At 41.5% G+C, this 144,179-nt stretch overlaps 3 protein-coding genes, 2 long non-coding RNA genes and 1 pseudogene across 6 annotated transcripts; 3 read left to right on the top strand and 3 right to left on the bottom strand.

Annotated features, from left to right (window-relative positions):
- Positions 1–1,156: 1,156 nt before the first annotated feature.
- On the bottom strand, positions 1,157–1,883 carry LOC133261598 (stromelysin-2-like; annotated as a pseudogene).
- A 22,016-nt stretch (positions 1,884–23,899) lies between these two features.
- LOC133261632 (interstitial collagenase) lies at positions 23,900–32,957 on the bottom strand. Its single transcript, XM_061440097.1, has 10 exons — positions 32,676–32,957; positions 31,715–31,959; positions 31,473–31,621; positions 31,108–31,233; positions 30,017–30,172; positions 29,767–29,884; positions 27,079–27,212; positions 25,021–25,183; positions 24,424–24,527; positions 23,900–24,247 (listed from the first exon to the last, which is right to left on the bottom strand). Exons 1-10 carry the CDS (start codon positions 32,778–32,780, stop codon positions 24,138–24,140), a joined length of 1,410 nt encoding a protein of 469 aa, XP_061296081.1. The 5' UTR covers positions 32,781–32,957; the 3' UTR covers positions 23,900–24,137.
- A 25,159-nt stretch (positions 32,958–58,116) lies between these two features.
- On the bottom strand, positions 58,117–60,561 carry LOC133261167 (uncharacterized). The gene is made up of 3 exons (XR_009741030.1): positions 60,416–60,561; positions 59,595–59,698; positions 58,117–58,522 (listed from the first exon to the last, which is right to left on the bottom strand). It is a non-coding gene; the product is annotated as an uncharacterized LOC133261167 (long non-coding RNA).
- Positions 60,562–61,868: 1,307 nt separating this feature from the next.
- Positions 61,869–66,244, top strand: LOC133261633 (uncharacterized). Its single transcript, XR_009741065.1, has 4 exons — positions 61,869–62,265; positions 63,634–63,756; positions 64,508–64,663; positions 64,828–66,244. It is a non-coding gene; the product is annotated as an uncharacterized LOC133261633 (long non-coding RNA).
- A 22,134-nt stretch (positions 66,245–88,378) lies between these two features.
- Positions 88,379–99,416, top strand: MMP8 (matrix metallopeptidase 8). The gene is made up of 9 exons (XM_061440037.1): positions 88,379–88,628; positions 90,290–90,534; positions 91,455–91,603; positions 91,691–91,816; positions 94,410–94,571; positions 96,896–97,013; positions 97,755–97,888; positions 98,463–98,616; positions 99,305–99,416. Exons 1-9 carry the CDS (start codon positions 88,518–88,520, stop codon positions 99,414–99,416), a joined length of 1,311 nt encoding a protein of 436 aa, XP_061296021.1. The 5' UTR covers positions 88,379–88,517.
- A 6,655-nt stretch (positions 99,417–106,071) lies between these two features.
- MMP27 (matrix metallopeptidase 27) lies at positions 106,072–119,671 on the top strand. 2 transcript variants are annotated; one of them, XM_061440098.1, is made up of 10 exons: positions 106,072–106,198; positions 106,999–107,237; positions 108,345–108,493; positions 108,580–108,708; positions 113,890–114,051; positions 114,231–114,351; positions 116,400–116,530; positions 117,423–117,582; positions 118,111–118,214; positions 119,136–119,671. In XM_061440098.1, exons 1-10 carry the CDS (start codon positions 106,100–106,102, stop codon positions 119,375–119,377), a joined length of 1,536 nt encoding a protein of 511 aa, XP_061296082.1. In that variant the 5' UTR covers positions 106,072–106,099; the 3' UTR covers positions 119,378–119,671. The 2 variants fall into 2 exon arrangements, with proteins under 2 accessions (XP_061296082.1, XP_061296083.1); XM_061440099.1 differs by having other exon boundaries at positions 106,100–106,198; positions 114,234–114,351.
- The last annotated feature ends 24,508 nt before the right edge of the window (positions 119,672–144,179 follow it).

The raw sequence follows: 144,179 nt of genomic DNA on the forward strand, positions 1-144,179 counted from the left end.
ACCTCATGTATTTGTCCTCTACAAAGAAGCATCTTTTCTTCTTTGCCTTATCAGAAGTAGCTACATCAGTTTTCTTTATGGTTGGAGGAAAACCCAGGGTGTGGATGTCTCTTAGATAACCTGCTTGCATCTCAACTCTTCTGACAGCCCAGAACTCATTGCCTATTGCAAAGAGAAGCCCAAGAAAATTTGAGTGAAGTTGTTTGGTTTTAGAAATGCTTTTAGAGCAGTGTTGTGGAAAACGGAAGTCTTGGTTTTATTTCAACCAACTTATAGGTGGTATTTAGTCCCTGAATGAATGTATGAATGAATGTGTGAGTGAAAAAATAAATGAGTAGATAACTTGGTCCACTCTCTTTCTGGGTCTTATATTTATTACCAATAAATTACAGTGACCAGTACTAGTTATTTTGTCTAATTGCTGGTGACTTCTTAATCTAAATTTCCAACCTAGAAGTCTCTCCCAAGCTTCACATCAGTAAGTCAATCACTTACTGGACACTTTGTAGCTCCTGGAACAAATTCTGTGCAGATGCCCAGGGACCATTGTAATCACAGTTAATCTCGGTCATTAGGTTAAAATTTAGTAAAGTTATTTAGAAACAGTTTGGGGTGAGGGGAAGCTCCTAAACTAGAGACACTGACATGTTTATTTGAACAGGTGAACTAGAAACTTATTTTCTGTCATTTTTTTCTGATCTTTATTTTTAAGAGAAAAAAAACCAGATGGTAAGAAAAGAAATCCCAGGGCACATTTTAGGGTCAAACCTGATTCAATGTAATTGATTTTTCCTTAATCATCTGTAGTAAAAGGAAAGAGAAGCATTGTTAACATGTTCATTCTAAAACCTCCACAAATTCCTAAGCTGTGGAAGTAAGATTAATGATGCTTCAACATTGTGCTTGCTGACAGCAAAGAAGAAAAGGCAGCTTCTTTTCTTTCAGCATTTCTGAAATGCTGTCAGAAATGCTGACAGCAAAGAACTTTATTTCATAAAGTTCTTCAACGATGATTGAAACAAAGAGTGCTTCCGGTGGGTACCATCAAATAATCAGAAATGCCAGTTCTTAGGATGTTCCATTTACTGCTCATTCTAGATAATCAGGTCACTCTTGGATAGTGTCAGACGTTATTCCTGAAATCATCCAGAGATGTTTATGACCCGCTTGCTGCGTCCTCAGCCCATGGTTCATCATCATCAAAGTGAACATCTCCATACAAACCAGGCCTGGTGGAGAGGTGTGACCCGAAACTTTTCCAGGTACATCAAAAATGATCAAAGTCTCCAAGTTCTGGGAGAGGAAAAATACTGGTGGAAATATAGGCAATCAGAATTTCTTTATGCCCTTTTTCAATAAGACAACACCAGATCAATGAAAACATTTTATTTTATTTATTACCTTTGAGTGCAAAGTCATTATGTCAGCTTTTCCTTCATAGATCCTGAAGAACCTAAGTGGCGTCACCTCCTCCCAGAACTGTCAGAGCTTTCGGAGTGGCAGAATCAACACGTCTCTAGGCAAATTCAGTGTATAATTCACAATTCTATATGGAAAAAAAAATTGAAGGTACTATTTCTCCTGTGACAGTAATTTATAAAATCTCAGTATTATGTGTAAAATCTCTGTGGACCCATTACCTGTGAGATGAGTTTTCCTCTGTCTCTTGGGCTTACCAGGAAAGATGCAGAAGTGACCGATGCCAGGAACCCCAGCTCTGGGCTTGTGTGTCACCTCCAGGGAGTCAGAGTCCAGCTTCTCTGTCACATCCAACCCCAGGAACCTCTGGATTTCTTGCATTTTTTTAAAACCACAAGACCACTGTCCTTTCTGCTAGTAAATTCTTTCACGTATTTTTCAGGATTGTAGTATTTTTCCAGATATTAATATTTTATTTTTGTGCTATTCTTTATATTTTATTGCAATTTAGTTTGTTCAGTTCAGTTCAGTCACTCAGTTGTATCCAGCTCTTTTGCGATCCCATGGGCAGCAGCATGCCAGGCTTCCCTGTCCATCACCATCTCCTGAAGTTTGCGCAAACTCATGTCCATTGAGTCAGTGATGCCATCCAACCATCTCATCCTCTGTCGTCCCCTTCTCCTGCCCTCGATCTTTCCCAGCATCAGGGAAATGAGTCAGTTCTTCCAACCAGGTGCCCAAAGTATTGGAGTTTCAGCTTTAGCATCAGACTTTCCAATGAATATTCAGGACTGATCTCCTTTAGGATGGACGGTTGGATCTTGTTGCAGTCCAAGGGACTCTCAAGAGTCTTCTCCAATAACACAGTTCAAAAGCATAAATTCTTCAGTGCTTAGCTTTATTTATAGTCCAACTCTCACATCCATACATGACTATTGGAAAAACCATAGCTTTGATTAGATGGACCTCTGTCGGTAAAGTAATGTCTCTGCTTTTTAATATGCTGTCTAGGTTGTTCATACCTTTTCATCCAAGGAGCAAGTGTCTTTTAATTTCATGGCTGAAGTCACCATCTGCACTGATTTTGGAGCCCAAGAAAATAAAGTCTGTCACTATTTCTATTGTTTCCCCATCTATTTTCCATGAAGTGATGGGCCTGGAAACTTGAATTTAAATATTCAGATCCGGCCTGCTTAAAGAAAAAGAAGCCATCCTCTTGCTTTTTAAAATCTTTTCATCTTTTCCTCCTCCCCAAGTACAAAAGAGGTAATTGGATTGAGATTTGTAATGGGGAACTATTTAAAATATTGTCCACCTAACCTCTCACTTTTGCTCAAAAGAAGCATTTCTCTCTCTTTTTTTTCCTCAGCCAAGTATGTTTTTCACATACCAAGTCCATATAACTGTCTTATCAAACTAACTTTTTAATACAGAGGATCCTACAATTATTATAGTATAGAATTATACTTTTCTCTCACTAAAGATGAATTAACTCTACTCTATCTGAAGTATGTAACTTCAAAGTGATAGCAGACTAAATTAATGAGTGTGCAGGAATGATCCTCTGAGTACCACATGCCACCTCTACCCTATTTGAAGTAGATTGGACAAAGTGTGATTTCTAGAAACTGGAGGCTCTGAGATCCCCATGCCAGAGCTGGAGAGAAGCTTGGGTACTCACTGAACCAGTGAAGTCAACCTATGTCTTAATGCAGCCAAGGAGTTTGCTCTACACAATGAAGTAAAATGGACGCTAGCTGAAAGTCAGAGGTAGGGGGAGCTGACACCCAGACTTAGAATCAACTGGACTATGAACAAGTGTGTAACTTCTGTGGGCCATTGTTTTGCCGTCTGTATAAAAGGAGGTGAATATAACATCATTCACCTGGTTATCATATGTGTTTTATGCTGGTGTATATTATTCACTCCAATATATTTACTAGAAGAAGCTTGCTGGCCTGAAATATATCTGACAATGCTCTCAGGTACTTCTTTGGCAAGCTCTGAGGTGCTTCATCTCTGTTTGAGTCGTAATTTTATTGGTGTTTACATACCCTGTTGGTGGATCTTATTATGCAGTAATGATGCAATGAAAGTTAAAGTTATATTAAGAGCTATTATTATAACTGGTACATATCTTGGGCGTAATGTTAGTGTGTAAATTTAAAACATCACATCTGCAAGAAACTAATGACTTGGGATGAGAAGAATCCTGTGTTTAAGGTATTCATTACTTACTAAACTTACTGGAGTGTGTGTATACATTCAGCCAAGTATACAATTGTTTCTCAAAAAAAGGTGAACCCTTCCTAAGTCTAGAGCTATTACTGTATGCCAGGCCCTAAATATATGTTATTTCTAATCTGTAGAACAACCTTACAGAGTAGAGATTAGGATCAAAAAATTAAGTAATAAACTCAAGCTCAGGGGTAAGCCATTACACAAAATTAAATGGTTAAGTGATTACCCAAAATTCTAACTATTGCACCTTAGATGTTTATCAAAAGCTTCTTGGTTTCAAACTTGGCTCTCCCCCAACCTTTTTCTCTCATATTTTGATACTGTTTATTTTTCTCATTTTTGAAACTGACCCCAATTTTGCCTTTGATTTACCTCTTTGCTGCTAAGTCACTTCAGTCGTGTCCAACTCTGTGTGACCCCATAGACGGCAGCCCACCAGGCTTCCCCGTCCCTGGGATTCTCCAGGCAAGAATACTGGAGTGGGTTGCCGTTTCCTTCTCCAATGCATGAAAGTGAAGTCGCTCAGTCATGTCCAACTCTTCGCGACCCCATGGACTGCAGCCTACCAGGCTCCTCCGTCCATGGGATTTTCCAGGCAAAAGTACTGGAGTGGGTTACTTCTTTAGTTTTGTTCTTTTTCCCCCAACTGTCTGATCATATGGGCTTCCCTTGTGGCTCAGCTGGGAAAGAATCCGCCTGCCATGTGAGAGACCTGGGTTAGATTCCTGGGTTGGGAAGATCCCCTGGAGAAGGGAAAGGCTACCCACTCCAGTATTCTGGCCTGGAGAAAACCATGGACTAAACGGGTCTCAAAGAGTTGGACATGACTGGGAAACTTTCTCTTCACTTGACTTCATCTGGTCATTACAGCTCATTCAGCATCTTCTGATCTGTGCCTACGTACTTTGTCACCTGAAGCTCGTGGCCTGTGCTGCACAGATGTTGTAAAGCCATACAGACAGAAATATAGTCCATCACATCCTGTAACTAAGATTGAGAAATGTATAACAGATTCTCACTTAAGGTATCTAGTTATTGGGTAAGCTATCAATTTCAACATCCAACAACCTAAGATTATAGATAGAAACACTTGACCTTGGGTATGGCATGATCACTAGACCATTCAGGTATGACCTAAATCATCTCCCTTATGATTATACAGTGGAAGTGAGAAATAGATTTAAGGGCCTAGATATGAAAGATAGAGTGCCTGATGAACTATGGAATGAGGTTCCTGATATTGTACAGGAGACAGGGATCAAGACCATCCCCATGGAAAGGAAATGCAAAAAAGCAAAATGGCTGTCTGGGGAGGCCTTACAAATAGCTGTGAAAAGAAGAGAAGTGAAAAGCAAAGGATAAAAGGAAAGATACAAGCATCTGAATGCAGAGTTCCAAAGAATAACAAGAAGAGATAAGAAAGCCTTCCTCAGCGACCAATGCAAAGAAATAGAGGAAAACAACAGAAAGGGAAAGAATAGAGGTCTCTTCAAGAAAATGAGATATACCAAGGGAACATTTCATACAAAGATGGGCTCGATAAAGGACAGAAATGGTATGGACCTAACAGAAGCAGAAGATATTAAGAAGAGGTGGCAAGAATACACAGAAGAACTGTACAAAAAAGATCTTCATGACCTAGATAATCACGATGGTGTGATCACTGACCTAGAGCCAGACATCCTGGAATGTGAAGTCAAGTGAGCCTTAGAAAGCATCACTACGAACAAAGCTAGTGGAGGTGATGGAATTCCAGTTGAGCTATTCCAAATCCTGAAAGATGATGCTGTGAAAGTACTGCACTCAATATGCCAGCAAAATTTGGAAAATTCAGCAGTGGCCACAGGACTGGAAAAGGTCAGTTTTCATTCCAATCCCAAAGAAAGGCAATGCCAAAGAATGCTCAAACTACCACACAATTGCACTCATCTCACACACTAGTAAAGTAATGCTCAAAATTCTCCAAGTCAGGCTTCAGCAATAGGTGAACCGTGAACTTCCTGATGTTCAAGCTGGTTTTAGAAAAGGCAGAGGAACCAGAGATCAAATTGCCAACATCTGCTGGATCATGGAAAAAAGCAAGAGAGTTCCAGAAAAGCATCTATTTCTGCTTTATTGACTAGGCTAAAGCCTTTGACTGTGTGGATATAATAAACTGTGGAAAATTCTGAAAGAGATGGGAATACCAGACCACCTGATCTGCCTCTTGAGAAATTTGTACGCAGGTCAGGAAGCAACAGTTAGATCTGGACATGGAACAACAGACTGGTTCCAAATAGGAAAAGGAGTACGTCAAGGCTGTATATTGTCACCCTGCTTATTTAACTTATATGCAGAGTACATCATGAGAAACACTGGACTGGAAGAAGCACAAGCTGGAATCAAGATTGCCGGGAGAAATATCAGTAACCTCAGATGTGCAGATGACACCATCTTTATGGCAGAAAGTGAAGAAGAACTAAAAAGCCTCTTGATGAAAGTAAAAGAGGAGAGTGAAAAAGTTGGCTTAAAGCTCAACATTCAGAAAACGAAGATCATGGCATCCGGTCCCATCACTTCATGGCAGATAGATGGGGAAACAGTGGAAACAGTGTCAGACTTTATTTTTCTGGGCTCCAAAATCACTACAGACGGTGACTGCAGCCATGAAATTAAAAGACGCTTACTCCTTGGAAGGAAAGTTATGACCAACCTAGATAGCACATTCAAAAGCAGAGACATTACTTTGCCAACAAAGGTCTGTCTAGTCAAAGCTATGGTTTTTCCTGTGGTCATGTATGGATGTGAGAGTTGGACTGTGAATAAGGCTGAACGCTGAAGAATTGATGCTTTTGAACTGTGGTGTTGGAGAAGACTCTTGAGAGTCCCTTGGACTGCAAAGAGATCCAACCAGTCCATTCTGAAGGAGATCAGCCTTGGGATTTCTTTGGAGGGAATGATGCTAAAGCTGAAACTCCAGTACTTTGGCCACCTCATGCAAAGTATTGACTCATTGGAAAAGACTGTGATGCTGGGAGGGATTGGGGGCAGGTGGAGAAGGGGACAACAGAAGATGAGATGGCTGGATGTATCACTGACTGGATGGATGTGAGTCTGGGTGAACTCTGGGAGTTGGTGATGGACAGAGAGGCCTGGCGTGCTCTGATTCATGGGGTGCAAATAGTTGGACACGACTGAGTGACTGAATTGAACTGAACTGAACTGAAGGCATGATTACAATATTTTGCAACTTCTTTCATTGGAAACTCGATATTATTTTAGGTTGGGTAATTATGCTAAGTCACAGAATGAAAACAGATGAGAAGTTGACCTCCTTTTCCATGACTTTAATACAGTTTAACTGCTTAGAATGGAAGTAGTTTATTGCTGAATTTTTACCTATTTTATTTCTGTGTTAATATTTTAACTAAATATTTAGGTTAACAGTCCTTGCCATAAAAAAGACTATCAACTGAAGCAGGCAAATATGTCCATGTAGGGGTTAGACATATCTCAGAATTATGGCTTCAGTGCTCATTTTAAATACAAGAAATTATGATTATATATTGTAACCTAAATCATTCACTATTAATATTAATAAGTGGGTACATAAGTAATGTTACTATATTTTCCATTTGAATTAGGGTTCATTTGAGATTGGTTCATTGTTGTGGTGGACTTTTTTGCTAGGGAGAAGTTTGTTAGGAAGGAGAGTAATACTGATGAAGAATTATGGCCTGAGGAGAATGTGGCAAAGAAAAGCTAGTTACCATTATTCAACATTTTGTGTACATGAGAAGCTCTAAGCTAAGTGATTTAGCTTTGCCCAACCTCATGAAACTCTTAAGACTTAGTATTATTTTCCCTTTATCACAGATAGAAAGCTAAAATCCAAAAAGGCCAAATCAACTGTATTTACAGAGCAACTCTGTGGGAATGGCCAGAAAACCAGCAGAAGATTTTCCACAACTAAAGACATAAGGAAGGAATGAAAACAGGATGGGTGGGAGAGGGAGAGAAGGAGTATAGTCAGGACCCACACCTCTGGGCTAGTAACAGGAAGAATATCTAAATTGTAGAGCTCCTCCTCGAAGAATAAAGGATCCAGGACCCACTTTGGGCTTCTCAGCCCAGAAACCCCAGACTGAGCAGACAAGGCTCCAAAACATCTGGCTTTGAACACTAGTGGGGTTTATGTTTGGGAGAACCAAGGACTGTGGAAAACAGAGACTCTGCTTTTAAAGAGCATGTGCAAAATCTCACATACTCCAAGTCCCAGTTCAGTTAGAAAGGAGCCTGGGTCAGATCTACTTGCTGATATTGGAGAGTCTCCTGGAGAAGTAAGAGGCAACAGGGTCCTGCTGGAAATAGAGATGCTAGAAGCATTCGTTTTGGAGGGCTCATTCTACTCTGAAGCACTGCCACCAGCAAGTGCAGTTTGGGGATCCCCCTCCTGTCCGTTAGCACTAGGGAACCATTCCTGCCTACCAGTGGGCTGGGCCCCAGAGGAAGCTGACTTAACCCTCTAGTTACCCATAGGCACTGCATGAGGCATGACTTCAAAGCCAACCAGGCCTGGGGCAGCCCAGCCTACCAGCATGACCACTGTGGTTGACCCTACCACAACAGAAGGGCACACAGAGTCCACGTGGGAGGCATCCCTAGAATATATAGCTCTATAACCAGAGGGCAATATGCTCCTAGGGTGGATAGGACTTTTCCCAAAGAAGCCAAGTCTCCAAGGTCCAGATATGTCACTGACCTACATCATTCACAGAAATAAGCACAGCTAATTGGGCAAAGTGAGGAGACATTAAATGTTGTAAATGATAGGACAAGACAAAACCTCAGAGAAAAGAACTAAAGGAAGTGGAAATAAGTAACGTACCTGAAAAAGAGTTCAAGGTAATGACTGTAAAGAGGCTCTTCAAACTTGGAAGAAAACAGATGAAATCAGCAATGTTAGAAAATACTAAGAAGAACCAAACAGAAATGAAGACTCCAATAACTGAAATAAAAAAATACTCTGGAAAAAATCAACAGTAGTTTAGATGGTATAAAGGAACAAATCAGCAATTTGAAAGATATAGCAGTAGAAATCACCTAAATTGAATAGAAAAAGGGAAAGAATTTTAAAAAATTAAGATAGTTTAATGGACCCCTTGGACAGCAAGCATACTCAATTTGCTTTAAAGGATTCCAGAAAAAGAAAAAGAGAAAGGGGCAGAGAACTTATTTGAAGAAAAAAATAGCTGAAAGCATCCCTAACCAGGGGAAGAATATAGACATTCAAGATAAGGAAGCACAAAGATTCCCAAATAAGATTAACTAAATGATGGGGGCGGGGGGGGGAGCCGACAACTAAGAACACTATATCCAGTAAAGTTATCATTTAGATTTGAAAAGAAGATAAATACTATTATGGACAAGGATAAGTTAAAAGAGTTCAACACTACTAAACTGGCTTTACAAGAAATATTAAAAGGATTTCTCTAAGTAGAAAAGTAAAGGCAACGGCTAGAAATATAGAAATTATAAAAGAAAAATCTCACTGGTAAAGTCAAACATACAGTAAACGTGGTAGATTAATCATTTAAAAACTAGTATGAAGGTTAAAAGACAAAAGTAATAAAATGACTTATATCCACAAACAGTAGTTAGAGGACACCAAAAATATGTAAAATATAATGACAAAAACATTAAACGTAAGTTTGGGGGTAAGAATGTAGGATGGTTAGAATGCATTTCATCTTGTAAAATCACCAATGTTATATATATATCTATAGATATAGATATAGATAGATAGATAGATAGTATGAGCCTTATGGTAACCACATCCTGATGACATATAATAGATACACACATAAAAGAGGGGAAAAAATCCAAATATAAACCAAATATAGTTATTAAATCACAGCGAAGAAAGAAAAAAAAGAATAAACAACCTCAAAACAATTAACAAAATAACAATAGGTACATATATATCAATAATTACTTTAAACATAAATGAAAGGAATGCCCCAGACAAAAGACAAAGAATGGCTGAATGAATACAAAAACAAAACCCACACATATGCTGTCTACAAGAGACTCATTTCAGATATGAAAACACACACAGCCTAAATGTGAGAGAATGAAAAAAGGTATTCCATGCAAACAGAAACAAAAAGAAAGCTGAGGTAGCAATACTTATATCAGACAAAATAGATTTCAAAATAAAGACTGTAACAAGAGAGAATGACATTACATAACAATCAAGGGATCGATCCAAGAAAAAGAACAATTGTAAATATATATGCAACCCATAAAGAAACACCTAAATACATAAAAGAAATTTTAACAAACATAAAGGGAGAAATAGTAGGAGATTTTAACACCACATTTACAATGGACAGATCATTCAGATAGAAAATCAATAAAGAAACACTTGCCTTAAACAGCATATTATACTACATTGACTTAACAAATATATAAAGAAATTTTCTCCAAAACTTCTTTCTAGGTGGCTCAGATGGTAAAGAATCTGCCTGCAATGCAGGAGACCTGGGTTTGACCCCTGGGTTGGGAAGATCTCCTGGAGAAGGGAACAGCTACCCACTCCAGTATTCTGGCCTAGAGAATTCAAGGGGTTGCAAAGAGTCAGATGTGACTGAATGACTTTCACTTTCACTTTTGGGCTTCGAATCCACCTACAGTGCAGGAGACCCTGGTTCAATTCCTGGGTTGGGAAGATCACTGGAGAGTGATAGGCTACGGCTCCAGTATTCTTGGTCTTTCCTTGTGGCTCAGCTGGTAAAGAACCCACTTGCAATGCAGGAGACCTGGGTTCAATCCCTGGGTTGGGACAATCCCCTGGAGAAGGGAAAGGCTACTCACTCCAATATTCTGGCATGTAGAATTCCATGGACTGTATAGTCCATGGGGTCGCAAAGAATTGGACATGACTGAGCAACTAGGCCATGCCATGTGGGGTCACCCAAGATGGACAGGTCATAGTGGAGTGGTCTGACAGAATGCAGTCCACTGGAGAAGGGAATGGCAAACCACTTCAGTATTCTTGCCTTGAGAACCTCATGAACAGTGTGAAAAGGCAAAAAGATAGGACACTGCAAGATAAACTCCCCAGGTCAGTAGGTGCCCAATATGATACTGGAGATCAGTGGAGAAATAAGAAAGAATGAAGGGATGGTGCCAAAGCAAAAACAACACCTGGTTGTGGATGTGACTGGTGATAGAAGCAAGGTCCGATGCTATAAAGAGCAATATTGCATAGGAACCTGGAATGTTAGGTGCATGAATCAAGGCAAATTGGAAGTGGTCAAACAGGAGATTGCAAGAGTGAACGTCGACAATCTAGAAATCAGCGAACTAAAATGGACTGGAATGGGTGAATTTAACTCAGATGACCATTTCATCTACTACTGTGGGTAGGAATCCCTTAGAAGAAATGGAGTAGCCATCATGGTCAACAAAAGAGTCCAAAGTGCAGTACTTGGATGCTATCTCAAATATGACAGAATGATCTCTGTTCATTTCCAAGGCAAACCATTCAATATCATGGTAATCCAAGTCTATACCCCGACCAGTAACGCTAAAGAAGCTGAAGTTGAACAGTTCTATGAAGACCCACAAGACCTTTTAGAACTAACTTCCAAAAAAGATGTCCTTTTCATCACAGGGGACTGGAATGCAAAAGTAGGAAGTCAGGAAACACCTGGAGTAACAGGCAAATGAGGCTTTGAGTACAGAATGAAGCAGGGCAAAGGCTAATAGGGTTTTGCCAAGAAAACGCAGTGGTCATAGCAAACACCCTCTTCCAATAACACAAGAGAACACTCTACACATGCAAATCACCAGATGGTCAACACCGAAATCAGATTGATTATATTGGCTGCCAAAGATGGAGAAGCTCTATACAGTCAACAAAAACAAGACCGGGAGCTGACTGTGGCTCAGATCATGAACTCCTTATTGCCAAATTCAGACTGAAATTGAATAAAATAGGGAAAACCACTAGGCCATTCAGGTATGACCTAAATCAAATCCCTTATGATTATACAGTGGAAGTGAGAAATAGATTTAAGGGACTAGATCTGATAGACAGAGTGCCTGATGAACTATGGACTGAGGTTCGTGACACTGTACAGGAGACAGGATCAAGACCATCCCCAGGAAAAAGAAATGCAAAAAAGCAAAATGGCTGTCTGGGGAGGCCTTACAAATAGCTGTGAGAAGAAGAGAAGAGAAAAGCAAAGGAGAAAAGGAAAGATATAAGCATCTGAATGCAGAGTTCCAGAGAATAGCAAGGAGAGATAAGAAAGCCTTCCTCAGCCATCAGTGCAAAGAAATAGAGGAAAACAATAGAATGGGAAAGACTAGAGACATCTTCAAGAAAATTAGAGATACGAAGGGAACATTTCCTGCAAAGATGTGCTCAATAAAGGACAGAAATGGTATGGACTTGACAGAAGCAGATGTTAAGAAGAGGTGGCAAGAATACACAGAAGAACTGTACAAAAAAGATCTTCATGACCCAGAAAATCATGATGGTATTATCACTGACCTAGAGCCAGACATCCTGGAATGTGAAGTCAAGTGGACCTTAGGAAGCATCACTACAAAAAAGCTAGTGAAGGTGATGGAACTCCAGTTGACCTATTTCAAATCCTAAAAGATGGTGCTGTGAAAGTGCTGCACTAAATAAGTCAGCTAATTTGGAAAACTCAGCAGTGGCCACAGGACTGGAAAAGTTCAGGCTTCATTCCAATCCCAAAGAAAGGCAATGCCAAAGAATGCTCAAACTACTGCACAATTGCACTCATCTCACACGCTAATAAAGTAAAGCTCAAAATTCTCCAAGTCAGGCTTCAGCAATAGGTGAACCGTGAACTTCCTGATGTTCAAGCTGGTTTTAGAAAAGGCAGAGGAACCAGAGATCAAATTGCCAATATCTGTTGGATCATCAAAAAGGCAAGAGAGTTCCAGAAAAACATCTACTTCTGCTTTATTGACTATGCCAAAGCCTTTGACTGTGTGGATCACAATAAACTGTGGAAAATTCTGAAAGAGATGGGAATACCAGACCACCTGACCTGCCTCTTGAGAAACCTGTATTCAGGTCAGGAAGCAACAGTTAGAACTGGACATGGAACAACAGACTGGTTACAAATAGGAAAAGGAGTACGTCAAGGCTGTATATTGTCACCCTGTTTATTTAACTTATATGCAGAGTACATCATGAGAAAAGCTGGAATGGAAGAAGCACAAGCTGGAATCAAGATTGCTGGGAGAAATATCAATAACCTCAGATATGCAGATGACACCACCCTTATGGTAGAAAGTGAAGAGGAACAAAAGAGCCTCTTGATGAAAGTGAAAGAGGAGAGTGAAAAAGTTGGCTTAAAGCTCAACATTCAGAAAATGAAGATCATGGTATCCGGTCCCATCACTTCATGGCAAATAGATGGGGAAACAGTGGAAACAATGGCTGACTTTATTTTTCTGGGCTCCAAAATCACTGCAGATGGTGATTGTGGCCATGAAATTAAAAGACGCTTACTCCTTGGAAGGAAAGTTATGACCAATCTAGACAGCATATTAAAAAGCAGAGACATTACTTTTTCAACAAAAGTCTGTCTAGTCAAGGCTATGGTTTTTCCAGTGGTCATGTATGGATATGAGAGCTGGACTATAAAGAAAACTGAGCGCTGAAGAATTGATGCTTTTGAACTGTGGTGTTGGAGAAGACTCTTGAGAGTCCCTTGGACTGCAAGGAGATCCAACCAGTCCATTCTAAAGGAAATCAGTCCTGTGTGTTCATTGAAAGGTCTGATGTTGAATCTGAAACTCCAACACTTTGGCCACCTGATGGAAAGAACTGACTCATTTGAAAAGACCCTGATGCTGGGAAAGATTTTGGGCAGGAGGAGAAGGGGATGACAGAGGATAAGATGGTTGGATGGCATCACCGACTCAATGGCCATGGGTTTTGGCAAACTCCAGGAGTTGGTATTGGGCAGGGAGGCCTGGCGTGCTGCAGCTCATGGGGTCACAAAGAGTCGGACACGACTGAGCGACTGAACTGAACTGAACTGAGAACTTTCATTTCACTTTCCTTCAAAAGCAAAATACATATTCTTTTCAAGGGCACATGGAGTATTTTCCAGAATGGATCACATGCTAGGGCACAAAACAAGTCTCAATAAGTTTACAAATACTATAGCTTTGATAAAACATCTTTTCCAACCATAGTGGTATGAAACTAGAAATCAACACTAAGAGAAAAAACTGTAATAAAAAAAAAAACATATGCATAAACAACCTATACTAAATAACCAATGAGTTACTGAAAGAATCAAGGAATACTTAGAGACAAATGAAAATGGAGATGGAATGATTCAAAGTATATGAGCTGCAGATAAAGCAGATCTAACAGGGAAGTTTAGAATCATACATGCCTAGAAAATTTCCCGGTGGTCCAGTGGTTAAGAGTCTGCCTTGAAATGCAGAGGATTTGATCCCCGGTTGGGAAACTAAGATCCTACATACGACAGTGCAACTAAGCCTACACACCACAACCACTGAGCCGCCTGCCCTGGAGCTTGTGTGCCACAACCAGAGAGCCCATTTGCTGCCACTACTAATGCCCATGCACTCTGGAGCCTGTGCACTGCCACTTCTGAGCCTGCATGCCACAACTAGAAAATCTATGCACCACAATGAAAAGACCCCAAAGATCCTGTGTGCTGCAAGTAAGACGTGAAGCAGCCAAATAAATAAAAGCTTTTTTAAGTTAAAAAGTTAAAAAAAGAATGATGCAAGCCTACATCAAGAAACAAGAAAAATCTCACATAAACAATTTACTCTTACACTGACAGTAACTCCAAAAAGAAAAAACAAAATCCCAAGTTAGTAGGAGATAAAAAGAGCAGAGCATAAATAAATGAGAGACTTAAAAAAAGAAGAAGAAGAAGAAGAAGAAAGATCAATGAAACCAAGAGCTGGGTCTTTGAAAAGATAAAAGTGATAAAAAAGAAACTTTAGCCAGACTCACCAAAAAAAATTTTTGTTCAGTCACCAAGTTGTGTCCGACTTTTTGTGACCCCTTGGGACTCCAGGCTTCCCTGTCCCTCACCATCTCCCAGAGTTTGCCCAAGTCAATGTCCATTGAATTGGTGATGCCATCCAACCATCTCATCCTCTGTCGGCTTCTTCTCCTTCTGCCTTCAATCTATCTCAGCATCAGGATCTTTTCCAATGAGTCAGCTGTTCACATCAGGTGGCCAAAGTGTTGGAGCTTCAGAATCAGTCCTTCCAAAGAGTACTCAGGGTAGATTTCTTTTCAGACTGATTTGATCTTGCTCTCCAAGGGATTCTCAATCAAGAAAAATAGAGAGAGCTCAATAAGTAAAATCAGACATGAAAGAAGAGAATGTACAACGACACTACAGAAATACAAAGATTCATAAGAGATTAAAATGAATAATAATACACTGATGAAATGAATGATCTAAAAAAGTGAACAAATGCACAAAAAATACAATCTTCTAAGACTGAATCAGGAAGAAAAAGAAAATATGAAGAGACCAATTACCAGTAATGAAATCGAGTCAGTAGTACAAAGAAAATTCACAAAAAGCAAAAGTCCTGGAACAGATGGCTTCACAGGTGAACATTTAAAGAAGTAATACCCATCCTTTTAAAACTATTCCAAAAAAATCAAAGAGGATGGAACACTTTCAAACTCATTCTATAAAGCCAGCATCATCCTGATGCTGCTGCTGTTGTTAAGTCGCTTCAGTCGTGTCCGACTCTGTGCAACCCCAGAGAGGGCAGGCCACCAGGCTCCCCTGTCTCTGGGATTCTCCAGGCAAGAACACTGGAGTGGGTTGCCATTTCCTTCTCCACATCCTGATACTAAAACCACACAAAAAACTCACACAAAGACATTAGGGCAATATAACTAATGAACATAGAAGCAAAAATTCTGAAAAAAAAATTAGCAAACCAAATTCAAAAATACATTAAAAGGCTCATATACAGTGATCAAGTAGGATTTATCCCAGGGATGCTGTGATGGCTTGTTATCCACAAATCCATCAATGTGTTGTGCTGGTAGCTTACAGTGAATGGTGTCAGATTCATGGTCTCCAAAGGAGAAGAATTCTCTCTGGGATCAAAGATGCAGCCTCAGTCATTCAGAGCTTTGTGTAGAAGAGATTTTATTAAAGTGAAAGGATAGAGAAAAGCTTCCAGCAAAAGACACTTGGAGGGGGGTAGAAGTGCCCACTCTCGCTGGTTTAGCTGCGGCTTTATGTACTTTTTAGTGGACTGCTAAACATAGTTAAAGAAATACCTCAAGGCTGTGAAAGTTTTACCAGTCTCTTCTCCCACAGTGTACATCTTGAGACAACATCAAAATAAGATTAACCAAGGGGAATGGTCTCTGGACAAGATGTCTCTGGCAGGATATATTATATCCGTATAATCAAGAGCATAGACTTTTGCAGAAAAACAGGTTCCCACATAAGATATATTGTTTTGTGTAATAATTAGCTCTGGGCTTAAAGAAAGTGAGTGTTAGGCTAAAGATCGTTGACATAGAAACTCAGAGCTTAGGAAAAAAAGTCCTATATGACTAAGGTGAAGGAATGTAAAAAAATGTTTGCCTCCTTCTCCTCCTTGAGTGCCCAGGACTCCCTATCAACCTACCTAAGAATAACTCTCAATACCATATTGGGGCTTCCCTAATAGCTCAGTTGGTAAAGAATCTGCCTGCAATGCAGGAGACCCTGGTTTGATTCCTGGGTCAGGAAGATCCACTGGAGAAGGGAAGGGCTACCCACTCCAGTATTCTGGCCTGGAGAATTCCATGGACTGTATAGTCCATGGGGTCGCAAAGAGTCAGACATGACTGAGGGACTTTCACTTTCACCATATTAACAATTGAAGACTAAAAACTACATGATCATCTCAATATATTCAGAAAATGCTTTTGACAAAATTTAAAACTCATTTACGATTAAAAAAAAACTCTCTACAAAATCGATATAGCTGGAACACACCTCAATATAATAAAGGCCATATATGACAAGCCCGTAACCAACATAGTCCTCAATGGTGAAATGTTGAAAGCCTTTCCTTTTAAGATCAGGAATAAGTGAAAAAATGCCTACTCTTTCCACTTTTATTTAGCACAAAGTCCTAGCTGCTATAATCAGACAAAAAAAGAAATACAAAGAATCCAAATTAGAAAGGATGAAATAAAACTGTCATTGTTTACAGACTACATAATATTATATGTAGAATATCTTAAATAAGCTATTAAATGAATTCAGTAAATTTTAGGACACAAAGTTAACATATTAGAAATTTATTGTATTTTTATACACTAATAATGAACTATCAGAACAAGAAATTAAGAACATAATCCCATTTACAATTGCATCAAAAAGAATATAAAATTCCTATGAATAAACATAAGCAAAAATGGTAAATAACTAGTACTCTGCAAGCCATAAGACACTGATAAGGAAGCTGAAAATGACACAAACAAATGAGAAAATATACTGTGTTATGAATTGAAGGGGCAATATTGTTAACATGACCATACTTCCCAAGGCAGTCTACAGTTTCAATGCAATCTCTATCACACTATTAAAGGCATTTTTCACAGAACTGAACAAAATCTTTAAAAATTTTTGTGGAACCTCAAAAGTCTCTAAATAGTCAAAGCAACCTGAAGAAAGTAAAACAAAGCTGGAGGTGTAATATTCCCCTGATTTCAAGCTATACTACAAAGCTACAGTCATCAAACAATATAGAACTAGCACAAAAACAGATCATACATCAGTGGAATTGAGCAGAAAGCCCAGAAATAAACTGACACTTATATATTCAATGAATCTACAGCAAAGGAGGCAAGGATATTCAATGAAGAAAACAGAGCCTTTTCAATAAACTGGTACTGGAAAAACTGGTCAGCTACAGGCAAAAGAATCACATCATATACAAAAATAAGCTCAAAATGGGTTGAAATCTTAAATGATTTTAAGACTATAAAACTTATAGAGTAAAACATACACAGTATGCTCTTTGACAGTGGTCTTAGCAATACTTTTTTTGAGTCTGTCTTCTCAGCAAGGAAAATAATAGCAAAAATAAGCAAGTGGGACAAAAATCAAAATAAAAAGCTTTTGAATAGGGAAAACACTATGAAATGAAATGAAAAGACAGGCTATTGAAATGAAATGAAACGAAAGGCAGCCTATTGAATGTGAGAAGGTATTTGCAAATGATATATCTAATAATGAATTAATATCCCAAAACTACAAAGAATTCTTACAACTCAACATTAAAACAAACAAACAACCTGATTTAAAAATTGGTGGAGGACCTGAATAGACATCTTTCCAGAGAAGACAGGCAGATGGCCCACAGACACATGAAAAGATGCTCAACTGCCTGACACCTGTCAGAGTGGCTATCAACCAGAAGACAAGAAACAGCAAGGACATGGAGAGAAAGCAACTCTTGTGCCCTGTTGGTTGAATTGTAAATTGATGTAGCCATTATGGAAAACAGAATGGAGTTTCCTTGAAAACTAAAGAGTGAACCACCATCTGTGATAGTGAGGTAGGACAGCAACTTCACTTCTAGGTGTTTTCTGAAGAAAGAAAAAACACTAATTCCAAACGATGTATGCACACCAATGTTTATTGCAGCATTATGTACCTAGGCAGGTAACCTAGGTGTCCACTGGTAGATAAATTGATAAAGAAGATGAGGCATATATACACATAATGAAATGTATTATTCAGTCATAAAGAAAAGACTTACAATTTACCACTACGTGGATGCAACTAAAGGACATTATGGCTTAATGGAATAAGTCAGACAGAGACTGATAAATACCACTTCATCTTACTCTATGTGGAATCTCAAAAAGATGAAAAAAAAACAAAAAACAAGCAAGTATAACAAAATAAAAACAGACCGAGAGATACAGGGTCCAAACAGGTGGTTGTCAGAGGGGAGGTGGGTGGAAAGGGGTGAAATAGGTTAAGGAGATTAAGAGGTACAAATTTTCAGGTGTAAAATAAATAAGCTACAGGGATATACTATGCAGCAGAAGGAATAGGGTCAGTAATATTCTAATAACTTTACAAGGAGACAGATGGCTAGACTTATGATGATCACTTCAAAATGAATGTAAATGCGAAATCACTGTATAGCACATTTGAAACTAACATAATATTGTACATCAACTATACTTAGTAAAAAAAAACAAAAACATTTTTCAGTGTATCTGAGTGAGTGAGTGAAGTCACTCAGCCGTGTCTGACTCTTTGTGACCCCATGGACTGTAGCCCACCACACTCCTCCATCCATGGAATTTTCTAGGCAAGAGTACTGGAGTGGGTTGCCATTTCCTTTTTCAGGGGATCTTCCCAACCCAGATATTGAACCCAGATCTCCCGCATCACTGGCAGATGCTTTACTGTCTGAGCCACCAGGGAATCTATAGAAAGCGAGGGACATCTCCAAACTCTCAATCACTCCCACACAAGTCTGATGTGTAAGTAAATTCCTGCTTTAGCTAGAATTTGAGCTACACTGAGACCTGACTTTAGTCCTTTGCCTGAAAACAATGAGAGGTGAAGGAGACAATTTGGGAGGAGGACAGGAATTATCCTGTGAGATACTGAGTCAGATACAGTCTTCGTGTATTCTCTATGCAAGGGTAGATTGTCCTCCTCTGTAAGGAGGGAGATACTACTTCTACACATGTGGACTTACAGAGAAATTTAGGTGTTCAAGGTTTTCAGGTTTGTCTGCCCATTATTTCCAGCTAGAAAATGTCCAATTTTGCAATTAGGTCTGGCACTTATTTTCAGCATGGTCTACAATAGATGAGGAGTTTTTAAAATGTTGCCATTAATATCTGTGAGCTTTCACAAAGTGTCTTGAGATATTTGGCTTCTCTGAGCCTATTACTTTCTTTACTAAATTCCTAGGGCAGTTAATCAACCCACTCTACATTTCTTACCTTCCTTCTCATACTGTTGAAATGTCATAGGCACCTGATAATCCAACACCGCACCATTCATCTTCATCTTTTCATAATCAGCCCCAGATGAAAGTCTTAGTAACTGTAATGCCACTACATACCACGCACGAGTTATCTTAATTTAGTATTCCTAGAAAGCAGGGCCTGGGACAAAAGTTTAAGGGTAACCCAGTGGGGCTGGATTGAGAGGCAAGGAGACACAATCAGGGAAACCAGGAGGGACGATACGCAGATGAATTCTCAACTGGACAAAGATAAGTGTTGCTTAATATGAGACTGTCTGAGGGGCTATGGGAAATATTTCTTAGAAGCATCCTTCTGAACAAAGAAAAGGAAGTGTGTTTATTCACCCATTCCTCTCACACTAGTAAAATATTTGCCCCACAAACGATTAATCTTGTCAATTCTAGGTTGTATGTGCATGAATTCCAAGTGAGTTCCATAGCAGAGATGGATGGAACAGCAACAGAAAAGGGGGAAAAACCCTAGAGAAGGAAACTAGAAACACCCTGCACAGGTCCAGCAAGAACCGCTGTTAGAAGCTGGTTTAGCACCTGAACAGAGCCAGCCACCACGGTTGTGGTGGAATAACAGAGATGAAGCCAGGGAAGAATCTGAAGAGTTTCTGACAATCCCTGTGACTCAGCAATTGTACTGTTTGGTGTCCAGTCAGCAGAAAAGCCTACATGTGTGCCACATTAGTTATAAAAGCCCCCAAATGGTAACAGGGCTTCCCTGGTGGTTCAGCGGTAACGAATGCACCTGCCAATGCAGGAGACATGGGTTGGGCAGATCCCCTGGAGAAGGAATGACAACACACTCCGGTGTTTTCGCCTGGGAAATCTCACGGACAGAGGAGCCTGGTGAGCTACAGTCCACGGGGTCGCAAAGAGTCAGACACGACTTAGTGACCGAACAACAATAACAACAAATGGTAACAACCCAAAGTCAGTGGGTAAAGTGCAGAGTGATAATGTTCAACACAATAAGGCAGATAGAAAATATATACACTTGAATCAATTTAGTTAAAAATGAGTGAGTTTAGCCTAAGGTCTTAGCAGGTGGGGGCATGGTGGTTTCTTTGGGGGACAGAGAGTGTATAGAGAGTGCTCTTGGCACTGCCCGTGCTCCCCGTCGGCGCCCTGGTGGATACCGCAAGGGTCAGCTGCTACAGCTCCCAGTTGTCCCCGGTTACTTTGCCGAGTGAGAGCATCCTTCCTGGGAGCGACACCTGTCTCCCCAAACCAGGCCTCAAGTGATAACGGTTGACACAGGGATGCAAAAGCTAGTTCCTTTGCCTCAAGGTAGGACTAACGGTAATTCAGTTTTGCTCCAGAGTTCCTTGCCCATGAGACCAAAGCAAAGCTCTGTCTGATATCGTGTTCTTCAGCATTCTTTCGCTTTTTCCTGCTCTAAAGTGTTTTTTCCCCTCCTCTTGAGAGCACTCCTCCCCCACTGAAGGCACCTAGATCCCTGTTTCAGGCCCTTATTCTAGAGAAACAGCTAAGAGCGAGCTGAGCCGTGACAGGATTGTGTGCGGGATACACACTGTCTTGTGAGATGCCTCCTGCATCTTTGGTTAAGACATAAAACACTTGTTGGTTTGACTCACCATTTGAAATTAATATAGGATCCTACTCATCAATGGCCAAACGATGAATCCTTTAAACTGGCACTATTTGAAAGGGAGATTATTTTGAGAGTCCTCATATAAACAGCTGTCGTACCGGCACTTAGGGAGGATCAAATTGAAAGCAGGTGGCACCCCTGCAGCTGCAGATGGAGAGACATCCTGATCACCAGACACAGGACTCGCAGGGCTCAGAAGCCTGTATACTCAAACTCGCGACTTCGGTTCACTGCTCCGAACCAAACTCTCCTTAGATTCTTCACTAAATTTGTCTTCTCAATTCCTCACAAATTTATTGTTTCTTTATCTTAAAAAGCTGCCTGTTTGAGGTCTCATTTCTATGACACCTCCTTGTGCATGCATTAAGTTAAATGTCTTTTTCTTCTGTTAATCTGTCTCATGTCAACTTTATTATTAGTGCTGCCACAAGGGCTAAAGAAAGGTAAGGGAGACATTTCCCCTTCCTTGACACTGGTCATGTTTTGTTTCTTGAGCTGGGTGAGGGTTCCATGGAGTTATTAACTTTGTGATAACACATCGATGGGAATATTTACATGTGCACTTTTCTGCAATTATGCTGTATTTCAATATGAGAGGGACCTAGCCAAAGGTAAGGTTATACTGCTCTCCAAATTGTTGACTTAGCTGCCTGCCTCAGAATCATGAACACCTCAAAATATTCCCAAGACTCTCTGCGTACTTGGAAGTCTGTAAATATTCTGGAATTCCCCTATGTCTCAGCACTAAAGAATCCACCTGCACTGCAGAGATGCAGGAGGCATGGGTTCAATCCTTGGGTTGGGAAGATCCCCTGAAGGAGAAAATGACAACCCACTCCAGAATTTTTGTCTGGAAAATCCCCTGGACAGAGAAGTCTGGTGGATTACAGTCCCCAGGGTTGCAAAGGGTGGGACACGACTGAGAAAGTGAGCATGCAAACACTGAGCACCCTCCGAGGTGTGCCTGCAGCTCACAGGGCTCAGAGGCTACCTACAGGACTCCTGTCTCCATTAACACCCTCCCAACTCAGGCATGAGAAACTGGACAGTGTTCCTCTGGGAGAGCTAGTTGTATGCTGGTGCTAAGTCCTAAGTCACTTCAGTCGTATCCAACTCTGTGGGACCCCATAGACAGCAGCCTGCCAGGCTCCCCCGTCCCTGGGATTCTCCAGGCAAGAACACTGGAGTGGGTTGCCATTTCCTTCTCCAACGCATGAAAGTGAAAACTGAAAGTGAAGTCGCTCAGTCGTGTCCGACTCTTAGCGACCCCATGGACTGCAGCCTTCCAGGCTCCTCCATCCATGGGATTTTCCAGGCAAGAGTTCTGGAGTGGGGGGCCATTGCCTTCTCCGAGTTGTATAGCTTTAACAAAATCTAAAATCTTGGTAGCTTAGCACAATGAACGTTTATTTCTTAAGCAAAATCTACTGAGGTTTTGGGTGACTGTTCAGAGCGTTGGCCCAAGAATTCAGGCTTCTTCAAGCTTGTGGAAATTCTCTCAAACTGTGCTTCTACAATGGCTTCCCCAGTGGCTTGGCAATAAAGAATCCTCCTGCAATGCAGGAGATGCAGGAGACACAGGCTTGATGTCTGGGTTGGGAAGATCCCTGGAGGAGGGAATGGCAACCCGCTCCAGTACTCTTGCCTGGAGAATCCCATGGACAGAGGAGCCTGGAGGGCTGCAGTCCATGGGGTCACAAAGAGTCGGACACTGATGACTGAGCACGAATCCCACAGCGCTGGAGAAGTTTCCACCGGCATCCGGGGTTTCCATCCGGAAGTGACAGTGGTCACTTCTGGGCACACTCTGCTGGCCAGGACTATCCAGGTGCCACTTTCCACTCCTCCCTTCCACAACTGAGGGGAACTGAACTGTGGAAAATATAACCCTTCCGTGTACTCAGAAGGAGGGAAGAGGACAGGCCCTTAGAAAGCACTGCCATGCTGTCACTGAGCTTACCTAAAACCAAGTTTGGAACCCTTATGAGGGCATGGAAAATAGATCTCCCCCCTTCTGTATGATGTGAATTCCATGAGAAGGGAGAATATCTGAACTTTTCATCCACTCTCATTTCACACATGAATATATCGCATAGTTGTCTAATTCTTATTTCAAATTTGAAAATCTCTGAGTGACTTTAAAATCAGAAATAATAACATAACAAACATAATAGAAAGTTTTAGAAACAGTAGAGACAGGGATGGCTTTATTTCAAACGTAAAACACTTTATAACAAAGTTGTCCCTTGCGTATCAGGATGGTAGTAGTGGCTGCTCATACGTTCCTGAATTGTTTTCTATGGTGAAGGCTCATATCTCGTCTCTTTCTCTCTTGAGAGAAGACATCACAGAGAGTGTTTTCCACTGTCAATGTCAGAGTCTCATATTTTGCAGAAGAGTTTCTCTCATTGTAAAACTGGCCCATATGAATCCATAAGCTATAAACCTGACCTTAGTTAGGCCTCATTTGTGGAACTAAATTACAGTAGTATATAAAAATTACATTCTAAATCATAAAAAAATGCTGAATGAGGTATAAATAAATTATGCTTAAAAATAAGATTATACTTAATAACTTTATTTTATTTAAATATATGGCCCTTCATGGAGAAGGAGATGGCAACCCACTCCAGTATTCTTGCCTGGAGAACCCATGGACAAAGGAGCCTGGTGGGCGACAGTCCGTGGGGTCGCAAAGAGTCGGACACGACTGAGCGACTGACACGACACATGGCACTTCAGGAAACACCTTCCATAGACTTGTACAACAGACTTTTCTGTTTAACCTTGTAAACATTGGTCAATTTTTTCTGCAGTTGAACCAGCTATTAGCTTTTAGAAGAGTCAAAATTTTCTTAGTTTTGGGATCAAATTTGTATTGCCTTTTTCCATGGAAGAAATAGAAAAATCCTAGAAGTAAAACAAAGGAGACGTTATATTATACAAATGATTTCTAGGTTTAACTTGAATTATTAAAAAATCCAAGTCATTTGTAAGAATAAATATTTTTGGTATTTTCTGTTCTAAATAACAATACTGATGATATTCTGTGGCAACAAAAGAGAGGAGTATATAAACTCACTTACCACCTTTCTGGAAAACAGCATCAACTTTGTTGCCAATTCCGGGAAAGTCTTCTGCTATCATTTTGGGATAACCTGCATCCATGGACTGTTTATATTCATCATACCTGGTCAAAAAATAATTGGAATGTCAGAACTATTTGTTAAAGATATAGGAATTCATCAGCAAGAACGTAATAAAAACTTTTTCACAGATTATGTATAAAATAGGAGGTGAGATGAGGTGAGTAGGATTCTGGGTGGACTAGAAAATTTAAAAGGTCCCTCTGAATTATAACATCTAGTTCTAATTTCTCCAGTGGGTGCCATTAATGTCAAATGCAGTGAAAGATAAGTTCCTGGTGGCTGCAGCAGTTCTATGAAGATGAATGCCCTTCTCTTCACATTATCTTTCTCAATTCAGGCTCACGTTCTTCCTGGATTTCTAGGACAGATATGATCATTACTGGTCAATAGACTTTGCAGCTAGACAAGCTACTGCCATTCACAGCAAAGGCAGCCAGCCCAGGCAGTATGAGACCCGTGTCTTAAATGAGTCAGTCTAGCAACTTCCACGTAGAAAGGACAGGTGTCCTCCCGTGTTCTGCACCCAGCCTTTACCTCCAGCATTTGTTGGCAACAAAGAAGTATGTTTTCCCAGTATCCTCCTCAGAAACAGCGGCATCGATGCTCTTCACCGTTCTCGGAAAGCCAAAGGATCTGTAGATGTCCCTGGGGTATCCGCGGAGCACATCCTGCCCCTTAACGGCCCAGTACTTGTTACCTGCCAATCAAGAATCTGGGATGAAAACCCTTGCCAAGGGCACCAGTAGACAGGAAGCAGATCTCCAGCTAAATGCTTACTCTCACGTGCGAGGGCAGTGTCCCCACTGCACATCAGAATCGTTTAGGGAGATTTTGTGTTTTTTTCTGAATACTGATGCTGGTATCCTACCCCAGACTAATTAAATTAGTATATTTAAGTTTTTTTTTCCTGGATGATTCTAATCTGTAGCGAGCCTTGGGAATGACTGGTTTATGGAGCTGGGGACCTCTTTCCAAAGTTCAAATGACTAAAGAGTTCATCATGCCACCACAGAGATAGAAATCTTTGCTTCTCCAGATTGCCCACAGGCTGCAGAAGTTCACCCCAAAGTATCCTAAAGGCCAGAGGGTTGTAATGACTCACAGTTTGTAATGACTTGCGACCCTGGGTAGAAATCATTACATCTAACTAGAAGACGGTTCCAAATCCTTAAATGTAGGCTGTGTCCAGATTCTGCACGTTTCACTCAGTAAGTGAAGTGAAAGCTGCTCAGCCGTGTCTGACTTTTTGTGACCCCATGGACTATAGTCCATGGAATTCTCCATGTCAGAATACTGGAGTGGGTAGCCTTTTCCTTCTCCAATACTTAGTAAACCCCAAGTCAAATAAAACTGGTCTTACATCTTGAAGCCAGCATTGTTCTTATTGCACAAATATTTTTATTTATCCCTCGGGGAGGGGGGGCACTTTGAAATTTTGTGTATCTAAAATCCTATTTATTTTCATTATAAAAGAGCTAGAAAGCTCATTTCAAAGTTTATTGCCCATCTGAACTGTTTTCAGTTCTTTGCCTTGAGAGTATTACTGGGTCGGGTGTCTTCATGTTTGTCTATAACTATGCCAATCATATATTTGCAGAAAAACTGTTCCTTGGCATAGTGTTGTCAAAGTAAGGAGCTGATCGTTGGATTGGGGTTTTATTCTGATAGAATCAAAAAGTTTGCCTCATTCAATTCGTGGTAATTAGGACTTTTCACACTTTAAGTTCATATGAATTGCCTGGGAATCTTGGTAACATTCAAGACGGTCTGGAGTAGGATCTGACGACACAGGTAGACATTGTGGGCCTTATGCTAAGTGAGATTCTGTGATTCTCACAGACCGGGGACAGCGTCAACGCCGCTGGTCTGCAAGGCATACTCTGATGGCAAGCTTGCAGAGCCCCCATCTGGCTGTCGTGAGGCAGCTTCTCCTTTCAGGAAAGCAACTGGCGGAAAACAGGCTCTAGGAAACCAAGCGACTCCAATGTTCCTCTCAGTTTTATTCCTGGACACCCCAGGGAGGTGGAGAGGATTTAAAATACATAGTTTGCACAGAAAATCCTTTCGTAAGTCCAGATTCACAAACAAGCCAGGAAATCTGTGTCTCAAATTTTTTCCCTTAGAAATGCACTCTGCAATTCTTAGCTAAGGGGATGGACTCCCACTGACATGGTATGACTGCTCAGTTTGTCAAAGTCCATGGAAAGAAAGTCAGTAGTAATCTCATACATGAACCCCAAAGCAGAAGAAAACTTAATTGGTAAAAAGTGAAAGTGAAGTCGTTCAGTCATGTCTGACTCTGTGACCAAGTGGACTGTAGCCCACCAGGCTCCTCTGTCCATGGGATTTTCCAGGCAAGAATACTGGAGTGGGCTGCCATTCGCTTCTCCAGGGGATCTTCCCACCCAGGGATGGAACCTGGGTCTCCCGCATTGCAGGCAAATGCTTTACCCTCTGAGCCACCAGGGAAGCCCCAACTGGTAAAAACTGAGAGCTAATTGGACAGAGGAGCCCGGCAGACTACAATCCACGGGGTTGCAAGAGTCAGACGTGACTTAGTGACTAAAGAACAACAAAAATTGAAAGTATTACCTTTGAAAAACCGGACCTCATCCCTGTCGGCAACCTCATAAGCAGCTTGAAGTCCATTTGGGAGTTGTGGCCAGAAAACAGAGATGAAATTGAGCTCCACTTCTGGGTACAAGGGATTTGTGCGCATGTAGAACCTAATTTGAAAAAAAAAAAAGGTTTTGATCAAATACATAGCAAGTTCTGGTGTCATCCAGGCCCTTCTACGGCTGGCATTGGTGGCTTGTGGGTTAGTGTTTGACACGTGGCTCTCCAAAGTGGAGGTGGAGAGGAGTTCTGGTCTGTAGCCTTTGCTTACTTTCTTGGTGGAAATACTCCAACCACTGCAGATTTCAAGAGATTTGAAGTGGTACCTCACTGTATAGTATTTCCCCCATACAGGCATAAGCCATCTCAGGAATATAAATAAATAGAAAAATATAGCAAAATAATTGCAAAGGGATACAAAGGGATGGGGCCTTCCCTGGTGGCTCAGACGGTAAAGAATCTATCTGTGACGGCGGAGACCTGAGTTTGATCCCTAGGCTGGAAAGATCCCCTGGAGAAAGGAATGGCTACCGACTCCAGTATTCTTGCCTGGAGAATTCCATGGACAGAGGAGCCTGGTAGGCTAAGGCTACAGTCCATGGGGTCACAGAGCTGGACACGACTGAGTATCTAACACACACGCACACACATACACACACACACACACACACAAAAGGATGAGTTATAATTATTTTTAGTACCTTTGGTTTAAATATAATTTTAAATTGATATAATTAAACTTTTAATAATGCTGTTTAACAACCAGCTTGCAAAATTCTCCAATGGCACTGGCTAGAACACAACACTTGCATTCTGCATTTTGTACAAACTCTACCTACTTCATGTCCTACCTCACAGAAATCCTGTAAGAGATTACTTCCATCTCACGGATTAGAAACTGAGGTCAGGGGGGCAGAGGGAGGTGTCCAAGGCCATGCGACTGATAAGAGGCAAAGGGTAGTTTAAACCCTAGCCACTCCCTGTGTGCTCCTGAGACAGGCAGTTCCAAAGTTGGTTCTGCAGTCCCACGTGTGCCAAGTCACTTCAGTCGTGTCCGGCTCTGCCTATTATTTGTTAATGACAAAGTTGACTCCACGGTCCACAGGGACTGGGGTGAAGATAAAGCATGAACTGTCGTGTGGATCTGCAGGGCAGACTCTGGACTTCCGATCCAGTGGCCTCTGCCTGCCTGTGAGACCTGGGGCAGGCCAGTCGCCATCAGTTTCCTGCCGTCCGTGTCTCCACGACTTGGTGACATCTAGATGACCTCAGTGTCCTCTCAGGTCTGGCGGACCTTAGACTCGGCCCTGTTCTTCGGGATCATCCCTCAAGTACTTGCTTTGATGAGCTGTCCTGAGGTACTGAGAGCTTTCCTTGAAAGCCGTATCTTTCCTAGCACTCCCCAGCACTGAGCCACCCGCTGCATGTATCCGTCCTTATCTCTTAAACTCGAGATAGTAAAGCACAGGCTGGGAAGCAGGAGGAGCTGACTCTCCTGCCTTCTGGGGTAGCTATGACTGTGACCCAGGAGAACAGCACTCCAAGAGGAAAGCGGGGAGAAGCCGGCCTTCTAAAGCACCCCTACTTTCTATGCATGCTGGGCTGTGCCGTTCAGAAGACTGTTACTATTTTCCTGGTCCTTTAGGAGTCAGAACTGTATGCAGAGCAGCCCTACTCCTTGCACACAAGGGGACCCTAGACTTCTCGAGGTCTCATGCTGCCTAGGGAGCTCTGGGACCCTCCTCTGAGGACGGAAACTCACTGTGACCATCCATTCCCCACCCCCTGCCGGGATCTCATGAGCTTCTGGGGGTTCTCCCTGCGCCTACATGTCTTTGCCTCCTCCCAGGGTTGGGGGCACAGAGACTTGTTATGACCACAGGCTTTGGAAAGGCTGTCTTTTCCAAGATGACACTTCAAAGGGGTCTACACAACCCTCATCATCATGATAGTGCTGTGAAAAGGACCAATTTCTCCTAACAAAATTCTGATGTACTTAACCATCCCAAAGAGTGACAAAAATGGGAAGAGGCCTGAAGCAGAGTTCAGAAGACCGATTACTGCTCTGCTGCCAGTGAACTCGGTACCCTGAGGATCTCTTTCCTTTTCTCTGCTTTGCTAAGTCATTTCAGTCGTGTCCGACTCTGTGCGACCCCATAGACGGCAGCCCACCAGGCTCCCCTGTCCCTGGGATTCTCCAGGCAAGAACACTGGAGTGGGTTGCCATTTCCTTCTCCAATGCATGAAAGTCAAAAGTGAAAGGGAAGTCGCTCAGTCGTGTCCGACCCTCAGCGACCCCATGGTCTGCAGCCTTCCAGGCTCCTCCATCCCTGGGATTTTCCAGGCAAGAATACTGGAGTGGGGTGCCATTGCCTTCTCTGCTTTACCGATCTGTAAAATGGAATTATATTTACTGATTTGCTACGTCAGTGGTAAGTTTTCTGAGAATCAAGACACAGAATACGTGCTGGGAAAAAAGTTGTTAAAAATTCATTATGCTGTGCAAGAGCAAGCTATTGTTTATGCTTAATTATAACTACAATTATGTATATAAACAAATGTAATAAATAATATGTGAAGCATAGTAGTAGCCCATATAGCCCCATAGTAGTGAGTCCTATTATTATTACAAATACAAAATGCAAAAAAGAACTGTTGTCCTACCGGTCTTTGAAGAACATCACTTCTCCCCGAATTGTAGTTATGGCATCAAAAGTTAGCTTGCTATCACACACTTCTGGGGTTTGTGGGCCGACTGGCTGAGTGGGATTTTGGGAAGGTCCTAAAGGAACAAGAGATCTGAAGTTAGTTCTGCCTGGCTTTGGAAAACTACATAACCAATGAAGGCTTCTTAAAAGATAGACAACGGATGTTTTAAGGACCACCTGTCTATGCTGTGTTTCTTTATACCCACCGTAGATGGCCTGGATCCCATCAATGTCGTCCTGAGAAAGCTGAACATCACCACTGAAGGTGTAACTGGGGTACATCAGAGCCCCAATGTCAGTAGAATGAGCAAGTCCAAGGGAATGGCCAAATTCATGCGCTGCCACCCGGTACAAGTTATAATCTAAAAGGGACAAGAAACCCATTTGCAATTATTTGAAATGTTTTCAGTTTTGAGACATTTAAGTAAGAAGTAATCTACAACTGTACAAGGATTAATGTTCTTATTTTATCAGTAGCTTTTTGAAGTATATAAACTTTTTTTCTGAAAGGTGAGAAGGATGCATTCATTAATAGTGAAGAGATTACATGCCCAGGCATGTCTGACTCTTTGCGTCCCCATGGACTGCAGCTTGCTAGGCTCCCCTGTCCATGCGATTTCCCAGGCAAGAATACTGGAGTGGGTTCCCATTTCCTTCTCCAGGGATCTCCGTGACCCAAGGATCAAACCCAAGTCTCCTGTATTTGGCAGGCGGGTTCTTTACCACTGAGCTATCTGGGAGCCAGTGAAGAGATTGGTGAAAACTTGAATTCTATGATTACAATTAAAGAGCAAATTCAGCCAACCAAGGCTCTAGCACAGATTAGTCAATCTTGTCAGTGGTTATATGGCATATATTATTTCACGGAGAAGCAATATTCTTCTATAAACACAATTTTTTTCCTATTTATAGACTGATAGATGCTTAATGCTGGAAATTTTAGAAAAAATATATAGTATCTTCTCCCTTAATTTCTAGATATCTTAATAACATTGTTACACTTTGGTGTGTTTCCAGGAAAAAAAGATTCTGTGTAGATGCCCACAAGGAAAACATTAATATTTTCAACACTTTCTCAATAGAAATTTCAGAGTAGCCCAATTGTAACCAGTAAGATGGTCTTACTAACAGAAGTAATTCTCTTATATTTTCTAAATGTGTTGTTAAATTTCTAAGTGGTAGCAGCAAAGTACCTATTTCTATTAACGCATTCTCTCAGTTAAATCAACCAATATCACAATGAACTGAGAAGGTGAGAGAAGGGGGAGGGTGAGAGAGGCAGGACAAGCTGCCTTACCTTGGAAATTGCTGGTCCACCATTCATCATCATCAAAATGAGCGTCTCCTCCGATCCCTGCACCTGGTTGAAAAGCATGAGCAAGGTTTCCACCAGGTCCATCAAAGGGAGAATTGTCACGATGATCTGCAAGACACAGAATTCATCAGATGTTTCTCTAGAGTCTTATTTAGTTTAACCCAGGAGAGTAAGCATTAACTTTGCTAAGAGGCCAGCAGATTTTCAGCAAATGACATCTTGTTTCCTTCTTAAGTCTGTAAAATCAACGCTCTTTTTTAAACAAGGAAATCTATCTGCAAAGCTGAAGAGATTCAAGGGCAAGGAGAAGTTAAGGTAAGAATACTCATGCTACAAAAAGAGCTTACCTCCCCTGACAAAGGATATCATTATGTCCGCTTGACCCTCAGAGACCTTGGTGAAGGTCAAGGGTGTGACATTGCTCCAGAGTTGAAAGGCTTTCTCAATGGCTTGGTCCACATCTGCTCTTGACAGGTCTGGGGTGTAATTTTCAATCCTTCGAGTGGAATAAAACACAGACACATCAGATTTCATTTCTCATGGCTCTGATGGGAAAGAGCGTTCCCACTCTGGTGCTCAATCTGATTACCTGTAGGTCAGGTTTGTGTTCTCCCAACGAGGATTTCCTGGAGTAAGAACAAACGGAGCCACGTCGGGCACCCCACATCTGGGCTGCTTCATCACATTCAGGGTTTCAGCATCTGGTTTCCCGGTCACTCTCAGCCCAAAGAATTTTTGCATTTGCTTTAGCTTTTCAGTTATGAGGCCACCGTTTCTCTGCCTTTCAACTTTCTTCCCATTACTGTTCAGGTTGTAGTAGTTTTCCAGGTATTTCTGATGAAAGATAAAATTATCGAAACACTGAATGGGAAATCCTCCAATTTTACTAAATACTGATGGTTTATACTGTCATACCTGAAACAAAAAACTACTTTTAAAGGTTCCACTTAGGTTGCATGGTCCTTATTATCCTTATTGTTGGTGGAAACTCATTTTGGAGTAGAACTCTTCCTACCGCTATTTACTATGAAGTCAGAATTACAATTTTATAGAGACATATTTGTATATTATTCCTTTAGTTCCCTATCACTTTTAACTGGAAAATGAGAGTCTATGCACAGCTAGATACATTTTGGGGGAGAATACCCTTTCTGGAAAAAATCTCTCTTTATAGGAAATGCATCCTTAAATAAACTCTATTATACTATTACTGGGGGCTTCCCTCATAGTTCAGACAGTAAAGAATCCACCTCAATGCAGGAATCTGCCCACCATGCAGGCGTCCACCTGCAATGCAGGAGACCTGGGTTCGATTCCTGGGTCAGGAATATCCCCTGGGGAAGAGAATGGCAACCCATGTCAGTATGCTCACTGGGGGAAGCCCATGGACAGAGGAGCCCGGCGGGCTCCAGTCTATGGGGTCACAAAGAGTTGGACATGACTTAGTTACTAAATCACCACCAGAAGTGCATACTGATACTATTCTGTTATATTGTGGGAAAACACAAATAAGGCTTTTGCATCTTAGGCATGTGAAGTTGAGCATTTACCTTCACCGTCTCCACATCTTGTTCTTGTGTTTCTGAAGTTGCTGCTGGGAAGCCGTGGGACCCCGTGCCCCAGAGTAGCAGCAGCAGCAGAGGCAGTCTGGGCATGTTGGTCTCTGTCTTCCTTCTCAGCTTAAGGAATCTGATAGCTCCTACCTCTCTGCTGCTCCAGTGTCTCAACTAGGAAGCTCCCTCTTTATATACAGGTTCTGGAACTTCCAGGAAGCCGGCGGCTGTCTGACTCACATTTCATAACATCCTTTGATTAGCTATGAGCAATCATCACGAATGGTGACTCCAAGCAGAATATCTGGGGTCGTTTGGTGTTGCAATCTTCATTACTATCGAACATGACGTGGGCAAAGGAGACATATCCACCACATAAACAATTGTTTTCTCCAATTCATTTCTATCCTGTTTGAGACAGAACTTCTTATATACACAGATAACAGAGTACGCCACGGACTTAAAAAAAAAAAAAACTAGCAGGCTTTGCTACTTGATTCTGCTGGTCATAAAGTGCTCTGGGTACACACACACCTTGCTTTCCAAGCAAAGGGCAAAACTGCTGACATGTATGCCCCACGGCTGCTCAGCACCTGCGAAGACAGGCACTCATTTGTGGGTGGCTCTCCTGGGTTCCCTAGTGGCCCAGATGGTAAAGAATCTGCCTGTGATGCAGGAGACCCAGATTCCATCTCTGGGTCAGGAAGATTCCTTGGAGAAGAGAATGGCTACCTACTCCAATATTCTTGTTTGGAGAATCTCATGTACAAAGGAGCCTGGCAGGCTACAGTCCATGGGGTCACAAAGAATCAGACATGAATTAACACTCACTTTTTCTTCTGGGTTCAGCGGGGTTTCTTTCCACCTTTGCTAAACTGCCTTGTACACTACTTCATAGCACCATAGTTTCCCTTAATCTTCATTCAGGCCCAGAATTTGAGAATCTGGGCTGAAAAGACCCCCATCCACGGGTGGGGTATGTGGTAACTCCCTACAGGGTGTAGACACTGCCAAGCAGAATCACGGGACAAGTGGAATCCTTCTCTGAAAACTGTCAGGCCCATTAGGGGAGCCAGAGGCTAGCAGACGATCAAGTTTGAGTCTGAGATCTTATTTTAATCATCCTCATTCCCCTCAGTGTGAGCACATGTCTGCTCCTTGGGGATAGGAAGCAATTATTTCTTCTTTCTGCATGCACTCATTCAAGTATTTATGTATTCATCCATTTCAAAGACCTTATTTAGCATCTTCTGTGCACCAATTATGGTGGGATGAGGGTAATTAATAAAGAAACAGGGCCTTCCCTAGTGGCCCAGTGGTTAGGAATCTGCCTTACAATGAGGGACATAGGCTGAGTCCTTGGGGGGGGGGGTGGGGCAAGATCCCACAGGCCTTGGAACAACTAAGCCCACGTGCCACGCTAGAGTCCCTAAGTGAAAGGATTCGTCATTCAGTCACGTCTGACGCTGTGGGACCATGTGCTGTAGCTCACCAGCCTCCTCTGTCCTTGGGATTCTCCAGGCAAGAATACTGGAGTGGGTTGCCATGTCCAGGGGACCTTCCCAAACGGCAACAAAAGATCTCACCTGCATGCCACAACTAAGATCTGATGCAACAAAATAAAAAAGTGAATAAACATTTTTAAAAGAAACACGTTTCAAAAAATAAAAACAAGCAAACATGGGACACCTTAACATGACTTGAAGAGAAGTCTGTACACAGTTTCACAGACTAGCTTTACCAGAAATAGGATAGGAGAGTATCTGTACCCGGTCTAGCCCTAAGTTTTCTGATCTCCATTAATCCTTCTACTTCCGTCATGAGTTTTGCCAAATATTAGTGACACCTCTTATATTATTTTTGTACTTTTCTTTAAATTTCCTCTAAAAGTTTTGTCTCAGTATAGTCTGTTATATCCATAAAATCATAGCTTAATGGGGTGTTATTTCTGTGTGCAAATTAAAATAAATAACTGGCTATATAATGAAAAACGTCTGCTCATTACTCATGTTCCACAGAAGTGTCTTGAGGCCATAGTGCTATCCGTTACACGCTTGGTGAGGCAAGCTGGCCTGAATCTGCAGCTTCCTTTCCTCAGCGCCCCACCCCTCTTCCTTGAAAGAGGTTAAGTACCGTGTAAAGTTGAGAAACACTGACGTGTGTTCCGTGTGAGTGCCTGATGGGGTCGTCCGCCTTCCCCACCATGTCAGCTTTGCTTTCTCAGGACTTTTCTCACTGAACCAGTTTGCTTTCCTTGTCATGCTAAGAAACACATCTCACATGTAAATCTTGCTTCAGTATTTGTTGAATTGTTTTGAAAGAGCTTGTTTCCTCTGTAATCATTTAACCACAAGTCCCTCAGCCTTGAAGGAACGTGTGAGTTTTAGCGGCGGTGAGAGGGATTGGAAGGCGCCCTCACGGAGATGAACTCCTCTCCTCCTCACCGCAGGACACAGAGGGTGAGGACAGCTTCAGCGGAGGCGCTGCAGCGCAGGCAAGGAACGTGCCGGAAGGGGCCCTTCCTGTGAGAGGCTGGGCACAGGCTGCGTGTCCGGGCAGCAGGCGGCAGGCACTCACCTTGGCGTTAGCAAGTCTGGTCAGTGTGACATTGTCCCCGACTCTGCCAGGGCCTGGGGAACAGGGGTAACTAGGTTGACTCAAGAGAGCAGCGTTGTAACCATCTAGGTCGGGGCAAGGAATTATAGAAGCAGCACGCTGGAAGAGCCTCATAAGCTGTTCAATCCGGCAACAGCCTCCATCCTATGATCTATAAGTTGTCCAACTTGGTAAACCACGTTAAACAAAATCAGGCTTCCCTGACCGCTCAGCTGATACAGACTCCGCCTGCAATGCAGGAGGGTTCAATCCCTGGGTTGGGAAGATCCCCTGGAGAAGGGAAAGGCTGCCCACTCCAGTATTCTGGCCTGGAGAATTCCATGGACTGTGCAGTCTATGGGGTCACAGAGTCGGACACGCCTGAGTGACTTTCACCTCACTTAAGCAAAATCTCTTTCTTTTTAAAATGGATTCGTTTGGCTGTGTCGGGTCTTCATTGAGGCACGTGGGTTTCTCTCTAGTGTGGTGTGTGGGTTTAGTTGCCCGTGGCATCTGAGATCTTAGATCCCTGAAAGGAATCGAATCAGCGTTCCTTGAGTTGCAAGGCACATTCTTAACCACTGGACCTCCAGAGAAGTCCCAAAGGAAATATTTTTGGGAAGACTAATTTGTGAACTGGATGTTAACGGAAGTGCTCTAATGAAAGACAAAAGGGGCCGGAAGTCCCACCTACATCACTTCCACTTTGCCCCCACGCCCCCTTTCTTTAGCCAAGCCCCCAGTTTCTAGGAAACAATGAGTATCCAGTGCAGTGCAGTGAAGCTCAAAAACCATCGATCTAGTCCAGGACCCTGGTTTTTCAATTGCAAACTAAAGGGCTGAGAGTTGCCTACAGGCCTGAGGTCACACCTCTGCAGGAGGACACACGGGGAAAGAAAAGACAGATCCTGCACTTACACCTTTTTCTCCTGGTCTGAGTCCAGAAGTCATGACTTAAAAGCTCTAAGTGTTTTGTCATAACTTCAGGCATGTTGAAGTGGATTGGAAACTGGATACCTAAGACAGCTTTTTGTTACATTTCTTGTTAGATTAGCAAAGAATTTTATGTAAGTTTTGCTTAAGCAATAAACCTCCAAGATTCACGTGGGCTTGAATCTTGAAATTTCCATTAGGTATTTGTACCAGAACGTGTAACTTCTGGGCTCATGCTAGTGAGTTATCTATTTGTGAGTGAAAAATAGAACACAAAAATTTAGAACAAAGATCTGGTGATTAATCCTACCAAAACCCTAGCAATGTTTCTGAGAAACTCAGCATAGTTCTAAGAAACTCAAAATGTGTTAAAATTGTATTGCTCTTCCCATCCAAGTGTTTTTTTCTCTGGGATCTTCTTCTTCCCCCATAATCCCTTTTTGGGTGTAAAAATTTGTGAAAGTTTCCCCTGGGAGAATGTCAGCCACAAGAGGGCTTGTAGAGGTGTGGCTGTGTCAAATGACTCCAGTTTCAAAACAGGCTAATTATGCCCACTCTGGCTGCTCTGTGGAAAGACTCAAATGTGTTTGTATTTTTCCATAGTAAAGTCGATCTTGGAATTTCACTTGTGCTTCACATTACTTATGCTTGGAAATTCAGCCTTTTTAATTTCATAATTCAAATTGAGTGTTAGTTGTTTCTTTCTTTTCTTTTTTTGGTCCTGCAGTCTTGAAATGGCCTTTAGCCTGAATGCTGTTCTGTTTCAGGAGTTACAAGAGGGAAAGATTTCTCCCACCCTATATATTCTCCCTTCAAGCGCTTATAGTGGCTTTATGGATGACCGCTGTGTGCCAGACACTCAGACACTTTGCATCTCTGGTCCTTCAGGCCTCATGGTTACCCTCCAGGTAGAAACAATTGACACAACAGCCCTAAGTCACTTACTGACATGTGTCTGTGGAACTCCAGCCCACTTCCTAGCAGTCTACATGGTACTCTTGTCAACCTACATGATACACACCCTCTGGATGGAGAAACTTTGCCTCCCTAAAGAGAGATAATCTTCTGAGATGCTGGGCTGTCTAATGTAATGTCACGTCTGCAATAATGCCTCCATGCCACCATTGTCCCTCAGGGCTGAAACAATATTCCCCTTAAAGCTGCCACTCAATAACCCTTATTCCCTTTAAGAAAATTAATAAAATTGCAGCTTATATTTACTACCTCAACTCAGATCAGTTCAGTTCAGTCACTCAGTCGTGTCCAACTCTTTGCGACCCCATGCACTGCAGCACGCCAGGCCTCCCTGTCCATCACCAACTCCCGGAGTTCACCCAAACTCATGTCCATTGAGTCAGTGATGCCATCCAACCATCTCATCCTCTGTCGTCCCCTTCTCCTCCTGCCTTCAATCTTTCCCAGCATCAGAGTCTCTTCAAATGAGTCAGTTCCTTGCCTCAGGTGGCCAAAGTATTGGAGTTTCAGCTTTAACATCAGTCCTTCGAATGAATATTCAGGACTGATTTCCTTTAGGATGGACCGGTTGGATCTCCTTGCAGCCCAAGGGGCTCTCAAGAGTCTTCTCCAACACCAGAGTTCAAAAGCATCAATTCTTCGGTGCTCAGCTTTCTTTATAATCCAACTCTCACATCCATACATGACCACTGGAAAAACCATAGCCTTGACTAGACGGACCTTTGTTGACAAAGTAATGTCTCTGCTTTTTAATATGCTGTCTAGGTTGGTCATAACTTTTCTACCAAGGAGCAAGCATCTTTTAATTTCATGGCTGCAGTCACCATCTGCAGTGATTTTGGAGCCCCAAAAAACAAAGTCTGTCACTGTCTCCATTGTTTCCCCATCTATTTGCCATGAAGTGACGGGACGAGATGCCATGATCTTAGTTTTCCAAATGTTGAGTTTTAAGCCAACGTTTTCACTCTCTTCTTTCACTTTCATCAGGAGGCTCTGTAGTTCTTCTTCACTTTCTGCCATAAGTGTGGTGTCATCTGCATATCTGAGGTTATTGATATTTTCCCAGCAATCTTGATTCCAGCTGTGCTTCATCCAGCCCAGTGTTTCTCATGATGTACTCTTCATATAAGTTAAATAAGCAGGGTGACAATATACATCCTTGACATACTCTTTTTCATATTTGGAACCAGTCTTTTGTTCCATGTCCAGTTCTAACTGTTGCTTCCTGACCTGCATATTGGTTTCTCAAGAGGCAGGTCAGGTGGTCTGGTATTCCCATCTCTTCAAGAATTTTCCACAATTTGTTGTGATCCACACAGTCAAAGGCTTTGGCATAGTGAGTAAAGCAGAAGTAGAATTCTCTTGCTTTTTCGATGATCCAATGTATGTTGGCAATTTGATCTCTCCTTCCTCTGCCTTTTCTAAATCCAGCTTGAATATCTGGAAGTTCATGGTCACATACTGTTGAAGCTTGGCTTGGAAAATTTTGAGCATTACTTTGCTAGTGTGTGAGGAGTGCAATTGTGCAGTAGTTTGAGCATTCTTTGGCATTGCCTTTCTTTGGGATTGGAATGAAAACTGACCTTTTCCTGTGGCCACTGCTGAGTTTTCCAAATTTGCTGGCATATTGAGTGCAGCAATTTAGCAGCATCTTTTTTTTTAGGATTTGAAATAGCTCAACTGGAATTCCATCACCTACGCTAGCTTTGTTTGTATTGATACTACATAGTTCGTAGTTTGTTTGTAGTTTGTACCTCAACTCAGTAGGTGTTTAAAAATGATTATTGAATGAACTAGTAAGAAAATAAAAGAGTGAATAAATACTATGTGTGTGTTCAGTTGTTCAGTTGTGTCTGACTCTCTCACCTCATGGACTGTAGCCCCATCAGGCTCCTCTGTCCCTGGGATTTCCCAGGTAAGAATACTGGAGTGGGTTGCCTATTTCTTCTCCAGGGTATCTTTGTGATCCAAGATCGGACCCGGGTCTCTTGCATCTCCAGCATTGTTAGGCGAATTCTTTACCACTATGCCACCGGGGAACCCTCAAATAAATACTAAATGTCACAAATAAACGGGCTTGTTTTGTGTTAGGTTTTTTTGGCTCAATTGTCTGCTAAAAGTCTCATACCCATGGCTAGATTTTTATTTATTTCACTCTCCTAAGATTAAAATTATTTAAGACATCATAGGCAAAATCTGGACATATCCATTGAATGGAGATTTGGAATAAGCCACTGCACATTTAGTTTTGGTGACTTGCATGTCAGGCTATAATCGTTGATTCACTGATTATTTTGAGCATTTTAATTTGTTTGCCAGTAATACTTCTCTATCTAAATATTTTGTTAGGAACTCTGGAAGAGTAGCCTACAGATTTTTGCAGCTGTAGTTCTCTTCTAAGGAAGTTCAAACCAAGGGCCCTGCAGAGAATAAGTGCTGCTTGTACCATGGCTCAGCCCAGACACGTTGACACCATTCTCTCCCAGCCCTCTGGTCTGTGCTATCTGGGACATGTGAGGGAGATCAGGACACCCCCAGGAGATTGTGATGAAGAGGCAATGCCCAGACTGTGACTTGCTTGCTAGTTTGGGAGTCTCTGAGGACTGTATTCTGCTGCCTTCAGAACTTTTTTCCTTTTTTTTTTTTTTAAAGCACAGTGTTCACTAAACCCACTAGCTTTTATCCAGTTCTTTTTCATTTCTCTAAACTACTCAGGCCCCCACTATAATTCATTCCAATGACAGCTGGTTTTCAGAGTCAGTCAACACTTATAAGCGCTGAGCAAAAGAAACAGCATTTAATGTTCAGTGAGCTCTCAGTAGCTTTAACATACACGACTATTTTATCTTCACAATAATCCTGTGGAATAATTAGGACAGATATGATTATTTCTACCTCATAGATTAAGAAACTATGGCAACTTTCGTGACTAAGTCTCTAGCTCAGGTTGTCCCATTAGCAAGTGGTAGAGACAGAATCTTTGTGATTTTTTTTTTTTCAATTGAAGTATAGCTAATTTACAATGTGTTAGTTTCTGGCGTACAACACAGTGGTTCAGTCACACATATATATGTGTGGATTCTTTTTCACAGTCTTTCCTAAGTTATTATAATGCACTGAATACAGTTCCCTGTGCTGTACTGTTGGTCCTTGTTGTTCATCTATTTTATATATAACAGTTTCTACCTGCTAATTCCGAGCTCCTGATTTATCCTCCCTGACTCTTTCCCCTCTCATAACCATAAGTTTGTTCTCTATGCCTGTGGGTTTGTTTCTGTTTTTTAAAAAGTTTATTTGTACCATATTTTAAATTCCACATATAAATGATATCACACGGTATGTGTCTTTCTGTTTCAGACGTACTTCACTCAGTATGATAATCCCTGGTCCATCCGTGTCGCAAAGAGCGTTTTGTTCTTTTTATAGCTGAGTGACACTCCATTGTGTGTGCGCCATGTCTGTGCATCCATCTGCTGATGAACATTTAAGCCGCTTCCATGTCTTGGCTACTGTAAATAATGTTGCTATGAACATCTAGGTGCATGCATCTTTTGAATTTAGTGTCTTCTCTGAATTTATGCCCAGGAACAGGATTGCTAGATCATATGGCAATTCTATTTCTAGTTTTTTAAGGAACCTCCATAGTGTTTTCCACAGAGGCTGCGCTAGTTTACATTCCCACCAACAGTGTAAGAAAGTTCCCTTTTCTCCACACCCTGTCCAGTGATGTTTTAATGATGGCTATTCTGACCAGCGTGAGGTGATGCCTCATTGTAGTTTTAATTTGCATTTCTCTAATAATCAGCACATTGAACATCTTTTCATGTGTCTATTGGCCATTTGCTTGTCTTCTTTGGGAAATGCCTATTTAGAGCTGCACGTTTTTTTATTGAGTTGTTTGGTTTTTTGTTATTGCGTTGTATGGGCTGTTTGTATAATTTGGAAATGCAGTCCTTGTCAACTGTGTCATTTTCAAATGCTTCTCCCAGTCCATACATTGCCTTTTCATTTTGTTTTATGCTCTCTTTTGCTGTGCAAAGGCCTGTACGTTTGATTAGGTCTCACTTGTTTACTTTTGCTTTTATCAATTTTTCTACTGTCTTGGGAGACTCACATAAGAAAACATTGCTATGATTTTTATCAGCGAACGTTTCACCTATGTTTTCTTCTAGGAATTTTATGGTGTCTTGTCTTAAAGATTAACATTATTTTGAGTTCATTTTTGAGTATAATGTGAAGGAGTGTTTTAACTTCATTGATTTACATGTGGCTGTCTAACTTTCCTAACACCACTTGCCGAAGAGACTGTCTCTTCTCCGTTTTTGGTTCCTTTGTTCAAGATGAATTGACCGTAGGTATGTGGGTTTATTTCTAGGCTCTCTATTCTATTCCATTGATCCATATGTATGTTTTGTGTCAGTACCACGCTTTTTTTTATTACTATAGCTTTGTAATAATTGTCCGAAGTCTGGGAAGCTATGTCTCCAGCTTTGCTCTTTTTCCTCAGGATTTCCTTGGCAGTTCTGGAGATAGAGTCTTGATATTAGCTTTGGTTACAAAACAAGGTGATGTATTTCTTTAGCCACATAGACGTCTTTCTATACTTGACTTTGGGATGCATTTTTCAGTTCTACAATTCTTTTTGAAACACCGTGGGACACCACAGTCCATTTTTGCTTAAGCTGGCATCTCCCCTTGTGAGTTCAGTCCTTCTCTCTTCCACGTGTGTGTCTCCTTTGGCACAGATCATTTTGCTCATCCTGTGAACAAGTCTGTCCTGAAATGGATCGATGAGCATGGTGATACTATTATCTCAGCGCATTACGCCTCTCTTCACCATCAGTCTCATCACTAAGATTAACCTTGACTTTAACGTCTGGCACTGCACTCTCAATGGTTGCTAACTCCCACCAAGTCAGATGACTTTTTCTCAGTTCACATTCCCACTGATCCTTTTTGATATTTGATGCTCAGTTTTGGAAGTCCTTCTTTCTCTGGCTTGGGAGCTTCTGCATTTTGCTTTTTCTCCTTGTATTAATACTTTTCCAATTACTTCCTCTCCTTCATTGGCTTCTCTTCCTTTTCCCTCCTCTGGAGTCTAGTCATTCATCAAGATCCTACTCTGAGTTCTTATCTTTAATCTCTGGCCATTTTTTGCCCAACACCATCTCATCTACTTCTATAACTTCACCCAACATCTTCACCCACCCTAAACTCTGGCCTTACTGTTTTTCTTGAACTTCTGTCTCAAGTTTCAACCACCACCAAGGCCTCTCCATTTGAACATATCTGGTGTTATTTTCTATTAACCAGGACTCCTAATCCTCACTTTCTTACATCTTATATAGCACAGAACTTCCTAAACCACAGACTCAGGTTCAAATACCTGCTCCACCAACTAAATGATCTATTACTCAATCTTTTTATATGTTGATTTTTTCATCTTAAGAATAGAAATAATAACAGCACGTCCTTAGATAGTATTTCCGAGACTGAAATAAGGTAATCCATGTACAAAAACTAGATTGTTATGGTAAAATAACTGGAACATAGTGAGCATGCAAACGGTGTATAATTAATCTTATGAATAAAGCCTTCAGTGACTGACATAACCTACCAAAGCAAATACAAACCAACTGTAGTACTGAAGACCTCCCATGTTTAAAAATGACTTCCAAGCTTCACTTCCCACTCTTCCAAACAAATTATATTATTTCCCAAATGTGCCTTGCACTTTGTTCCCCTACCTTGTCATACTTTTTATTCCCCTCTATTTCTACTTAATATCATTCTATCTATTCTTCAAAGTCCAGTCTAAATGTTATTTTATTCACAAAGTTTTCTCTTTCCTTCCTCTGTAGATAGGTCCATTCTGAAGTTCCATAGAACATTACACTTGCTTAAATCACTTTTCACGTTTTCCCCACCTTGACTTCACTCTGGTGAAGGGCTGGTGTTTTACCTGTGTTTATGTCCCTGATTGTTTTCCAGGAATATTGGATTTGTACAAATTTGCTTGATATAGAAAATCTTAGGTTAAATTCTTAAGATTGGAAAATGTTGCATGTTAACACTCTTTAAAGTGTTTCTTGTTTCAGAAGGAATTCTTTCAACTGGGAAGCCTAAAAGGAAGCAGAGTCACTAAGAGAATTCAATTACTTAAATCCAAGGAATCATAGTAAACTCCCCAAAATTATCAATATAATTGTCATGTTGCTGTTGTATATGTGGACAAATTCACGTTAGTTAACTATTTCCCTGAACTTTGTATAAAAAATTGAATGCATATAGAAAACATATTCCATTTACTTAAAAGGTATGATATACAAGGCATGATTTTAGTTTTTTGAATTATGAGTTTTAACCCAGATTTTTCATTCTCCTTTTTCACTTTCAAGAGGCTCCTCAGTTCCTCTTTGCTTTCTGCAGTAAGGGTGGTGTCATCTGCATATCTGAAGTTATTGCTATTTCTCCTGGCAATCTTGATTCCAGCTTGTGCTTCATCCAGCCAGGAATTTTGCATGACATACTCCACATATAAGTTAGATAAGCAGGGTGATAATATACAGCCTTGACATACTCCTTTCCCAATTGGAACCAGTCTGTTGTTCCATGTCCAATTCTAACTGTTACTTCTAGACCTGCATACAGATTTCTCAGGAGGTAGGTAAGGTGGTCTGGTATTCCCATTTATTTAAATATTTCCCACAGTATGTTGTAATCCACACAGTCAAAGGCTTTGGCATAGTCAATAAAGCAAAAGTAGATGTTTTTTTGGATCTCTCTTGCTTTTTTGATGATCCAACAGATGTTGGCAATTTGATCTTTGGTTCCTCTGCTTTTCCTAAATCCAGCTTGAACATCTGGAAGTCTTTGGTTCATGTACTGTTGATGCCTCAGTTGGAGAATTTTGAGCATTACTTTGCTAGCATGTGAGATGAGTGCAATTTTGTGGTAGTTTGACCATTCTTTGGCATTGCCTTTCTTTGGGACTGGAATGAAAATTGACCTTTTCCAGTCCTGTGTCCACTGCTGAGTTTTCCAAATTTGCTGGCATATTGAGTGCAGCAATTTAGCAGCAGCATCTTTTAAAGGATTTGAAATAGCTCAACTGGAATTCCATCACCTCCACTAGATTTTTTCATACTGATGCCCACTTGACTAAGGCCCACTTGACTTTGCACTCCAGGATGTCTGGCTCTAGGTGAGTAATCTCACCATTGTGATTATCTGGGTCATTAAGATTTTTTGTATAGTTCTTCTGTGTATTCTTGCCACCTTTTCTTAATATCTTCTGCTTCTGTTAGGTCCATACCATTTCTGTCCTTTATTAAGCCCATCTTTGTGTGAAATGCTCCCTTGGTACCTCTAATTTTCCTGAAGAGATCTCTAGTCTCTCCCATTCTATTGTTTTCCTCTATTTCTTTGTATTAATCACTGAGGAAGACTTTCTTATCTCTCTTTGCTGTTCTTTGGAACTCTGCATTCAAATGGGTATGTCTTTCTTTTTCTCCTTTGCCTTCAGCTTCTCTTCTTTTCTCAGCTGTTTGTAACACCCCCTCAGGCAACCCTTTTGCCTTGTTGCATTTGTTTTTCTTGGGGATGGTCTTAATTCCTGTCTCCTGTACAATGTCACAAAACTCCGTCCATAGTTCATCAGGTACTCTGTCTATCAGATCTAGTCCCTTAAATCTATTTCTCACTTCCACTGTATAATCATAAGGGATTTGATTTAGATCATACCTGAATGGTCTAGTGGTTTTCCCTGCTTTCTTCAATTTAAGTCTGAATTTGGCAATACGGAGTTCATGATCTGAGCCACAGTGAGCTCTTGGTCTTGTTTTTGCTGACTGTATAAAGCTTCTCCATCTTTCACTGCAAAGAATATAATCAATCTGATTTTGGTATTGACCCTCTGGTGATGTCCAAGTCATCTCTTGTGTTGTTGGTAGAGGGTGTTTGCTATGACCAGTGAGTTCTCTTGGCAAAACTCTGTTAGCATTTGCCCTGCTTCATTTTGTACTCCAAGGCCAAATTTTCCTGTTACCCCAGGTATCTCTTGACTTCTTACTTTTGCATTCCAGTCCCCTGTGATGAAAAGCATATCTTTTTTTGGGTGTTAGTTCTAGAAGGTCTTGGAGGTCATCATAGAAAAAAAGCTAAAATCATGGCATACAGTCCCATCACTTCATGGCAAATAGATGGGGAAACAATGGAAACAGTGACAGAGTCTATTTTTGGGGCTCCAAAATCACTGCAGATGGTGACTGCAGCCATGAAATTAGAAGACTCTTACTCCTTGGAAGCAAAGCTATTACCAACATAAAATAGCATATTAAAAAGCAGAGACATTACTTTGCCAATAAAGGTCCGTCTAGTCAAAGCTATCGTTTTTTCTAGTAGGTATGTATGGATGTGAGAGTTGGACCATAAAGATAGCTCAGCACCAAAGAATTGATGCTTTTGAATTGTGGTGTTGGAGAAGACTCTTGAGAATCCCTTGGATTGCAAGGAGATCCAACCAGTCCATCCTAAAGGTAATCAGTCCTGAATATTCCTTGGAAGGAGTGATGCTGAAGCTGAAACTTCAACACTTTGGCCACCTGATGTGAAGAACTGACTCATTTGAAAAGACCCTGAAGCTGGGAAAAATTGAAGGGAGGAAGAGAAGTGGACAAGAGTGGATGAGATGGTGGGATGGTATCACCGGCTCGATGTACATGAGTTTTTCAAGCTCCGGTGATGGACAGGGAAGACTGGTGTGCTGCAGTTCATGGGGTCACAAAAAGTCGGATAGGACTGGGACAACTGAACTGATCTGATACAAGGCATTGGGTCACATGCTCAGAACTGCAAAAAACAATCAGACATCAATTTTGCTCTGGGGGTTAATTCTCTCATGAATGAGATGCAATGTGATATGGTATACATTACTATTTTTTTCAAGTAGCTGTTAAAATCTTAGGTGTAATTTATAGTATACCAATGAACATTTATGTAGGCACATGTCTTCAAATTTTTTATGGAAGACAACAGAAAAAATAAGATTCAAAATACAAGTGTGTACTTTCCAGTTAGTTTATCCAGAAATCTGTTAATGGCTGAAACAAATTAAATCAAAGTCTCCTTTTGCTTCTCATATAAGTGTGCCTCTTTTAGCTTCAGTACTTTTTAGTACTGGCAACAGATGTTGTCATGTTGGCACTAGGAACTTCTGTTGGCCTTGCTGGAGAGGTAAGTGGAGAGGGAAATAAGGTAGCTGTGTGGTTGGACAGTTGGCAGGAATATCTTTCAATAAGCCCTCCTTGGAAGGTCTTCTGCTGGGTCCTGGGAGCTGATGGAAGTGAGAGGCTCTCAAGCCATTTATACACCAAAATTCACATATGTATTAATTATTATTCTTTTTCTTTCTTTCTCCCTTTCTTTTTTCCTTCCTTTTTTTCTTCTCTCTTCCTTCATCTACTAAATATATCACACACAACTAGAATATTTTCTGGCCAGAAAGTGCTAAGGAAGAGTTAGCTTTATTGTTTTTATTATTATTTGTCTTCTACCAATTAAATTCAACATAAAGTATTTGTGTTTCTCTTTCTGACTTACTTGTATAATAGGCTCCAGTTTCATCCACTTTTTGGAACTGATGCAAATGCATCCCTTTTTCTAGCTGAGTAATATTCCATTGTGTATATGTTCCATAACCTCCTTATCCATTCATCTGTCGATGGACATCTAGGTTGCTTCCATGTCTTAGCTATTGTAAATAGTGCTGCAATGAACACTGGGCTACATGGGTAAAGTACAGAGATAGGCACAGCCATAGCCTGCCAATTCCAATCAGGCTCTGTGGGAGGCCTCGGCCTGGCACAGCCTACTGGAGTGGGTTGCCATTTCCTCCTCCAGAGGATCTTCCTGACCCAGGGATTGAACCCTCATCTGTTACGTCACCTGCATTGGCAGGCAGGATCTTTACCACTAGCACCACCTGGGAAGCTCCTATAGTACAATACATTCATAAACAAATATACTTAACAGAGTCCCTACAAAACAATATGGACATATATTTCTATAGACAGTATATGTCATGAGATAGTATGTTGAGATGTAAAATTGCATTCTATAGTTTCCCCTGATGTTGCCAAGGATTCTGCATTCCCTGATCTTAGATGTGCCTTCACGACTACAATCAAACACTAGTTGATTGAAGGCAGTACCTCCTTCTAAACTTGGGAAAACCTAAGATCATTTGAGAAGGCTATGTCCGTTGTCTTCAACTAAGAGGGAGAAGGAAAAGGTTTGAGGGAAGCATAAGAGAAAGGAGCAATTTCTTTAAACTGGAAAATGGGACATTTGGGCAGTTCCCATCAGGAATAAAGATCCACACTCCATTTCCCACTCCTTGGAAGCTGCTGGGGTGGCCAGGACGTGGACCTCTGGAGTCTGGATCCTTTAGAGCTGGAGACTTCCATGGTGTAGGGGAGCAAAAATTGAAACTCAGACATTATCTTCTCCAAGGCACCAGGAGGTGGCGGAGTGGAGATTTAAGCCCAGAGCTGTCTAGAAGCCAATGCACGTTCTGTTAGAAATATCTGAGATTTATGCACAAAGCAGTGGTTTTCTAACTGTAGTGAGTGAGGAGAGTTACCTTACATGTGGGGAGGGCATTTTCTTTCAAGTACTTTGCAAAGGGTGTGGCAGGAAAAGCTCAGAATTTTGAATCAAATGACATAGGTTTGAATCATAGCTGAGCAATCTTTGATGTTATCAACTGCAAAAAGGAAATAATAATGCCTAGCCCATTTGTTTACAGTATAATGGAACTGATATATACCTTTTAAATGGAAGGATTACATATTAAAATTTTCACTTCCTGCCCTTGAAGACTGTCCCTGTGATCGGGTATTACATAACAATACAAGATAAATACTAGGGGCCCATAGACATGAAACTCATTTTCTGGATTCAGAAACAAATCCAGATTCATTTTCTGGATAAGTATTTTCTTGAAATAAAAAGGCAAACTTATCCCTAGAATATTAACCAAAATTATATACGTATATAAAATTTGATGTACTTTTACTGCTTGATACTCTAGAAAGCTTGATTGCAAATATAGAGTTACTACATGTACCCAGAAACAATATAGAACCAAAACAGCATTCAGATTTTTGTGTAAGGAAGATTTGGATTCAAAACTCAATTAGAGTTTTGCAACAATTTAGACCACTAAGCTTAGGCATGTTGACCTCTATGGTATTTCATTTTCTCACATATAAAATGAAAATAGTGATATTAAGATATGCCACGGCAATGTGTAGGATAGTGAGTTCCTCAAACACAGGATGTATCTTGCTGTCATAATAGCTGCTCAATGAATATTAATTCCTCTAAGACTAGAAAGACACTCCAAATCACTTACCTTAACCCAATTACATTGAGATGAGGAAATCATGCCCCCAAATTTTATTTGCTTTAATTCATTGGAAGCAAAGCTATCAGAACTATTAGAACTATGAGTCCTGACAAGAATGTATCTATAGCTAAATATTAATAGTAAATAATTACCTATAACATAAATTAAATACAAGTACTGAAGAAAGTCTTATTATGCAATGAGGGAATTTAACTTTTGGTTAAATGCACCATGTAAGCCAGCACAGTGAGTTACCTCCTTTATTACTTTTGGAAACTTGCTCAGGAAGCAGCGTGTTATAACGGGTCGCATCATCATCATCACCTTCAGTGCCATAAGCTAATTGTGATTCGAAGAGTAAATGTCAAGGTGGAAAATCTCTTAGTGGTTTAAATCATGACCAGGAAGTCAGGTATCATAAATACTCACCTTTAGTTTTGTCTTAGGAAACTGAAACAGCTTCCTGTTAATCGTGCTGAGGAGCTCTTGCTGATAGAGGTGGTTATACTAAGAATCAGCTGTTACTCTGCAGCCTGACCCTTACCAGGACCAAACCCCAGAGTGGAATTTCCCCCCAAAGCATCTTTTTGTTCTAACGGCCATCAGATTAAGGGCCTCCCTGGTGGCTCATACAGTAAAGAATCTGCCTGCCATACAGGAGAGCCAGGTTTGATCCCTGGGTTGGGAAGATCCCCTGGAGAAGGACATGGCAACTCACCCCAGTATTCTTGTCTGGAGAAGTCCATGGGCTGAGGAGCCTAGCAGGCTACAGTCCATGGGGTCGCAAAAAGTTGGACACAACTGAGCAACTATCACTTTCAAGCATTAAATGACTTAAGTGGATCTTCAAGTACCTCTCTTTCAGTAAAAGCTGGGAAGGCCAGGTTTTTTTTTTTTTTTTTAATCTCTCTATATTCTTTGCTTCTTTGCATCAGGTGGCCAAAATATTGGAGCTTCAGCTTCAGTCCTTCCATGAATATTCAGGCCTGATCTCCTTTAGGATTGACTGGTTGGATCTCCTTGCAGTCCAGGGGACTCTCAAGAGTCTTCTCCAGCACCAGAGTTGGAATACTTTGGCCACCTGATGAGAAGAGACAACTCACTGGAAGAGACCTTGATGCTGGAAAGGATTGAGGGTAAAAGGAAAAGAGGGAAGCAGAGGATGGCATGGTTAAATAGCATCACTGACTCAATGGACATGAATTTAAGCAAACTCCAGGAAACAGTGGAGAAGAGAGGAGCCAGGCATGCTACAGTCCATGGGGTTGCAAAGAGTCAGACATGACTTAGCAACTCAACAGCAACAACCTTCTTTGCTTTTCTCTGAAGCACTTTTAATCAATTTCAGATAAGTTTAAGAAATTCTCTGTGTGTGCAGAGGTAAGGCTCATTAGCTGAGTAAGTTAGTAGTTTAACTTGTTTATAGCCTGACTATTTCCGAAATAGATTTATTGCTGAATTATTCACTGACTGAGTTAATTCATATGCTTTGGGGAGCACTTTCTCAGTTGTCACATTTATTGAATAACAGTAATGGATTTTTTTTTTTAATTTAATATTCCTAATTAGATAATTGGGCTTCCCTGGTGGCTTAGCTGTTGAATACTTAATATTAATCTCTCTATAATTTAGTTCAGAAAAAAAAAAATCGTCTTCTCTTTAGTCCCCAGCTATGACATGTCCCCTCATATCATCACCCTTCCACGTGGTTCTGATCCCGACCCTTTCTCTTCACACTTGACCTCACAGGCTCCTGCTGGCTCTTCACATCCAGAAGTAAGCACTGCTTTTCAAGAGCAAGTCAGCTGAGAGAACGTTATGTGTGTTTTCCTGGGGAACCATCTGATTGAAACTGAATTCAAATGAAGTTAATTTTAAAGACTCAGAGGAATCATATAGAACCCAATAGCAAGAAGTGGTTTGAAGGGATGTGTTGGGCAGGGAGTTGGATCCCTCCAGCTCCTCCACCGGATTTCTCAACAGTCTCCAGCCCATTTCCCATCACTCAGAGCCCTGCCATTACTGTTAGCACTCAGTAGGGCACAGCAAGGAACGGATACAGTTCAGCCAAGTGGATGATTAATTTCCAGACACATTTTCATAATCTGAATATGAATTCAGACTAAAAGGGCTTCCAGCAACAGTTATTTACTTTTTTTTTTTTTAATTTTCGGTAGGGAAACCGGGACTGTAATATATCCCTCTCCTTGTAGAATTTGGATGACAAGGAGTAACTGACAGCTTCAGACACCTTACTTTTCATCCCAAGCCCCTAAAACTTTGCTGTCAGGGAGGCCCTGGCTTGAGTTTTCAGGAGACAGTTCAACACAGATAGCAGATGAACCGGCTGCCCTTTCTCCACTTTTCATAAACTGCTGGCTGTGCCTCGACATTGCATTTTCCTCTGCCCTGCTGGGACCCCACAGCAAATCTCACATACACTTTGAAAGCCTGTGGCTCACCAGTCCACTCCCAACTTATATCTAAGCCAGGAATCATTTCATTGGAGGATGATTACAGTCGACTTATTCTAAGGAAATGGAAGAATCTCATGGAATCCAATCTCAGGACGGCCTTCCTGAGAAATGGGACAATTACAGGCTCTGTCTTCATCTCCCCCTCTCAGTCTCTCTCTCTCCCTTGTGTTCTCAGCTTTAGCCTGCAGGTTCGCTGTTCTTTTCTCTTTCTGTAGATCAGTTTTGCTTCAAGGAGGATGCTTCCCCATGAGAATATTCTGTGCAGGACTTTGACACACCATGGTCCTGATTTGGGTTCCAACCCTAGGGGATCTTATAGATTCTGTCCACAGTATGGTCTGACTGTGTATTATGGGTTGCTTCTAATTCTGGAAGAGAGCACCTCATAGGCTCTATCTTATTCCTGTGCCTTTCTGTAATCCAATCAGATTTTTGCATGACTGTGGGACTGCAGGTACAAGCATGACTGCTTAGCCCAACCACACCTACGGGGACCTTAGGAGGATATGTCCAGAGAAGGGAAATGAACTGGGAAGATATCCACAATATCCCAGACAGTGGGTAAAGCAAACATGAGACCTGAACATAAGGATGGGAGGGGACAGAGAGCTTGGCATAGAGAGGAAACCTCAAGTGGTTCAGCGGCTGGAGTGTAGCATTAGGGTGGGCCATAATGGGAGCTGTCATAAAGACACAAACACATAAGGCACTTTGATGCCATGCTAAGGGGTTGAAGGAGTAAAAAGCCAAGGTCCCTCCCCTTCAGATCTTGACACATCTTATGCCTTCTGTCTGGTGGGGATATCATCCTTCCTTCCCTTCATTCACTAAGTGCTTGCCCTGTGGGTTTCAGCTTAAGTGTATCTCCTCTGAAATTCTTCCCTGATGTCCCCAGACTGGGTTAGTTTCTGTGTCTGTCCCCAGCTCTTTGGGCTTGGCCTGAGCAGCGCTTATATTCCAATCTGTTTCCTGATTGCCCTTTCTGTCTCTTCCATGAGAATATGAACAGGAATCTTATCTCAGTGTATCTTCATTCCTAGCACAAGGCCTGGCAATCTCAGACATGCAGTCTGTTTAAGGAATGAATTCATCAGGGCACGAATGGGATAGAGATAAGTCAGATCACAGCAGCACCCATTTCCTGTTTAAAGGGTAAGCTTGGTTTTGCTTCTCAGGTAAACTAACTGGCCCTTCCTTGGTCCCTAGACTAGGAAGAATGAAGGCTCTCCTATAGGTTCTCTGGGCTCAGCCCTGGGACTCTGGATGCAAATTCTCTCCAGACGCCTCCTTGTTCACTCTCCACCTCCTATGTGACCAATCTATATTCCGTTCCTTGTGTGATTCCGTATTTCATCACCTTAATCCTTTGCCCTCTCCACTCGCTCCTCCCTGATTTCCTCCCTTGACCTGCTGAAACACCCCTCCTCACTCATCATCTGCTCATCCTTGGATCACTCAGGAGGATTCACACATTCTTGCCCCAAACTGTCCATGCCAAGAGCATATCCTACCCTCCTCTCTCTGTCAGACACACTTATATAAAAATAGCAATTCACACCTGGACTCTCACAAGTAGCAAAAAAGAGGCAATCTGTAACGGTAGATTATGATAAACTTTCTACCCTGCTTTGTTTCATAAATGACTCTGATGCTTCAAGTCAGTACCATCGAAGACTGGTGGAATATAAATTCATTGTTCATGTGTTCTTTAACTCAATATTGGGGTGCCCCAGGGATTTTTTTCTTTCTTTTCTTTTTTTTTGAGGCCACTTCTCTTCTATATTCTTACACCACTGTTAAGCTCATCGAATTACAAGACTTTAAAACCATCGATGTGGGACTTCCCTGGTGGTCCAGTGGTTAGGAATCTGCCTGCCAGTGCAGGGGTGGAAGCTCAGTCACTGGCCTGGGAAGATTCCATGAGCTGCAGGGCATCTAAGCCCCTGTGCTACAACAACTGAAGCCCACACACTTGAGAGTCCACGCACCATCACAAGAGGCGCCTCCACAAGGAGAAGCCCACACACCACGACTGGGGAGTAGCCCTCACCCGCCTCAACTAGAGAAAGCCCGTGTGCAGCACCAAAGACCCAGCACCACAAAAATATTAACTGATTTTTTTAATTAAAATTTTTAATTTAAAAATAAGTAAATAAAACAAAGAAATTTTAATAAAAAAAAATGAAGCCATCTATGTGCTGATGACTCCCAAATTTACATTTCCAATCCAGAGCTTTTCCTTAAACTCCAGACTCATAAATCCAGCATCACTGTATGGATGTAAGATAGACATAGCAAATACACAACAAGCCCCAAACTAAACTTACGGTCTTCCCACCACAGCCTGCTCACGCCTCAAGTGAGGGCCGCTCAACAGCTTTGTCCTAAAAGACTCGAGGTCCTCCAAACTCTTCTCTTTTTCCTACACTTTACAGCCTCACACTTTCACACCCTAAATCCTGTTCATTCTATTTGCAAATACATCTCAAATAACTTCTCCCCACGACTACGGTTCCCACCTAGCTGGAGTCACCATCCTTGCTGGATTAAAATAGTACAATTGCCTCCTAACAGGTCTCTGTGCTTCTACCTATGTTCCCGTTTGCTCTATTAATGATCTAACAGGGTATCCAGAGCCTCTTCTGATCTATTCTCTCCTACGGTTCTTCCACTTCACCCAAAAACCAAAGTTTTAAACCGACCCGTATCACCTCGCGGACTTGCTCCCGCCTCAGCCCGCATCTCTCTGCCTTTCTCTTCTAGGGCTCCCACCCGCTCCCTCTGACTTCATTGCCGTCAGCAGCCCCTTGCTGTTCCTTGAACACTGGGCACGGCGGACTCGGGCCTGTATCTCCTTCCAGCATATGATGTAGTGTATTTATAGTTCTTATTGTAGTTTCTTGTCTGCCGCTCTCATGCATGGAAGTTTTAAGACGACAGAATCTTCACCTGTTTTGTTCACTGATTTATCCAAATGTATCCAAGCTTTTAGCACTGTGCTTAGCATACAGTGAGTACTTAGTAACTATTGCCCAAAGAGTGAATGAATAAGGAGAGGAAGAAATGGATGTCTCCTATCCTGTCTGCCCTTTATGTTTATTTCCATATCAGTGGTATCATCCCCAAATTGTGACCTCCAAAAGTGTTGGAAGCACTTCTGTCCTTTCTTAGCAGAATTTTGACCTAGATTTCTGCCAACTGTAGTCTTGCGGTTGTGACTCTCCTCCCAAGTTTTTACTTGCTCATGAGGATGTAATTTGAATCTGATTAATCACAAAACTGACATGGACTGAAAGCACTGAGAAAAAGACTTTTTCATTTGCTACAGATGGTAACATGTTAGGACTTCACGGAAAATGAAATTCAAAGCAGGTTAATGTGCAGAGACATTTAAAAATAAATTGTCATTTTCAGAATGTGTCAGGGAAAGCAATTTGATGTTCTGTAACAGATCTATATAAAAGATTTTCACGCCTTTGAAAATGTATCTGTGGTCTCATGTGTCACACGTGTTGTCCCAGAAGTGTGGGAGTCCTCTACAATGCTCTCTTATGAATCACCCATGCCCTTTCCTTTAGTATCGGATTTTGCAGTGGTTTTTTATTTATTTATTTTTTTTTAAAGGAAGGCTGGGCGCCGTGGGCCTCTGGGGGGTCTGGGCCCAGAGACCGGTGGGTTCCGCCGACTGGACCTCCTAGGCCCTTCGCCGAGAACCAGACGCAGCCTCCGCGGAAGCGAGAGCTCCGAGCGTGCCGACTCTTTGTCTCGCTTCAGGTCCCCCTGCAGTGGTTTTTTAAAACCACTAATCTATAACTAAGATTAATCTATGACTCTCTTAAGGTAGCCAAATGCCTCATCATCTAATTAGTGATGTGCATGAATGGATGAGTGAGATTCCCACTGTCCCTTTCTACTATCCAGCAGAATCCTAATTGACAAGTCATTAAATACTCTTGAATTATGAATGAACTATTTATTTTAAAAAACCATATTCCTGTACACTTAGATGCGTGTAAAATATTCTATCACCTGAGTTAATATTCCTTATTTAAGTGGAAAAATATAAAGCAGCACTTGTAGAAATTACTCGAGTTACAAACCTTTGACTTTTGAAAGTCTGTATTACACCCATGGCTAGGCCACTCCAACCTCCCCTTTTGATTCAGCTAGCTATAAAGAGCCAGTTCCTTTATCTCTTTTCCAGCTCTTGACTTATTACCTCTGTCAGTCTTTCCTTTGCTTCATCTCTTTTGTTTTTCGTCACATGTATAGTCAGTTCATGTCGATACAAAGAGTAGGGAGCAGCAGAGTGGATCATACATAAGTTTGGTGTCAGCCAAGATGGATTACATCTCTGGTTCAGCCATTTATTATCAGCATGACCTTGAGGATATGGCCTATCGTCTCTGAGCAGCAATCCTTAGATTTGTAAAACTGAGGTAATAATCTCTACCTCCCAAAGAAGAGTTAAGTGAGGTGATGTATGTAAACTACTTGTTTCTGCATTAAAACAGGACAAATAATATATGTCAGACCTTCAGTTGGACTAGTTCATGTCTGAGAGCAGCTTTTTTTTTTTTTTTTGCATGCCAATCAAATAATAGAAATAATAGTGAAATATTTAAAATCACCTACTGATACACTGAATACTGAAAATAGTATACTGATGCCTACAATTTTATTTGATTTATTTACTATTTTTCCCAATGCTACAATGAATATCCTTGAATATACTTGCATATCTGATGAAAAGCTTAACCTTCAAGGTCTGAGCAGAGATGGAGGGGTAGGGAAACTATTGTTTAAATTCTCCACCATGTGGGCCATTTGGATACTCATGACAACCACAAATTACACATTACTGAATAATCATTTAATGTAATAGTTTTATTTACTTTAAATATATTTTTATTTTTTATTATTTTACATTTAAATTTTATTTCTTTGATGCATGCATTTATTTAATCACTAATTTAGTGACCAATAGGAAACTGAATAAGTAAATCACATATTTATCTCACAGAATGTAGTCATGAAAAGTGAAGCAAATTCTGCATGTACTGATGTGGAATGGTTGCCAGGCTATAGTTAGTGAAAATAGCAAATGACAAAGCAGTGTGAGTTTATATGCTACCATTTTAACTTAGGGCTTCTCTGGTGGCTTAAAAGGTAAAGAATCTGCCTGCAATACAGGAGACCTGGGTTGGGACGATCCCCTGGAGAAGGGAATTGCTACCCAATACAGTATTCTTGCCTGGAGAAGCCCATGGGCAGAGGAGCCTGGCAGACTATGGTCCATGGGTTAGCAAAGAGTTGAATACAACTGGGCGGCTAACACACACACGCACTTTAACCTATAAAGATAATATTATTGCTTGCATATGTATAAAATAGTTCTGAAAGGATTCCTAAAATTCTAGTTTGTTTCCTCTGAATAAAGGAACTAGATAGTGATGATACACGTGCAAGGAAAATGAATTTTTCATTGCATGTTTTTACCTTTCAAATTCGTGCTGTGGCTGCATAGTGTCTATCAAAAAATAAACCAAATGAATTTAGTTAATTTTTAAAATAAAGACATGTTCAATCCTTAGCAAAATATTGTTGTTTATTAAGGTTACATCATAAAAACCTTTCATTTGGTATGTCTTGCACTACAAGACTAATAAAATGCTGAAAAATCCCACATATTCATATCTTCTCTCTTTTTTAAAGAGAAAATTTAGGTATAATTGACATACAGCATTGTATTAGTTTTAGGTGTACATCATAATGATTTGGTATGTGAATGCAATGCGAAATGTTTACCACAGTAAGTTTAGTTAACATTTATCACCAAACATCATCACTATATCTTCTTTTTTGAGTTCTAAGCTCATTTATTTCATGGTATTATTTGGGCATCTCTCAGACGTTTCAAAAATTAGCAAACTGAGCAATTCTTCCGAACTATTGCCCTTTCCTCACAAAACTGCTTCTTTCCAGTTCTTCCCCCATCAATCCATAAGCTCAACAAAGCTATCTGGGAGTTATTCTGGCCACTTCTGTCTGTTAAATAAACTCCATGTCTAAGCCATCATAGAGTTCTGCTGCCAATCATATGCACATTCATATGCCCATCTGATTCTCCCCTGTGACTGCTTTAGTCCAAACCATCTTGTCAGCTAGTTTTCATGTCTTCCTTCAAAACCTTCCAAAACTTCTAAAACCACCCAGCTCAAAGGAGTTCCTCCTGTTATTCTATCAAAGAAGCCGAATTTTTCCTGTATGACTCTTCCTAAAACCACAGTTGCGTATCCATGTTTGTCACTCTTTGCATACAGTCTTTCTTGCTGGATTATAATCTCAGTGAGGCAGGGACAGTGTCCATTTCCTCAGGCTCCCATGCCCACAACCCAGCACAATACCTGAGACATGGAGTACTAGTAATAAATTATTCTCAAATGAATTAATAAGTGATAGCATGAACGAGCTCTTACTGTGTAGCCAGTACTGTGCTACATATTACTTAGGAGTGGCAACCTGGTTTAAGATAACCATTTGTCCATGGGGGCTTATGGGGACATGGACAGATACAAAATGAGTATAGGAGGGCATTTTCATGTGTGGATAGAGGCGATCTGAGCACAATTATTTACCTGTGCAGGGAAAGGAACTCCATTGATGCAATATATAAGTAAAGGGAGAAGATAAAGAACGGGTTTATTTCCCCACCAGAAAAAATGAGGTGTGTGAACTAGGTGATTTGCTTTGATTATAGGATTCTGCCTCACAACTTTTTTCAGAGCCTGCCCTGTGTGGTGACAGCTCCCTTGATCTTTCTCCTTAGGTGTGTCGGGAACACATATGAAGCCTTGTTGGCGGAAATAGCATCCCTTTGGTAGGGCACCTGGGGAGGGGAAATGGCAGATTGTTTCCAGTTCTGGTTGAGCCCATTTTGAGGTCCCAGCCATGGAGACCCTGATCCTGTACCTCCATTGTTGACTGATCAGTCCACAACACACCCAAGATGGTGAGGAAAGTGCATTCATTGAAACAAACAACATGATAAAGTTAACTGACAGATTCTCTTTATTAAATAATAAGCAAATAGTCTATATACAGTCTCTTGCCTGTTGCAGAGTGCTAACCCTGTTCCCGTGGGAGGCTGATGCATGTGACCAGAGTACAAATGCACAGCCCATTTGAATGCTCTGTGATATATGAGGCTAGTGGGCAAGACACACAGCTCACACTCTTGGTCTCCATCACTGCACACACAGGAGAACACGAACCATTTCAGTTCACAGAGACTTAGGTGAAGAGTTATCGGCTTAACTTAAAATGCCCAGTTATGCCTTCTAAACATCTCTCCTAACAATTCAACCAGCTGTTACTCTTCAACACATGTGTCACTTTCTTTGCATTTGGGTCAAATTCAAACTGCGAAGATCCACTGAAGAAATAATAAAACCCTGCAAATGCAGATAGGGGAAATAATGAGATATTTTTCTTCAAGTAAATAAATTTGGCAACACACAGAACTCAGAATAACAGATACCTAAAAGTAGAAAGTGTTTGTAGAAATTTACTATGTGCCAGGAACTATGCCTTGGAGAAGGAAATGGAAACCCACTCCAGTGTTCTTGGCTGGAGAATCCCAGGGACAGGGGAGCCTGGCAGGCTGCCTTCTATGGGGTCGCACAGAGTCGGACACGACTGAAGCGACTTAGCAGCAGGAGCAGCAGGAACTATGGTAAGCATTTTGCATGACTTTTATTTTCATTTCTTTCTGTAAAAGTCCTATGAGGCACATATATCTAACTCCATTTTACAGATAGGAAGTTGAGATTCAAACAAATTTAAATGCCTGCCCAAGGTCACTCAATAAGGAAAGGATGGGAACAGCACCCCACTCCAGCTCTCTCTGACAGCAGAACCAGGCTCTGGGTTATTAGGTTATTCCACTTAAAATCAGATAAAATTCTCTGCATCTTCAGAAACTGTGTATCTTTACATTTTTCCTTCCGAATACTCCTCCTCCCCTTTGCTGACAAAGAAGCCTGATTCTCTGGCCTCAGAGAATCTCAGGTACTCTTTCAGAACCAGACGATCCTTTCTGACTCTGCCATCCTGGTGCTCAGGTTACCTTTCAATAAAGATCATCTATCCCTCCACCCATCTATCCCTGAGGCAGGAGAAAATCCTTTTTTTTTTTTTTTAAACTTTGGGCTCATGGAAAGTTAAATATTGGCAGCTGACTGACTACTCAGAAAAGACAGAGAAACTCTCCATGAGAATTAGAGGTGGGATGGAGAAGCCAGCTGGCCACTGTTGAACTTGGCCACACCACTTGAGGGGGTTTTTATACAGCTTATTATACGAAGTAGTCATACAATTGATATGAAATTTGTAAGCTGAAATTTAGGGTTGGGAGGAGGAATCTGGTTAAAGAAAACTTTATTAAATACTTCAGCTTTCCTCTTTCTTCTGGTACTACAGAATGTTTCAAGTGCCCCACTGCCAACAAAAGGAGTGTCCTCTTACCAAATACTTCAAAAACAGCATCCACCTCTGGTTCAACCCCTGGAAAATCTTCCACTATTTGCTTGGGAAAACCTGGCTCCATGGATTGTGTCTTCTCATCAAATCTGCACCAAGTAAAAGAAACAAAGCTCAGCATTGCACAGAGGCCGTGTTATCAAAATTGGCAAAAAATGTGGAATTCTAATCAACTTTCCGAGATTTGCAAATAAATGTCAGGCATGTTTAGTGCTACAGAAATGTGTGACTTTAATGGTACTGCAAACTTGGCTCTTAAATTTGTATCTCTACCAGAAAGAGAGGCAACATCTTGATCTAGCAGATGCTGTTTGCTACCATATTTCTTAGGTCTGGAGAGAAAGAATCTTAATCATCCTTCTATCACAAAGATGTGAACACAAAGTGAATCTAATCATTCATTTCAGATACAAATTTCAAGTTTTCTACCATATTTGTTCATATATGTTGTCACTGGGGCTTCCCAGATGGCTCAGCAGTGAAGAATCCTCCTGCCAATGTAGGAGACACGGGTTCGATCCCTGGGTCAGGAAGATCCCTTGGAGGAGGAAATGGCAACCCACTCCATATTCTTGCCTGGGAAATCATGGACAGGGGGCCTGGAGGGTTACAGTCCATGGGGTCGCAAAGGGTTGAGCATGACTGGGGTCTGAGCACACACACAGGGACTCCCCCACAGCTGTCTAGAGCCCCACCGTTCCTCCTGTGGGGGACGAAGGTCTAAGTGGAAGGCAGGCGACTTCCTTAGAGAAAGAAGATAATTACCCTAACTATTATCATACAAAGTTATTACAAACAAATATTACCTCCAGTATTTGTCCTCTGCAAAGAAGTACGTTTTCTTCTTTTCCTTGTCAGAAAAGGCTGCGTCTATTTTCCTTACTGTTGAAGGAAAGCCCAAGGTATGGATGCCTCTTGGGTAACCTGCTTGCATCTCATTTCCTCTGATGGCCCAGAACTGATTTCCTGTTTTTATGAGAAAAAAACACAATCACACTGAATCTAAAACAATTGAGTCTTTGGTTTTGGAAATACTTCTTAGCACCTTTCATTTTCATAATAGAAAAAGAAGCCAGAATTTTAGGTTTAGCAGCCCCAAATAGACATTAATCAAAAACTTGTAGGTTGAATGAATGAACACAGATGGAATGAACACAGTTGATCATTTACTGTGGGAATGAGGGAATTTACAACTGGGCTATTTCTATTCTTGTGTTCATTTCATCATCTATAAAATATAAATAAAATAATGCCAGTCTCAATTACAGCTTTGTTACCTTTAAGCAATAAACCAGACAAAATTTGTTGTAGAAAAAAACAAAGTCTTAATCAAGTTCTCTTGACTTCCTATTTTTACATTCCAGCCCCCTGTGATGAAAAGACATCTTTTTTGGATGTTAGTTCTAGAAGGTCTTGTAGGTCTTCATAGAACTGTTCAACTTCAGCTTCTTCAGCATTACTGATTGGGGCATAGACTTTGATTACTGTGATATTGAATGGTTTGTTTGGGAATGAACAGATATCATTCTGTCAATTTCAAGATTGCATCCAAGTACTGCATTTCAGACTCTTTTGTTGACTATGATGGCTACCCCGTTTCTTCTAAGAGATTCTTCTTGGGCACAGTAGTAGATATAATGGTCATCTGAGTTAAATTCTCCCATTCCAGTCCATTTTAGCTCACTGCTTCCTAAAATGTCAATGTTTACTCTTTGTTCAGTCTTTAGTAATGACTTTGTCATACTATTCCCTACTTTAAGCTAATTTGCTAGTTAGGCAATGTCTGATTGGTAGAAAAACAGATCACACAGAGAAGGTTTAAAAAGCAGGAGGAAATCTTTGGGAAATGGAAAAGCTGGTGATTCTAGGAGCCAGCTCTCTGTTCTGAGGGGAGGAAGAGCAGGAGCATTTCACATATCACCAGCCAGTCTTCCTTAACTCTGGGGGGTAAGAGCACACAGAACCCAGGAGCAGGTTAGGATCAGCAGAACTAAGTACTGAACTCCAATATTTTTAAAAGTTCACAGAATGCTCTGTGAGTTATGTCCATTATAGTGTAGAAAGTAAGGGTCTTTTTTTAAGACAACGTAGACTCAATAACAGGATGTTATGTGTGAGGTAGAGTGTATCTCTTTGTTCTCCTGTGTGATCATAATCTTGAGATTGTGTAAACAAACAGACAGAAAAGATTAATCTGTATTATGTCACAACTTTTTAATGTTGAGACCACACATTGCAAATAAGAAGGATGTTGTCTGATCGGGGTCAGATAGCTTTTAGTTTTGTGGGGGTGCAAGGAGAAGGCAATGGCAACCCACTCCAGTGTTCTTGCCTGGAGAATCCCAGGGATGGGAGAGCCTGGTGGGCTGCCATCTATGGGGTCGCACAGAGTCGGACACGACTGAAATGACTTAGTAGTAGTAGTAGTAGTAGTAGTAGTAGTAGTAGTAGTAAGGACCCTACAAAAAAGCAGAGCCTGCAGGCTGAAACCCCAGGACGGCAGAGGCAGGGAGCCCCTGGTTTCCTTCAGCTCAGAAGAAAAGGAGAGGCCAGCATTCCCCGCCTTCCCCTGCTGCTGCTGCTGCTCAGGAGCCTGGGGTCTCATGGGTTTCCAGCCACTTCAGAAACACAAGAGCAAAACACGGAGATGGTCCAGGTAAATGCTTAATTTCACGTGCCAGAAATTCAAGAGCCCTACCTTCTCATTTTTCCAAGGTCAAGGGATAGGAGTTCATGGAAGTCTGGGATTTATTCTGGGATAACCATTTTGTCAGAAACAGATCCCCTCATACAAAAATAAAAATCTACTTAGATTGAGGGCAGGAGCAGAAGGGGGCAACAGAGGATGAGATGGTTGGATGGCATCACCGACTCAGTGGACATGAGTTTGAGCAAACTCTGGAGATACTGAAGGACAAGGGAAACCTGGTGTGCAAAGGGGCAGATATGACTTAGTGACTGAACAACAACAAAATCTCTCTGTAGACATTTTTGGAATATAGAGAAAGAGAAAGCCAAAGAGAAGCATGCAGACTGGTTGCTCTAATTGTAATTCTGACTTCTAATTGAAATTCTGTAGACCTAGCAATAGCATAGTTTCTACCACTGCACTGACATTTCTGTATCAACAGTAAGCATAAAAAGGGCTATGAAATTCAGACAGAAATTCATTGCAGAAGCAGATTTTCTTTTCCCCTCTTGACACTAAACCTTTAAGGTAAAAGAACTATTCTGTCACTACAGTGAAATGCTGGGAATTTTCAGAGAAATAAGAAAGATTTCATATCTTCTGTTTGAATTTTTTTTATTTATCAGAAATACCTACAAAACTATTACGGCTTAGGGGTTGGAACCAGCTGATTCGAAAGGCAGAGAAACCACAGTACAATGATTGAAAAATTAAAGCAAATGCAGGAATTCTTTGGGCTAAAGGTGACGGGAAAGATAGATGCTGATACCCTGGATATTATGAGGCAGTTCAGGTGTGGAATGCCTGACATTTCACCCCAGTATGCACTCACTCCAGGGAACCCTGGTTGGCAGAGCACACACCTGATCTACAGGTAATTAGACGGAGCCCCAGAGTGGGGACACTGTTTCCCACCAGAGCCGTGAGAAATGAGCTCTGACATGTCTGTGAAGGGTTGAAAATTACACCCCAGACCTGTCGAGAGCAGACATAGAGCAGGCTGTTGAGAAGGCCTTTCAGCTCTGGAGCAGTGCCTCACCTCTGACCTTCACCAAGGTCTCTGAGGGGCAAGCGGACGTAATGATATCCTTTGTCTGGGGAGGTGAGCTCTTTTCTCCCCAAACCATTCTGAACCTCGCCTCACACTTCTTTCAGACACACTGAGCTTCCGGTCAGATTTTCCCTTTATTTGAGGGTGCTGATTTTACGGGCTGAAGAAGGGACCCCTCACAGGTGAACAATGCTTTTTGGCTCCTTGTCCCTACTCTCTCGTCTCTGGTAGGGAAGTCTAAATAGAAAAGGAGATTTATCTTTGCTGCCCTTTGTCCCTCACAGATCATTGTGACAACTCTCCCTTTGATGGACCTGGGGGCATATTCGCTCATGCGTTCCAACCAGGAATAGGTATTGGAGATGTTCATCTTGATGAAGAAGAAATATGGACCAAAGTTTTGAATAGTGAGTCAAGGAATTCTCCCTTTCTATTTTTATTTTCCCTTTTCATGGCTTAGTGCAATATGTTCTGTTTTGTATAAAAGAATAAACCAATATTATGATGATAGTTAAATGCTTTAATAAAGATATGCTTTTTAATGGTGGTTCAGAAAGATATTGCAACACTATAGTTACAGTTAGTGATAATGTCCGAGGATATTGTTTCTACCAATGGCTGCATCTTAAGGGTAAAATATGTTTTTGAAATTTTAAAATACTCTAAGATTACAAATGATATTTTTGTATGTGTACAAATATATACCAAAATTAAATAGTGGTAACTTTTGGTGGGGTTGCTTTGGAGAATATGTGTTTTGGTACATGGTTATCCAAATTTTTATTTTGAATCTGTATTTGTTTATTTAGAATTTATATTAGATCAAAGTAATAAGCATTAATAGAATGCCACTGTTTCTCTATGTAATCTTTCTTCCAATTTATTTATAGCTGGACTTACTAATTAATATTAAAATTTTGCATGTCAGCTAATTTTTTCCCTTACATTTTATCAGTTCAATTATAGAAATTTAGACTTGAAGGCTTTCTAGTGTTAATTAATTCTTCTCTTATGATTATACACACACACACATCTCAGACCATGTCATAAACCAAACCACAGTGGAATTCTTGTGCGGTTTGGAGATATGTTTGCTCTTTGAGGCCTGAATACTGTACTGCCATCTGCTAAAGACTGACTGATTCTGTTGCCCTTTAGATTACAACTTGTACTGGGTTTTGGCACATGAATTGGGCCATTCCTTTGGACTTTCTCATTCTACTAACATCGGGGCTTTGATGTACCCCAACTACATCTACACTGGTGAAGTTTATCTGTCTCAGGATGACATCAGTGGCATCCAGGCCATCTATGGTAAGTGAAGCTGGGTGAACCAGACACATGCTTGTGAGTTATATGTGTGCTTCAAATATAGTGGCAATGACCTGGTCCTTGAAAGACTCTTCCTCATATATATATTTGGGTCAATGTAGTATGTAAAACTTCATTAACTTCAGGATCTTTGTTTATTTTTTAAGAGCCATCTAATAAACCACAGCTGGTCCCAGTGCCACAAATCCCACAGCCCTGTGATAACTGGGCTGTCTCTGACTGTCTGGCTGGAATCAGCTCTCTACACTCTGCTGAGTGTTGAACAGCCCAGAGTCCAGACAGGGAAGGCCTCCCTTTCTGTGTGTGAGTGTGATAACAGGATAACATTTGATGCTGTTACCAAAATTCGTGGGGAATTGCTCTTCTTCAAAGACAGGTACAAGTTATAATTAATCCTGACGTATGTTTATAATGATTATACATGTGTGCGTATTTTTTTTCTTTTCTTATTCTTCAGTATTATATTCATACATAATAATAAAAATCCATAAAATAAAAGCTCGCCTAAGTCCTACTCCCACCACCCTCCGTGACACAGATATATGTAGAGCTTGGCAGAGAGAAGGAATATGACTTTCCAAAGGCTGCACGTGGTCCACGACGGAGCAAAAGCTGGTCTGCCAACTCCGGACTGAAGCTCCTTTCCCTAGCACACTCTGCAATGGCAAATGTGATGGTGGGGTTGAGGACAAATTGCTCTCTGACTGTCTGGCTGGAATCAGCTCTCTACACTCTGCTGAGCGTTGAGCAGCCCAGAGTCCAGACAGGGAAGGCCTCCCTTTCTGTCCATGTCGTCCTCCCATCCGCACAATGCCGCACTCCCTACCTGCCATCCGACAGATCCTCACTGTGCCCCGGAAGCCGTGAGGAGGAAAGAAAACAGTGTTTGAAGACCAGCCCCCAACCCCACCCCTCAGGCCCAACTCCCACCCTGCCTTCTGAGGAACTTGCTACTTTCCTCCCCAAAGCCTTACAGTCCTAGAACTCAGTCTACTGTGTGTGGATTCAGAATAGAATGATCTCACACCTGGCTTCCTCTTCTCATCAACACTGACTCACTGAGGGATAAGAGCATAGACAGTGTGATCCTCCCCCTCCAAATGAGAACTATCAGGGATTTTGAAAGAAGTCAACAGCTTTCTTTAAGCCTATAGAATGTTTGATGTTTTGCATTATCTTATGTTAGTATCTACATGAGATAAATGCAGGTCATCAGGAGGCTTAGTTATAAATCTAAATTACTTTTGTTTGTAAGTATCTGTACAGACATGGGAGGATCATTGATGAGAAAGAGATTTTTTCCTTTCCTCCCCTTCCTCCTCCTCTTACTGTTTTTTCTCCTCCTCCCCCTGTCTTTTTCTCTTCCTCTTCCTCCTCCTCTGCTGCTGATGCTTCTTTTTCTTCACTTTCCTCTTCTTCTGTTTTAATGGAAAGCTGCCAGAATGTCAAAACACCTCCGTTGTGAAAAAAAAAGTTCTATTTGGCAGGAAGAGTTCAGATGGGGTTGGACTAGGGTAATGAAATTTGGCATTCCCTGTGACCTTGAGCAGAGAAGGCAATGGCACCCCACTCCAGTACTCTTGCCTGGAGAATCCCAGGGATGGGGGAGCCTGGTGGGCTCCCGACTCTGGGGTTGCACATAGTCGGACACGACTGAAGCGACTTAGCTGCAGCAGCAGTGACCTTGAGGGAACCAAAACTTGGACAGGTCACTGATTTGCACAAGGTCCTTAGCCCCTTGGGAGGAGGTTGAAGCAGGGACTGACATGAGAATTAGGAAGCACATAGTTGGTCTGGAGGCAATCCCACGAGGCATGGCCGAGGAGTAAGGAACTGAGATAAGTGAGTAGAGACAACAGCGGTGTGCCAGTGAGCGGTTACAGCTCTGGCCAACAGAGGCCCAGTCCCACTGCAGACCCTTGAAGTCCTCACAGAGCGCCCTCCAGAGCTGTCCCACCAAAGGGCAGGGGAGCTGAGGTACCTCCCACCAACATTTCCCCTCGGTGGGTTGTTTGAGGAGGTCCTGAAGCCGTCACTAGACAGTGACTTGGCGGGCACCACACTGGCCCAGCCTGCTCCTGGGCTGGGGAAAGCTTGAGGCTGAGGGGGATGATGGGGACCACCTGTCAAAGCTGCACATCTGGTGGTGGGCCCAGGGATTTGGGCATCAGGAGGGTCTGCTCCAGAGACTGACAAGGAGGGTGCTTTCCACACATCAGCCTTTGTGGGATCCTTTTTCATTTCCCAAGGCTAGCTGGCTATGGGGCTTCCATTCTGTTTCTCTAGTTTTGGGAACACGTGTGTCAGCCCACATGGAAGTCTCTGCTGTGCTTTTACTCCAGTATCCACAACTGTGAAATGAACACAACCAAACTCCCAGCTTAAAGATCATAATAAAGAAGAATTTAGTCTGAGCAGCTGTTGCCTCTTACTAGCTTTAGACATCTCTAGCCTCCTGGGGTAGAGAAGGCAATGGCACCCCACTCCAGTACTCTTGCCTGGAAAATCCCATGGATGGAGGAGCCTGGTGGGCCACAGTCCATGGGGTCACTAAGAGTCGGACAAGACTCAGCGACTTCACTTTCACTTTTCACTTTCATGCACTGGAGAAGGCAATGGCAACCCACTCCTGTGTTCTTGCCTGGAGAATCCCAGGGACAGGAGAGCCTCGTGGGCTGCCGTCTACGGGGTCGCACAGAGTTGGACACGACTGAAGCGACTTAGCAGTAGCAGCAGCAGCAGCCTCCTGGGGTCAACCTGCCCTGGATTTCTCATCCACTTCCACGTAGGACTTTTGTAGACAGGGTGTAAGGCAGGTAAAGGACTTATGCTGGAAGTGGTTACTTTTGTGAATATTAGGCTTGTGTTTCAGAGATAAGAACAGATTGAGGGAAGTTAGATACAATCTGACTTGTTATTTTCTTTTAACATACACACAGATAGATGTCTTCCACAAAATAGTTGACCTAAAATTTATTCCTGACTTCTAGACAGTACTATTAAATGGAGTTGAGATTGCTTACAAAGTTGTTAAAAGAGATACATCTTATTTTTTAAAGGTAAAGCTTCTGAGTTTTTTGTCAATATTTTTGTGAGTTAGATTTTTCATTAGTTTTTTAGTTGAAAATTAAGGGGGTACTGGATACTTTTTAAGCTGTGAATTTCTCTTGAAAACTAAGAGTTTCACTTACCAAGTCTGTGACTCCATGATGGTGATTAAAATTCACGGAGTCTGTTTCTCAAAAGTTTTAGTTACATATTACATGACTGCAATCGTAACTTTTCTTACCGACTGATTGTGATACTAGAATGAGGAAGCTTTGCTCTCAGTGCAAACTGCAAATGTATTTTAACACATTCCACATTATTGGATGTATTCAATTATATATATTGTATATGTAATACATAAGTAAACTTGGTCTGGGTCAGTATACACAAATATATCAATATAAATATTGATTATGTTAATAATATATAAAATGAAAACCTGGCTGGGTCAGTATCTATATATTTATATGTATAGATAGATAAAGATCTCTAAATCAATATATAGACATACAGACATAGATATAGATACTGACTCAGACAAAATTTATATATATATTTATAATTTATTATATGTATATGTATTCCATTTCTTGTAAATGTGGCCTGAGTCAATATATATCTTTATATATAAGTGTGGAGACTTGTCTTGGGTAAGTATATGTATTTAGGTATTTTTATCTATTTGTGTAAAAAAAACAAACAATAAAAATATAGAGAGAATGAGAGAGGAAAAGAAAGTGAGAGAGAGTGAAACCAACTCAGGACACATTTACAAAAAACATTAATAGAATACATACCTAATTCAACTATTCCAAATCCTGAAACATGATGCTGTGAAAGTGCTGCACTCAATATGCCAGCAAATTTGGAAAACTCAGCAGTGGCCACAGGACCGGAAAAGGTCAGTTTTCATTCCAATCCCAAAGAAAGGCAATGCCAAAGAATGCTCAAACTACCGCACAATTGCACTCATCTGACACACTAGTAAAGTAATGCTCAAAATTCTCCAAGCCAGGCTTCAGCAATATGTGAACCGTGAACTTCCTGATGTTCAAGCTGGTTTTAGAAAAGGCAGAGGAACCAGAGATCAAATTGCCAACATCCGCTGGATTATAGAAAAAGCAAGAGAGTTCCAGAAAAACATCTACTTTTGCTTTATTGACTATGCCAAAGCCTTTGACTGTGTGGATCACAATAAACTGTGGAAAATTCTGAAAGAGATGGGAATACCAGACCACCTGATCTGCCTCTTGAGAAATCTGTATGCAGGTCAGGAAGCAGCAGTTAGAACTGGACATGGAACAACAGACTGGTTCCAAATAGGAAAAGGAGTACGTCAAGGCTGTATATTGTCACCCTGTTTATTTAACTTATATGCAGAGTACATCATGAGAAACGCTGGACTGGAAGAAACACAAGCTGGAATCAAGATTGCTGGGAGAAATATCAATAACCTCAGATATGCAGATGACACCACCCTTATGGCAGAAAGTGAAGAGGAACTCAAAAGCCTCTTGATGAAAGTGAAAGTGGAGAGTGAAAAAGTTGGCTTAAAGCTCAACATTCAGAAAACGAAGATCATGGCATCCGGTCCCACCAGTTCATGGGAAATAGATGGGGAAACAGTGGAAACAGTGTCAGACTTTATTTTTCTGGGCTCCAAAATCACTGCAGATGGTGACTGCAGCCATGAAATTAAAAGACGCTTACTCCTTGGAAGGAAGGTTATGACCAACCTAGATAGCATATTCAAAAGCAGAAACATTACTTTGCCAACAAAGGTTCGTCTAGTCAAGGCTATGGTTTTTCCTGTGGTCATGTATGGATGTGAGAGTTGGACTGTGAAGAAGGCTGAGCACCGAAGAATTGATGCTTTTGAACTGTGGTGTTGGAGAAGACTCTGAGAGTCCCTTGGACTGCAAGGAGATCCAACCAGTCCATTCTGAAGGAGATCAGCCCTGGGATTTCTTTGGAAGGCATGATGCTAAAGCTGAAACTCCAGTACTTTGGCCACCTCATGCGAAGAGTTGACTCATTGGAAAAGACTCTGATGCTGGGAGGGATTGGGGGCAGGAGGAGAAGGGGACGACAGAGGATGAGATGGCTGGATGGCATCACTGACTTGATGGACGAGAGTCTGAGTGAACTCTGGGAGTTGCTGATGGACAGGGAGGCCTGGCGTGCTGTGATTCGTGGGGTCGCAAAGAGTTGGACACGACTGAGCAACTGATCTGATCTGATCTACCTAGATTATATGTATCAATATCTCTAATTCTATATTTATCTACCAACGTATGTCAAGTTTCCATATCTATAGGAATATCTAAATACTACTAAATTTATTAATATATCAATTCAGGCCACACTTATAGGAAGTGGTATATATACATATACGTATACACACACACACACACATACACACACACACACATATATATATATATGGAAATTTGGTCTGGGTCCGTATACATATCTATAGATATGTATGCAGATTTCTCTATATAGATATAGATGTCACATTTATAAGAAATGGAACACAAATACTTGTTCTTTGGTGTTCTGAGTGAGTCCATAAATATGCATCACCATCTTAAGGGAGGTGTAGAGTGAGTCCCCCACCCACTGCCCACATGATAGATCTACATGTGGTCTACATGAAATGATGGACAAAATGTTTGGATTTTGCCATATCCAGTCATTCTAATGACCAACTCTGTGTTCATTACGATAATGTTAAGCTCTTCAAAAACATTCAGGAATTTGGCTTTTACATGTACAAAATATAAAGACACTTTGACATGAATGATTTAATTAGTTTAAGGAAAGAATCTTGGAAAATATAAATTTAAAGTATATATCTTGAAAATAAGGATTTATATAGATGAAATTTTTGTGAGGTGGTAATGTGTATTTGAGCAGGGATACTCTGCCTCCATGATTTAAGATAAATTACTATTCTGGGGTAACTAAATGAACAAATACTGAGTTTTTCGCCTGGACCCAGCTGAGTCAAGAGGTGAGGTGCCTTCCAATCAGATGCAGAAGTGTACATTACCTGCCCACATCTGCAAGACCACTTGTGCCGACCCACACTGCCTGTGCAGCTGGAGAAGTAAGCCAGTCACACTAGGGATGGATGCTCCACTCAAGTGCACCTCACTTTGGATAAAGCCCTCCATTGATTTCTCATGAAGTGAACATCTGGGGGAAACCCTGGCTACTGGCTTCTGGCGTGCGTGCTCAGTTGTGTCCAACAACTCTTTGCAACCCCATGGACGACAGCCCACCAGGATCCTCCGTCATGTAATTTCCCAAGCAAGAATACTGGAGTGGGTTGTTATTTCCTACCCCAGGGGATCTTCCCAACCCAGGGATCGAACCAATATCTCTTGCATTTGCAGGTGGATTCTTTACAATTGAGCCGAATCTGTCTTCCAGAATCCCAGGCAAATTGCTTTCATAGCCAAATTTTTAACTGACAGGCAGTAAATTCCAACTCTTTAAGGGAGATCAGATGCTGCCCAGTTACCCTAAGGACATCTACAGCTCCTTTGGCTTCTCTGGAAGGGTGAGGTAAATCAATGCTGCTGTCCATGAGGAGGAAATTGGAAAGATGCACTTTTTTGTTGACATAAGTATGGGAGGTAAAGAGAGACCCTTGGAGATCTTAGCACATCAAATCCCTCCTTAGTGGAAAGAAAGTTGCCTTTTAAAATAAACCACCACAATATTGTAAAGTAATTAGCCTCCAATTAAAATTAAAAAAATAAATAAAATTACTCTAAAACTGGGATAAATCTCCATCCTCTTCTGTGAATGGACGCAGCCAAGCTGAGTGTCATTTAGTCCCCTGCCTGTTGTCATCACACCACACCTGTCCTTGAAGGCAATGGACTTGCAGGATTGAGTTCCAGAGATTTTTTAAAGGGTTGGAGCCTGAGATAAAATTTGAATCAGATTTTTTTAGAACTGATGCCTCTTTAGGTATGGTCTAGGCTGTCTCAGTCTCCTATAATCCTGTTAAAACAGGACACTTTTCAGTCAAAATTCCCTATTATTTTATACCAATGATGAACCTACCCACAGTTGTTTTAAGCAGCCATTGGATTTCAGCACAGTGGACATAAAGGTAGCACCTACCTCTCAGATTTGTTGTGAAGATGAAATGAATCAAGTGTTCAAAGCACTTAGAACAGTGATTGGCACCTGGAAAGTTCTTTGTGAAGGCTAAGTGTTATTTGTTATTATATTAATCACACATTCTGATATTTTTAATCTATTTTTTATCAGTTCATGGATGCAGATTATCCCAAAGAGATAACTCAAGATAACTCATATCCCTGGGATTGGCAAAAAGTTCATACTGTTTTCTCCATTTTTTACTGTAGAAATAGCATATGGGCTATTACTTAGATATGAAAGTAAATTGCATTCATGAAAACTTGTATTTTTTTAGGAGTTCATGTGGAACATCATTATTCATCTAATATGATCATTATCTTTCATTTTATTTCCAAGATTTTTCTACTTCTTTTATGGAAAAGAGAAGTACAAACCTGATCCTAAAACTAAGCAAGTTTCTGTCCTCCTGAATACTAACAGCTGGTTCAACTGCAGAAGTAACTGATTGATGTCTCTGATTGATTGATTGATTCTCACAAAGGAGATGGAAGAACTATTTCTAACTCACCCAAGGAAGGTGAGTTTTCTGAGAAACCAGATATTTCAGTATTTTATTTGAATCTCTAGGTAATAACAAGGCGGCTGCTGCTGCTGCTAAGTCGCTTCAGTCGTGTCCGACTCTGTGCGACCCCATAGACGGCAGCCCACCAGGCTCCCCGTCCCTGGGATTCTCCAGGCAAGAACACTGGAGTGGGTTGCCATTTCCTTCTCCAATGCATGAAAGTGAAAAGTAAAAGTGAAGTCGCTCAGTCGTGTCCGACCCTCAGCGACCCCATGGACTGCAGCCTTCCAGGCTCCTCCATCCATGGGATCCTCCAGGCAAGAGCACAGACACATAAACACAACCTTGTTTAACCTCAGTCTGGACATATTCCATGTTGACTAGATCACACTGCTTTGTGAACTTATACAACTTAATTTTAATTGAGTGGTGAGCACGTCAAGGTCATAGTTTATCTTTAGGTTTTCACAGAGCAAAACTCTTTACCAATATTCTATGATAGTTCAGTAATTACATTTCTCATAGTAACTACATTCTCAAATATTATGTCTCTGCACCTGCATGCCCAGTCACTTCAGTCATGTCTAACTCTTTTCAACCCCATGGACTACAGACTGCCAGGCTCCTCTTCCACAGAATTCTCCAGGCAAGAATACTGGAGTGGGTTGCCATGCCCTCCTCCAAGGGATCTTTCTAACACAGGGATTGAACCCGCATCTCCTGCGTCTCCTGCATTACAGGAAGATTCTTTACTGCTAAGCGACCGGGAAGCCCAAGAACCAAGTAGGTGCTCAATAAAACACTTTAATAAATGTATGCAGAATTGATGCTGGATGCCAGCAAAACTTGGAAGTCAATAACAAAGTGTGTAGTCAGTTTGACCAACTATGAAAGGACTCCTCTCTCTGTCCTTCCTGCCAAGATACTAGAAAATTAGACACGGCAGCAACCCCAGAAATTGTTAGAAGCTGAGAGAAAATTTCTGAGTGGTCCGTCATGGGAGGATCCACTGATGAGAATGAGAAACAAGAGCCACTGGGTACAGACTTTTATCACCAAACACCATGTTCTGAGTTGCTTGCATTCCGTCCCAGTTCCTAAATTGGAGAAGAGAATGAGCCAGGACCCAGGTTTAACTCATCTGAAGAGGCCGGGGAAGCTACAGTTCATGGAAACATGAAATCACAGGAGGAATATGTACTTGGAATGCATATGTATGACAAAGGACTTTCATCTAGAATATGTTAAAAGGGCCCTACCAACTGTTAATAAAATGACAAATAATCCACTTAAAAATATACAGAGGTCTTAGATGTTTTTTGCAAAGAAAGACATATGAATGATCAATAAACACATGAAAAATGTACTTACCATCAGTTATCAAGAAAAAAAAAATTCTCGTAAGGTGCTATATAAAGCCACTAAGTGAAAGTCGCTAGTCATGCCTGACCCTTTGCGACCCCATGGACTGTAGCCTGCCAGGCTCCTCTGTCCATGGAATTTTTCAGGCCAGAATACTGGAGTGGGAAGCCATTCCCTTCTCTAGAGGATCTTCCCAACCCAGGGATCAAAACCAGGTCTCCCACATTGCAGGCAGATTCTTGACTGTCTGAGCCACCAGGGAAGCCCAAGAATACTGGAGTGGGTAGCTGACTGTAACCTGTTCTCTAGCCTGTAGGCTGCTCTGTCCATGGGATTCTCCAAGGCAAGAATACTGGAGTGGGTTGCCACGCCCTCCTCCAGGATAAAGCCACTAAAATAACTAATATTAGTAAGACTGACATCACCAAATGTTGATGAAAAGCCAAAATATCTACAACTCTCATACAACATAGAAATTGCTCACAAAATTAATTTATTGAACCTATGATCTTTTGCAAATATTTTCCCAAGCTCAATGAACACATAATATGCAAAAAGCTCTTTCAAGAATGTCCATAGAATTTTTATTCATGATAGCCCAAGTCTGAGTCACACTGCTGCTGCTGCTGCTGCTAAGTCGCTTCAGTCATGTCCGACTCTGTGCGACCCAATAGACGGCAGCCCACGAGGCTCCCCCGTCCCTGAGATTCTCCAGGCAAGAACACTGGAGTGGGTTGCCATTTCCTTCTCCAATGCAGGAAAGTGAAAAGTGAAAGCGAAGTCGCTGAGTCTTGTCCGACTCTTAGCGAGCCCATGGACTGCGGCCCACAGGCTCCTCCATCCATGGGATTTTCCAGTCTTGCAAGAGTACTGGAGTGGGGTGCCATTGCCTTCTCCGAGTCTGAGTCATACAATAGAATATTATATAAAACTGAAAGTGAATGACCCACTGCTACTACTGGCACACCTCATTTTATTGCACTTTGCAGATCCTGTGGTTTTTTGTTTTCCACAAAGTAAAGATTCATTAAAATCCTGAATCAAACAAGTCTATTTTCCAACAGAATTTGCTTACTTTGTGCTGCTATGTAACATTTTGGTAACTCTCAAACTATTTCAAACTTTTGAAGTATTGTTATATGTATTACAGTGGTCTGTGATCTTTGATGTTACTATTATAATTGTTTCGGGATACCATGAACCATACCTGAATAAGATGGCAAGTTTCATTGAAAAATGTTGTGTGTGTTCTGACTGCTCCAATAACCAGCTGTTCCCCACCTCCCCCTCTACACAGGCCTATTTCCTGAGAACAACAATATTGAAACTAGGCCAGTTAATCCTCAACGGCCCCTAAGTGTTCAACATGCAAGGCCCTCACTTCAAATAAAAAGCTAGAAATGATTCAGCTTAGTGAGGAAAGTACATCAAGAGCTGACTTAGATCACAAGGTAGGCCTTTTGTACCAAACAGCCAACCTGTGAATGCAAAAGAAGAGCTCTCGGAGGAAAATAAAAGTGCTACTCCGTGAACACACACATGATAAGAAAGCAAACCGGCTTTATTCTGCTCTCACCACACAGCACGTGTGGGGACAGTGTGGTCACTTTCCTACTAATTCTGGGAGTAACAGAAGGATGCCTACTATCGCTGATATTTGTCCTGGGACTCTGTCCAAAAATTAAGACAAGAAAAACAATGATGGATATAAAGATTAAAAGGGAAGAGTCCAAATTACCATTATTTTCAGATAATTAGATCATTTGCATAGAAAAGTCCAAAGGACCAAAACTCTTTAGGCAGAAATTTCAACATTTTCAAATATAACATAAACATATCAAAATTATTTATATTCCTATATACTCACAATAAAAAAAAACTAGGTAAAATGTAGAAAGTAAAAGACTAATGGTTACAATAAAATCTACAATCTATATAGGAAATAATCTAGCAAAAACAGACCTTAAATGTTTAAATAAAATTTTAAGAGTTGTTAGAGATACACAAGAAGCCCAAACACCATATTCATGAATGAATGACCTGATACTCTAAAGATAATCCTTTTCCCAAAATTAACTTATAAATACAATGAAACTTCAATGAACCAAACCGTATTATTTGGAAAACAAAAACTGATTTTGAAGCTTTTGTGAAGGAATAAATACAAACAAAGAGCTACAGATTTTAACAAAGCATAAAGATAGAATTGCACCAGACATTAAGATATCTCACAAAACCATTATAAAACTAACATAGGAGGAGAGATAACAGCTTATGGAGCCAGATATGAGTCAAGAAACATATCCTTGATATGATAGAGGAGGCATCACAATTTAGAAGGAAAACAAAGAGTAGTAAATAATGCTTGGAGAAAACTGGTATACTATATGGAGAAGATAAAGGTGGCTTCTCTCTCCCATTCAGCGTTCATGATTAATGCTCTTTACCATGTATTGGCTTGGCCAAAAAGTTCATTCTGGTTTTTGTAAGATGTTACAAAAAACCCAGACACACTTTTGGCCAACGAAAAGGTAAGTTTTCATTCCAATCCCAAAGAAAGGCAATGCCAAAGAATGCTCAAACTACTGCACAATTGCACTCATCTCACACACTAGTAAAGTAATGCTCAAAATTCTCCAAACCTGGCTTCAGCAATACGTGAACCGTGAACTTCCAGATGTTCAAGCTGGTTTTAGAAAAGGCAGAGGAACCAGAGATCAAATTGCCAACATCTGTTGGATCATGGAAAAAGCAAGAGAATTTCAGAAAAACATCTATTTCTGCTTTCTTGACTATGCCAAATCCTTTAACTGTGTGGTTCACAACAAACTGTGGAAAATTCTGAAAGAGATGGGAATACCAGACCACCTGACCTGCCTCTTGAAAAACCTGTTTGCAGGTCAGGAAGCAACAGTTAGAACTGGACATGGAACAACAGACTGGTTCCAAATAGGAAAAGGAGTACGTCAAGGCTGTATATTGTCACCCTACTTATTTAATTTATATGCAAAGTAAATCATGAGAAACACTGGGCAGGAGGAAGCACAAGCTGGAATAAAGATTGCTGGGAGAAATATCAATAACCTCAGATATGCAGATGATACCATCCTTATGGCAGAAAGTGAAGAGGAACTAAAAAGCCTCTTGATGAAAGTGAAAGAGGAGAGTGAAAAAGTTGGCTTAAAGCTCAACATTCAGAACACTAAGATTATGGCATCTGGTCCCATCACTTCATGGCAAATAGATGGGGAAACAGTGGAAACAGTGACAGACTTTATTTTTGGGGGCTCCAAAATCACTGCAGATGGTGACTGCAGCCATGAAATTAAAAGACACTTACTCCTTACAAGGAAAGTTATGACCAACCTAGACAGCATATTAAAAAGCAGAGACATTATTTTGTCAACAAAGGTCCTTTCTAGTCAAAGCTGTGGTTTTTCCAATGGTCGTGTATGGATGTGAGAGTTGGACTGTCAAGAAAGCTGAAGAATTGATGCTTTTGAACTGTGGTGTTGGAAAAGACTCTTGAGAGTCCCATGGACTGCAAGGAGATCCAACCAGTCCATCCTAAAGGAAATCAATCCTGGGTGTTCATTGGAAGGACTGATCCTGAAGCTGAAACTCCAATACTTTGGCCACCTCATGCAAAGAGCTGACTCATTGGAAAAGACCCTGATCTGGGAGGGATTGGGGGCAGGAGGAGAAGGGGACGACAGAGGATGAGATGGCTGGATGGCATCACCGACTCGATGGACACGGGTTCAGGTGGACTCCGGGAGTTGGTGATGGACTGGGAGGCCTGGTGTGCTGCGGTTTATGGGGTCGCAAAGAGTCGGACACAACTGAGCAACAGAACAGAACTGAACTGAACCTGCTGGCCACAAGGAAGGATTATATTGATACTTCCTATCCTACTTGCGGTAGGTGGAGCCACATCACTAGCTCCAGGCAATGACCTGTAAGTGGTGGTGACATGTGGCTCTTCTAGGATGGAACATTTAACTGCCTGCATCAAACCCTTCAGTGTCTTTTTCCATCCAACATAGCAACTGATAGAACTCAAAACTATGGCTCCTCTGGGAAACAGCGTTACGGCCACAAGCAGAGTCCCTCTGTCCAACCACGATGGTTGCATAGCATGAGTAAGAAGTAAACCTTTGTTGCTTTAAGAGACATTAAAGGATTCCGGGCTTACAATCACTGAATAATTTAACCCATCCTCTCTGGTATAAACCATGTATAAAATTAAACTTTGAATGGATTTAGGAATCTCAGTTTTCTTGCAGGTTCTTCTGAACCTCATTTCTGTTGATGGTAAGTAGTCATCAAATATTCAACTGTTATTTAGCAGACTTAAAAATTTTCCTTTTACCAGCAAATTGTGCAAACTGTCCAAAGCAAATTGTGACATGTGTGACAACCAGTGTGTCCATCAGTTCAGTTTAGTTCAGTCACTCAGTTATGTCCGACTCTCTGCTACCCTATGAATTGCAGCACGCCAGGCCTCCCTGTCCATCACCAACTCCCAGAGTTCACTCAAACTCATGTCCATCGAGTCGGTGATGCCATCCAGCCATCTCATCCTCTGTCGTCCCCTTTTCCATAGATGACCCTATAGTGGCCTTCTAAAGCTGCTCCCCACAACATCACATTAAAATGTTCCTCTGTTAATGGAGGCCAAAACTCTGTGCTTAGGGCGTCTGTGGGGTTTCGCATTCTCTGTTCTCACCTACAGCAAATTACACTGTATTAAGCCTTGGTGAGTCCCCAGCTGCCTTGTTCAACCGGCCTTGTTCAAACCTTCACTAAAGGAGATAATGGCCACCTGTGTTCACATTTGTTTCGGACTACTGATCTGATAGCTCAGTTGGTAAAGAATCCCCTGCAATACAGGAGACCCCAGTTCAGTTGCTGGGTCAGGAGGATCCCCTGGAGAATGGATAGGCTACCCAGTGCAGTATTCTTGGGCTTCCCTTGTGGCTCAGCTGGTAAAGAATCTGCCTGCAATGCAGGAGACCTGGGTTCAATCCCTGGGTTGGGAAGATCCCCTGGAGAAGGGAAAGGCTACCCAGTCCAGTATTCTGGCCTGGAGAATCCAATGGACTGTATAGTCTATGGGCTCAGAAAAAGTCAGATGACTGAGCAACTTTCACTTTCACTTCCACTTTTCACGGACCTGATCAAACAGCTCAGTGCCCAGATGGACTCTGCGTGCCCTCTAGTGGTTTTATATGCACATGACCACCGCTGGCTTGGCTAAGAGTGACAGGTCTGTCTTCCCTGACTTTTTTAGGCCTTGTTTGCTACTCTACACGGGCTTCCTTGATGGTTCAGGCTGTAAAGAATCCGCCTGCAATGAGAGACACCCAGGTTCAATTCCTGGGTTTGGGAAGATCGCCTGGGTAAGAGAGCAGCTACCCACTCTGGTATTCTTGCCTGGAGAATTCCATGGACAGAGGAACCTGATGGGCTACAGTCCCACGGGGACCCAAAGAGTCAGATAGGACTGAGCGACCAACACACACACACACTACACCACATAGCCTTGAAGCATTTGGTATTTTACACTCGGGACACACTATAGTCCTGGAAACTTGCTCTATATCTAATAACGATAATTAATCTTTAACATTAAGACATAAGAAAATATCTGGATAGAGACATATCAAGATGTTAACAGTGGTTAACAGTGGTTAACATCCCTTCCTTCTCCTGAGGAGGGAAGCTGAATGAGTGAGGGGCTGCATTTCATACTTCTGAGTGTTTTTTATGTTGTTTGTTTGCTTGTTTAAATAAGTGAGCACATGCTCCTGCATTACTTTTAAGTAAATGACTTTTAAGATAAGTCTTTGGAATAGCCCTTTATGGTTTATAGCCTGCTTTTGGTCTGCTACCTCCTTGGAACCCATGGCTATCCTGCGAAGCACTTTCCTGTTTAGCTATCAGAGAACTCTTACTATGCGACATGTGCAGGCACTTTCCAGGCAAATCCATGTTTAATCTTCACAACATTCCTACCATGTAGGTGTTATTGCCACCATTTTACATGGAAGGAAATTAAGGCATAGGGATATGAAGCGACTTGTCCAAGGTTCACAGCTGTAAGTGGCCAGAGGCATGAAATAGAAGCACAGAGATGAAGGAACCTGTCCAAGGTCAAGCAAGTGGAAGAAAGGGATCAAACCCGGGTCTCCAGACTTCCCCTCCCAATCAAAAGATAAACTGGCTCCCTGTGGGGTCCTGGCTTCACTTAGGCTTCCTCTGAAGTTCTGTCCTCACGTGCTAGGCAACCAGGCTTGCATAATTTAGAGAAAAGAAGGGTCAAAATATTCCTATGGGGACCTTCAGTTCAGTTCAGTTCAGTTGCTCAGTCGTGTCTGACTCTTTGCGACCCCATGAATCACAGCACGCCAGGCCTCCCTGTTCATCACCAACTCCCGGAGTCTACTCAAACCCATGTGCATCGAGTTGGTGATGCCATCCAACCATCTCATCCTCTGTTTTCTTCTCCTCCTGCCCCCAATCCCTCCCAGCATCAGGGTCTTTTTCAATGAGTCAACTCTTCGCATGAGGTGGCCAAAGTATTGGAGTTTCACCTTCAGCATCAGTCCTTCCAATGAACACCCAGGACTGATCTCCTTCAGGATGGACTGGTTGGATCTCCTTGCAGTCCGAGGGACTCTCAAGAGTCTTCTCCAACACCACGGTTCAAAAGCATCAATTCTTCGGCACTCAGCTTTCTTCACCATCCAACTCTCACATCCATACACGACCACTGGAGACCTTAGTGTCCCTTTAAACTAAAGAAGCTACTAAGGTGAAAGGCGACATTAGACCATGACTTTATTGAGCTTTATTGGAAACAGTTTGAAACCAAACAGTTATGAAACCAAAACAGAATTTCCAAATCTACTTACATTACAAGCTTGCTAGCTATGTGACCTTGGGTAATTCACTTAACCTCTCTGATCTTCAATTTCTATATTGCTTTAAAAACACATATAAATAGATTCACATGAAAGTGATGTTGCGAAAGGAACTGCTATAGCCCCTGATTTAGAATGGGTGTTTAGTAAGTACTCACATGATATATTCTTGGCCCTGGAAGTCAAAAGGGGGACCAGGGTGGGTGTAGGTCATCCTGGGGTCATAGGGCATTATCTTCTAAAGAACTGTAAAACCACAGGCAGACCCACAGGTTCTCAGCTACCCTCCTCTGTGCAGTCACCCTCCTCACACTCACCGGGCCCTCCCGTCTCTTCCCGTTGAGAGTTGCTGCTTGTGGTGAGCATGGTGACAGCCCCAGATATGTCCACACCTGAATCCCTGGACTTCTGTGAATACGCGAATCTACACGGTAAACGAGGTTTTACACGTGTGACAAAGGTTCAAGGCTTCGAGCTGGGGAGAGTATCAGGGGTTATCCACGTGGGCCCAATCTAATCACAGTAAGTCTCCTACGTACCATACCTTCAAGTTGCAAACTCTCAATGAAATGAACATAGGTTCACGTGTCCAATCACGTAAGTTAGTTCACGTGTCTGGTGTACAGTTTCACACGCATGCATCCTCTACAAGGGGCTGTGCTTCTGTGCACTGTTTTGCACAGCACTGAAGACCATACAGTACTGTGCCATCTTTATTTCAGGCCTAGGGCATCTGGACGCGAGCATAACAGCAGCATGACGCAGCTGGCACTGCTGTCCTTTCCAAGGTGCTGTGCTGAAGATTCAAAGATTTTATGTGTGTTTGCTGTTTTTCATGTACTATTTGTGTGAAAGTGTTATAAACCTATTACAGTACAGGACTATATCGCCGATTGTGTTAGTTGGGGATCTAGGCTAAGTCTTGCGGACTTATGAACAAAATGGAGTTGGGAATGAACTCTCGGAACAGAGCGTGTTCGTACGTAGGGGACTTGCTGCTGCAGAGAACTTCTCCCAGCTGCTGTCAGGGAAAGACGTTAAGGACAGAAGGGTTAGAGAGGAGTGAAGGGCTTGAAGACGGAGGATGGGGCCACAGCCGACGCGTCCAGGCTGCCTTGGGAAGCTGAAAGCAGCGAGGAACGTGATGCCCCCGGGAGCCCCTGGCAGGAGACAGAGCCGTGCTGACACCTGGATTTTAGCTCGGGGAGACCCGTGTCAGACTCCAGACTGCACAGCTGTAAGAGAACGCACGTCTCGTCTTAAGCTGTGGGCTGGCGGTGGGCTGTTGCAGCAGCCGCAGGAAACTCACACGTGGCCGGAGTGGAGAGTGGGTCTCCAGCGGGCGGGCGCGCATCCTCCTGAGAGTCCGGCTTTAAACGTGAGATGCCCGAACCAAGGCGTCTCTGCTGCTCAGCTGGGATTTAGTGGCCTCATTTGCCTGTTGCGTTCACTTTGCGACACCATAGACTGCAGCATAGCAGGCTTCCCTGTCCTTCACTATCTCACTGGAGCCTGCCCAAGTTCCTGTCCATAGAATCAGCGATGCCATCTAACCTCTGTTGGACTCTTGGATTGCAGCAGGCCAGGCCTCCCTGTCCATCACCAACTCCTAGAGTTTACCCAAACTCACGTCCATGGAGTCAGTGATGCCATCCAACCATCTCATCCTCTGTCATCCCCTTCTCCTCCTGCCCTCAATCTTTCCCAGCATCACGGTCTTTTCCAATGAGTCAGCTCTTCGCATGAGGTGGCCAAAGTATCGGAATTTCAGCTTCAGCATCAGTCCTTCCAATGAATATTCAGGGTTGATTTCCTTTAGGATTGACTGGTTTGATCTCCTTGCAGTCCAGGGAACTCTCAAGAGTCTTCCCCAACACCACAATTTGAAAGCATTGATTCTTCGGCGCTCACCCTTCTTTATGGTGTCACATCCGTACATGACTACTGGAAAAACCATAGCTACATGGACCTTTGTCGGCAAAGTGGTGTCTCTGCTTTTTACTACACTGGGTTTGTTATAGTTTTCCTTACAAGGAACAAACGTCTTTTAATTTTGTGACCAGGAAGGATCAAACCCATGCCCTCTGCAGTGGAAGCATGGAGTCTTAACTGCTGGAGCACTAGGGAAGCCCCCACTTATCTGTGTTTTTAATACAGACTCTGATATAGAGCTGAGACTGAGAATTATTGTCTTAATTTGAATCTTTCCTCACCGGGAGGACAAAGAGGAGATTACCAGGAAAGATAAATGGAAAGGAAAGTGTGAATCAGATTTCTGGACCTCAGTTTAGTTACCTTTAAAATGAGGATAATAGACCCTTCTTCCTTGGGTTATTATGAAGCTTAAGGGAGGCAATATGTAATAAACATCTAAGACTGACTCCTACAGAGTGAAGACAGTACACACATTCCGCTCACTTAATAGTAAAGGCTGCCAGCTTCATGCAGTGTTTAATACAGCTGGTTTGTGTGATCTTTAACTTAACCACTTATGTTCTATGTGAAGGGTGTGTAAGTTACACCCTGACTGCCCTGAGCTCTGGATGCTGAAGAAAGCTGGATGGAAATTACTTCATCACTCAGTGGCTTAACCTTGAAGCACTTCTCTTTCTGGAAACGTGCAGCTTTTCAACATTGCTGACTCAATTTACAGAATGAGCACAAGAAGAAGCATAACTTAATCACATTTGCAATGCAGAGAAGAGTGTGCTGGAGGGTTTACATGCGACTTTCAAATGCACTGTCTCATCCAACCTCCCTGAAGCCATGTGAGGGAGAAGTTAATGTCCCAGTTACATAGATGTGGAAGTTGAGGCCCAGAAGAACTTAGATGATTTGCTAAAAGTTACCTAAGTAGGAAGTGGCAGAACTGCGGATTGAACCCAGTTAGTGTTAGTATGATTTCATGTCTGATGCTCTTTACCTTCACCACCAATGATTCCAACAATCACCTGTTCATTTGGTCAGAGGGTACAGACATCTATGCTGATCATCACAGTTCAAAAATGCATGATGCAGGGAACATTTTTGCCTGTTCACAAACTATTCAAAGATCCATCCACTTCACTGGGTAAACTGCACTCGGCGTGTGCTCTTTCTTTTACTGGCTCATATTTCCTACTGGCAAACTCCTACTCAGCCTTGAAGACTCAGGCCTCCCTGAGCACCTCCAGGTAGCTTTCCCGACTACCTATGCCACCCCAGCTAGCCAGACACATTCTCCTCCTTTTTTCTTTTCTTTAAAGCTCAAGGGAAAACAAGCTGTATCTATGCAATCAGTTTCTTCTTGGGCCTAGAAACCAAAACAGCTATAAAACGACGACTTGCTACCTCTGGAGTGGAGCAGCACATTGGACGGTGAGACAAGGTTGCTGTCTACAGGGGGTGGCAGGATGGAGACAGGATGACCCTTCGCTGCCTTTCAGTGTCTCTGTCCAAAACTAAATTTCCAGTGTCTCCTTTGCTTGCTCTGAAACTCACAGGAAACAAAACCTTCATTAAAAAAATGTCAGTTTTTTTTTTTTTTTTCTAGTAAGAAATTGGCTTAAAAGGCAAACGGTCGCCAAGTTCACACTAGAGTGGAAGTGACTGATAGCTGGTCTTTTCCCAGAAGCAGATTTTCAGAGAGGGGAGGGCCTGAGAGAACTCTGTGTCCAGGAAGGGAGGCGCAGACACCATGGAGGCGAGTGTCAGTCACGCACAGAGAAAGGATTCACAAAGCAGAAGCCAGAGACCCTGACAACAAGCGTGGCCTTCTCCACCTCTGTACTGGGGCTGGACCTGTCATCTGGGATCCAGGTCCAAAATCCTGTTTCTTTTTTTTTTTTTCCTTTTATGTGTATATTTTTTTCTTTTTAATTTATTTTTTTTTATTGAAGGATAATTGCTTTACAGAATTTTGTCGTTTTCTGTCAAACCTCAATGTGAATCAGCCATAGGTATACAACACAACATTTACACAAACACTAGAGAACCGAGTTCACTAGAGTTTGGGATTCTTGTCTAAATCATTTCTCATTATGTTCAGGAGAAAGTACATTGCTAAACCTTATAAACAAGACAGTAAATCACAATAACTGAACACAGGGCGTTCTCATTTAGGGAGAAAAGGCTTTTTCACTGAAGACCTAATGCACAGAAAGCCACATCATGACTAAGTCATGTACCCAGGGAGGGTTAACATGGAGAACAGCTTGAACCACATGGAAAAAGTTAGAACATGGGGACAAGGACCGGATCCCACATCTCTGCACATCCACATTCTGCTTCCTCTGAGGACAAGCTCAAATTCTGCCTCCCTCAGGAAGCCTTCCCTGATTCTACCCACCCTGCACCTTCCACCAGACTCCCACAGTACTTCACCTGAACCACTGTTAACTTGTCTCCTGCCAGGAGCAGGCGCTCCACCCGTGGCAAAGGTCATGAGGAAGGAGGCTTGGCATACGCAAAGGCGGGGTCGAGCCTCAGGAGTCCCCCTGGAAATTCTCGAGCATCTACCCCCAAAACCAGAGTCTGCCTACTTTCTGCTTTGTGCTCTCACCTACACCTCTGACTTTACGGGGGGCTGTCCCCCACTACCTCTCTCTGAAAAAGAGTTAGCTTACAGCTCCAGTTACTAATTCCTGGGTGTGACAGTGTTTCAACCTACAAACTCCTTTGGAAGTCCTCTAGCCTGCCTGAATAGGTTTTTCCGGCCACATGTGATTGCTCAGAGCCTCCCAACTGTGAGAGGCAGGAGATGTTCTAAACTGTCTAAACACAGATTCCTTTGAGCAGTTAAAAGATTGATTAGAAATTGTATTGGTGAAGGGTTTTTCACTTGTTGGGCCAATGTTTGCTGCTAAGTTTCCATATCCCTTACCTGCTGTGTCCCTGGCAGTGTATTGATTAATATAACTGGTGTAAGTAGTAGCTTTAATGTTTGTAACCTTGGACCCTTGAGTTAATTCTTTTTCTTGTTATAGCCCACCACACCTTTGCCCTGTAGGAATGCAACTTTATCTAATGCTTTTGGAGGGTGGCGCCTGACTAATCACCTATAGAGAAAAATAAGTTTTCTGAAGAAAGGGTCTTAAAATGTTAACAGGCCTCCGGGCCAGAAGATGATGCAAATCACCTAAACTTTTGCATATGATAAGTTTGCAGGAAGAAAGCCTGGCTTACTGCATGACTCTACCCTTTCCCCCATTATCCTCTATGCATAACTTAAGGTATAAAAACTACTTTGGAAAATAAAATGCGGGCCTTGTTCACTGAAACTTGGTCTCCCCGTGTCGTTCTTTCTCTCACCTTCTGGCTGAATTATTCAGCCTCTTTTCTCCACTAAATTTTCTCACTGAGCTATCCTTATTTCACCACTTTTTATATCTTTAATTAACGCTTGATTGATCTCTTGTTTCCTGATCGCTGAAGCCGTCTCCCCTTCAAATTCCCTGGATCCACCGGGGCTGGACCCCGGCAAGTCTCTAATAACCCAGCACAGCACCTGGCGCACAGGAGGTGTCAGGAAATACTTCTTGAGTGAATGTGAGAATCTACCTCATAAACATTCATCTGCTCTCTAGATAGGTTCTAACCCAAGCCATGTTTCTTCAGCTTGTTTTAAAAGCTGTTAAAAGACTTCAGGAGGGAACTGAAGCACTTACCAAAGCCTCTCAAATAGAGATATTATTAACACATTAACACATGCTGTACATGTTGGCATATACATTTAAGCACAAGAACAGCCTGCCTTTACAGAATACAGTTGACCCTTGACCAACACAGGTTTAAACTGTAGGCCTACTCACACTTGGACTGTTTTCTTCTTTATCCCTCATTTTATTTATTGGGATATAATTGTTTTCCCACGGTGTGTTACTTTCTGCTGCACGGTGAGATGAATCAGCTGTATGTACACAAGTATCCCCTCCCTCTGGGAGCTCCCTCCCAGCCCACACCCCCATCCCCACTCCTCTAGGGCATCACAGAGCTGAGCTCAGCTCCCGCGCAGACAGCGGGTGCCCACCAGGCTTTTGATACATGGGAGTGTATGTATGTTGATCCTAGTCTCCCAGTTCACCCCACTGGATTTTCTCAATAATAAATACTAGAGTATGACAGGATTGAGCGTTAGTTGAATCTGCCGACATGGAAGTGAAGATACAGAGGAACTGAGTATACTGAGGGCTGACTATAAATTACATGCAGATTTTCGGTTGCACAGAAGGTCAGCACCCCAACCCACCCCCTTGGTAAGAGTCAACTGTATATATGTTGTGCTTAGTTGCTCAGTTGTATCCAACGCTTTGAGACCCCATGGGCTCATGAGGTCTTTGAGACAGTAGCCCACCAGGCTCCTCTGTCCATGGGATTCTCCAGGCAAGAATACTGGAGTGGGTTGCCATGCCCTCCTCCAGGGGATCTTCCCAACCGAGGGATCAAACCCAGGTCTCCCATGTTGCAGGCAGATTCTTTACCATCTGAGCTACCGGGGAAACCCAAGAATCCTGGAGTGGGTGGCCTAACCCTTCGCCAGGGGATCTTCCTGACCCAGGAATCAAAACAGGGTCTCCTGCATTGCAGGTGGATTTGTTACCAACTGAGAAACCAGGGAAGCCCCAACTGTTATATTAACATGTGTGAATGAATCTATTCAGAGCCCTTGTGTGGTAGCAGTGGATATGCACATAGAGTCAGAATTAGTGGGACTGAGGACCATGGTTTAAAAAGCAGGCCCAAGGGCCCCTGCCCAACATAGCTGCTGCAGAGCCACATTGTCTGGGAGTCCTCTCTGAGTCCTTTGGGCGTACACAAGGCATCCTGTGCCCCTTCTTCCTGTCTTCTCCATCCACACAGCCAAGGTCTCCCAGCTGCTGCAGGCCTGGACCTACAGCTCCATCTGGGCCAGCCAGGTGCTGGAGGGGAGACTAGAAAATAAGTCCTGATGAGTCAATCATAGCTGCCAGTTCAGCCTCTAAACACACACCCTACGATTGAATCCTGGCTCCTCCACAATGTTAGCATGTGTCTTATATGAGCCATCTCATATCTCTGGATTTGATTTTATCTGCAAAGTGCAGGTAGTAGTAGCATCCACCCTCCAACGCCTTGTGAGCATGGGCCAAGGTCATATACATATAGCACATAAATCTGGGATATAAAAAGTATTTAGCAAACGATCGTTATTATCATTGCCATCAGAACTGTTTTCTGTGTCTTTCCAAGGAAAATCCAGCTGTGGACTGGGGTTTTCTATTGCATTGATGCCAAAACCACATCTTCCAGAAACTACTCTAGGACCCCAGATGCATCCAACTTCGTCACAGTACACACAAGCACACATGCTCCTGACCTACAACAATGGAGGGGGGGGGGGGGTAAGTGCAGAGATTCTCCAGTTAGACTCCTTAGTCCCAAGACACCTACCACTAATCAAACAATATTCTACTGTTTAAGTAACACAGCCTCAGCCTCTGACATATCCAGAAATGCTGTTTATTAACTTCAGAATTAGTCTCCTATTCCTTTTCCTCGACAATTTTGCAAAAGTAAATATGTAAAAGCCCCAAAAGCAGAGTAGCAAGTTGTACTTTTTTCCATTGAAAGACTCCCCCATTTGAGGGTACTCGATCACATTATAACATTGCAGAACTGTCAGAGTGTAATTAGCCTGCATTGCTTCACGTTCCTGGTGGGGCAATTGTTTAAGACACAGCTTTATAAGGGACCAGATGAAACAGTGAGAGACCTGTGATGCTGTGACCTTCAGGGTACCCAGCAGGGGAAGGGGCAGAAGGCAGGCCGGGAGAGGTCTTCCTTGAAGACAAGGAAGGCCATGTTCAGCCTGAAGATGCTCCCACTTCTGCTCTTACTCCACGTGCAGCTTTCCAGGGCCTTTCCAGTATCTTTTGCATCCCTAGAAGAGAAAAACAGAAACATTGTTCAGGTAACTCAACTATCATTTAGGTGGGTGGTTGATTTGCTGGTGATGAGAAAATTGTTTGGGTTATCTTCTGTTTTTAGTTGAAACCGCCTGAAGGAATTATGTGAATGATTTGCTTGAGGCTGAACATCTTGTTTCAATGATTAGGAGAGTTCCAAACAGGGCTCTCCGAAAGCCGGGCGTGCAAACACGCTGGACTCTTCAAACCCTCGGAAAACACGGCTGCCAAGCTGCTCCAGCAGGGAAAACCTTTTAGAAGGAATGGTTTTAATTATAAAATGATTTTCTTTTTCACTTACCTAAGACTTCCTTTCTAGAATGTCTGCAATGCAGTTACTACATGATTGGTGCTTTCTGTATGAACTTGTTTGTGCAGCCAAATATCTCAGGTGTACAAGAGAGTGTGAGGATGGGAAACTATAAGAAACCAGAAATCAGTTCATTATGTGGTCTTATTTCCTAAAATCAGACTATGGGGCTGTTTATAAACTCTGGGAAGCATTGTAAAAAACAAAACGGATAGCTTTTTCCCCATTGTTTAACAGTATGAAAGGCCAAGTCTTTAAAGAAAAACAAAGGAATGCTGTCAGAAATTTGTCATGCACAATTTTCTCAGCATTACAGTTTTAGAAAAGCATTTTTTTCTTGTTGATTATTTTTGTTTGACTTAAAAAAATACTTCTTACCATGATACAGTAACCCATGGCTGATAGCCAGAAGTGATTAAGTACTTATTCTGCACAGGGTGTCCTGCTCAGCATTTCTCAAATATTGTCTCATTTCATCCTACAGCAACCCTGTGATGACAGATTATTAATTCCACTTTAGAGATAAAAGTGAATCTTAAATTATCTAAGTGATGTGTCCAGGACACACAATTAATCCGTGACAGAGCTAAGTTTTTAACCCAAAGCTATCTGATCTCAAAGCCTGTGTGAACACAAAATTGCTGTGTCCTGTGTCACTTGCAAAGTGCCACTTAAGGATGCTTAAGGTGAAAGAAAGAAGTCTCATAATTGGCTCATTAACAACCTTCAGAACCTGTACTTAATGAGTTTCTGGCCCCTCTTAAAGAGTTACTGTGGTGAATAAAAGGCTAATGAGAGTGATGCTGCTGCTACTCCAAAACATGTTTGGCGTTCTTCTCTTAAAATTCTCAGTTCTCATTTGGGAAGCAACATGGTGAACTGGGACCCGATTATCATCTTGGCAAGTTCCTTATTTTTTTGCATCTTTATGTCAGTGTGAATGATTAACCCTCCTCTACAATAGTGAAAAGAGGATTAAAAAAGAGAATCTGCGTTGCTGCAACTAATACTTCAAGAAGTCAATAAATGCTTATGCTGTTTTGTTTTGTTTGCTTTTTAATAAAAATAAGAAGGCAGTCTCCTAACTGTATACTAGCATTTTGCTTGAGATTGCTTGAGATGTCTATCTTACCCTTCATGAAATACCTATTTTTATGAATAATAGTAACTGTAGCACTGAAGGGATAAACTGTTCTTTCCAGTAGGCCCTTTTCTCTCAAAGTCAACCAACAAATTTGTGCTTTTATTTTTGTGGCGATCAAGTTATTAGCCCTGTAATAACTTAAAAAGGGATGCAAAACCCCAGAGAACTGAAGGCAATTTCACAGCAAATCCCTTATGTTTGTCTTTTTCCAGAATTACCTAGAGAAGTTCTACCAATTGCCAAGGTTCAAATATAAGTCTGAAAGGAAGAGCAAAACTAATGTGATTGTCGAGACACTTAAAAGAATGCAGCAATTCTTCGGGCTGAACGTGACAGGGAAGCCAAATGAGGAAACCCTGGAGATGATGAGAAAGCCTCGCTGTGGAGTGCCCGACTCGGGCAGCTTTATGAGAACCCCAGGAAACCCCAAGTGGGAAAAAACTAAGCTGACCTACAGGTGATATTTCTCGAGTTTCAGAGTTTATTCCCTGAGCCAGTGTTCACTGAACTCTTACTGTGTTAGACACTGATACAGAACTTGGACTCCACTAGAGACAAGTAAATATTCCTGTTCTTACACAGTTTACATTCTAGTGAATGAATGAGAGGATGAAGTGGAGAAGATCCCATGGGTTCTTATCAATCCAAAGCCTGCCATTTTGGTCTCCTTTCTCTAACAGTCTAAAGAAAACTATGGCAAAGTTAGGCTGTCTGTCCAAGAACTCATGTAAGTGGTTTGTGGTTTAGTCACTAGGTTATGTCTGACTGTTTATGACCCCGTGGACTGTAGCCCACCAGGCTCCTCTGCCCATGGGACTTCCCAGGCAAGAATACTGGAGTGGGTTGCCATTTCCTTCTCCAGGGGATCTTCCCCACCCAGGGATCAAATCTGAGTCTCCAGCATTTACAGGCAGTCTCCTGAATTGCATGCAGGTGAATTCTTTACTACTGAGCCACCAGGGACCCCCCCCCACCTCCTCCAAAAGACTTAATCATTGCTGGAGATAATCTAGCCTCACTTTTCATCCATTTTGAAGATAGTAACAGTAATAATGATACACTATATTTATTGAAGACTACTATTTGCCAAGTAGTGAACTAAATGCTTTATATATATTTACTCTCACAAAAACCTTATGAGAGGGTTTTATTTTATTTTATTTTACCATCCTCATTTTATGAATAAGGAAGTGAAGTTTAAAGACATGTAGTAACTTGTCCAGAACCCAGGTCTGTCTTCAACCCTAAGTCCTTCACCCACTCCTTACACACTGTTCAGTGGTAGCATGTTATACGTGCAACAAACTCCAAACTAGAGCAATTTAATCTACCGAGGGACTGCTGTTCTAAAGACTAATGTGCCTTCTCATTTTGAAGGATTGTGAACTATACCCCGAACTTGACAGAGACGGATGTGGAAGCAATTATTGAGGAAGCCTTTAAAGTCTGGAGTAAAGTGTCACCCTTGACCTTCAACAGGACCTTGGACGAAGAAGCAGACATCCAGATTTCTTTTGCCCAAAGAGGTGGGCTCAAAGAACTCAGGCTCAATGTTGCTTTCTCTGGCTAAACTGAAAAGTGGCTAATACCTAATACAAATTGTTTTATTTCAGATCATGGGGACAATTCCCCATTTGATGGACCCGATGGAATTCTTGCTCATGCCTTTCAGCCAGGCCCTGGTATTGGAGGAGATGTTCATTTTGATGCAGAAGAAACATGGACCAAAACCTCTGAAAGTAAGTTAACCAAGGTTATGTCCACATGTAGCTTCTAACTGAACTTTCCCATATTAGAATTTGCACGTCTACATGCATACACACACGCACACACACACACACACACACACACACACACATTATTCTTATTACCTCAAGATACTAAGCTAATTTAGGTTGAGAAAAAATCTTAAAAGCTAAATCCTGACCTTGTTTCCTAAGGCAGGAGTCAAAACAACAAATCATGGCTAAGTCCTTCCTGTTCGTATTTGTATAAATGAAGTTTTATTGGGACAGGGCCACATACTCTTCTTTTTATGTATCATCTATGACAACTTTCATACCACAATATCAGAGCTTATGGCTCACGAAATCTAAAATATTTACTATCTGGACTCTCATTAAAGAAAGTCTGCTTACCACTGATTTAGGGCGTATCTTTATTTTAATATTGTGAAATTTTATGATGTTTGAAAAGATTTCTACTTTTGGAAATTCAGAAATAATAAGGTTTATTTAGAAAACTGTCCGACTTAGGAAAGAGCAGCCATCTAGATATTCTTGTTTATCTAGTCATTTCATCTTAATAGAGCTATTTTTTCAAAGATATGTTCCCATATAGCAAACTACCCCTTTCAGGAGAAGACTCAGGGTAAGAATAAGATCACCTGAAGGGAATAACTGAGTGGTGCTTTAAAAGGTTATAGGGTAACAAGAGGCCATGGGACACTTTTTTGAAAATAATAAGAAAGGAACATTTTATCTTCGCTTGGGACCTGTTCCTCCCACCATTTCCTCAACATCAATGATCTAAGTATTTATTCTATGTAAATCCCTGTGCTTGGAGCTGTGTGTTCACAGCTTTGTGTGTTCACAAAGATAATAAACTCTCCCCATGACTTCGGATTCTTGTTGCCCTTCCCACCAGGTCAGATGGTCACTACCGCTCACCTGATCCAGAATCCCACCTGGACTGTTCACCTCTGGTCTCTGTCCCTCTAATTCTCCCCAACACTTCAAGGAGTTTTGTTCTTGGAAAGCTCATGTCCACATTTGGAAAGCCTGGTATTTACATTTTCTAGGCCAAGTATGTCCACTTGACACTGAAAGCTCTTGGGGATCGTCCAACATCATCTTTCGTGGCTTGTCTTCGCATTTCACACAGAGCAGCCACACTGCAATTCACTGCTCCCAGATGACAGCATCTGCTTTCCAACCGTCCTACATTGGCTCACGTTGCTTCCTTTTCCTGAAATGCCCTTGCCCACGCCCAAAGCCCCACCTTTCAAAATCTCTCTTTTTCCATACTATGTCAATTGGTATGGAAACACCCCATTTTGTCTTCTTCTCAGAATCCTAGTAGCCTTTGTTTTGTCTTCTCTGACTTCCCTCCTCACTATTCTGCACATTCAAGTTGTTTGCACGTGTCTCCCCGGCTAGTCTATGCATCATGATAAATCCTCCAGAGCCCCTTGCCCAGTACTTCAGGCACTCAAAGATGTTTTTTGAAGCATTCATGAATGCAAGGTGGAAGGATGTGATGATCAAGAAAGTAAGTCGTAGAGCATGGGTAGAATATTCAAGGCTAATTATCATCAGGAAGTGTTGAACACTGGAAAGAGCACAGGTCTTGCTATCATAACCGGGTTCAACCCCAGCTCTACCAGTTGTTAGTTGCAAGACAAATAACAAGGTTCCAAAATCTCTGGGCTTCAGTTGCTTTCCTGTAGAAGTATTTCTAATAATACTTCATAAGAACGTTGCTAAGATTAAATATTATTACAATGACTAGCATATAAGAAAGTGCTCTACAACTATGCTTTTTTTTTTTTTTTTTTTTAAGTAGGCAGTGTTAGAAAATGCCTGTGTGTTTGTGAGATGGCACGTAGACCAGCTGGAGGGAAGGGCTCACATCAGACATCCAGTCCTCAGACATCTGCCGGAGCCAAATGCAGTAGTCTTCGACTTGGCAAAGGAGCTTGGGCTTTGTTTGACAGGAAGTGCAGGCCTTGAAAGTTTTTCAGTTCCTAGTTACAAAAGGCACCGTACTCCTGGAAGTCAAAAGACAAGAGTAGGAACCAATAAGGGGCGGGGTTTGTCTCTTTCTGGTGGAAAATTCCCGATGCTTCCTGGAGAGCTCAGAATCAAGGAAGAGCTGGCGCTAGGCTCTGGGTGGTCAGGAAGCCAACGGGAGTCAACCCCGCACGGGAGGCCTGGCTGACCGGCTTCTTTTCCATGTGCCTCTTCACTTCGACTCGGCTTGTGGTGCTGTGGGTCTGGGAGGCTGGCGAGGAGCAGGTGTGGGGAGAGGACCTCTGAGAGTCTTGAGACTTGTGATGGCCTCGTCATCGTTTCCCTAAGCCTCAGGTCTGTCGATTATGAGAACTGGAAGAAAGGCAGTCCTCTTGTTTCTAAGACCTGATGAGGCGCTCATTACTCCTAATCACAACCTGTGAGTCCTATCTTGTTTCCTTCTAGCCTCTATTTCATCAGATAATGAAGAGGGAAGGGAGAAGTCAGGCAGTTTGGGCCTCAAAGCTGCGTTCCTTGAGATCCTATTCCCACCACCCTTCAATCCACTTCAACCCATTCACTGCACACGCTTGCATTTCAGATTACAACTTGTTTCCTGTTGCTGCTCATGAATTCGGCCATTCCTTGGGGCTGGCTCACTCCTCTGATCCTGGGGCCTTGATGTATCCCAATTACGCTTTCATTGACCCCAGCAGCTTCTCACTGCATCAAGATGACATCAATGGCATTCAGGCCATCTATGGTAAGGTCGTCTGAAGTACATGGTGACGCCTGGGCACGTCAGGGATGCTCACTGCAGTCTGCTATGATGATGGATGTTGGAGGGCACCTGGGAGCCCATCAGGAGAATAAACAGGGAAAATGTGGTAGATGCAGGCCATACAGTAATGTGCAGCCCTGAAAAACTCTGAATCAGGTGGACACCGATAAGTCTTTTGGAGAAGGAAATGGCAACCCACTCCAGTATTCTTGCCTGGAGAGTTCCATGGATAGAGCCTGGTAGGCTACAGTCCATGGGGTCTCAAAGAGTCGGACATGACTGAGCGACTTCACTTTCTTTCTATAGTTCCTTTTGAAGAAGGAAATGGCAACCCACTCCAGTGTTCTTGCCTGGAGAGTTGCATGGACAGAGGGGCCTGGTAGACTGTAGTCTATGGGGTTGCAAAGAGTCGGACACGACTAAACAACTAACACACACAGATGTGTCTTTAAAACATTGTGATTCCTGGATAAGAAACAGAATGATACATATTACACAGTGTGCAAATTATGCAATATGTTGAATCCACACAAATTAAGAATGCATACAGACAAAGCAAAGCATTTTCAAGAAACATGCTAACAAACATATATTTACATATATATACATGTTGAACATATCAAGATAGTTGTCTGTGACAGAAAGAAGGAAGTGGGATGGAGTATGAAGAGAGAGAAATGTTTTTTAAAGCTGAGACTGACACTTTTCAGGGAGGGATATAGAGGCCTTTGGCTCTGTCTAAGTGTGGTCTGGACCATTCCATCTCTCCTTCCTCTTGCCCTCCTGCCCCCTAGTAGCTGTAGGAACAAGAAGCCAGAGAAAGGTTTGCAGCTCTTTCTATCTCTAAAAAAAAAAATTAAAGTGTTGATGGGACAGGAGTGTTGTGGAGTCACATTGGGTAAAACATTCTCCCTTTCTGGTAAGACAGCAGTATCAAAACCAAGCAGGCTAGGGTCCCACAACTATGAATGTTTTTCATGACAGTAGAATTTTCAGGAACAATGAGACCTAGTCTAACTGCCCCTACTTCCCAATTCCTTTTCCTCTGAAAACACCTCCTTTTCTCACTCACCCATATTTTAACTGCTTGCAACCTTTTGTTCTGCAATGAGAAAATACATTACAATTTAAATATTTATAGGAAAGATATTTCTAAAATTGGACTTAGATTTATGCTGTTTGGCAGAAGACTGATGGATAAGAGCTTCTTGAAGGGGGATTTTTGTGGGAAACGAGAAAGTAGATATTGAGTGACTAAACATGCAGAAAGAGGAACCAAGAAGGGAAAGAAACGTGGGATTCTGATTTTAAATTGGCAGAGGGGAAGGGGAAGAATTCACACTTCTTTGCTTCACAACTTAACCTGGAACTGTCCTTAAAGTCACAACTATTCTTTTGTTTATTTTTTATCTAATTCTTCGGGTGTGCTGGGTTTCTGTTGCTGCCCAGGTTTTCTCCAGTTGCGGCCAGAGGTGGCCTCTCTTCGCTGCGGTACACAGACTTCTCACTGCAGTGGCTTCTCCCGTCGCGGGGTACAATCTCCAGGGTGCTCAGGCTGCAGTGGTCACGGTCCGTGGGCTCTCTACTGGTGGTTCCCGGACTCTAGAGTGTGGCAGACGGGCTTAACTGCTCTGTGGCATGAGAGACCTTCCCAGATCAGGGATCAGACCCATGTCTCCTGCATTGGCAGGCGGACTCTTTACCAACTGAGCCATCAAGTTGAGCCTGTTTAATTTTTTAATTATAAAAAAAGACTTTTAAGAGAGCCTTAAAAGACTTTTAATGTGTGAAGGCAATGGCAACCCACTCCAGTACTCTTGCCTGGACAATCCCATGGATGGAGGAGCCTGGTAGGCTGTGGTCCATGGGGTCTCGAAGAGTCTGACACGACTGAGCGACTTCACTTTCACGCATTGGAGAAGGAAATGGCAACCCACTCCAGTGTTCTTGCCTGGAGAATCCCAGGGACGGTGGAGCCTGGTGGGCTGCCATCTATGGGATCGCACAGAGTCAGACACGACTGAAGCGACCTAGCAGCAGCAGCAGTGTGTGATTGGAGAAGGAAATGGCAACCACTCCAGTATTCTTGCCTGGAGGATCCCAGTGACGGAAGAGCCTGGTGGGCTGCCGTCTAGAGTTGGACATGGCTGAAGCAACTTAGCAGCAGCAGCAATGTGTAACTACTTTAACACCTTGTAGGATGGCCAAATAGCATTTCTTTTCATATGAAGACCCTTCACTGACCTGAGATATATCGAATGTACACCCTGGGCTTATGTTTATAGAAAGTCTTTTTTAAATTTCAGGACCCTCAAGCAACCCTGTGCAACCTACTGGACCAACCACCCCCACTGCCTGCGACCCCAGACTGACGTTTGATGCTGTCACCACACTCCGTGGAGAAATACTCTTCTTCAAAGACAAGTATGAGAATGAAATATTCCTTCTTTTGACTTCTTTTACTGGCTAACTTGAAACTGTATTCTAATTAAGTCACATATTACACATTACTCAGCTTTTCCTTTGAAATCTATGCATGTGAATGTCATTGGAATTGATAGTGCTTTCTGGGTAACTTAAAACATCCTGGAAGAGAAAAAATAGTTAAAACATTTGTAAATATTCAGATGTTTCTGGAGATGTATACAAACATGGGCTCTAGCTGTTAGAAATTCTGTGGCTGGGTTTCCCCAAGACCAAAATAGTATTCGGTCCTACCCAAATTCAGTCAGGTGAATGGAACCAGTCACTTCGTAAGATGCGGGAAAAATCATCTGACTGAATTTTTCAATTTTCCATTGGCTATTTTGTGACTGTGTACCCACAGGCTGAGTGTGCTTGTATTCTAAATATCTTCATCATACTGTAGCACAGTAATGAAAGAGCCTAACAAAATAAGACTTGTCGGTGTGTGAGAACGGAGGTAATGTAAAACGCAATGGAGTAAGGCCCCTCCTGTCAGCTCCCCTGACACCTGCAGAGTTCTCACCAGATGGATGGCGTCACCACAAAGGACTGGGCATATGCTGGTCACCGAGCGGCCAGCGTCGCCTTCACTGGGTGTCATATCCTCTCAGCAGGCTTACAGGGCCAGTTCCAGCCCCAGACTTGCAGAAACCGCCTACGTAGACTGTCACGCGTGCTTCTCTCCTTGTGTTCCACTAGGTACGTCTGGAGGAAGCACCCTCGGCTACGAATGGCGGAATTCAATTTCATTTCTCTCTATTGGCCGTCCCTGCCAAACGGCATACAGGCTGCTTATGAGGATTTTGACAGGGACCTAATTTTCATATTCAAAGGTGACTGCCCGAGGTTTTCCTCTTCTTCTTGTTCCTGGTGGAGGGAAGGGCAGGACTCCTTTGTGCTCTTTCCCAGGTTCAAAGAGGTGAGTCAAGGAGAGAGTGTTAACGCTGGCTGCGTTTTTGTCGAGAGACCTGGGTTGGGTCCTCTGTCCACCACTAACTGCTGTGTGAACTTGAGCAGGTTGTACCCTCTTCAGGCATTAATCTCCTCATTTACAAAATGAGAACACTTCATTAGACCACCTTTAGCGTTCCTCCAGCCTTATCCCAGGTATAATTCTCTAAGATTCCCCCAAGGTTCTAGTTAAATCTCTGTATAGAAGTCACATGAGATAAGACATTCAAGTGTGGGACCCTGAATGCCAGGCTTAGAAGTTGGGAATATTTTACAGGTGTTGGGGAACCATGAAATCTATCATAGCCCAGTGATCTTAACTTGACCACCTTTTTCTTTTCAAGACTGTTTTTTCCATTTTTATTCCTATGATGAATGTATGCAAAGGTTAAGAAGTGATATACATTTTGTAGGAATGGAAAAACTTTATCTGACATACACCTGAATCGTTGACAGGCACCCAGTACTGGGCTCTGAGTGGCTATGATACTCAGCAAGGTTACCCCAAGCATATATCAAGCTATGGCTTCCCGAGCAGTGTCCAAGCAATTGATGCAGCTGTTTCCTACAGGAGAAAAACGTACTTCTTTGTAAACGACCAGTTCTGGAGGTAAGATTTTTTTCCATTAGAGATTGAAATCTATGTTTTTCACCCTGTCTAGAAACCATCGATGATCAGGTATCTGAAGGTTTAACACATCTAGATGGTCTCTGATAAGCATTCTTTTTCACAAGATGATTGATGTTGCTATGGCTTTTGAAATTTTCATAAAGTTAAGACGCCTGCCCAATGGTATTGAGCACTCTATATCCTGAAAAAGAGCTAACTTGAATAGAGCACTAAAGTGGGATCCAAAGAAAGAATTAGTCTAAGTCTCATTTATTCATGAAATTCTAAGAGTTAAATTCTACTACACTCAAGCAAATGTTATACAGAACTTGATTCCCAAGTTGAAATTATTATTTATATTTATTCAGATAGAGATGATGAATCAATTAAGTAAAAGCCTTAGAAACATAAGCTCTCCTTTTGAAAATAACACTGTACCAGCAATCAGATATCTGTCTTAGTACTAGTGATAGCAGTATATTTTATAAATAGGTAGGTACCCTTAGGTAGAGAAATTAACCATCATTAGTTTCAATAATAGGATATTGTGAAGAACTAATGAGAAGATATGTGTGAAGGCACTTTTTTAAAGTATATACAATTTAAAGAAAAAAAAATAAAGAAAATTGTTATCATTGTATATTGTATTGGTCTTAAAACATGGGATGATTTTTTTTTTCCTCATCAGCTATGATGACCAAAGTCAATCTATGGAACCAGGTTATCCCCAAAGCATAGCAAGTTTTTTTCCAGGAATAGAAAGTAGAGTTGATGCAGTTTTCCAGGAGAATTGTAAGTAGAAAATAAACTTAATAAATTTGTTTAATTTTTTAAAATAGTTCATTTGCATGTGATAGTTATAATAGGACTGGAATGGGGTTTTTTAATTGAAAATATCCAAGATCTTCTACAAGCTAATTCAATACATTATATCTTTTCTTTTATATAGCCTTGTTCCTTTTCTTCAGTGGACCAAGATATTATGCATTTGATTTTCATGCTCGTAGAGTTACTAGAGTCGACAGAAGCAATACGTGGCTTAACTGTAGGTACAGTTGAAGCAAAATTAAATGTGATTGTATCCATTTTCTGAATATGGAAGGGAAGTCTAATTTGCATATCTATTACACTGTATCCTATTTATATTTTCTGAATAATAAATAATGTTGTTTGCTATCACTGTATTCATTGGACTTGTCTTCAGTGAAATTACATTTGGAGTATCCACTGTTTGCAGAGGTTGATTTGGTTCTCATACATTCCGTCTCATGTTAGTGAATCCATCACAAGAAGGAGATTAAGTCTTCTTTGCCACCTCAATCAATATTCGTTATTTCCTTAACTTGTTTATTTGACTTCTAAAATGCCCATTTATTCTTAAGTCTTTTAAATACATCTTAAGTGTACCTGCTACATGTTATTTAGCACTGTACTTTGGTTAGAAGTAAGGATTACGACCCCAGAAAAGGAAATTGTAACTCACTCCAGTGTCCTTGCCTGGAAAATCCCATAGACAGAGGAGCCTGGCCAGCTATAGTCCATGGGGTCACAAAGAGTAGGACACAACTCTTCGAGTGAATAAACAACAACAACAGGTATTATGAACAACATAAGCTGTATACGTTGCCTTGACAAAAATGTGATGCTATTTTCCACTCTTGGAAAAAAATATTGCTGATACCTGTTGTGGATTGAATTGTATCCCCCTAAAAATGGTATCCAACTAGTGCATCCTAAAAGAGATCAGTCCTGGGTGTTCATTGGAAGGACTGATGCTGAGGCTGAAACTCCAGTACTTTGGCCACCTTATGCAAAGAGTTGACTCATTGGAAAAGACCCTGATGCTGGGAGGGATTGGGGGCAGGAGGAGAAGGGGACAACAGATGAGATGGCTGGATGGCATCACCGACTCGATGGACATGAGTTTGAGTGAACTCTGGGAGTTGGTGAGGGAGGCCTGGCATGCTGTGATTCATGGGGTCGCAGAGTCGGACACGATTGAGCGACTGAACTGAGCTGAAAAATGGTATGCTGAAGCCCTCACCCCAGGTACCTATGCAACTAGCATCTCTGTTGATGTAATTAGCTAATATGAGGTTATACTAGATCAGGGTAGGTCTAAAAACTGATGTTTTTATAAGAAGAGCAGACACTAGATATCCAGTAGAGAAGGCCTTGTGAAGGTGGAGCAGAGTGGGAGTGGTGCACCTATGTGCCAAGGATTGCGGGCAACCACCGGAAGCTGGAAAGAGGCAAGGAAGGATCCGCCCTAGAGCCTTTAGAGAGAAGCACATGACCCTCCTGACTCCTTGATTTGATCTGTAGCTTCCAGACTGTGTTAAAAAAAAAAAAAAAGGTTTCTCTTGTTTTAAGCTACCAAGTTGGTGACAGTTACAGCAGCTCTGGGAAGCTGAAATAGTACATCTGCACTTAAGGAAATGAATCAATACAGAAAGTCAGAATTGAAACCCTGGTAAAGATAATTGGTATCTTCCCAGAGGAACAGCAAAAAGGAGGGGTACCACCTCCTCTCCTGCCTCCTCCTTGGCTTCTAGAGTCTGAGCAAATGGGCGAGTTAGATCTGTTGTTCTTTATTTCTGTTTTCCCTGAGCTTCTCAAAAGGACACCCTCTACAGAAAACTAGGGTTTGCCAGACAAACAGAACTGTGCTGGGCACAAAATTCAGTAACTATTATTTAATTCAATTACACTGAGATGAGATGCATAAATTTGCTAATGGATTTTCTATTAAGAACTTTAAGATTTGTGGGATCATAATGGTTAGTCCCAGAAAAGGCAATGGTAACCCACTCCAGTACTCTTGCCTGGAAAATCCCTTGGACAGAGGGGCCTGGTAGGCTGCAGTCCATGGGGTCGCTAGGAGTTGGACACGACTAAGCGACTTCACTTTATTTTTTCACTTTCACGCATTGGAGAGGGAAACGGCAACCCACTCCAGTGTTCTTGCCTGGAGAATCCCAGGGACAGGGGGAGCCTGGTGGGCTGCCGTCTATGGGGTCGCACAGAGTCGGACATGACTGAAGCGACTTAGCAGCAGCAGCAGCAATGGTTAGTCCAGACACTGAAATTATTATAATATCCAGGGGGCCCAGGCTGGTGCTCTGGGATGACCCGGAGGAGTAGAATGGGGTGGGGGAGGGAGACTCAAGAGGGAGGGGACATATATATAATTATGACTGATTCATGTTGACGTACAGCAGAGACCACCATAGCACTGTAAGGAAATTATCCTCCAATTAAAAAATCATTATAATATATTGGCAGTTGTTGGAATGTAATACAATGCAGCTTATTACATAATAAATATGTGAACTGTAAAATATATTTAACACTATCATATACTTTGTTCTTTTTCTGTTAGAATTTTTAAGCCCAGCAGATGATTAATTTAGTATAATTTTATACTTAATTTTGGTTCAAAATTTATCTATTAAATGAATTTAAAATAAATATTTTAAATGACTGACTTGTGATCTACTGAATTTCTTAATATACTACCATATAGTCCATCTAAAGTATAAAGGGAATTTTCAATATATTTGTGGGTATTTTCCCTTATCAGAAATATTATACTATTGATATTAAACTTTTAGGTATTGCTTCATAGGTTAATGAAATATTTTGTCAGTATTCAATGTCTTCAAAGAGTCTCTTGAGTATGTCAATACTTTATTCTCAACTTACTTTATAAGATAAAATACAAACTAGTATATACTATAATTTCATTTATTCACTTGTTCTACAATTAATCACCTACCTGTTCCAGGTACTGTGCTAGGAAAAGTGAGGGAAATAGATAAGCAATTCATTGTATCAATGTCAAATGGCAAAAGGACCTGTAAGAATTTGAGATTTCATTTTTAAGAGTCAATTTCAGACTATGGCATCTTCTAAAACTTCTTATGAAATCAGTTTTTACAGGCACAAAGATGGGAGATTCATTTCAGAATACCTGCTAGTTGTACCAGCTATTTATGACAGATTCTTGGCCCAAGCCTCATCTATGCATTTTCAACACAAGAACAGAATTCATGTTATTTTTTTAACCGTATTTCACAGGCAAAGAAAGTGAACAGCAATATAAAGTATAGTAAAGAATTTTAAACATTTGCCCTTTTCAAGGTTTTCTTGACAATGTGTGGTATTTTCTGGATGCTGTGTTGAAGTTTTGAGTACAAGAGATGTGAGAATCTAAGCTTAAAACTTAAGAATGATATTACTTTTATCTTAGGTTGAGTTTCTTCCAAAGCAAAGGCTAAGACAAGACCGTAGCACAGTCACTTTATTGGGGACGTGGTCCCAGCAAGCAAGAGTGAGGTTGAGCAAGCAGAATGAAACAGAAAGAGAGAAAGTTCGTTAATTCAAGTACGTATCGCTGAGGTTTCTGCTGCAGGAGCTGGGGCTCAGTTCCAGCAGGACTTACTGAGAAACTTACAAAACTCCTTTCAGTTGTTCACTTGTTCTCCAGTGGGTGGGAGGCTGGAACATTCGTCCTTCAGCTCCCCGCCCCACCACCAGGTAGCTCTAAGGAGTTGACCTGTCAGTCCCCATGGCAGCTCAATGCCCGGGCAAAAAGCACAAAGACACCCAGTGAGTGGTTAAGGGTGGACTGTGTAAGGTGAGTTATGCACAGCTGCACAGCTAAGCTCAGAGGTATGCTGGGAGACTGTCACACAGGGTGCCAGAGGCACCTCCTATAACTTTGTTGCTGGGAGATTAAAGTGAGAAATTAGAGTTGTCTTCTCTGGGGAAACTTACTCACCCGAAAAAAAAGGGTTTACAAATACCCAACCTATAGAAATCTCAGTGGGGCAAAGACTTACTAGTTACCCCTATTAACATGATCCCCCTCTTCCTTTGCTGCAGTAAATTTCATCTGAGGTAGCAATGCAGCTAAAAGACTGCTTTGTAGCCTCGCTTATGGCTAGATATGGCCATGTGTCTAATTTCTTGCCAAAAAGTGTAAGCAGAATACTGTACGGGCTTCTAGAAAGAGACTGGGCATTTACTTTCTCTTCCTTCCTCTTTCCTGCTGCCTGTATGTGCTAAGTCACTTTTGTTTGACACTGTGCAACCCCACGGACTGCAGCCTGACAGGTTCCTCTGTCCATGGGATTCTCCAGGCAAGAACACTGGAGTGGGTTGCCATTTCCTTGTCCAGCTGCCTGTAATGCAGACGCAATGGCACAAACTTGAGAAGCCCCCTGGACCACGAGGCACTGCCCCTGAGAGCTGGTGTTGCCAGGTGTCTGTGCCTACATCCCTGATAACGTGGTGTTGTCACACAAGCCTTGGACTACCAAATCTGGACGTGAGGGAGGAAGAAATGTTTCTTAATCATTTGGTACTTGGATTTTTTCTATTACATTCTAACCAAGAAGTCCAACTAATGTACCATATAAAGTGTCTGGAATCCACCCTACTGCCTTGCAGTAAAGGTCATCAACCAGCAGTCCTGCCAAAGCACACGTAGTTTCCAGTCAACTTTCTTGTCTCTCAATATTAAACAGATTTCAGATCAATCTCCAGACATTTTTTTAAAAGCTTCTAGTATCAAAAACAGACACCAAAACAGAAATTTTGAAGAAACAGACAATCCTGGAAGCAAAAGAAAATGTCAAAATAAATGAAAAAATACTTAACATTCTTTAAAAATAAGACATAGCTTACATCCAAAAAAATTAACAAAATACAAAAAAATAAAAGGATACTCAGAGAACTAGAAAAATCTCTTGGACATTAAAAATATAACTAAGATAAACTCAATAAGTGAGCTGGAAATAAAGTTGATGGAAAGTAATAAAGGATATATTGGAAACACAGAGATTCAACCCAAGAGTTCCAATAGCTTTGCATTCCAGAAAGAAAAAGCGGAAACTAGGTAGAAAGAAATTATCAAAGAAATAATAGAGGAAATTTTCCTTGAAGTTTTCATAATGAAAGAGCTCTCATTGCCAAGCAATGTACTGCAAAAAGACTCACATTAAGAGATATCTTTATAAAATTTCAGAATACCTGGGTAAAGAGACTTCCAAAATTATTCAGAAATAAAAAGAAACATACCAAGAATAAAAGGCTTTTCAATAACAACACTAGATTCTAGAAAAACAATGAAACAGAAACGTCAGAATTCTAAGGCAGATTGATATCAGCCTGATATTCCATAATCAGGCACACTCTCTGTAGAGTATGAAGACAGAATAAAGGGTATTCTAGACATGAAAAGACTCAAAACATGCACTTTCCTTGCAGCCTTTCTTAGACCCCCCACCCCCATTACCCATGGCTGCCTACATGTGTATTTGCTCCAGTCCGGTCAGACCTCCTGCAGCTCGTCTCTGCCGTGGTCCCTGCTTCCTTTCATTGCACCCTTTCTTAGACATGGCTGCCTACACGTGCATTTGCTCCAGTGCAGTCAGACCTCCTGCAGCTCATCTCTGCCATGGTCCCTCTTCCTTTCATTGCACCCTTTCTTAGACATGGCTGCCTACACGTGCATTTGCTCCAGTCCAGTCAGACCTCCTGCAGCTCGTCTCTGCCATGGTCCCTGCTTCCTGTGGCCTCCCTCCGCTCATATGCCTTCTCTTTTCCTCTTTGAGAACCAATCCTACACACTCTTCAAGAGCCAGCTCAAGCTCAACCTGCTTGAAGCCTCTAGATCACACTCATCTGCAGTGATCTCAGTGCCTTTTGGGCCATTTCAGTCTTCAGAATCTTTACTGTGCATTTTGCCACTTTTTTCTGTTTTACCTGGGGTTAGTCTGTGTATGTCTGAATTTTCCAACAAGTTTGGACCAGTGTCTTATTCTTTCTTGCATTAATAATGACAGGCAAAGAATGAGTGCTCAATAAACATCTGGTATTTACCCAGTTAATTAGGATAATCTGATTCCTAAATCAATTGTCTTTTCACAATACTGTGTCTTTGAAAACTTTGTTCTTTGAAAAACAGACATGCCTTGTTTATTAGAAGACAGGAAGTAAGGAAGTATCTGTATCAAGAGCAAGACAACAGCTGAAATCATATTCCTCAGAAGAAGCAAAAAATTATAATTTTGCAAGCATAACAGGTGATTGCAACAAAAGATAAAAATTTTTACAAAGAAAATTTTCTTGTTATACAAATATTATGGGCTTTGATTCAACCGAAAATTATTCAACTCCCAAGAATTTATGCATAGGAAAGCCTCCAACTTTGCAAGGGCAAAAGTAGCTTGGAGCCTCAGTTCGTATTATTTTAAATTCAATAATAACAGTGACTGTATTTACCAAACAAATCATAGATTATGATTGTGAAATCAACTCAACCTAAGAAAAAAAAAAGCATACCATGACACACTCCATGGCAAATGTCCTTTTCTGTTTTTAATTAAAGGATAATACAAGCCAATTCATGCCACGTCTCACTATTATTTTCTAAATTCTATGCAAACAGAACGAGGCTTCAACTGGAGAGAGAGGAATGAAGAACCTTCTTCTGCTTTTGGTCTTTGTAACACTGTCCTCTGCATTTCCTGCAGACCAAAGGATGGAAGACGAAGAGAACCTGCAACTGACTCAGGTACTGTCTCAGTAAATGTCATTCGTGGCTATCCATAAAAATTTCACTTTACTGATTGTCCGAGGACCTAAAAAGACAGCTCATTCTTACCAAAGAGTCCTGAACTTTTTTGTGAGGAGCTGATTTTCCTTTCCTTGGCCCTAAAGACGTCAGGAATGGTAGAGGGTGGAGAGTGGGGTGGGCTGGGAGAAAGGCAGGATTTGCTATTTAAGCACTGGATACAAGTGAGGAGAGAGTGAGCAGAGACAGAGTCAGCTCTGTGAGAACGGAGATCTCCATAAAAGCATCTGAAGACCAGCCAGGGGGACCCAAGTGTAGTTTGGAGCTCCTTATCCTACATGTACGAAAACCACGCTGCTTTGGAGATTCCCTCTAAAAATCAATCCAGGTACTTTGCCATATTTGATGGAATTACTTAAATGTGATTACATGTGAATAATCATATTTTCTCCATAATTTGTTTCAAGGAAACACCAAATGAAAGTAACAGTAAAAATGTGTATGACACAAGATCATCCAACACATAGAAGAAGCATGCTTCTCGTCTGTTAAAGTTTGGAGTTCCATAGCTCTATGGGTGTAGCCGGTTCTGGTCACACACAGCTCAATGAGCTTTTGGAAACTGAAAGAGAGGGTGACTCTTCTCCTTCCTCTTTGTTTTCTTCCTCTCCCCTCCCTTTCCCTTGTTATTTATTTCCTTTTCCCCTCCTGCTGCCGGAAAGGATCTCGGAAAGCTTGCTTCTCCTGAGATGGAGGTCTGCTCCCCTGTAGTCCGTGCCTTTTTTTGTCTTTTCGGTTAGGCATATCTCAACCAGTTCTACTCTCTTGAAATAGAAGGGAGTCATCTTGCTCAAAGCAGTAACAGAAGTCTCATAGATGGCAAAATCCGTGAAATGCAAGCGTTCTTTGGATTGACAGTGACTGGAAAACTGGACTCAAACACTCTGGAGATCATGAAGACACCCAGGTGTGGGGTGCCTGACGTGGGTCAGTATGGCTACACTCTCCCCGGGTGGAAGAAGTACAACCTCACCTACAGGTAATGCTCCTGCTCTTAATCTAAATTAACGTGAATGTTATCTCTAAGAAGCAAAGATAATAATGGTTTATTTTACCCAGCACTTCCTGTGTGCATAGCACTTGATAGGTTTTATTTATTCCACCCTCTCAAAAAACTTGCGACCTAGGCACCCCTGTTATTATCACCTTAAACACAGGAGAAACTGGAAGAAAAAAAAAAAAACTTGTTTAGCATAGGCCAGTTTGCACAGCTCTTCTCAGCAGACTGGCTCTGCAAATATGCTCTAATCTCTAGCCTCTGCCACCTCCATAAAAACTCTAGGACCAGAACCTCTATGGTCTGACTGCAGATGCTTAAAGGTACAATTGAAGTGTGCTCAAGGGAAAATGAGAAAATGGAGTACAACCAGCTCATGTTGGAGACATGTATGAGTTAGATTGTCAAATCTCAGGTAGACCTCGGATATCGCAAAGGAGCTGGCTTATCGGCAGAAAGAGGTTGAAGGGTGACCTGTGACCTGAGATAGAGGCAGTGGCCTTGAGCACTGCTCCAGAGCCCTCCTGGCTGGCCTTAAAAAGTCTAATAGTCCTTCCTTCTTCTTCTTGAGCCTTAGGGATTGAGGTAAAAGTAGATTTAGCAAAATAGAGAATATAAACAAAAGCAAGAGCTTTTCCTGAGAAACAAACTCTTTGTGGCTCTCAAGTGAGACTTAACATATGACACATGCATAAAACTGATTTCTATAAGCTGTTTGAGAAAATGAATCTCAGTTCTCTTCAGAAGATCGTATCATACAGTCATATGCACAGCAAATCCATGCATAAAATGATCTTCCACCTTAAGACATGACCTTAGGGAAGTCATTTAACCTCTTTGAGCCTCATTTTTCTAAGTGCAATCATACTACCTGATGAATAGCACAGATGAAAGACTGAATTATTAACATATAGCAAATGTAAAAGCACCTAATTTAAATGGTAAAGCATTGTAGAAATGTAGCGATAGCACCATACCAAAAGTTACTGCAGCATGTGATGGATAAGATAGAAATTATTTTCTTTTCCTAGTATATGTGTTTACATGCTTGTATAACAGCCAATTGATACATATCTGTTAATTTGTAAGAATTGTAAACTACACTCCTGATATGGCTCGAGCTGATGTGGATGAGGCTATCCAAAAAGGTTTAGAAGTGTGGAGCAAAGTCACTCCACTAATATTCACCAAGATTTCCAAAGGGATCGCTGACATCATGATTGCCTTTAAGACCCGAGGTAAGGTTTTCAGCAGAGAAAGCAATATAGCCATTTTCATCTTGGGAGCTTTGACGAGGCTGATCCTCTTACCCCCTGTTTCCCAGTCCATGGTTCGTGTCCTCGTTACTTCGACGGCCCCTTGGGAGTCCTCGGCCACGCCTTTCCCCCTGGTCTGGGATTGGGTGGAGACACTCACTTTGATGAGGATGAGAACTGGACCAAGGACGGAGTAGGTGAGCCCAATTTTCTTTACAAACAAAATGTTACTATTCATACAAATCCCTGAAAGGAATAGCTTTGCAATTAGTTGCTTTTTACTTCCCGGTTTCCCTATGATGTTTCATATTCCAGATGACATTGATGAAAGTGTTCAGTGTCTATTCAGACAACTGTGCTTGTACAGTTCAGAGCTTTATCCACACAGCACTTTCATAAAGCTGCTAATCCTGTTATTATCAGAACATTCTTCCCTTCCTCATATGTTCATTCATACATCTGCAATGCCTGAAGGGCCACTACATGTCTGGATCTATGCAAGGTGTCGTGCAGACCACAAAGTTGTTTTAGAAAAGTTCAGAGCTTCATGGTCTTGGGTGGTGTATAAGGCCTAGACCCACTCACCACCATACAAGGCAGAAAGTACTGTGTATTATACCAATGGCAGAAGTCATCTCTAGCTTGAAGATTGAAAGAAGACTCTGCTGCTGCATCGCTTCAGTTGTGCCCAACTCTGTGCGACCCCACAGACGGAAGCCCACCAGGCTCCCCAGTCCCTGGGATTCTCCAGGCAAGAATATTGGAGTGGGTTGCCATTTCCTTCTCCAATGCATTCATGCATGCTAAGTCGCTTCAGTTGTATCTGACTCTGAGCGACCCTGTGGACAGCGGAGCCCTTCAGGCTCCACTGTCCACAGGATTTTCCAGGCAAGAATATTGGAGTAGGTTGCCATGACTCTGGGAGGTGGTAATTCCAAGTTAGTGATTGAAAGATGCTATGTGGGTACATGGCCCATAGGACGTCCATTTATATACATGAACCTCTTCACCTAACTCTTGCTTGTCTGCCAAAGAATTGGATCCTGGTCTTTATATTTGACTTATTTCTTTAGGCCATGGGCAGTGATTTTATTTCTCTTATTGGGCCTCCCTGGCATGAAGATAAGTGATATTTTATTATGTTTCAAATAAAAAAACAAAACTTTGTTATCTCAATCCCATGGATGGAGGAGCCTGGTAGGCTGCAGTCCACAGGGTCGCTAGGAGTCGGACACAACTGAACAACTTCACTTTCACTTTTCACTTTTCATGCATTGGAGAAGGAAATGGCAATGCACTCCAGTGTTCTTGCCTGGAGAATCCCAGGGACGGGGGAGCCTGGTAGGCTGCTGTCTATGGAGTCGCACAGAGTCAGACACGACTGAAGCAACTTAGCAGCAGCAGCAGCAGCAGCAAACAAAGGAGCAGTTCAGTAGACTCTCAGGTTCTCTCTACTCTTTTTTTTCTGTCATTTACCACAGTCATCATGTCTCTGGTATCTGGTTTCCAGGGTTCCAGGAAAGAGGATGCTGTGGCTTTCTGGTGGGTGGTACACAAGCCCACAATTCAGTCCTGACCACATAACTCTATGTAGTCTGTGAGTCAGTCATAGTTTCTGCAAAACTGAAAGCCAGTGACTCAAAATGACGCACAGCCTCTCCTTGCTAAGTCTGAGCACGTGATGGAAGTGTTCTTCCAAGAGCTAGGCAACAAAGAGAGGAAAGGACTCCATGCTGGCTGGACTTCAAGTGGAGTTTGGAGGTGGTGGCTGCACTGCCACAGAGGTAACATTACAGCCAAGAAAGTGAAAGAGGTAGGGTGACCCCAGGATCCAAATGACAGAGGAGTTGAAGGGACCGGGTCTGTCTCCTGCTGAGATGTGTTCCAATATTTTCCTGGATTTGGCCTGAAGGTCGGGTGAATACATCCAATCAGGCAGGTATAGGAAATATTCTAGTGCTCACCAAAGTCAGAAATGACTCCCCTCACTCAGCCAGGCTTTACTTGCATATCTAGAAGGAGAGATTAGTCTCAGGTTTCACTATAATTTTTTAAAAATATTTATCTATTTATATTTAGCTGCATTGGGTCTTAGTTGCATCAAGTGGGCTCAGTTGTTCCATGGCATGTGGGATCTTAGTTCCCTGACCAGGAATTGAACTCATCTCCCCTGTACTGCAAGGCAGATTTGTAACCACTGGACCACCAGAGAAGTCCCCTCATTATCATTGTATCCCTATTAGTTCCAATTTGTTGCTGTTTGCCGCTGAGTTGTATCTGACTCTTTTGCCACCCCGTGGACTGTAGCCCACCAGGCTCCTCTGTCCATGAGATTCTCTAGGCAAGAATACAGGAGTGGGTTGCCATGTCCTCAACCAGGGAATCTTCCCAATGCAGGGACTGAATCCATGTCTCCTGCACTGGCAGGCAGATGCTTCCCACCTGGGAAGCCCATTAATTCCAACACTTAGTGGTAAAAGGCTTCCCTGGTGGCTCAGAGGTTAAAGCATCTGCCTGGAATGCGGGAGACCCGGGGTTCAATCCCTGGGTCGGGAAGATCCCCTGGAGAACGAAATGGCAACTCACTCCAGTACTCTTGCCTGGAGACTCCCATGGAGGGAAGAGCCTGGTAGGCTACAGTCCATGGGGTCACAAAGAGTCGGACACGACTGAGAGACTTTCCTTACCTTACCTTAGTGGTAAAAGTACTATTCCCCACACTGCAACTGGCCCCTTGCCAAAGGGGATGTGTGGGATGGATTATGAAAAACTCCAGAGGGTCCTGGGCCCCAAGCTGGCAAAACTTGCCTGAGCAAAGCAGAGGATAAACATAGCCCTCCACCAAGTTCCGGGTGGATAGCCAGGCAACAATATTAAAAAGGGGTGTTTTGTAACTGCTTTATTGTAATACATTCCCTCAGGGTTGAAATTATTGGACCTGGGGATCCCTAATCTTATAACTCTCAGCTTTCTGGCCTACATGGGAAAATGTTTTCCTGTTCTCTAATAAAAATGTAAAATCTCAAGCATCCAATCAAGCATCTCCAATCAAATGGATTTTTTTAAATAGAAAATTTGGCAATAATGTATAATATACCTTTTTACATATATGTGGGCTCTCTTTATGCAAAGGGCACAAAAGTCTTAGTGCCACTCCATTAAAAGCAATAGACAGCAGTCATCTGCTAATCCCACTGCTTCCTAAGGGGTTGGAAGTCACTGCATGGTGATATCAGAGATCTGAACACATGGAGAGGGTTTCCTGGGAATCTCCCAAATTGAGGCCAGTTTCAAACCTGTATGTGAATGTAAATGCTTCACACACATATGCACTGGCACCAGGCAACTGAAACAGCCCTCAGAGACCACTACAGATGCAGGGCTGGGCTGCAGAAGAGCAGTGGTCTGTGGCATGGGGGAACCTACATGCAGGAAGATGACACAACTTATCTATAATAAGGGCAAAAAAAACTTGCAAAGCACCAGTCCTTAGCAAACATTCAGAGTGTTTGACACTGATAATTATCTTGGTGATTATTAATACTAATGATAATGGTGATGATTAAGTGATTTCTAGGAGAAAAAAAAATTCACAAAGGTACTGATGTATAATGCCCAAACTTATCTATTTAGTTGCATCTCCAAGAAGGCAGAAATGAAATCTTTTTTCTACTGTATCATACAGCCTATAATATTGTCAGTACATGAGAAATGCTCTACAAATAATAGTAAATGAAGCCTTTCAACAGTCCTTTACTCAAAATCTACTCTAATCCATGCTTTGTAATATAACTGGAATATACAATAGCGTACAACACACAGACTCTACTCTCCAGGGGTTTACAGTCTAGACGGCACATTCTATAAATGGCATTTAAAGTTAGTATGATCAACCTTGGGATAAAAGGTACTATGGCAATGTAATAGGAGCACCTAAAAGAAATTCCAGCCCATATACAGAGGTCAGAGAGGAAGTGACGCCAACCTGAGACTTGAAGGCTCTGCAGGAATTCTGAAGCAAAGTGGAGTAAAAAGTGTTCTAGACAGAATAACCCAACCAACTCAAGTATCAGAACTGTAATGGAGCAGAAGGCTAAAATGGTGTAGATTAGAATCCTATATAGAGGGTCTTGAGAGCCAGAATAAAAGTTTGCACTTCGTTTAGATGATCTGAATTTTAATTACTTCTTTAAAGAGTCACTTGTCCCATCCCTGTTCAAAAGCACACAAAGTGATGTTGCCAGCCAGACAAGGGGAGGCAGCAAAAGCCAGAGCAAAAAGCATGAAAGTCCATGAATAATTCTTTGCCTTTCCATGGTTGTTTTATGCAAACATCACTGGACAAGGCTCCATCACAAAAGGCTCAGCATTTTCCTTAGTATCCATAGGTTTAGCTGCAAGTCCAAGGACAGTCTTTTTGATATACTTAGAAGCTTACAGACTGTAGGAGAGACAGACAAACAAAAAGGCAATTCCAACCACGCATGGTACAACTTCTGGTGTAGATAAGTAGAGTATTCCAGTCTTGTCCAGGAGGAACATCTAACCATCCTTTCATCCAAATAAAAGCCTGGATATCCAGCACCCATTACTAAACTGTTTATCAGTCCCCAGGAAGATGATTAAGACATGGTCTCTGGACTGAAAGGGTGCACAACTTAGGGAAAGAAAAAAAGAATGCAGTACTTATTTGCAAAGACAGAATTAAGCTCAGTCTACAGAAGCAGAGACAGGTGCAATTAAGTCAACCTGGATAGGAGCTGGGGGAAAGAAGTCTTGTGACGATGACTCTGGAGGAGGTCCCTGAGGCCTATGCAGGACAGATGGGTGAAGGTGGTGAAAGAGATAATACTCTGGGCAGAAGTGATGGAGATACAGAGACACAGATGAAAAAGAGCATGGCATAGATGAGAAATGCAAGTGATTCCACATGGCTAGCTCAGGGAAAATGAAAATAAAATATGAGGCTGGGGAAAAAAGCAGGGACTAGTTCATGGAAGGCCATGTTTAGGTGTTTGGACTTGATCCTACAACCAGTGGAGAATCTCTGAAGAATATAAGTAGGGGAAATATGATCATGTACAGATGCCTAACAACAACCCAAAACTGGTGGCTTTTTTTTTTTTTTTTTCCACTACTATCCATTTCGAGACACCTGTTTTCTGCCATCTGCTTGCTCTGGGTTACATTTCTCCATGATGTGACTAATACCAATTATCACTGTTGAAAAATTTCCCAGATAAATAATGGTTCATATGTCATAAGAATTGTCTGTTTGACAAGCCTTTTTTTTTTCATTTCTCTCAGTTACTTCCTAATCTCAGATGCAATCATTCTTCTGATTGACTAACATACTCATGTTTTCCGTTTTTGTTAAGGATTCAGCTTATTTCTTGTGGCAGCTCATGAATTTGGCCATTCACTGGGGCTCTCTCACTCCAGTGATCAAACAGCGTTGATGTTCCCAAACTATGTCTCCTTGGATCCTAGCAAATACCCACTTTCTCAGGACGATATCAACGGAATCCAATCCATCTACGGTGAGCAATAAATCTGAATATATGTGAACTGAATTGAAGGCTTTCCAGGAAGGACGTTGAGAAAAATCACTTCTCGAAATATTATTATGAGGAAAGTATTCTCTTGGGAAAGATCCTTCTGTAGGTATTTCCACATGCCTTCTTAGTTCACTGAGGTTTTTTTTTTTTTTTCATCAAAGCAGGGCCACCTAAGGTACCTGAGAAGCCAAAGGGACCCACTCTACCTCATGCCTGTGACCCCGATTTGACTTTTGATGCTATCACCACTTTCCGCAGAGAAGTAATGTTCTTTAAAGGCAGGTAAACCCATTCCCTTAAACACCTCAACTTCCTGTGAAGTTTTTCTTTTCAAGAGATTTGGGGATAAGAGAATATATCTTGCTTTTTGTTTTATAACTGTCTACATTGCTTGAATGTATTACTCTGTGCACATACCTCTTACCTGTTTGATAAATTGTTGTTTTTTCAAATGGTTATTATCCACTTAATTTTTCGAGTAACTGCCATTCCACTCTCCACAGAGGTGACACCGCTTTACATTCCTACCAACAACAACTAATGGTCCAGTTTCTCCACATCCTCACCAATGCTTGTGCTCTGTTTTTTCATCCCTGCTCAATGTCACCTCTCGGAGAATGTGTTCTGTGGCCTAATCTCCACCCTCCCAGGTAGAGGTGAGCCGCTCTTTCCTCTGTGATACCATTGTTTTCATTTACACCCCATCCCATCCCCTATCAGTCACTCAGTAGGTCTTGTCAAGTCCTACTGCAGACACATCGATGGCCTATGTCCACTCCCTTCTCTCCGTCTCCACCACCATCTCCAGCTCACCCAAGCTACCATCATTTCTCATCTCCTACTCCAAAAGCCTATTTACGAGCCTGCTTGTTTCTGCTCCCATCTTTCATACATGCAACAATAATAAATTAATTTTTAAATGTTTTTAAGGAAATTTTTTAATTGCCATTGAACCAGAGTCTACTTTCAGTAACTTCTTAGCTAAAATAATACCACAATCCCGACGATGTCCTGGACCTGGCTTACACCTGGCTACAGAAGCGGAGAGAGGTGCAATTAAGTCTAGGAGTTAGAGATTCAATTATTAAATTTTCAAGAATTTTGTAAACTAGCTCATATTGATTTAGTACCTTGAAATTGGCCTTGGTTGGAGTACCTACACCCTGACAATAACCAAATGATAAAAATTAGGTCTTTTTCCCGGAGAAGGCAATGGCATCCCACTCCAGTACTCTTGCCTGGAAAATCCCATGGATGGAGGAGACTGGTGGGCTGCAGTCCGTGGGGTCGCTAAGAGTCAGACACGACTGAGTGACTTCACTTTCACTTTTCACTTTCATGCATTGGAGAAGGAAATGGCAACCCACTCCAGTGTTCTTGCCTGGAGAATCCCAGGGACAGGGGAGCCTGGTGGGCTGCAGTCGAAGTGACTTAGCAGCAGTAGCAGGTCTTTTTCCTACCTGGAGAGTCAGTTGTGAAATATGCATCAATGGACCATTCCTCGAAGTTGAATCAACAAAGTGTTAGCTGTGGTAGGAAATCTCTTCTCTCACTATGTAGTTACTGCACTTAACTTGCAACATGGTGTGCCAGTTATGTATACCATGGCCACACTGTCAGAGCAAAGTGTCAGGACATTTACCATCTGACAAGGATATAGGGGCAAAAGGAAAGAACATGTGAAATCAGACTCCTTCCACCCATGACTATGTAGCACTACAGTTCATGGGGTCACAGTGTCAGATACAACTTAGCGACTGAACAGCACCAACAATGACATGCTGTCATACCATGCTCCTGATAGCTGAGGCTGAGAGGCCACTTGTCAGGGATGGGTTCCCAGCATGGGAAGAAAAATGAACTATAAGGACTTTTCAGACCCTGCTCATGGATCTACCTCAGAGCTTTACAGCCAGAAGGGAAATCTGAGGAAATATTTAGCAATGACAATAATAACATTTTTAATTCTAGCAATCAATACCAGAAATTTTTTCTTAGAATGCTTGGTGTCGACTTAGAATATTGGGAATTGCTGCTTTGGCAAAAATGAAGTGACCAAATACACTGAGAACTGTTAATGAGACTTCCATGGGTAGTTTGCTACTCTAAGTACCCAAAAGAGTGGGCACAAAGGCATGTCCTGACTTTGGTGATCCAAAGGGTAGAACTGAATTCATAACCACCTAAAATTTCTGAGGAAAATTATGCTAATGCTATAAACTGATGAAAATATCAACCAATTAGATAAAGTCAAGTCTAAGTTTGCAGTGGTTTCACTGAAATAGATACACATAGACTGTATATAAAGTATGGTTTCCTGTCTAACACAGGCACATATGGAGGATCTATTATGACATCACTGACGTTGAATTTGAATTAATCTCTTCATTCTGGCCATCTCTGCCAGCTGATATTCACGCTGCATATGAGAACCCCATCGACAAGATTCTGGTTTTTAAAGGTAACATTGCCTATCATTATTCCTCTTCTCCTTGTGTATGCCTGAACTAGTTAGCAGATATTTTAATTCAAGGAATATAATCTTCATGCATGAGCCAAATGGACAGGGCTTCTGCTCTGACCTTAAGTTCCTATTATAAAGAACAACTATCCAAGGATTCTCTCTGGCTATAAAGATAAACGTCATCCCAAGTGCACAGGAGAGAAGAAACCTGTATAACAAAAACTAAAAAGTCTTTTTTTCTGCCAAATAAAGGTAACCCATCTCTCTTCTTATATTCCCTTTTTACTAGGGCTGCTAGATGTGGCAAATAAAAATACAAGATGGTTTCAATTTCAGACAAATAAAAAATAACTTTTTAGTTTAAGTGTGCACATTGTAATATTTTGGATATACTTATACCAAAAATTAATCACTGTTTACTTGAGATTCAGATTCAATTGGTATCTTATATTCAATCTAGCAACCCTACTTTCCAGGAGGATTTTATCAGATTACTTGCCTTTGAGAACATTAGGGCATGGAAATTTAGGAGAACAAATATACTCGATAGTTTTGTCAGCATTAGAGAAGAATCAGTATAATGAACTCAACTGACATGGGTATGCATACCATGAACTATGAAAGTGAAAGTGTTAGCATCCATGGAATTCTCCAGGCAAGAATACTGGAGTGGGTAGCCATTTCCTAGGTATATATTATTTGTGTAATATTAATGATATGTAAGCAGCTAAAGAACATGGTAAGAGTAAATGGAGACATAAGATTACTAAATCTTTAAGATTTGCACCTGAAAGGAACTAGGAATCTAATTATTTTCAAACTTCTTAAGACACCTATTTCTCCCTTTAGGAAATAAATCAGAAGATAATCACTCTCCCTCTCGTCCTAGATGACAACTTCTGGGTGATCAGAGGATATGCTGTCTTACCAGATTATCCCAAATCCATCTATACTCTTGGCTTTCCAAGACGTGTGAAGAAAATTGATGCAGCTGTGTGTGACCGCAGCACAAGAAAGACCTACTTCTTTGTGGGCATTTGGTGCTGGAGGTAAGTTTGCAGACAATTGACCCCTTGTTTTAGTCTGGAGAAAAATATCCACAAAGCATCACTTTAACACTGTCTTCCAAAAGTGTTATGTTGAAGACAATCTTAGGTGGATGGCATTCACCAAACAAAAGAATGTTTCAGTCAGGTCAAAGATCTTTCTCCAGCTTATAGAAATAAAGATAAAATAATAAGGCTGGTGGTGCCAACCAAGCTGCCAGTGACAAACATATTCAGTCAAAATCATTGAAACTCCGGAAAGGGCCCTTTGATTTAACAGTTCCTCAGAATAGAAACGATCTGGTAAATTATGTGGCTTTTTTCCCTCATAATTCCTTGTTTTTAAGACACTGTCAGAGATCTGACCAAATATACTCTTTGCCATTTTTAATTATTGATCCTACTAGTTTTCTTCCAATAGGATTACTTTTTTCCTACATATTTGCTTGACTCCAAGTTGTGCAGTAAAAAAATTAGTCCTCTTCCCTGAAACAAAGGTCCCCCCAAAACCTTTCAAATCCATGTCTCCAGGTATGATGAAGTGACCCAAACCATGGACAAAGGGTACCCACGGAGAGTGGTAAAGTACTTCCCAGGAATTGGCCTCCGAGTGGACGCCGCTTTCCAACACAAAGGTAAGCCTCAGCGCCTGACTATTAGGATACTTAGATGACTTTACTGACTGTGAAAGAATTCAGCATGAAAACTTAAATGTTTCCATTTTAATGTCCTTTTACTACTTTGAGTACATGTAATAATAAACTGTGAGGATCTTATCAAAATTGAATAGTAAGTTTGAGTTATATTCTCTGACATACTACTTCGAAACTATGCAAAAGGTATCAAAATTATCACTGATCATAGATGTCTGATAAAGATACCCCTGAAGAGTTTCAAGTGTGAAACATGACTGGGCATCTGAACTGAACGGTGATTCTCAAACCTCAATGTATATAGTTTAATAAACACAGTTTAGGGTTTGTATATGAAGCGACAAGTTCCTTAGAGTTTCTGAGGCAGTAGGATTGTGGGTAAGATCCAGGAATCTACAGTTTTAAAAGAACCTTGGGCAAATTAATGAATCAGTCCAGCTACTATATCTTCAAAAACAACAGAGCAGACCATGGAGTAAGCAGAAGTCTAAAGATATTTTTGAGTATCGCCATCTTTTATTCTAGTGAAATTTAATACGGAACCTCAGAACTTAAAACAGATAAAGCAGAGCAGCTTTAGGAAAATGAGATAGGGCCCAAGACCATACTCATAGAGGCCTCTTTCTCCCCCTCACTGGGACATTTTTTGGAAACCTAGTCTGAGAACCTCTGGTATAAACTACAGCCCCTTGAAATTCATGTTTCATACCTTGGCTTTTTCCTCAGGGAAATAAAACTAATATTTTTCATATGACTGAGTAAAGTAAAATGTATGTATATAGTTACACATTTATTTTCTCTCCATATCATGTTCAATTATTGTATTCTACATTCATAAAATTGAAAAGTATGGAACAATTATACAGTTGTATAAGATAACTAATCATGATTCTCTCTCTCTAGGATTCTTCTATTTCTTCCGTAGATCAAAACAATTTGAATATGATCCTAAGGCAAAGACCGTTACCCGAATAATGAAAACCAATACTTGGCTTCAGTGTAAAGAACGGTTAAATTCATCATCTGATTTTACAATCAGTGAGGGAAAAGTACATTCAGGAGTGGAGATGTTTCATTATAAAAGTTTAAATTTTCTTATTTTTAGTATTGTTCACATGATGAACAAAATCTACAGTTACCAATAAATTCATAGACCTAAAATAAACCTCAAGGGATCTTTTAATCTGGACTCTGCTTCAAATTAGAACAGAACTGTTCTTTAACATCAAGTCACCAGACCTAGTTATAAATATCTATTGAATGAAGAGTGAAACAGCTGTTTTGAGCTGCCTGATTCTTTTTACAGGAAGTTATGTATAAACAAAACTCTCACTGGACTTGAAGCATATTTTATGTTTTGTAGACTTGAAGAAGTAAGCTATGTGTCTTGTAATAACAAAATACTGAAGACATTTATTAAACCAATCTTTAGCATTCTATTTTGTCTGGACCTTTGGAGTTGGAGAGGCTCAATAAACTGCAACCCACATCCCTACCCATGTTTTGAATCTACTGAGAAATATACAGTTGGGAGAGTACAATACCACCTTTTTTACTGAAAAGCTTATGCTAGAGAATGTATCTGTGGAGGAGCAATCTTCCTAATATCAAATTCTAGAGTGAGACATCCTTACTCACAAGTCATGGGAAGAACTAGAAAGCACCCTGCCTCCCCATGGAAAAGAGAGCTACGTACAGACTGCATGGAGCCCAAAGAGGAAGAAATGAGGATGGAGGCAGATGTGTCTAGTTCCTGCTCCCAAATCCACCAATCAAATAAGTGATTCTGCCTCCCAAGGAGAGGAGTGAGAACCTAGAGAGATGCAGGAAGTGCTACACTAAAGATAACCACCCCCCCAACAATTCAGAAACTAGCAGGAGTAGGCAAGTAATGTTCCCTCTAACCCTCACCCTCCAAGCAGAGACCAGTGCATTGAACCATTCCTTAGAAAGCTTAAAAGCAAGTTTTGTGCACACTGTCCTCATATATCATATACAAGAAATGTGGAAATTTCTTGTGTTTCCTGTGTATGTGGGTCGTGTGTGCTCAGTTGTGTCTAACTCTTTGCAACGCAGCGGACTGTAGCCCACCGGGCTCCTCTGTCCATGGGAGTTTCTAGGCAAGAATACTGGATTGGGTTGCCATTTCCTTCTCCAGTTTATGGGTCAGCTGTCCTTATACCTATTGGTAGAAAGTTCCTGTCCTCTGTTATACATGTACATGTTGGGTTTCTAAATTCTTGTGGTTAAGTTTTGCCTTTACATCCTCAAAGCTGAATGCTTAGCAAAGCTCTACATAAGTTTTGTGACCCCAAAGATGGGAGGTTGTCAGTTGAACTTGATTCTGATTAGGTGATAGATTGAGTAAGTATCAATTGATAGAAAGTGAGAATAGAAAATCTCAGGAATTCCTACAGCTAGTCCTCCAACTCACACATTTTTTCCTTGAGTTAAGTATTATCAGATTCCTAAAAGAATGGGATATTCTTTTACCCCAAAGAAAAAAGTAGTTGCATGTTTGAAACAGAAAGTAAGTTTTAAGAAGTACAGTTTAATACCTAGCATGTAGGAGATAGTAGGTCAGCCTTTGGAAAAAAAGAATAGTACTGGAATAATCAAATATCCAAACACATAAAAAAAACTTAGATTAACTCACATGTTCACAAAATTTACTAAAAAATGGGCCATAGACCTCTAAATAGAAGAATTAAAAATATAAAGCTTCTACAAGAAAATAGTTTTTAAATGTTGTAGCTTGGATTAAACAAAGCCTTGGATTTTTTGATTTTTCAATAGGACATAAAAAGTGTGACCCATAAAAGAAAAATTAGTGAATTGAACTTCATGAACATTAAAAAACTTTGCTTTTCAAAAAAAAAAAAAAAAAAAGAATGAAACACTACACATTGGGAGAAAATATTTTCAAAATATGTGATAAAGGACTTATATCCTGAATATATAAATAATTCTTACAACTCAAAAATAAGAGGACAAACAGCTCAACTTTTTCAATGGCTAAAATATTTGCTATGAGTGGCAAATAATACATGAAAGGATATTCAACATCTCAATCATTAGGAAAATGCTAATTAAAACCACAGTAGGATACTGCTACATACCCACCAGCATGGTTAAAATTTAAGACTGAAAATACCAAATGTTGACAAGATGCAGAGTAACTGGAACACTCTTAGAGTGTTGGTGAGAGTGAAAAATGATGCAGCCATTTTGGGAAATGGTCTGGCTGTTATAAGTTAAACACATATACATCATGTGACCCAATGACCTCACTCCTAAATGCTTAAAAAAAATGAAAACATGCTCACATTAGTTATACAGAAGTGTTCATGATAGTTTTATTTATATCTAAAACCTGGAAACAACCCAAATGTCTATCAAACTGGTACATCCAGACAGTGGAAAACTATTCAGCAATAAAAAACAATAAATGAATGATACATGCAACAATATGGACACATCTCAAAAGCATTATGGCTAAGAAGACGGACACAGAAGACCTCATATCTTATGATTGCATTTAGATGAAAAATATAACAAGGCAGACTATAATGATAGAAAACAGATGGCTGGTTGCCAGCGGTCAGAAGTGGAAGAAGGGATTGACCACAAAGGCATATATGTGATAGAAATGTTCAATATCATGATTATGGTGGTGGTGGTGACACTACTGAATATATTTTTTAAACCATACACCTAAAATTAGTGAATTTTATTATATGCGAATTCTATTTCAATGTTGCTTATTAGAAAAAGTAGTGCAGCTTAGTCGAAGGCAATGGCAACCCACTCCAGTACTCTTGCCTGGAAAATCCTATGGACGGAGGAGCCTGGTAGGCTGTAGTCCATGGGGTCGCTAAGAGTCGGGCACCACAGCGATTTCACTTTCACTTTTCACTTTCATGCATTGGAGAAGGAAATGGCAGCCCACTCCAGTATTCTTGCCTGGAGAATCCCAGGGACAGAGGAGCCTAGTGGGCTGCCGTCTAAGGGGTCGCACAGAGTCGGACATGACTGAAGCGACTTAGCAGCAGCAGCAGCAGTGCAGCTTAGTATTTAACATTGGATTTCTCAGGGTGGTGCTAGTGGTAAAGAACCTACCTGCCAATGCAGGAGACATGAAATGGGGGTTGGATCCATGAGTCAGAAAGATCCCCTGGAGGAGGGCATGACAACCCACTCCAGTATTCTTGCCTAGAGAATTCCACGGACAGAGGAGCCTGGCGGGCTAGAGTCCATAGGTTTTTCAAAGAGCCGGACATGACTGAAGCAACTTAACAAGCACGCACACAGATTTTCAAATGTTAAATCAAACTTCCTTTGTTTCCTTACATCTGTTCTCACTTCTGTGGCATAAACACCTGGGGTATTTAGAGAGCATCTGAAATTGCACTCAGATTTGCTTATAGGCATTTACTTTCTCCTTAATTTTCAACCCTGGAATATCTAAAAACAGTTTTCCAAGGAACCTATGTTGACTATTAGAGCTGTATTAAAGATTTATAAGTATAACTCAAAGATCAGCTGATTTCATTCATCCTTTGAAATTTTAATGAACTTAATTTTGAAAAGCCTCTGGAGTTTTCTAAGGCCCTCCACCAAGTTATTGGGGAAAAAAATTCATATACTTAATGTCCTTTAACCAACCCACCTCCAGTCATCTCACCAGTCACTTCTCCCCTGGACTCCACCCTCCTGCTCCTCTGTCTGACCCCCTCTCTGCTTTGCCCTCTATGAGGAACCCAAGCTCCTCCTTACCGAATTATTTTTCTCTTTAAACATAAAGCAGTTAAGCTGTAACTTTGTTTACTGTCTCTTAAACATGCCATCAGGGCCTCCCTTTACTTGGAGAAGCAGCTTATTTTTTCTCCTAGAGAAGAGGACCAAAATGCACTTGCACCTTGCTTCATAAAGATGATGATTTAGTTTCCCTTTACCACCTTGGAGGCTGGGGAAGGGTATGCACTCAGGAGCCAGGTTGCTTAGACTTGCAGCCCACTTCCTCCACTTAGCAGCTGTGGAACACTGGGCAAGTTACTGACTTCTCTAGACCTCGGCTTCTCCATTTGTGAAAGGAGAATAGGAAGGGACCCAGACACTGAACAACTAGTCACATAGAGCATGTAGAATTAGCACTCAAGACACACTGCTTGGTAACTGTGAGCCATCATTACTGGAATTAGGCAAATTAAACTGTTTATCCAACAGTAAGTTAAACCATTTATCCAAAAGTACAAACAGTTGGAAAAACTAGAAGCCTGCTATATAATACACTTACTGGGGATAAATTAACTGGAAGAACAAACTTTGTTCCAGTTTGCTGTGTCCTTTCTGGTTTTCTCAAGGACCTCTGCTCAGGTTTTCAAAGAAAGAAACAGCTTTAAGATCAAGCGTGAACAAGACTATGTTAACAAATATTTATTCATTTTGGAGATTTGAGCAATTGAGATGGAACAGAATTAAATTCACACGCAGAGAATGTTTTGAATTATTCTTGCCTTGGGACAAAGAGAGAAGCTCATCATAATCTTTCTGTTATTCATCATGGACGGACTCTCCTAAGAGTGTCATCTAAATGAATCATTTGTCCCAGAGGAAAACGCGATGATTTGTTGTTTTGGGTTTTGGTCTTGAAGTTATTCTGAACTCACGACATCTCCTTAGGTTGAAATTCAGTCCCTTGTTTGTCTTCAGGTATAGAGAACCTTAAAAAGGAAGATCAACACCTACAAAACCTTTTAACATACTGAAACTGCTCACAAAATCATTCATTTTGGGTCTTTATTCACTCCTCAATACCATTATCTATCTGCAGTTTCCACATGAAAATAAAAATCTACTTTAAATCACTTAGAATTTGATCTCTAGGAACATCAAAAAAATATGAATAAGATAGTCAACAATGAATTTGAAACCTCCTTACAGTTGTAAGTTCCCAGAACAAAGAAGTGTTTCTGTCTGACCACTATGTACAGTTTCATGCAGTATTTCTTGCTTAATTGACCATAAAGCCAGATTTGATTTTAATCTTGAGCTTTGATTAATGATTTTTGTCCATTTTTGTGAATTATAGTGCTCAATTTCATTAGTAACAAATAGAAGCATTTCAAAGTTCTTGTATTTTTTAACAAACTGAGTTCAAAATTTCAAGTTTCCTGTAAAACTGAGAAGCAAAATACTTCAAATAGGAAATTTCAACTGACAAATTCATGAAGTTGAAGTGGAAACAAAATGGGTCTAAAAACCTCAAGAAATATGATACTAAGACCATATGAGAAAACACATCTTAGATTATGAGGTTTTCAAACAAACCTGATCTGATCTTCTCAGTAGTCTTGTGTTGGAAAATCTGTTGAGATGGATTTCATCAAAGATGGCACATCGTTATTTTTCATGTAACACTTACCTCGGTATTATAACTGCTAATGTCTCAATTATTCAATATATGTTTATCTAATGCCTGCTGTAAATCAGATGCGCTGTTGAGGATTATCCTTTCATTCAACAATTATTTATTAAGTGCTTACTCTGTGCCAGGCACTGTTTTAGGGCCAGGGATAAAACAGTGAACAAAACTGCAAAGCACCAGGCTTCATGGACCAGTCAAAATAAAAAAAGGACAAATAAACCAAAAATTGTAAGTATGTCAAGGATGATGAATGCTCTGAGGAAAAGCAGGGAGCAGACCGTGTGGGTGAAGGGCCTGCTTGCCTCGGGGTTGGATTCCTCGCTCAGAACGGGGTGGTGGGTGCCGCCGCCTTTAGGCCGAGCTCCGGCCTCAAAGAGTCCATCTGAGGAGAGGCGCTGAGAGCCCTGGGCGAAGGAGAAGCCTCCCCCGGCAGTGGGGGCCGTTTCCCCAGACTCAGCTCTGCCACAGCCTCGGTGCTGCCTGCTCCCTGCCGGTGATGCGGGCGGCTTTCCCCCACCTTCGCGGGGAGACAAGGACTGGCGGCTTCCGGTGTTCGTAGCTCCTGGGTTGCTAGTCTCTTCCGGCTTCGCAGCCATCACTCAAGGAACTAATTTCCTGCGTTAAATCCCTCCTGTTTCAAATGCTTGAGTGATTTCTGTTTTCTAGTTGACACTTGACTTAATTCTGTGAGTAAGGGGACAGAGAGCATGGTGGACGTGGGTGTTTCGGGGAGAATCACGCAGAGCCCTTGGTGAAGAGCTGATCCGACATCTGCAGGAAATGAGCAAGCAACCCAACCTGGGTGACACGGCACCCAGGAGGAACCGCGGGGGCAAGGGCCTGAGGCTCAGCTGCAGACCAGTGAGCTCCCATGACCTGGGGAAATTGGGCTAAGGGTGCAGGGAGGGACGGAGATGAAGTTAGGGAAGCGGCAGGGACGACAGGTGGTGAACGGTCTTGTGGGCCTTTGTACAGGCTTTAGAGTCCAGAGGTTTAAGAGGAGAAACATCACTTGACTTGCGTTTAAAAGAATCACAGGCTACTCGGAGGACAATAAACTGTAGGAGCAAAAGAGAGAAACAGGAGGTGTCTATCTGCCACCGCAGATGGTGGTGGTTAGCAGCGGGAAGCCTGAGGGTGTACTATGAAAATAGGACCGGAGAACTTGCTAGCTGACTGGGGGTGAATGGTGTGATGTGAAGAGAGGAGTCGGGTGTAACCCAACTTTGTCTCTGAACAACTGGAAGACTGGAGTGTGTACTCACTAACGTGACCAAGTCTTGGGGAGGAACAACTCTGAGGAGAAAATCCGTGTGTCCAGTTGCCAGTTGGATACACAGACCTGAAATTGGGAAGGGAGCCTGAGTATGGGTGGGGGAGAGGTCCATCTGGGGGATACAGTGTAGAGACACAGGATTGGATGGGGTCACTCAGATAAAAAAGAAATCGAGAACTGATCCCTAGTCATTGACAGGTTAAAGATAAAGATAAACTGTGTTGTGCATTTTGATCCCCACAGCAGTTTTATTTATGTACCTGGGCACATTCTTCCTGTGGGGTGTGCATCAAGTTCATGCCAACAATGTATGTCATCATTATATTTTAGATGTACAGCTAATAAGAGCTTCCCAGGTGGCTCGGTGGTAAAAGAATCCGCTGGCCAGTGCAAGAGACACAGGATACACGGGTTTGTTCCCTGGGTGGGGAAGATCTCCTGGAGAAGGAAATGGCAACCCACTCCAGTATTCTTGCCTGGGAAATCCGGGACAGAGGAGCCTGGCAGGCCACAGTCCATGGAGTCACAAAGAGTCAGACATGACTGAGCATGCACATACACACATACATGTAATACATTTTTATCAGGTTGGAAAAATCTATAAAATGAGAAAACTGCCACCATGCCATCCTGAGGAGAGACCTATTATCTGTGGTGGAGGAGAACTGTACTTCTCCTTGCTAAGTGGCCTGCAAGCTCAGTTTCCAGTGGGCTCTTATGACTTTATTTTAGCAAGCATTATAAACACTGAAAGTTTTTTATTTTTCTGTAAGAATGGAACTTGTTTTAAGAAATCACAAAAAGAATCAATGCAGGAGTTTAAGATTAGAGGCAATATGTCTTTAAAAATTCATTTGATCGTTTTCCACCTCAGTCATTCAAATCAGGAAAGCATCTTCCTCAACACATATCAGAATGGAGCACCTAACTTATTTGAAGCAGATACTCAGAAGGAAAATAAGTTTTTTAAGCACTTATCTTCACTGTTAAAAATAGGTTATCTGCAAGCTTATACAGTTACGGTGAAGATCGCTCAGTCATGTCCGACTCTTTGCGACCCCATGGACTGTAGCCTACCAGGCTCCTCTGTCCATGAGATTTTCCAGGCAAGAGTACTGGAGTGGATTGCCATTTCCTTCTCCAGGGACCTTCCTGACCCAGGGATCGAACCCCGGTCTCCCACATTGTAGACAGACACTTTACCGTCTGAGCCACCAGGGAAGTCCATGCAAGCTTATAAGGACTCTTTAAATAATCATAGTAATAGTGACCATGTATTAAACAATATTAAATAATACTAGTTATTTTATGTAATCTCATTTATCCTTGTAACAATCCTAAAAAATCCTAAAACTCCTATTGCACTTTATAAATAAAGAAGTGGGATTTAAGATTATTTTATTTTTCTTATCCAAGGTCATATGATAAATGTCAAAATCCAAATTCTGTCTCATAAAGTCTCATTTTCAATGTTCTCATGGAATATGAATGTTTTAACACTCTATTATGTCCAGTACTCACCACCACTCAAAACAAAACAATACATAATTTCCTTGCACACATTTGTTATTTACCTATGAGAACCTGATTCTTCTGTTCACTCCCCAGCCTGCAGCTGCACCCAGCAGGCTCCATTGTAGCATGTTTCCTGGTTCTTCTGTAATACGTTTCACCAAAGTTCTGATTTCACGATTGCTGTGGTTTATTTTCTCAATATGTGTAAAGGAAAAGGAAAGAACACAGTACCTTCCCTGTTAAGCAATCCTACAACACACCAAGTAACCAAAGGCAATAACCCAGGTGATGGTTACTGGACCCAATGGTGCCTGCATCCTTCCATGAAAACACTCCTGCTGAATGCAGTTATCAAAGAGGCTCTGGGAAACTCAGAAGTCTCAACTCATCAGCCTCTTGGCCAGGAACTCCCTTATTTTATAGTAATTAAAAAATAACTAAAATATTGACTTGCAAGTGATTTATACAGAACTGCCTAAGCAAAGTATGACAATATGATGATTGAAATTCTGTATTTCACTAATTATTTCACATCCATGACCTTATTTGGTTCTCAAGATGACCTTGGGAGATAAAAAAGAAAATGGTGGTAATTAGTCCATTTAACGCAGAAAAAAAGTTAAGATACATACTGAGATGATAACAAAGATGGAATTCATATTAGATACCCTGGCTTGTGGTTCTGTGTTCTTTTTACTATAACTCTTTTCTGTATAATAGTCTTTGCTTCTCCAGCTTCTTGTATGTTGTTCTTAATATTGTTTTAGCCTTTACTGACTCTTTTCCTAAATGTAAGGACCATGCCTTAAGAAGTTTTATATTTAATATAATGTCTAATACCTAAGAGGCCTCAAGGAATATGTATTGGGTTGGAATAAACAATCTTGTAATCATACTGTTATGATCTTGTTTAGGCCTTCATGTTCCCTGCATTTATCCCATGAGAAATAAGCCTTCCTGAGGTCTCAGTGGTGGTTTAGGAAATATTAAAATCCAACTCACTGCCTTGCATCATCCAAAGAAGACAAATATTCAGGAAATTTAAAATTTAACACCCCAAAACATAAATGCCAGTCACCCTAAGTGTTATAAGAGTGGAAACAGCTCTAAGTGGAAACAGCTGTTCACAAACCCACAGAGCTGCAGCTTTCTAAAGATGTTACATATACAGACAGCTAGTTAGTTAACCTGAATGAACAAGATGCTGATGTTTCTTGAGGAAGCTGCAGGTCAATCCTGATGGTCATCCAGTTGGCAGGGACAGTCCTAACACTCTCCAAATATTGCCTTCCCCTCTCCCCTGAGCTGGCCTCTCTGCTGGCTAAACTCAGCTGGGCCTCAGGCAGAGTCCAGACTGAGTCCCGTCACTTCTCATGGTGGAACCTGCCCACCTTTCTCCTTGGTTGCAGCCTCTGGGCCAGTGATACTGGGCTGGGTTGGAGTTGGAGTTAGACTGCCAGACCCTCCTTTTCTTATTCCTCATTTTGATTTTTCGTGGCCATGGGTAGTAGCTAGATCTTAGTTCTTTGCTTCATTCCCTTATGGGAACCTGAAATTTTCATTGAATGATGTTGAGCTATTTATAACACCTGGGCTGGAGTCATCATCTAGTGCTGAAACTCTGAAACCTACCCCTTTTGAGAAAAAGCTGTGATAACTGAGCTCTTCAAACTGAGCTCCAGTAAATCTGCAAAGGAAAATCATTTAAATCTTCTAATATCTGTGTGGAAGGGACTACCTTTTCTCCCCCCAAAAAACATAAAATACACTTAACAATTTCTTCCTTAGAGCAGTAATTCTTAATTCTAGAGGCATTCCTCAGTCAGTTTGACTGCTGTAACAAAATACCATAAACTGGGCGGCCTAAACATGAATTTCTCACAGTTCTAGTGGCTGGAAGATCAGAGTGCCAGCATGGTGGACTTCTTGGTGAGAGATCTCTTCTTGGTTATGTCCTCACATGGCATGTTATATCCTTCTTGGTGTGTATAAGCAGGGAGAGAGAGAGAGGGAGATCTCCTGCCTCCTCCTCTTTTTATAAGGGCACTAATTTCATCATCAGGGCCCCACCCTTATGACTTAATCTAACCCTGCTTATCTCCCCAAAGCCCCATGTCCAAATACCATTACACTAGGTATTATTAATAGGATTTCAACATATGAATTTTGAGGGGATATAAACATTTGGTCCAAAGCAATGCCAATGCACAATTAGAATCATTTGAGGAGCTTTTTTATTTACTAATAATTAGGCTCCTTTCTCCCAGACCAATTACATTAGAATCTCAGGAGAGTGAGGCTTGAGACTGCACATTTCTGAGAAGCTCCCAAATGACTATCAACTACAAATTGGCATTTGCCAAGAGCATTTGCCATCTGCTTCTGCAGAGACTGAATCCTGTGCTGCTGCAGCTGTTGACCCTCAACATGCCCTGAACGCAGTTCAGGGTGGAGAGTGAGGCATTCTGTGCTCCAGAGAAACTGGGGAACAGGTCTTTAGATAGATATTTTTAGGAACTGATTTCACGATCCCAGTCCTTTCATCTCCTCATATCTCAAAAAGCTTTCATGGTGACATCATCAGCCTGGTGACTATTAGAAAACCTTTCGTAAAGTAAGCCTTGATTGCATTGATCTCCACCTTCACCAAAATCTTATGCCCATGTGACACAGTCACTAAAGCCCGCAAGCCTAGAGCCCATGCTCTGCAACAAGAGAAGCTGCCAAAATGAGATGCTCACACACTGCACCTAGAGCGTATCCTCCACTCACCACAACTAGAGAATGCCTGTGTGCAGCAATGAAGACCTATCACAGCCAAAAATAAATAAATAAACACATTTTTTTAAATTAACTGGAAGGTTTCTAAACTACAGATTGTTAGGCCCCACTTTAGACTTAAGGATTCATTAGGTGATGTTGATATGGTTGGTCCAGAAAGGCCACTTTGAAATCACTGTAGTGTGCCCTGCCCCCATCAGCACCGCTCCTGCTTTTGGTCCTCCTAACTCATTGTGGCTGCAATGGTGCAAGTCTGAGAGGACAGAAAGCACAACCAAGGAAGACAGGTAGAAAACCTCATCTCTCAACTGTGCTTGGATCTGGATCTATATGTTGTTATTGTTGTTTAGTTCCTCAGTCCTGTTTGATTCTTTGCCACTCCATGGATGCAGCACGCCAGGCTTCCCTGTCCATCACCAATTCCCAAAACTTGCTCAAATTCATGTCCATTGGGTCGGTGATGCTATCCAACCATCTCGTCCTCTGTCATCCCCTTCTCCTCCCACCTTCAATCTTTCCCAGCATAAGGGTCTTTTCCAAGGAGTCAGTTCTTTTCATCAGGTGGCCAAAGTATTGGAGCTTCAGCTTCAGTATCAGTCCTTCCAATGAATATTGAGGGTTGGTTTCCTTTAGGATGGGCTGATTTGATCTCCTTGGTGCCCAAGCGACTCTCAAAAGTCTTCTCCAAAAACCACAATTTGAAAGCATCAGTTCTTCAGTACTCAGGCTTCTTTATGGTCCAACTCTCACATCCATACATGACTACTGGAAAAAGCATAGCTTTGACTATACAAACCTTTGTCGGTAAAGTAATGTCTCTGCTTTTTAATACACTGCCTAGGTTTGTCATAGCTTTTCTTCCAAGGAGTGAGTGTCTTTTAATTTTATAGCTGCAGTCACTGTCAGAGAAAGCAATGGCAACCCACTCCAGTACTCTTGCCTGGAAAATCCCATGGACGGAGGAGCCTGGTAGGCTGCAGTCCATGGGGTCGTGAAGAGTCAGATAGGACTGAGCGACTTCACTTTCACTTTTCACTCTCCTGCATTGGAGAAGGAAATGGCAACCCACTCCAGTGTTCTTGACTGGGGAATCCCAGGGACGGCAGAGCCTGGTGGGCTGCCATCTATGGGGTCACACAGAGTCGGACATGACTGAAGTGACTTAGCAGCAGCAGCAGCAGCAACAGTGAGTGATTAAAGACAGCTGTGACAAAAAGGAGAGGGTGAAGTAATACAACTCCAGTGTTTGTGACAGCCCAGGGCTTTGTGGCTCAGCTAATAAAAAATCTGCCTGCAGTGCGGGAGACCTGGGTTTGATCCCTGGGTTGGGAAGATCCCCTGGAGAAAGGAAAGGCTACCCCCTCCAGTATTCCGGCCTGGAGAATTCCATGGACTGTATGGTCCATGGGTTCACAAAGAGTCAGACACAACTAAGTGACTTTCACTTTACTTTCACTTTTCAGGGCAGTCCAGGCAGCACTAACCAATCACCCCGGCTAGCTGGATTTGGGAGTGAGCCATTACTAAGTAGGGTGATTCCATCAGGGAAAGTCAAAACTCGATTTCTAGGGGTTAATAGAAATCAATCAGGTTCCACAAACTTCTGCAGAGTTATTAGAAAATACGGGGTTCAGCCATTGACAACATTCAAACACCACTGACTAGAAGAGAATGAAACAAGATTACAGAACAAGGCATAGACCTGAATTAGCTCTCTCTTAACCTCTGTCTTAAGCTGTTTCAACTCTCATAGTTGAGTGGACCCAATAGGTCAAGTCTGGTTTTTACAATTTGCTGAGCTTAATTCTTTGAATCTTGACTATTTAAAAGTCTCCATGTGTCTCCTAGTGAAAACTGTTTGAGCTAAAAAATGTGCTGTTTCATCTATTCTGCAGGGTCTGACCACTGTTTAGTAAAGGGAAAAATACAAACATATACAATCTACTCCAGTGCTTCTCTAATGTTAATGGGCATTTGAATCACTGAGGGAGTAGGGTACAATGAGATGCAAAATAGCCTTGAGTACAGCCTGAGATTCTTTGAAAAGCATTTAAATCTATCCCATCTGAACTGGTATTATAGATTATATCACAAATGTCAAAATACTGAAAGAAAACATGGGAGAATTTTTTTAAACATTTTTTTCCTTTCTACATAAGTTGCAAATCCAAAACCATAATAGAAAAAAAAACTGAAAAATACGACAAAAATCTAAATTTCCCCAAGGGAAAAAGTACTATAATCAGGGCAAAACAGGAAAAATATTTGCATATGGAAAGGGATTGTTTCCCTTTTTAATGTTGAAATTTCTTCACTAAGAAAATGACTATCAACTTAGAAATTCAAATTGTCAAATGAGAGGAACAGTTCAAGGTCAATAGAAGGAAGGCTTACATATGAATCTATGCTCAATATCACTCATAGTTGAAATAATATAAAAAGTAATGGAGATATACATGTGTATATATAGATACAAATAACTTTGATGATCTTAGAGGTAATATGCATTTTACCTCTAAGATCATCAAAGTTATTTGTCTGCTTTTTAATGTGAAACATTGCTGATGGGAGTTAATGAGAGTATAGGATAAAAACCATTACCACATCCTGCTGGTAGAGATGTAAACTGTTGCAATGTAGTTGATGGGCAATTAAAATACATATAGCTTATGATTCAGTGAAGACCATGTCTAGAAATTTATCCTAAGGATATATTTGCATATATACTTATGTGTTCCATGTCCAGTTCTAACTGTTGCTTCCTGACCTGCATATAGGTTTCTCAAGAGGCAGGTCAGGTGGTCTGGTATGCCCATCTCTTGAAGAATTTTCCACAATTTATTGTGATCCACACAGTCAAAGGCTTTAGCATAGTCAATAAAGCAGAAATAGACGTTTATATGCAGGTCAGGAAGCAACAGTTAGAACTGGACATGGAACAACAGACTGGTTCCAAATAGGAAAAGGAGTATGTCAAGGATGTATATTGTCACCCTGCTTATTTAACTTACATGCAGAGTACATCATGAGAAATGTTGGGCTGGAGGAAGCACAAGCTGGATTCAAGATTGCCGGGAGAAATATCAATAACCTCAGATATGCAGATGATACCACCCTTATGGCAGAAAGTGAAGAGGAACTAAAAAGCCTCTTGATGAAAGTGAAAGAAGAAAGTGAAAAAGTTGGCTTAAAACTCAAAATTCAGAAAACTAAGGTCATGGCATCTGGTCCTATCACTTCATGGCAAATAGATGAGGAAACAGTGGAAACAGCGTCAGACTTTATTTTTGGGGGCTCCAAAATCACTGCAGATGGTGATTGCAGCCATGAAATTAAAAGACGCTTACTCCTTGGAAGGAAAGTTATGACCAACCTAGATAGTATATTCAAAAGCAGAGACATTACTTTGCCAACAAAGGTTCATCTAGTCAAGGCTATGGTTTTTCCAGTGGTCATGTATGGATGTGAGAGTTGGACTGTGAAGAAAGCTGAGCACCAAAGAATTGATGCTTTTGAACTGTGGTGTTGGAGAAGACTCTTGAGAGTCCCTTGGACTGCAAGGAGGTCCAACCAGTCCATCCTAAAGGAGATCAGTCCTGGGTGTTCATTGGAAGGACTGATGTTAAAGCTGAAACTCCAATACTTTGGCCACCTCATGCGAAGAGTTGACTCATTGGAAAAGACCCTGATGCTGGGAGGGATTGGGGGCAGGAGGAAAAGGGTATGCCAGAGGATGAGATGGCTGGATGACATCACCAACTCGATGGACATGAGTTTGAGTAAACTCCAGGAGTTGATGATGGACAGGGAGGCCTGGTGTGCTGTGATTCATGGGGTCGCAAAGAGTTGGACATGACTGAGTGACTGAACTGAACTGAACTGATACATATGTGTGTATGTGCACATATACACAAGGTTGAGTTTCCCCAGAAAATCACTGTGGCCCTGCTTTTAGTAAATTGTTAGAAATATCAATATGAATAAAGGACCAATTAAATACATTACTATACATCGTTACAACTGAATACAATGCAACCAGTAAAAAGACTAAAATATAACATACCATTGATATTAAAAGATATCTAAGGACTTTATCAAAATTAAAAACCTTTGCCCCATGAAAGGCCCTCTGAAGATGACAAAGAAACAAGCCACATTCAGAATACCCTGGACCCCACAGCCAGCCATATAAAGAACTAGCCCCTATCCACCATCAGGCACAAAATCAGGGCCCTGCAGCCAGAGACCTCAAGAAATGGCTCGAGCCACCAACTTGGTGGCACCAGATCTCAGACAACTTGCACCCCTCAGCAAACCACCCCAGGATCCAGCTGTACTTGCCAGTGGGCCAATACCAGCTTTGGAACACCCTAGAGCCCACAGCCAGCAGTGTCAGGAACCAGCCCCACCTACCAGCAGGCCAACACTAGAACTGAGATACCTGACCCTGCAACCACCCACCCCAGAACCCAGCCCTACCCACCAGCAGACCATCACCAGCCTGAGACCCCAGGTTTCTATAGTCAGCTGCCTTATGATGAGGCCCCACCTACCACCAGCCAGCAGCCTCCTCAGGCCAGGGGCCAATGGTGCCTACCAGACTTAACATAGTAGTCAGCCCTCTACAACAGAAAGATTCAGAGTTCACATAGGGGGCACCCTTAGAACATATAGTTCTGGTGACCAGAAGGAGTGCATTTCTGGGATGCATAGGATGTCTCATACCAAAGGCCACTTCTCCAAGATTGAGAAATCTAACCAATCTACCAAATACACAGAAATAAGATTAGCAAATCAGGCAAAATGAAGCAACAGAGGAACATGTTCCAAATGGAAGAACAAGATAAAATCCCAGGAGAAGAACTAAATGAAGTGGAGATAAGTGACCTACCCAATAAAGAGGTCAAAGTAATGACCACAGAGATGACCAAAGAACTTGAGAGAAGAATGGATGAACAGAACAGAGAAGTTAGAAGAAGAACCAGAGATGCAGAATACAATAAATGACATAAAAATTACACTAGACAGAATAAATAGATTAGATTATACAGAATAATGAATCACTGAGCTAGAAGACAGAGTAATGGAAATCACTGATATTAAACAGAAAAGTGAAAAAATAATTAAGACAAATGAGGACCATTTAAAAGACCTCTGAGACAATAAAGAGTAACTTTTTAAATTATAGCATTTGCATTATAGGGGTCCCAGAAGGAAAGAGTGAGAAAGAGGCATAGAATATTTGAAGACATAGTTTAAGACATTGAAGACAAGATACACTATATTTTAAATGCCAAAAATTAAAGAGAGATTATTAAAAGTAGCAAGGGAAAAGCAATAAGTTATGAAAAAGGAAACTTTCATAAGGCTAAGAGCTGACTTTTCTGAAGAAATCCTGAGACCAGAAAAAAGTGGCACAATATATTTAATGTGATGAAAGAAAAAACCTACAACCAGGAGTATTCTTTTCAGCAAGGCTTTCATTCAGATTTGATGGAAGAGATCACAGATTTACAGACAAGCAACAGCTTAAAGGGTTCCACTCCACCAAACTAGCTTGACAAGAAATGTTAAACAAACTTATCTAAGTGAAAAAGAAAAGGCCACTACTAGAAACATGAAAATTACAAAATAAAAAGCTCATTGATATAGGCAACTATATAGTAAAAATGGTAAATCAGCCATGTACAAAGTTAGTTGGAATGTTAAAGACAAAAGTAGTAAAATTAGCTACATCCACAATAAATAGCTAAAAGATATACACAAAAAAACAATGTAAACTATGATGTCAATAAAGTAATTGGGGTGAAGGGAGGCAAAAATGTCAAAATGTGCTTGAAACTGAAGATCAGGAACTTAAAATAATCATTCATAACCAAAATCTATAATAGGTACACATATACATACACAAAAAGGAATCTGAACACAACACTAAAGATAGTCATCAAGTAACAAAGGAAGAAAACAAAAACGGAATGACCAAAAAGAACTAGAAAACAACCCCCAATTAACAAAAATGGAAATAAGAATATACATCTTAATAATTACTTTAAATTTAAATGGAAAAGCACTCCATAACAAACATAGGATGGTTGGATGGATATAAAAAAAAGACTCATACATATGATGCCTACAATAGACTCACTTCAGACCTAAAGATTCACACAGATTAAAAGAGGATGGGTTAAGATATCTTTTGCAAATTGAAATAGAAAGAAAGCTAGGATAGCAAGACATATCCAACAAAATAGACTTTAAAATAAAGACTGCAATAAGAGACAAAGAAAAACATTACAAATTCATCAAAGGATCAATCTAAGAAGAAGATACGACAATTTAAAATATATATGCACCAAACAAAGGAGTTTCTAAATACATAAAGTAAATATTAACAGACACAAAAGGAGAAATTGACAGTAACACAATAATAGTTGAAGACTAACACCCCACTTACATCATTGGAAAGTTCATCCAGACAGAAAATCAATAAGGAATCACTGGCCTGAGGGACACATTAGACCGAAGGAACTTAACAGATACATAAAGGACATTCCATCCAAGAACAGCCCAATACATATTATTTTCAAGTGCACTTGGAATATTCTCCAGGATAATCAGATGCTAGGCCACTCATCAAGTCTGAATAAATTTTAAAAACCTAAAGTCATATTAAGGATCTTTTCCAATCACAATGCTATGAGACTAGAAACCAACTACTTGGGGGAAAAAAAACTGCAAAATATAGAAGCACTTGGAGACTAAACTTACGGTTCACTGCTGAAATCAAAGAACAAATTTTAAAAATACCTGAAGGCAATTGAAAACAAAAGCACAACTTTACAAACTCTATGGGATAGAGAAAACGAAGTTCTAAGAGGGAAGTTTATAGCAATACAAGTCTACCTCATGAAACAAGAAAAATCTCAAATAAACAAAAATCTAAAATAAACATAATCTTGTGCCTAAAGCAACTAGAGAAAGAAGAACAAACAAAACCCAAAGTTAGTAGAAGGAAAGAAATCATAAAGCCCAGAGCAGAAACAAATGAAATAGTGACTAAACTATAATAGAAAAGACCAATGAAACTAAGACCTGGTTTTCCAATAAAAGAAAGATAAAAATTGGTAACATTTATCCAGACACAAGAAATGAAGATAAGATCCTCTTGGAATCAAAATTAGCAATGAAAAGGAAGAAATTACAACCAACACCACAGAAATAAGAAGAATCACAAACAATTACTAAGAATAACCATATGCCAATAAAATGGACAAACTAGAAGAAATGGACAAATTCCTAGCAATGTATAATATCCCAAGATTGAACCAGGAAGAAATGGAAAATATAAACAGACCAGTTGCTGCTGCTAAGTCGCTTCAGTCATGTCCGACTCTGTGCTACCGCATAGACGGCAGCCCCCCAGGCTCCCCTTATCCCTGGGATTCTCCAGGTAAGAACACTGGAGTGGGTTGCCATTGCCTTCTCCAATGCATAAAAGTGAAGAGTGAAAGTGAAGTCGCTCAGTCATGTCCGACTCTTAGCGACCCCATGGACTGCAGCTTACCAGGCTCCTGCATCCATGGGATTTTCCAGGCAAGAATACTGGAGTGGGGTGCCATTGCCTTCTCCAGGAAATCTTCCCAACCCAAGGATTGAACCCAGGTCTCCCATACTGTAGGCAGACGCTTTACTGTCTGAGCCACCAGGGAAGTCTTGGTTCTTGGTAGGACACAAAGGGGAATATATACCCAATGCAAGAAAATTTATTGAAAATAAGAAAGAACAGAAAGAACACCTCAAGATAGAGGTTGGTCAGGCCAAGTGATGTAATGGCCCAGGAGGGATGAGGTACAGAGTTTTTAAGGCAAAGTCATTTGCATAATCCAGGGGTTGTTGAATGGCAATCTTCATTGACAGTTGCAGATTATATAAGAAGGTGGTCTACCATGCATATCCTTCCCATAATTCAGTCTGTTATAATTCGATGCATGTATTCATGGAATATTTATAAACAGCTAATGAGCCCAATGGGCTTCCCTTGTGCCTCAGCTGGTAAAGAATCCACCTGCACTGCGGGAGACCTGGGTTTGATTCCTGAGTTAGAAAGATCCCCTGGAGAAGGGAAAGGCTATCCACTCCAGTATTCTGGCCTGGAGTATTAAAAAGAAGAGAGATTACTTTGCCAACAAAGGTCCGTCTAATCAAAGCCATGGTTTTTTGAGTAGTTATGTATGGATGTGAGAGTTGGACCATAAAGAAAGCTGAGCGCTGAAGAACTGATGCTTTTGAACTGTGGTGTTGGAGAAGAGTCCCTTGGACTACAAGGAGATCAAACCAGTCCATCCTAAAGGAGATCAGTCCTGAATATTCATTGGAAGGACTGATGCTAAAGCTGAAATTCCAATGCTTTGGCCACCTGATGCAAAGAACTGACTCACTGGAAAAGACCCTGATAGTGGGAAAGATTGAGAGCAGGAGGAGAAAGGGGCGACAGAGGATGAGATGGTTAGATGGCATCACTGACTCAATGGGCATGAGTTTGAGCAAGCTCCGGGAGTTGTTGATGGACAGGGAGGCTGAAGTCCATGGGATCTCAGAGTCGACATGACTGAGCAACTGAACTGAACTGAATGCGTCCGGTGGCACCAAAGGTTATCTGAGTGCCTGATAATGTGAGATGCGAGCATGTTCTAGAGTAGGGAAGTCCCACCAGTGGGCCAATGGGGAATGTTTCTAGCCCCCTGACTATTTTGGAGTACTGAGGGGCATATTTGGAGTGGGCCTGGTGAATTGCTTGGTGGGATTAGGCAACCATTGGATGTTTAGCTGAAGGGGCTGCCTCTCATTGCTTTTGGCTGCCTTCCTGTCTAACAAGACCACAGTGATATATCACTGCATCTATTAGGACAGCTAAAATGAAAAACAGTGACAATACCAAATGTTGGCAATATGGAGAAAATGACCTCTTATATATTGCTAGTGGGAATGAAAAATGTACACTTGGGAAATTAATATGGCAGTATTTTTAAACAAAACATATATTTATACAATGCAGCCATTTCACTTCCAAGCATTTGTATCAGAGAATAAAAACCTAGATTCACATGAAACCAATAAACAATTGTTATAGCACTTTTAAGTATTTTTTAACTGAAGTATAATTGACATAGTTTCAGGCATATAATATAATGATTTGGTATTTGCATATACCGCAAAATGATCACCATAATAAGTCTGATAAAAACCTGTCACCATAGATGGTTACAATTTTCTTATTGTGATGAGAACTTTTAAGATTTACTCTCTTAGCAACTGTAAAATATGTACTACTATAGTATTATTACCTAGAGTTACCATCTGTGCATTATACCCCTATGACTTACTTATTTTACACCTGGGAGTTTGTACATTTTGACCCTCTTCATTCATTTCATTCACGCCCTACTCCCTTGAGTCTGGTAACTATCCAACTGTTCTCTGTTAGTCAGCTATATCTATGAGCTCAGTTTTTTTGTTGTGGTTTTAGATTCTACATGAGTACTACAGCAGCTTTATTTGTAATAGGCAGAAACAGAAACAAACAAAATGTATCCTCAATAGGTGAATGGCTAAACAAATTGTAGTACACCTATTTTAGGGGAAGAACACCGACTGAAACCGCCCACCCTGGCCAGGCACCATAGTAACCATTTGCATGAGTTGTTTTATGATAGGGGGTCCTGGTAAGGAACACGGAACTAATAAGCCACCACCAACAGTGAGAGTTCAGGAAAGTCCAAAAAGTGACACCACGTGTCCAACCACCTCCCAGAATCCTCACTGGCATCCACCTTGTCTGAACAAGGTGTGCATCACCAGGAAGGACTCTGAGTAAGAATGATTGGCTAAAAACAACCCAGAAACTAATCCCATCACCATAAAACCACAGTGCCAGAGCAGTTCTCCTGGGTTCCCTTACCCTACTGCTCTCCATCTGGGCGCCCCTTCCCAATAAAAGCTCTTGCTTTGCCAGCACCTGTGTCTTCTTGAACAATTCATTTCCAAGTGTTAGACAAGAGCCCACTTTCGGGCCCTGGAATGGGTCCCCCTTCCTGCAGTACGTATATTGTGAAAATAAGAATTAATTAACTCAGCAATTCTGCTTTATTGACTATGCCAAAGCCTTTGACTGTGTGGATCACAATAAACTGTGGAAAATTCTGAGAGAGATGGGAATACCAGACCACCTGACCTGCCTCTTGAGAAACCTGTATGCAGGTCAGGAAGCAACAGTTAGAACTGGACATGGAACAACAGACTGGTTCCAAATAGGAAAAGGAGTACATCAAGGCTGTATATTATCACCCTGCTTATTTAACTTCTATGCAGAGTACATCATGAGAAACGTTGGACTGGAAGAAACACAAGCTGGAATCAAGATTGCTGGGAGAAATATCAATAACCTCAGATATGCAGATGACACCACCCTTATGGCAGAAAGTGAGGAGGAACTAAAAAGCCTCTTGATGAAAGTGAAAGTGGAGAGTTAAAAAGTTGGCTTAAAGCTCAACATTCAGAAAACAAAGATCATGGCATCCGGTCCCATCACTTCATGGGAAACAGATGGGGAAACAGTGGAAACAGTGTCAGACTTTATTTTTGGGGGCTCCAAAATCACTACAGATGGTGACTGCAGCCATGAAATTAAAAGACGCTTACTCTTTGGAAGGAAAGTTATGACCAACCTAGATACCATATTCAAAAGCAGAGACATTACTTTGCCAACAAAGGTTCGTCTAGTCAAGGCTATGGTTATTCCTGTGGTCATGTATGGATGTGAGAGTTGGACTGTGAAGAAGGCTGAGCACCGAAGAATTGATGCTTTTGAACTGTGGTGTTGGCGAAGAGTCTTGAGATTCCCTTGGACTGCAAGGAGATACAACCAGTCCATTCTGAAGGAGATCAGCCCTGGGATTTCTTTGGAAGGAATGATGCTAAAGCTGAAACTCCAGTACTTTGGCCACCTCATGCAAAGAGTTGACTCATTGGAAAAGACTCTGATGCTGGGAGGGATTGGGGGCAGGAGGAGAAGGGGACGACAGAGGATGAGATGGCTGGATGACATCACTGACTCGATGAACGAGAGTCTGAGTGAACTCCGGGAGTTGGTGATGGACAGGGAGGCCTGGCGTGCTGCGATTCATGGGGTCGCAAAGAGTCAGACACGACTGAGCGACTAAACTGAACTGAACTACTACACACAAGAATTTGGATAGATTCAGAAGGACTTTATGCTAACTGAATTCTTCCTTTCATATGTACCTCCGCTATACTGGGACAATTCTGTTTCCTTGTTTACTTTGCTTCTTGAATTCCCCCGGCTCCTCAACAATCACTGTGGCAAGTGGCAGTATCTGATGGATTGAAGTTTTCAGTTCAGTCGCTCAGTCATGTCCGATTCTTTGCGACCCCATGAATCGCAGCACGCCAGGCCTCCCTGGCTGTCACCAACTCCTGGAGTTCACTCAGACTCATGTCCATGGAGTCAGTGATGCCATCCAGCCATCTCATCCTCTGTCGTCCCCTTCTCCTCCTGCCCCCAATCACTCCCAGCATCAGAGACTTTTCCAATGAGTCAACTCTTCACATGAGGTGGCCAAAGTACTGGAGTTTCAGCTTTAGCATCATTCCTTCCAAAGAAATCCCAGGGCTGATCTTCTTCAGAATGGACTGGTTGGATCTCCTTGCAGTCCAAGGGAATCTCAAGACTCTTCGCCAACACCACAGTTCAAAAGCATCAATTCTTCAGTGCTCAGCCTTCTTCACAGTCCAACTCTCACATCCATACATGACCACAGGAAAAACCATAGCCTTGACTAGATGAACCTTTGTTGGCAAAGTAATGTCTCTGCTTTTGAATATGGTATCTAGGTTGGTCATAACTTTCCTTCCAAGGAGTAAGCGTCTTTTAATTTCATGGCTGCAGTCACCATCTGTAGTGATTTTGGAGCCCCCAAAAATAAAGTCTGACACTGTTTCCACTGTTTCCCCATCTGTTTCCCATGAAGTGATGGGACCAGATGCCATGATCTTCGTTTTCTGAATGTTGAGCTTTAAGCCAACTTTTTAACTCTCCACTTTCACTTTCATCAAGAGGCTTTTTAGTTCCTCCTCACTTTCTGCCATAAGGGTGGTGTCATCTGCATATCTGAGGTTATTGATATTTCTCCCAGCAATCTTGATTCCAGCTTGTGTTTCTTCCAGTCCAGTGTTTCTCATGATGTACTCTGCATAGAAGTTAAATAAGCAGGGTGATAATATACAGCCTTGACGTACTCCTTTTCCAATTTGGAACCAGTCTGTTGTTCCATGTCCAGTTCTAACTGTTGCTTCCTGACCTACATATAGATTTCTCAGAAGGAAGCCCTCATTCACACCTGGAGAACAAAAATCACTGATGGCTGTGCCATTTCTTACTAATATGGCAGGACATATTTTCATTTCACATTTTAAAATGCCTTTAGCCCCATCAGATATATAATAACACATCTCTTAAAACACTTCTAAATTACTCAGTGATCAACAACCCAAATGCCTAATGGGCCAGGCAGGTAAGATGTTTATTAGGCCATGCGTGGTATTTAGGAAACGGCTGAGACTGTGACAAACTGGAAAGAACTCCAAGACAAAGCACTCAAATGCAGATGTTTATATGACTCAGCCTGGGCCAGACAAATAACAGCAATGTCCTGCCAGCAGTCACAAGCAACCCATCCTCGTCTGCCTGCTGTGGCATCCTGTTTCACTGCAGATGAGTCTGATTACTAGAAACATCTTTATGCTGAGCGATATTTATCTGTGGCGATTTCTCCCTATGACCTCTAGTTCTGAGCATTTCCTTCACATGAGAAGTGTGGACCTGATTTCAGAGTACATTAACTGGACTTGTTGGCACGCAGTTAAGAACTAGTTCCTTTATTAAGTGCCCAGAGCTGCCTACATGCAGGCAGTGTTTGTCCTCACACAAACCAGGGTAAATGCAAATGCAAACTCTGTCATTTAACAGATCTAAGACATTGAAAATGTGATTTAATCTTTAGTTATCTTCCTATTCAAAATGAGGATAATAATAATAATGGCCAATCTGCAGAGTTACTGTGAGGATCAAAGATGCAAACATTAAAATGCCAATTAGATGTCAAGGAAAATGCTTTTGTCAGAAAATGATTGTGACAGAGGACACGCTGGGGCTTATTGTTCAACTTTCTTGGATTTTGTGAGTGGAAAATATGCCAATTTTCAGAATAATTTCATAGCCAAGGATCCAAGGTTGAGCTTCCTTTGTTCCCAATCTACCAGGCTCGTTTCCTCATTTTGCCACTAGATGGCAACTGCTCCGCAGAGCATTTGAGCTCCAAGGATGTAAAATCTCCAAAGTTTCTCAGAGGCTTTCTTTGATGTTACAAATCAGGCCTAGAGCTGCACCAAGTAACAGGGAGGCCTTGTAAAGAGAATTTGTTTTACTCAATAATTAAGAAATCCAGGGCCCTTTCCTGAAACTGAACCAGGGAAGGGGTGATGGTCCAGAAGAGCCACGTGTGACTCCCTCACTCCCTCAGCCAGCCTGGGTTTGCTCCTGCCACACACAAGGCCTTTGCACCTGCTGGCCCACCCTCCTGGACCCTCTCTCTGCTGCATTTGGACAGCATGCTCCGTTATCCCTTTACTTACTAGCTCGCAGGCCCCTTACCGTAAGTCCCAGGACTGCTGGGGCTGTGTCCTGTTCCCTAGACCATCCCCAACCTCAATAGATGTGCCCACTACATAATAATAAACATTCGCTCAATAAATATTTGTCAAACGAGAGTTAAAGAGTACCCAAGTTCTCAAATGTTGCTCTTCCACTAGCTGAAAAAACACTGTTTCTCTTTTCCTTACGAAAGCAAATCCAGGTGCCAGAGAATGAGAG

Source organism: Bos javanicus, chromosome 15 (genome assembly GCF_032452875.1).
Source record: "Bos javanicus breed banteng chromosome 15, ARS-OSU_banteng_1.0, whole genome shotgun sequence".
NCBI lineage: Eukaryota > Metazoa > Chordata > Mammalia > Artiodactyla > Bovidae > Bos > Bos javanicus.

Coding starts and splice junctions, on each gene's coding strand:
- LOC133261632 (XM_061440097.1), bottom strand. CDS start 32,780: ATGCCCAGACTGCCTCTGCTGCTGCTGCTACTCTGGGGCACGGGGTCC. Junction 31,622..31,714: donor AACACAAACCTGACCTACAG/GTAATCAGATTG, acceptor TTCCACTCGAAG/GATTGAAAATTACACCCCAG. Junction 24,528..25,020: donor GTTGCCAACAAATGCTGGAG/GTAAAGGCTGGG, acceptor TTTTTTGACCAG/GTATGATGAATATAAACAGT.
- MMP8 (XM_061440037.1), top strand. CDS start 88,518: ATGTTCAGCCTGAAGATGCTCCCACTTCTGCTCTTACTCCACGTGCAG. Junction 97,889..98,462: donor CCTAATTTTCATATTCAAAG/GTGACTGCCCGA, acceptor AATCGTTGACAG/GCACCCAGTACTGGGCTCTG. Junction 98,617..99,304: donor GTAAACGACCAGTTCTGGAG/GTAAGATTTTTT, acceptor TTTCCTCATCAG/CTATGATGACCAAAGTCAAT.
- MMP27 (XM_061440098.1), top strand. CDS start 106,100: ATGAAGAACCTTCTTCTGCTTTTGGTCTTTGTAACACTGTCCTCTGCA. Junction 107,238..108,344: donor AAGTACAACCTCACCTACAG/GTAATGCTCCTG, acceptor TTAATTTGTAAG/AATTGTAAACTACACTCCTG. Junction 114,352..116,399: donor GTAATGTTCTTTAAAGGCAG/GTAAACCCATTC, acceptor TGTCTAACACAG/GCACATATGGAGGATCTATT.